The following is a 105337-nucleotide window of genomic DNA, read 5'->3' as shown; positions in this document are numbered from 1 at the left end:
CTGACTGAGGTTTGCAGAAGGTGTGGGAGAGCTGAGCACCGATAGCAGTTGCTGCCTCCGGGAGGCACTTGCATTCACAAAAAAAGCAGGATGGGTACCTCCCCAAAACGCTCATCGCTGGGCAGAAACTGCAAGTGTGTGTACTGTTTTCATACAGCTGGCAAGGTTCTTTTTGCACTTGTTCCACGCCAGAAAATTACCTATTTTGGACTTTTTTCCAAAGAACTTTCAAAGAATGGACTGAACTTGCTTTTGGATGAATGTCATGGTTTGTTCACGAACAAGGCAAACACTACTTGTCCGGATTTAGGTCTTGTCTTAATGCCACTACAGGGTGGTTTGCCTTTTACTTTGCTAATGCATTGAACAGAAATCAATGCCTTTTGCATGTACTCTGAAATGACTGATGTACCTCTTTGTAATGTGCAATAACTCTTCAAGAGCAAAACTTTAAACTCACGTTTTCATTCACGAGGGGCAACTACATGACCTTTTATTTAAAAGTGGGTAGTGAGAGGAGACAGCATGGTTTTAAGCATTACCCTAAACAACCAGAGATTTTTATATACTTGTAGCATTATTATGCATAATATACAGGCACCTCCCTTGCTCTTTATATACATCTATTAAATGAATTTCCTGACATGGTACATCCTTTCAGCTGGAATAAAGAATTCAGTCATTTGTTCTCTGGGAAACTTTGGATGACATACTTCTTGAGTCTTTTCCCAGAACACAGGCTTCCTTGAAAGGACAGTTAAGAGGTTTTATTTTTAAAAGCCATAAACGAGACATTGGATTGTAAGCAGCCCTTACTGAAGACTGTTTTTGAGATACATTAGTATTGGTTAAAATAAACTCAAATATTGAATTTTATACATGCGTGGACCTCTTTTCCCCCCCATCAGCTCTGTAGCACTGGTTTTCAAAACTGGGCCTGGATTACATTAATGATCAGTGATAAACTCACGATGCAAACAACATAGGGTTGTACTACGTTTTACACTACATTTGAAGATTTATGACCTCTATTTACAAGTAGCACCATGCGGGTCCTAGTCTGAATAGTTTAGTAAGTCCAACTGCATTTTTGTTGAGAGGGTGAAGATGGTGAGTTTGTAACTGAGCCTCGAGCTTTGCACAGAGTTAGGGCAAGATTACAACAGAAGTTCAGTTTTCTTTGCATTTCAGTGTAAGCACGCATTGATGTCTGTATGGGATTATTTGTTAAGTACTTTTGTTGAGTGTTGTATTTGTTGAGTATTGCTCACTCAGAGGTTGTATGTCTGCATTTAAGTTGAAAGGTGAATGTTCTTGATTTTAAAATTGCATCCTTCAAAAGGTTATATATGAAAAAGATTTTTTTTTTTAATTGCTTATCTGTAATCTTTATACAATAAGTATATAAACTTTTTTCCACTAATATTTGCCTGGAGTTAATCTATTTTCTTCTCTTAAACTTTATTACTGCATGTCAGTTGGGTTTTTTTTACATCTCACATCACTTCCATCACTGTAACTCTCTTCAGCTTCATCACTTTCACTGTTTTAACTGTTCTTAACTTCTAGCTCCCACAACTCACCTTCCCTGCCACCCAGAGAACTTGGAACACCACATTTTAGCCGTATTCCTGTTAGCTTAACCCTTCAGCTACAACCTTCCTTCAGCATTGTTTCACTCTTCAACATCACATCCAGTAACAGTTTTGTACTGTTTCTAACACTGTCAGTATTACTGTTGTGCTTTTCTAAATTTTTTTAAATTCCTAAAGGTTTTTATGAGGACAGCTTCTCTGTTTCTTAAGCAGCGTGTCTGGAAGGGCTGTCCGAGTAAACCAGTCTCTCACCTGCACTACCCAGTGAGTGGCAGCAGCTAATGATGAGCTGTATGTAGATGACTTGCAAGCTGCAGCAGTGCAATGAGCTTGTTGAGAGCTAAAGGTAAATGTCAGCAAAGCAAAAACCATCCCAGTGCATCAGTCATTCACGCCAATCTGCAACTGCTATGGAATATTTTGTGCCATTTTTTGAGCTTTCAGTTTAATGATTTCTTTTGTAACTAACTGGGTAACTTATACCACACAAATTTTTAGAACTACTTCTTCATGAATTCATTCTCTTTTAGGTCACTGAATGATTTCTGCAGCAAGTTAATACCAAAAAAAAAAAAAAAAAGTTTTGAGTGTTTCCATCTTTTCCCCATGGCTGATCCTGGCATTTTCTCCTCCTGGCCTCACAACCATTTGCCTGTTGGGGTTTTTTCCTCCCCTGCACACGATTCAAATGTTTGGAGCAGCTTCTTCTACCTTTCAGCATACTCACTCTTCCCCTCAGACCACTCACACAGACAACCTGCCATTTCACAACTTAAGCCAGCATTGGGGGAGACTCCTAAAACTGCCAAAAGTTACTGTGTCACTGAGTTGTGCAGTTGCCTTTATCACTAAAGGGTGCCTTATGTTACAATAGCAAAGGCAAAAGATGACCCTGAATTTAAGCTGCCTCCTGCTTTTTTTTTCTACTTTAATTACCTATGGAGACAAAACACAACAACAAAATCTTACTCTTATTTCCTTCAGGGTAAATACGATCTAGCTGTGAACTAGGAATTTCATATTGCCATATTGAGAGTACACCACCACCTTTCCTTTCTTAAACAAAAGCAAAGACAGGGTTCTTTGGTTACACACAGTCTTATTGCAGACAATCATTTTAGGGCCTGACACCATAACGTTTCTTGTGAACAAGCTGGTTTTTTCAGCTGGCTTGCTACTTATACAGCTTGCTTGCTTGGTGACCCGCCTAGTCGATGAGAGGAAGGCTGTGGATGTCACTTACCTGGACTGTAGTAAAGCCTTTGACACTGTCTCCCACAGCATTCTCCTAAGAAAGCTGGCGGCTCATGGCCTAGGCAGCTGCACACGAAGCTGGGTTGAAAACTGGCTGGATGGCCGAGCACAGAGAGTGGTGGTGAATGGGAGTTCAATCCAGCTGGTGGCCGGTCACAAGCAGTGTCCCCCAGGGCTGAGTATTGGGACTGGTCATGTTTACATCTTTATTGGTGATCTGGGTGAGGGGATTGAGTGCTCCCTCAGTAAGTTTGCAGATGACACTAAATTGGGTGGGAGTGTTGATCTGCTCGAGGGTAGGAAAGCTCTGCAGAGGGATCTGGACAGGCTGGATCGATGGGCTGAGGCCAATTGTATGATGCTCAACAAGGCCAAGGGCCGGGTCCTGCACGTGGGTCACAACAACCCCGTGCAGCGCTACAGGCTTGGGGATGAGTGGCTGGAAAGGTGCCTGGTGGAAAAGGACCTGGGGGTGCAGGTCGACAGCCGGCTGAACATGAGCCAGCAGTGTGCCCAGGTGGCCAAGGCAACCAACAGCAGCATCCTGGCCTGTATCAGAAATGGTGTGGCCAGCAGGAGTAGGGAGGTGATCGTGCCCCCATACTCAGCACTGGTGAGGCCGCACCTCGAACACTGTGTGCAGTTTTGGGCCCCTCACTACAAGAAGGACATTAAGGTGCTGGAGCGTGTCCAGAGAAGGGCAACAAAGCTGGTGAAGGGCCTGGAGAACAGGTCTGATGAGGAGAGTCTGAGTGAACTGGGGTTGTTTGGTCTGGAGGAGAGGAGGCTGAGGGGAGACCTGATCGCTCTTTGCAACTACCTGAGAGGAGGTTGTAGTGAGGTGGGGGTTGGTCTCTTCTCCCAAGTAACAAGTGATAGGACAAGAGGAAATGGCCTTGAGTTGTGCCAGGGGAGGTTTAGATTGGACATGAGGAAAAAATTTCTTTACTGAAAGAGTGGTCAAACATTGGAACAGGCTGCCCAGGGAGGTGGTGGAGTCGCCACTGCTGCAGGTGTTCAAAAAAATGTGTAGATGTGGCACTTCAGGACATGGTTTAGTGGGCACGGTGGTGTTGGGTCAACGGTTGGACTTAATGATCTCAGAGGTCTATTCTAGCCCAATGATTTTATGAACTTTATGAATTATACTTTGTAAAACCTGTTTCTAGCTTCTACTGGTCTGTCACAACACTCACTGGTGTAGGCACTGCTGGTGGGTTTATTTTGGGGTTTTTTTGGTTTGTTTGGTTGGTTGGGTTTTTTTCCCATCAGCTGGGGGCTCCTGGGGCTTAGCTCAGATGCTCCACAGCAGAGCTAAAATCCCATACCAAAAAGAGGGTGGGAAAAAACAAAAGAAAAAAAGAAAAAAAAGAAAAAAAGGTATAAGAAAAAAAAAAAAAAAGCGCCCTCTCTGGTTCATGAAGCAGCCTGGCAAATTCTTACCTTATCCCTTGTTAAGTTCTGCTAACAGAAACTAATTTTCAAGAAGTACGACCAAATGCATGACCACAGTGCAAGGCACTTCCACGTTTGGGCTGTGGGTGCAGCAGGGATGCCCCTTCCATGCCCGAGCTGCACCATATCCCAGGACAGTGCAGCCCCTGCCCTGTGCACAGCAAACAGCCGCCTCAGAGCCAGAAGGCTGGTTCAAGCTGGCCCTCCTACTTGCACTCAGTTTTGAAGCCCATTAAATGAGTCAAAAAAAAAAAAAAAAAAGTACATGGAAAGTGTAAAAATATCAGAAAAACACAGAAGTGTTTCAACTGGCTCCTACTTTTCCAAAACACAGTTAATTCCGAGGAGGGCAAAGCCTGGGCAACACCTGCCAAGGAACCGAAACACAGACAGGGAAAAACAGCACTTGTCATAGCAGGTAGAACCACTGGCCATGCACCAGGTTTTTGCATATGTAAATAAACAGAAAATTGTGTACACACACACATACAGGTAAAAGAACAAACAGCTAGGCTGAGGTCATGTCTGCTCTGAAATGGACACATTCATTTAATTTGTTACATCTGTATTAATTTGTTCCTCCCCTCCCCTAAACTGCCATCCAGTTCCTTGTACCCCTCCCTTCCAGAATCAACTAAAAGAAAAAACACGCCCACAAAAAAACAAACCCCAAACCCAACACCAGCTCTGTAGTCAAGATGTTTTTAATAAGCTGCTACTGCTCTATTTAAGGAAATCGAAGTTAAATAACACGCAGCCTCCCTGAGCACCCAAACCAGCTCCACCGACAGTGTCACCGCGTGAGCGCGCGGTGTTGCCCAGCGCCGTTCCGCGAGCGGGCTGACACGTCCGCACAGCAGCTTCACCTGTCGGTCAGTGCCAGCCGCATCCAGCTGCGGGCCCCTGCCCTCACCACGGCTGCGGGACTTGCTGTGAGGCTGGGGTAGCCCAGTGGCTCCAACACAAACAGCTGCACAAGCGTTGCAGAGACCTTTGTTACTTTTTATTAGTTGAATGAGCTACCTTAAGGTTAAAAAAGAAAGGGGACTTAAATCCCGCCCCCCCCCTTTTTTTGTTTAAATAATCCATGCTCCATGGCAAATACAGTGATGGTCCCCACAGAAAAGACCAAAAAGGGGCAGCTGTGAGGCTGTGCCACAGACCACGTTCCCACCCACGAGCCCAGCAGGACCCGAGCACAGCAAGCAGCTCCAGGAGCTGGGATGGCACACTTCCCTTCACTCCTTTCCCTCTCCAGCCCCCAGCATGAAGTGGGGAGTATCGTGAGAAGCATCAGGGTCATCTTCAGCCAAGATGTTAATGGAGAAAGTGCTTCAATAGGATCATGAACGGTCAGAAGAGCAAGGGCTGGAAAAACCAGAGCTCTTGCTGACACAGGTAAATCACTCCCATGGTTGGGGGAAAGAGAGGCCTCTCTTCCAGACACAGAGATGGGTGTTTCACAGAACAAAAAGCACATGAAGGTGGAAAAGATAAGGAGTGGCGATGCATATGAACACAGCATAACCATAACAAGCCTTCACGTGGAGAGGCAGCTGCAATATTAGATCAGAGAAATGATACCAGGGCAAAAGAACCCACCCACCAGTGCTGGCTCATCCCTGCTCTTCTACCAGACCTAGATGCGCATGCACGTCGTGGTATCTACAGGGACACCTCACGATATGCTGGATGCTTACCAGTTCACAGATGTCCTGCTTCTGAAGGCCACACCAAGCTTCTTACCAACATCCCTGGGACTGCCGTGCACAACAGTGCTTCAAACAGGTCAGACCTGCCATTTGTAAAGCGAGACCTGAGAGGAAGCGAGAGGGCTTGTCAGAGAGGAGTGCTCCAGGCTGCGCGCGGCGGCCCACAGACCTGCTCTCCGCACTCACCACGTCGCATACGCACCTGCTCCAGCCTGGACAGCAGAACGAACATGGCTTCCAGGCGGTAGCTGCAGAACAGGCACATTGGTATGTCCAGCAACTCCATGGCAGAGTGGCACAGATTAAAAACTCTTGAGCTGGCCTTCCCCAGCCAGGGCTACTCCCACCCAATGAAAAATACACACAGCTGCTCATCTTGCACCAGGTTCTATGTATTATCAGACCGGCTGACAGGTAGTAACACGTTGTCTTCAGCGGAAAGCACAACATTGATCAGTAATTATTAAAAAAAAACAAAGTTAAAAAAAAAAAAAACCACCAACCACACATACTCGACTGCACAGATCTGCCAGCAGGTGAGTCCCTAGATGGCAAGTCCAGAGGGCGTTCCCCCCACTGCAACAGCAGCCTGTAGCTTGAGGTCTGTGCCGGCTAACCTAAGCAGTGTAGTCCATGATCACCTGGCTTCTGAGAAACATTTACAAAAAACCCAACAAACCAAAACACCATACTCTGTTGACATGTTAGCCAACAGCAAGTACCTCAGAACTTATCCAAAGAAAAGACAAGTTTGCACCTCACATGAAAAAAATATCAAGGCAAGTTGCCTTTCCGTCCTGTAACGCACAATTCTATCAAGGCTGTTAAGAACAGTACGACTGACAACACGAACATTTCCGCAGGTTGTTTTGTTTTTATAAAGATAGTCTCAAGCACTTCATAACCAAACTTTTAAAATTTAAAGTTCCCAGAAGTCCTACACTTGTTTTATGGCCTAATTAAACAGGCCTGCAAATAGGTTGTCAGGCTTTGTTTTCCTGAAGGAATAAATTGAGGCAGGGGGTGAAGCAGGACATGACACGGACTAACTCTGCCTATGTTCCCTTCAGGCAGTGCAGAGACAAATCCAGCAACATCCACTTTCTCTGCTAGCTTCCAAGATTTTAGACATGCCAAGACATCAGCCTGTTTAGATGGGATCTAGCAAGTTTTGAAATTTGCAGAGGGGAAGCCAGCAATAGTTTTCTATAGAAGTGTGATGAGGCAAAAGACATTACAGAGGAGTGTTGCTCTAGTGTGCAGAGCATTTCTGAAAACCATCTTGATTCTGACAGGGATCTCTTTGAAAAATAAAACCAAATAACCCCAACGCTTGCCTGCAGTTTCTCTCAGTTAACAGGGTTATAAAAGCCTACAAACCTACAAGGAGTAACAGTTACGCAGCAGCCCAGTTACAGCTATCCAGAAAGGTATTAACACTTGTACATCTCTATATATTAATCTTTATAAATACAGTATTCTACATGAGGAACTGTAGAAAGACGTCATTCAAGGTTGTTTTTTTACAAAAGCTTGTGAGGGCTTTTGTTCAGAACTCTGCCTTTTTTCTGCCAGCCTGGCACACTCGTTCTTTTTCCTCCTTCATCTCCCACCCAGGCCTAAGCGGCTTGGTTAACTGTCAGGTCCAACCACTGTGCTTTGCCATTCGAAGCAGTGGGAAGGAGACCACATGAAGAGCTGCTCTACAACTTTCAAGGGTGAAAAGCTAAAGTGTGAGGCAGGTTCAGCTGTCAACAGAGTCCCAGGGGAAGCAGGCAGTCATAGTTCATCCCTGGAGGACGGTGTGTTGAGAGATGACTGGGAAGGCAGGGCATCCTTGTTTTGGGCGTCGCTATGGATTTTGCCCTGCTGCCGGGATTTCCAGGAGTGTGTTCTGTCCCAGTCTGTTGACACGGTCTCGTTGTCCCAGATTGTAGAGGTCTCTGTGTCGCTGAGGTAGCCTGGCTGCCCTGTGTAGTGGGTGGGGTAAACAAGCAGGGGTTCTGCTGAAAAGGCTTTCAAGTCTCTGGACTCATAGTATTCCATGTACTTCGCTCTAAAGAGGAGAGAAAAAGCATCAGTAACAAAGTGAATGTTCATCAGTGCTACTGCTTGTAACTGTGAAATACAAGCCAAACCACTGAGCAAACAGGTCCCGAGGCGTGGAGGTAGTTGCTGCAGCGGAATCTGACTCTCTACAGCCAGTACCACATGCCTTACAAACACACACAACCTATATAACCAAAGCCTCTATTACCAGCACGTCTGTGACCTCCTTTGACCTGTGTCAGGAGCTCTGCTGAAGACAATCAAAAAGCATGAGGCGTAGCCCTGTCTCCCACCAGCCAGGCTACAGAAGTGAGACACATCAACATTATCTGGCTTAAGATCACTCAGCAAGACCCAGCTCATGTCAGCCTGAGCAAAGGCATCCTACTTACACAGGGTGCTTGTTGTACATGACTGGCAGAAATTCATCTACAGGCAGCATCTTGCTGAAAGGCTCTGCTCCGATGAGTTTCTGAGCCCCTTGGAAAGAGATTGCGTACCCCAGGGTCCAGTACGAGTAATCAGCTTCCACCAGGTTCATGACATTGGGAACTGCTTTCTCGGGCTCCTGCACCTGCATCCTTTTCCGGCCAATGTAGCTTAAAGGGTGAAAAGACCACCACGGAAATTAGGACCATATGACAGCATCTCCAGACACTGTGGAGATCAACAAACACTGCCCACAAAGGGCAGTAATGGTACCCAATGGGTGTTCCAGCATCAGCATGTCCCAGGAGGCAGATCTGTCCTGATGGGAAGAGCCACCAAGAAGTCTCTGCCACCTTCCCCTGCACTCCAGCATTAACCTGCATCTCCATCATGACACAGCAGGTGCTGCTGACCTCCCTTGTGTGCCCAGAGTTCCCAGATGGCTGAGGGCCAGTTACTTACATAAGCTCCCAGTCTAGCTGGGCTTGTTGAATGTCGTCCATCAGCTTCATGAGCTTCCTTTTAAACTGGTGTTCAAAGCGCACATCGTCCTCAATAACAAGTGTCTTTTCCAGTTCTCTGTTCACCACCTTAAACAAGAGGGTTCAGCAGTGATCACAGTGGCACATATGGGCCACTCCCTGCACCCTGAAATTGTTTGGGTCATCCGGACCTGGCACTGCCTTCTAGACCGTGCAGATAGGGAAGCTGGAGAAGCGCTCCCAGATTCACAGCTCAGCTGGGAGAGACTGCAAGAGCCAGTGAGAACAGTCCTGAAAACACCCTGTGGCTGAGCGTCTGCAACCTAGAAAACCCCTCCATCTGATGTTGCACCATCTAGAACCCATGAGCCACCTTCTAGCACGACCACAGCAACCACCTACTCAGAGGAATGTGCAGCAGCCTTTGATGACAAAGCTGCTGTTCAGAAAAATCTCTTTGGTGGAAGAAAGTATTCCTGAGGTCTGAGAAGGAAGACAATCTAGCATATCCAAAGTCTGGCCCTGATGTCCTAGAGAACACACACGCAAAGGCATCCTGCATGTAGGTTCCCAGGTTGTCATCTGACTGGTGATTTAGAAGTCTCAAGCTCAAAAGCATAGCCTGACTTCTCAGTACCCAAGTCACCCCTGGTGGCTCTAGGCTGTTTGGATCTGTGCCCTGCCCTGTTGAGACGTGCTGCAACTAACACCTCTGAAGGCAGAGGGCTGTCTATATTTGGGTAACCACTGCCATTGCCCAGTCTTCTTTTAATACCACGTCTTTCTCTCTGCCTCCACCACATCTTACTTGAAATAATCCCTCCTGTGTAACTCCAGTATCTCTGATAAGCACAGCCCAGATCCTCTCAAGTGTCACTCCCCAGGCGACCACGGACAGATGGAAGCTACAGCTTTTACCACCCAAACAAGATCCCTTAATTCAGGTAACAGAGGTCCCTACTGTTAAGAATATTTATGATATATCAACTGAAAAAAGACAATGAGCAGAGTCACTGGAACTTCCTTCAGAACAGATGCAGAACCAGGGGAAAAAAACCCAGGAGTTTTTTTTAACACCATTTTTTCTTCAAAACCTTCTTGTCTTTCTCCTAAGCAAACTTGCTCCACACAGGCTATTGGATGGTTTGCATTTTTGCAGTCATTAAAATAGTCTGATAAAAATCACTCAGAGCTGTTGGCAAACAGAAAGCAGAGATGAGAAAGCTGAACACTGCATTCAAGAAACACCCTTTGCATGATCCCCTACAAACCAAAGAAAACAGGTCCATCCTGCACTTCCAGAAACCTGCACTCTGATGCTCTGCCCTAGGACTGTCTGTGTGCCTTCCTATTGTACCTGCCCACAGCACCTTCCCGCAGGAACCCCGAGGCACCCACAAAGTCCTTACCTCCTTCCAGATGTAATAGTGACTAAGGAAGCAGCCAATCTCTCCCCTGGTTAGGGGCCTGGAGGAATATGGGTCCCTGTAGCCTGGGAGCATATCTATGCTGAGGGCTTTAAGCTGACTCGTGTTCAGTGCTCTGAGAAAGAAAGAATATCTATCAGCATTTTAAAGAAAAGTAAATTCAAGTCAGGCACAGATGCAACATGGGAAATGCCACCCATGTTCAGAGAAAAGCCATATCTTGAGAAATTCTGCACTTGTTTTGCTGAAAAACCTGGAGAAAAAAATAACTTATTGATTTATATTTCTAAATCAAGCTGACAAATCATACCCTTGTCCACCGACCTCTTGTGGGACCATCAACTTGTCAGGTGTTTGGCTTAGATTATTTTTCTAAGAGGTCTGGATGGGTACCTAAGTCTCAAAAACCACTAGATGGCATGTGGGTTCCTATGTCCCTGAGGCCTTTTTGCAACTTCCAGACAAAAAATTTCTGCCTTGATTTCTCATTATAAAAAGTTCTTAACAACACCTTAGAGTAACCTTGGAAAGGGCTGTGTCAGGGTTAAACTGTAGCACAACAGCTTTGTAGCACTAGGATGGACAATCTTCCCAGGAGATAACTGCTCTCAAACACTTTCACTGCTGACTCCTTTTAACTGTGTGTAAGTGTTACAGTTCACAGAAGTCAGTATGATTTTAACCTGATTTTCATCTTAGTTTGAACCACACGGCCCTGGTTCTCTCATGGAGACTAGTTGCAAAAGAAGAAACAGAGCAAAACTGCCCCAAATAGACTGTCAGCTAAACAGCAGTGGTATTCACCTCTCCCCTCAGCCCACCCTTCCCCACCAGAAGGGAGGTCAGGGCATACAAGGAGATGGTGTTAAGCAGTTATGCACAAACCACTCTTTGCACACATCAGCAACCCCAGCTGAAACTCACTTTCCATCCACAGCCTCCACTATCTTGACTGCAATCTCCTGCTCATAGAGAGTCCGCAGCATCCGATCCCGCCTGTCTTTCCGACGCTTCAGATTGATCATGAAGATCTGGGTAGAAGAGAAAGAGATCAGCCTCCTGGCTTAGCAGTGAGGAAGAAAAGAGAGTCCGGATCCACTCTTCTCCAGCAGCCCCATTGGAAAAGCAGATCTTATAAAAATACCGGGTGTCTTTTCATTCCAGGTTGCTTAGAATTTGTTAAAAAACTGGAGCTGGTTTTGAGTTGAAAGCTTAGATGCTTGTTCATAGGTGAAACTTGCTCTTCCAGGACAAATAAAGGTGAGAGGATGTCACTTACAGCCAAGCTTATAATTCCTAAAGATATAGAATGTTTTGATTTATATTAAACACAGAGTAACGTGGTCACCTCCAGCCTCAGTCCTACAGGAACACTGACCCACACATTTCTCCACAATGCTGCCACTGCCTGTATTTAGGATCATCAGTGGGGTCACCATCCAAGTACAAAGACACAGCAAAGAGAGGATTTTTGTAATTACTTTGGGCACTGAAAATCTGCTGCTGCCCCTGCCAGTGCAGAAACCCTAGCACAGAGCCAAGACCGGGAACAGAGATGTCTGGGCAAGGCTCCATCCAAGCTCTGAGGAGACTGTGACTCTCTGGTGGAGGGCAGAGAACTCAAGCCCTCATTTGCAGGAAAACTGCAGGGATATTTTTCAGTCCCAGGCAGACAAGCACAAGTGCAGCCTTGTAGCCTGTCGAGCAAAACCTCATCCCAGTAAGACGCAGATCAAATTCCAGCTCAGTACAAATGCAAAAATAATAAATTGGACAAATAAAGCACAGCCACAAAGGACAACATGGAAAAAACCTACACCAGCTGTGTCCTAAACACAGACGCTCCAACACACATAGCCAAATTAGGTTCAGACTTTGCAAGTCATATAAACAGATGTAGCCGAATACGCCAAGAAAACAAAGGCTCCCCTGATCACTGCAACACCCTGTCACGGTGCCACTGCCACCCTGGCAGCTGCACACACAGGGGTTGCTGGCTCTGTGAATAACACGGACATTGGTTAATTAAAGCACAGCAGACCCCTCTCCAACCTCCTCCTTTCAATTCCTGCTCTCTCCACAATGTGAGGCAGAGTTGCAAGAGGAATTTCTGTGGGGTCTTGGGTCACTACCAGTGTCAGCAAACATCTTTCTAGTTCACTTTAACTTAAGGCCATAGGAGAAAAACACAGTGACCAAGCAGGGCAGGGGGAGAATTGCCCCAGTAGTGACAGCACGCATGGCTTTCATCACTCCTGGACATACCCAGATTGGGCTAGAACCCAGCTGACAGCCTGGCTCCCCCAGCTGGTCCTGGCTCTACAGCATCTCTCTCAGGTGAGAGCAATTGTTCCTTTCTGTCCTGGAAAGCAGGAGAGGTTTCCCAAAAGACCAGCTTTTGTCACAGAACAGGAGGAATGCCAAGCTGCTCTGCAGAGTCAGGTGCAGAGGAAACAGCACAAGAAACAGGGAGTTAAATAACTTGTTTTTCAGCCTTACTTCTGTCAACTCCTCCTGGCTGGATTAAAACATCCATACCATCAAGACAGGAAGCCCAAAGATTTGCTGGGGGGCACTGCCCTTGCACACAAGACTAAACTTCTAATCAGAGGTCTTGTAGCAGGTACAAAGTGCCCACAGACCTGACTGGCCTTATTTCTCCACAGCAAATGTCAGAGAGAAAGAATGCTCCCTAGGTCCTCTCCCTTCTGCTTCCCCTTCTGCTTCCCGTTTTCTCCTTGCAAAAAGTTCAAGTCCAAAAGATCAGTGATTGGGAAAGAGCTAACTATGTGAAAATATAACATACTCCAAGGGAAACATCTGGAAGCTAAGCTACAGGGAGAACCCAGGTCCTACAAGTGATAATCAAGAAGACAAGACGATGGCAGCAAAATAGGATCCTTACTTCATCAAATCCCATCTTGTCAGGGTTCTTCGGAGGAACAGAGACATACTGAGAGGGTTCAACAGGAGGACGATCAACTGAAAGAGAGGAGAGATCTCAAGCATCACCCTCGTGTACAAGGTGCATTGATACAATACATCCACATGTGTTTTCATCACTGGGCCTAAAAAGCCCCAGGGAGCTGGGATATGAAGTTAGTGCAGGAGTGAGTGTAGCAGAAAGCAACCATGTTGCAAAGCAAAAGCCAGCAGCCATGTGCCCGACAGAACTCATGACAAAACCAAGGTTCTGCAGCATCCTTTCCATATTAAAGATGCATTTTTGCATTTAATATGGGGAAGTTAAGGGGTTTTGTTAATGGGGTTGACTCGACCATGAAGTGATTACATCCCTAGGCAAAAAAGCAGTGGAAAATGGAAAACTGCGTATCAAAACAGTATGAGAGCAGTCAGATCAGGATGCAGATTCCCAAGGAAGGGGAAGAGAGCTGGGCTGCTGACAGGAAGGCTCTACAAACATTAACTTAGGGGGGGTCCATCATGGCAGGGCACAGCAACTTACTCATAGCCTCGATTAGTGTGTGCACAAAGTTCTCAGTTTCTTCTTGCAGCGTCTGGTGCGATTTCAGGGGCATGGGAAGGAAACCATAGTGTTCATGGTTGCAGATGAACATCTGTATTCCTGGGGATTGCAGAAAAACAGCAATTAGAGTCAGGTCTTCTACCAGTGGATTTCGCTGCTCTGTTGCTATGTAGCCACAATCAAACTTATGCCAAGACCTCAGTCCCAAGAAGTTCTGCTTCATAAGCAAACAATTCAAAAACATCGCAGTGCCATTTTCTGTTTTATTTGGCTGGCAGCAAGCGGCCTCTCCTATGAAACCAATTTCTACTTTGTCCCTAGCTGCAGGTATTTTTAACTGCAATCAGTCTTCTCCTAGGAGAGACTGGGAACCCCCCCTCTCAGACCAGAGAAAGGGCCTTTTTTGGCCTTTGCCTTCACGCTATGAAAACAATCCTACAGCAGAGGGCAGAACTGGCCTTTAGCAAAAGCCATGTCTGACACATAGCAGGACTACTGATGATAACTGAGGAGTACTGGACAAACCTAAAACCCCACCTGCACTGCTCAGACCTGGCACCTCACCTTACAATACCTTCACAGAGCCCGAGCCAAAAGCAGGAACAGGTTTTCGACCTCTGACTAAGCCAGCCTCAAGCGATGCAATGGCTGGCACAGGAGCCAAATGAAGGAGAAGCAGCAGCAATCCTGGGACATGGGGCCTCTCTTCCTGCAGAGATTCGGGACTCAGCAACAGCCACCAAACCAGGGGAGGAAAATGGGGCTCAAAGGTGGGGGAAACACACAGGTTACAAAGCTCAGGGTGAAGGGCGGAGGCATGTCCACTCATGAGTGGGCAGGACTCCCTCTTGCAACACAGGAAAGACGCCCTTGTTACAAACCTGAGAGGGGCGAAGTGGTTCAGGTGAAAGGGAAGGAGTCCTACCAGATACCCCGCTGCTCTGCGGGGAGAGGAGGCCCTGCTCTGCACACTGGGCAAAGAGGGGTGCAGCTCTATGACAGCAGGCAGCCTTAGAGAGGGAATAATTCAAAGAAACGCAGCATGGCTAGGGGTGATGGAGGCTTTTGTCTGAGCTTTGCAAGGCTTCTGTCAGACCACAATAAATATGGAATGACTCTTCCAGGGTGGAGGAGCCAAGTCTGATCCCCAGCTGCAACAGCATGCAGTCGGCCAAACGCGGGCCCAGGCAGTCCAGCTCCCCTGGGATTACACAGGATGAATTTGTGAGGCCCAAGGCACTGGTATAGCTGCAGGGTCTGTTACTAGCCTAGCAAGAGGTTCATTCTGGTGTTTGCAGTCAAGCATCTTCCTGCTTCTGTTTGCTTTGGCTATAAAATAAAGGCATTTTCACCTGGCAAAGGACTTTGAGGAATATATAGGATAATCATCTTGGAAGTGCCTAGACTACAACCAAACATGGTCCTTTCCTCTCCAGAACTAGTTTTCACTGTGTCCTGAAGATTAGAGGAAAATTCTACAGAGACACCAGCAAGGAGAAAAAATGCTTTGAAAGAGAGGCGATAAGATCCTTCTACTCAAAAGTTTTTGCAACTGCTTGTTCAAGGAGCTGCATCTGAAGGTGTGAAACAAAGAGAACATGCAAAGCCTCTCCTTGGAGCAGATGCCTTTGCAAGGCAGAGACCCAACCGCTGCTGAGCTTGTTCACTGGGAATGTCCCAGCAACGTGTGATCAGCAAAACGCTGTTCCCTCCAGGCTGATGAAGGGTTTGTTCACTAACAGCTGTAACTGCAGCAGCACTGGGCCTGATCTCACATCAGGCAACGCACTCAAAAGCTACATCCAGAGAAACCAAAGTATTTCTGTTGCTTTTCATTGAGCTCTGGTAAGGTCCTTTATTAATTCACCACAATGTGAAAGCTGCTAGAACCCATATAACTGGCCAAGCAGATTTTTTTTTAAAAAAAAAAAAGCAAACCTGCCTTTCTTTTTCTTTTGTTTAATGAAACAAGCGCAACCACCCCCCTCTCTCTAGGAAATAAACAAAAAGCAGACACTACCCGGTGTGTTGATGCTTTCATGTAAGAGTCCTCCTAATCCCTGGTATTTTTAGCAGATCAGAATTGTCTGCATTAATGACCCCGGTGTTTCTACCATTTTAAGTCCTACAAGTAAATTGCTAGCTACACTACTTGCCAAAACACATTCAGCTGTCAGCTGCAATTTAGGTAAATGGCAGAACAAAAAATACTACCTGCTGACATTAATGGTTTTGGCACTGATCTAATCAACTAATCTTATCTGGCTCACTGATCTCGTTCTTACCTTCCGCTGGCTTAAACACAGTTAATCTGCATAGATTCACTTCAGTATTTCTGTTCCTTCTGAGATAAAAGCTACTTAGAATGGTAAAACTACTTTAAAACGGGGAGGGGGACTCACTCTCCACTGACCAGGATTCACAACCGTGCCCTAAACCCACAGCCGTATTCAGGCAACCTAAATTTCCCCACATCCCTGTGACCAGACCTTCCTGCTGGCTGGCTCTAGGCCTTCAGAGCCTCAGGCTGAAAGTAAGCTCAGGAGATCTGGCTGACTAAATGCTATCTTGCTAGGCAAGGGACCCTACAGAGTCCACCTTTGTGCATAAAACACCGGCACCAAGTTTTGTTCTGAGTCAGTACTCCCACCACAGGCCACGTCCTCTCAGCAGAAGTGGGACAGTCTCTTTGGAGCATCACAAAACAGTTGCTTCAAGCAGTAGATTCACTGTTGAAAATGGATGGTTTGATCTGACACGTTAAGTGCAGTACTCGGCCTGGACAAAAGCCAACATCATTTATGACTTCAGAAAAGCAAGTCAAATTACTCCGAAGAGCAGTTTACCTCAAAGTCCATACATTTTTCACATTTCTGAACTTGGATGTTATCTTTTTATCCGGGGCGACAAAACTCAGCTCAGGAGACAAGCCAACAACCTAAGCAGATCAATGGGCCAGACTGCTGAAGCAAAGCCTTTCATGTTGGGTCAGTCCTGGAAGAAGCTAAAGTGTTCTAGGATGGAAGTAAAACCCGATGGGTTTGAATCCCTGAAATATTTCTTAAGCAGCTGGAGCTAATGCAATGCCATTACCACACTCATTGAATGCTGCATTTCTGGGACAGCTGTCACAGGGAACAAGTGGGGCAGATAGATTTGAAGGAGCCTGCTTTGCTATCCAGACTCAAACCTCAATTCTCCTCTGGAGCCACTATACCGATGCCCTGACTCTGAAAGTCTGGGCCCAAAGGTGCCCTGCAAGTTCACATCTCACCTCTGCCTCCCAAGGGCTCTAATTTCAGCTCTTGCTGCATCTCCCCTAACATTCATCTTTTTCATTTGATGCTCTCATCATCTCGTAGCTGAGTTTTAAAAAGCCCTGCTTAGTCTGCCAAGACAACACCATCTTTTTCAGTGCTGTCAAGAACTTCAAACCAGAAACATCACTAAAAGGAAACCAGAAAGGCAGTCTTCTCAGCCTGTCTCTTCTACAGAAGCAACTGCCAACAACAACAAGCTATACTTCTTCATTTCACCTTCCTTCTGCTTGTCTGGCCCCCTAGAACAGCCCTTCCTTCTTACCTTACCTTTGCCTCTTTTACAAAGAGAAGACAGGTAACACCAACTGCACATCACTCAGAGGACCCACAAGCAACTTTTCCCTACTAAATCACCTCAGTAAGCCAGCAAACCAGTCATGAAGCTCTGAACAGAAGTGCATTTCATTGGTGCTGCTGAGGTTTCCTCAGTCTCTTTTTCCATACAAGGCCCCAGATTTTCCCCTTTTCAATACAGCAGGGCAAAGAACAATACAGATGGCCTTTACAACCATAGCCTTCCCAGCAGCAGCTCTGAGACTGCTACATACATGTCTGCCAGCCAGGACTTTGCTGGAGACAGAATACCCACAAGATCCACTCTCCAAAAATAAATGGGACTAAACATTCTCACCACAAGTACAAGCAGCACTAGCAGCAGTATCATGCACTTAGAGACAGTGATTTCTCTGAGACATAAGGAGCTCTCTGCAAACACCAACAGCCATTCCAGACAAAGGAAGAGGACACAGAGGTTGTGACTTGGCCTGAAAGGACCTCTGTATTTCAGGTCTAACTGAAATCCTCCCACTGACTGGTAGAAACTGATCCCAGTACCAGCTGGAGTAGTACACATTTTTTCTCTGCTATGCCCCAAGGATCTCAAGGCAAATCAGTACTTGACTGGTTCTCCCAAAGTACCAATGATACAATGTCAAGTATGTAGAGATTTTCCTGCTCACACACAAGCTCTAACCTGCTCTAGCCTGCAAGAGATATCCTCTCAGCACAGCCCATAGACTCCACATCATTCCCCTCAAAGTTGCACTGATTTTGCTTTAAAAAAAAAAAAAGACAAGACAAAACCCCCCTACCTCTCAGACAATTCCTGCTGAGCCGACATGAAGCAAAGCCTCATTGGCACTGTGGGTAAGCAACTTGGCTTTTGTTTTCCACAAGGGCTGATACATTTAAAAAGAGTCTCTTGTCCTCACTCCCTTCATCATGGATGTCCTGGAAGTGATGAGTTTAGATACCTTACCACCAGACTTCAGAATACCTTCCACTCTCACAGCATTCACCTGTGTTCACTACTGCCTTGCTGTGACACAAATCAAGGGTGGATGCCACACATCTTGTCTCTGAAACACTGCCTCCATCCCAAGAATGGCTCCCATGTCCTTTGAAGCTGGCTATGATTCAAAACTGCATTGCTAGTCACTTGTTGTTGGGTTATCCCTGACCAGATCCCAAAGAGGAAAAGGGAACAGGTCTTAACTCACCACTGAAATCAACATAGGACTTTTGGCCTGTGAACTCAAAGCAGAGATCTCCATGTCTCTACCAGTCAATCTTCCCCAGCAAAGGCTCTGGACATACCTGCTTGGCGACTGGAGAAGGCAAAGACCATGATATCATCAAAGCTCCAGGTGTAGTCCTGGTGTGGGGGGTAGAACATCAGTTTGGTGGAAGCCTCTTTCCTCAAGTCAATGAGGAACGTGGAATGAATCATTGGGACGGCAAAACAGCCTGTCCTCTTCCATTCCCGAATCAGAGGATAATCCAAGGTCCTTTTGTAATAGCCCTGCAATCAGAATGAGGGGGCTACTTGTTACAAGAGATTTCTGTTTCACAGATACTCCTTAGCAAAAGCTCTCACCCTTAGCCCTCCCCAGCAGAGATTGATCAAAGCTCAGTTCTCAGATTTTTAAGTGTCTCCCTTTGGAAAGGGCTCAGTCAAGTATTTAGAAACAATCTCCACCCCAAAACTGAAAGCCTGACCTTCTCTCTCCTTTTTAGTGGCTATTGGAAATCTTTCCATTTGTAAAATTCCCTTGCAATAGAGCTTCAAACCTTGGACTATTTTCTCCTGGCTTTCCAAAAACCTTTTTTGCATGTAGACTCTCGGATCTGATCCTGGAAGCTGCTGAGTATCTGTGACATCCTCCATGTTCAACAGGCACAAAGGACATTCAGTATCTCACAGAATAGGACCGCAAATTATTCCTGACCATGACTTTAAAAAAAAATAATTTAATAATTTGCTTCACTGCAGAGAATGCAACATCTCGGTCTCCATCGGCTATGTAGGAATCCCTGCTTCCTCCATCCCAGGGCAAGCAGCTTTAATACTCGCTCGTGAGCTCTCCCCACAGAGTCTGTCTGAGTGAAGCACTTCAGTCCGCTCATTTCTCTGTAACCATGAACTTTGCTAGCCTTCCAACACTGTGGGTGCAACACTCATGTTGTGTGGCTAACAACTGGTTTTACAGGTGCAATATGTCTAAAGCTATCAGATTTGAAAACAATTACAGCGAATTCTTCCAGAAAGAAAATCCTAACACATCAATTAGACATCCGGACATGGCTGACAGTTGAATCCAGAGCAGATTCTAGTCTTTACAGAAATGATGAATCACTAAAATAACTTAAAGTTACTTTTACGTTGTATTTTCCATAAGAATCCTAGCAACAGCTAAGCAAATCACCGCAGAAACACTTCACCCTGGTTTTGTGTAGAAGCATGGTGTGGTGCATTTCTCTGTTTATGTATCTGTTGATCCTCCCCTCCGCCCTTCAGATATCTAGTCCTCACAGTACAGTCAGAAGGTATCTCAAACACAGCCGGTCTGATTTTCATGAAAAGGAGCGAGCAGGTAGAGACCTTACTAGCATTCCCACTGAAGGAAGGGTTAAGACATTCAACTTTTAACAGACATCTGAGAATGCCCACAGGTGAAAGATGCTGGAAACTAATCTTTCCTCCTCCAGTCACTCACTACAGGTTTTGGGGCTTTTCACTGCTCATAAATCATGTGTAGTCAAGACTCCAACTTGTCAGCACTGTTGCCGTGCTCTCCCTAAGGTTAGCTTCATGACAACTAAATGTCAAGCTGTCTGGAGCTGGGTTTGGTTCGCTGTTGCTCAGTGCTGGAGGCTGTGTTTCAGGGCGTGCTCCAGATGTTTCTCCCTCCCCAAGCCCCCAGGGAGAGTAAGGCTGACAGCATGAAGTTGTGGGACTGCAAGCACAAAAACAAGAAGCAGCAACTAAGAGAAAAGAAAAAGTGGGAAACTTTCCTGTTATTTGAGCAGCTTTTTTTTCACCAAATTCTGCAAGATGCATTTGCTGCTAAGTTTCTCCCTCTCCTTTTCTCAGCTAATGTTGGTAATGATGGAAACTTACTACTGGAGAGGTAACACTAGGGGCCAGGGCTGAGGCTGGTGCACACAGGCAGAGAAAAACTTCAGCCTGTGGAGCAAGCTGATTTACATCAGTGGAAAACCTGGCTGTCTCAGGACTTAACCTTAAAAACTTAAAGGACAATGCCTCCACTATGACATTTATATCTCCATTTTAAAACAAAAACTGAAACAAGTAAACACACCCACACACTCCCCTTTTCTTATCTATATTTTTACTTCCCAAGAATTTGGAAAGTTCAGGACCTTTTCCTGCTATTTTTACTCAGTTAGTTAGTCTGAACTGTGGAACTCCTTGCTGTAAGATAGCACAGGTGCCAAAAAAAGATTCAGACATTGATTTCTGTAAAAGAAAAAAAAACACTGAGAGCTTTAAAGACAATGACCTTCCTCAAGAAATCTCATAGAAGGAGATTGCCAGAGGATAGAAAAATACTCTGGGGAAGTATTACTCACTTACTTGCTTGCCACGTTCTTATGCTATGCCCTAGGCATCTGCTAGGAACTGCTGCTATCAGATGGACCTTTGGTTCGATCCAGTACAGTTGTCAGGTTTTCACCTTGCCTGTGGTCCCTACTTGTGTCCTTGATAACACTGGGAAGGAAGAATGATGGTTTATACCAGGTAAATAGAAGAAGGGGGTAACAGAGTTTGCTCTTTGTTTCACTCCAGCAGTTTCACTCCAGCAATAATGACAACAGTTAGTACCTGGTTAGCTCTCTGGAATAAAGCAAGAAGGTAGGGAGGGCAGAACTGTGCAGCCTCTCTGAAGTACTCATATTCACATGCCCCAGGGAAGTTCAAAGATGTATGTGTAGCTCAGGCTTAAACATATTTGTCTATGCAGTAGGTCAAGCTTGTCTTTATGAAGGAAACATAAGACTCAGGAATGGAAGTAACAAAGAAATCCTGAAGCTTTGCAGGGTCAATGTGAGCAAAAAGGGGAGAATAAAAAATTCCTTGCTGTTCTAGGAGACGTGCAGCTTAGGATCCTGTCTCCTCAAAGGATGACAAAACACATGCCAGCAGCAGACTGGAGAACAGGTCAAAAAGCTGATCTCATTACTGAGGCTCACCTAGGAGAAAAGAGCATTAAAGTACAGTCCTCATTTCAGCTTGAACATCTTAGAAAGCCCATCTAGGGCTTAGTCAAGAACATTTCAAAGGAAAAGAGTGAAAATGGGTAAAAAATTACTGTGACAATGGATCTGCCCTTCTGTACATTTGATTCTTTTACTGAAATCCTTTTACGGACAAGGTGATTGTACTGGGTTTGGCTGGGATGTAGTTAATTTTCTTCATAGCAGCATGTATGGTGCTGTGTTTTAGACTGGTAACCAAAACAGTGTTGATAATATACTGATGTTTTAGCTGCTGATGAACAGTGCTTGCACAGCATCAAGGTCTTCTCTGTTTCTCACTCTGCCTCCCTCAGCAAGTAGGCTGGGGGAGGGCAAGAGGTTGGGAGGGAACTCAGCTGGGACAGCTGACCCTAACTGACCGAAGTGATTTTCCATACCGTATAACATCATGCTCAGCAGTAACACTGTGGGGGGAGTTTTTTCAAAGTAGCCAGTGCTCGGGGAATGGCTGGATGTCAGTCTCCTCGTGGTGAGTGACTGGTTTTGCATTACTTGTTTGTTTGGGTTTTTTTTTTTACCCTCCACTTATTAAACTGTCTTAATCTCAACCCATGAGGGTTGCTTTTGCGTTTGTTTAGGGGCTTTTTCCTGCTTTTGCCCTTCTAATTTGCTCCGCCGTCTCACTGGGTGGGAGTGAGCACAGGACTCAGTGGAAGCTTAGCTACCAACTAGGGTCAACACACCATAGCGATGTGGATCAACTTGTAAAGTAAGAGCTTACCCTTGTTCTGGCTCTAAAAATAAAGCTAGTTCTACCACACAACATCTTTGTCTCATACTTTCTGCAGTATACTTGATTTGAGAAGGTAACATAACATGAAATTAATTTCTAGGCTCAGCACTTCTGTGCTTTACACCAGCACCCTTTACGTACGAACTTCAGCATGCATGCACCCACACTCCCTACAAGGCAAAGGGTGTTGCCCCACTATGTAAATGTTGTTCATATGTGAAAAAAATAGTCTACACACAATGGAGAACTATAGAAAGGAAAGCAAATTCCTCTCAGTTAATATTACTATACAGGAAAGCTAGTCTAAACCCAAGAGTTTTAAGGCCATTTCACAAACATATGGAACCACTTCAAATAAATTCTGGTGTGTACATCAGTATTTTTTATGTAGTTAGTGGGACTGTATCACTTTCCAGGACTTTTGGCTAACAAAGCTCAGCTTCCACCAGATTCAGCTTTTTCAAGTGAGGAAATCTCAGATAAAGAAGCAAGTTTCAGCTATATGCCTGCACACCCAATGCAGAACGTGTATTGCTTTGCTCATACCTACAGCTTGGTTAGAAAACAAAGCCTGAAAAACATTTATAGACTGCAATGTCCTCTTTACCCTTATTCCCAGATTCTCTATAAACATATGGACTTTTCCCAAAGACACCTACCCAAGATCTAGGATGCCACCACTGACAGAGGTGCAAGCTGAGATGACTGCATGACACCACTATCCTCACTAAATGCTAAGATCACCTCCACATGCCTTAGAGCTACAGCAGCTTCTCTTCAGGAGAAGGACACTACAAAAGCAGATGGGAGAGCCCACAGATCAGCAACTACGCCCACTGCTTCACAGACACAAGGCAGGAGGCCTTTGGAAACAGCTTGTGCAGTCACCCAGCACCATTCCCACGGTCACTTGCCTGGGGGGTGATGCCACACCAGAAGTTAGAGTAGAGAGTGCGAGACTCAAGCATCGGTGCTACCAATGTCTTGTTTTCTGCTATCATCAGGTTCAGGGTCTGTGGGTTGGTCAGCAAATTATCTGCATCAATAAACTAGAGAAGTAAAAGGGGAAGAGAAAAAGAAATCTGTTATAAGATGAAACAATATGCTTCCCCTGACACTTTCTTGGGAACAAGGCAGACAGAGGTATGAGGTTGCCAAAAAAAACCCCAAAACGCACTGAGCTGGTGGTTTTGATAGCATAGAGTACATCACTGTCATAGGTTAACCCAGGTGTGGCTGCCCCTATGACAAAGTTATGAGATGGAAATAGATGCAGAGCTTCCCTCGAGCTCCACACAATGTCACTCCAGCACAGGGGCAAGGGAGCTGCGAGAGAAAACAGCATTGCTGAAAATTCAGGCCAAGTTTATTCTGTGAAGAGGATCAAGAACAACTCTTAAAAATAGGCCTCACACCCTTGCTTTGTTCAGAGGTGTGGGAACACCACCATTAAACGTGCTGTAGTGACCTAACACACACATCTTTCCACAACTGTTCTGCAGGACTATTTCCCTTACATTTCATTAATAACAGATGGGATTTCAGTCTGGGGGACCCTTGCAGGTACCTACCCACCACCAGGACTATATTCAATCCTGACCCCTGTGGAGAAAGCCTTGGGCTTACCCAGGGACTTATCTTTCTAGCTGCAAAGTCTCTTGCTCATTAGACCAGGAAATGACACACAGCATCTCGCTGCAGAGAGCCCTGTCTTCAGATGAAGAAACTTTTTGGCAGCCCCAAGTATCAGAGTGACTACCTGAAAAGCTTTTTCCTGAGGACAGTTAATAAATCAAACCTTGTATTTACCAGGATGTAGTCTGACCATTTCTCTCGCGCAGCACGCAGGGCAGCCTGTCGGAGTTTCATCACATGAGTGAATCGGGAGCTTGGCCAATGTTTTGGCCCAATTTCTTCTGGGTAAGACCTAGCAAAGAAAAAAAAGTGACTGCAACCCAAGTCTGGGCCCTATTACACTAGTCACAAAAATAAAAATGTTCCCTTGTGGCCTACTTTCCAAAAGAAAAACAGTGTTAGAGTCACCTCAGGCAACCCAGGAGAGGTTTTGAGGGAGAGCGATTCCAAGTTTTGTGCTGGCATGTGTACACAGGGCACTGGAGAACAAGCAGCACTGCAGCATTTCCTGCTGACCAAGTGGCCACAAGCAAAATAGCCTATCAAACCCAGGAGTTTCTTCTGCAGCAGCAAGCCCTCACCTGACGTAAGCAGAGGTTACCCCACCAAAATGAACTGAAGCCGAGTTACCTCATCTGACCCTCTAGCAGAAAGTCAGCTGTCCTCTGCTAGGCTTTAGGACTGTATATGTAGCTTCCCAGTAGAATCAACAAAGCTGAGGATGTGAAGATGAAGACAATTTGGATTCCCTTGGGCTCTGGGCATTATTAGTAACTGTTAACACATCCCGATAACAGCTCTTAAATATACAAACACCCAACCCCACGAGCCAAATCATGTGAGCAAAGTTATGCATATGTCTCTCTTTTCAGGATCAGGTCCAGAAGCAAACATTTTGTAACAAAGATGGAAGGAAACCTGGGGACAGATCCCTATGTGGACAAAAATTCAGGACTTTGAAACAGTGCCAGCATAAGCCAGTGAAGGAGCTAAGAATTTCAAAAACTTTTTACAGAACTTAAAAAAGCCAAGTTTGACGGGATTAATAAAATTCAATTCCAATTAAAGGATTAAAAAAGTCAGTAAAACAATCATTCCCTGTGGGTTGTATCACACATGCCCCACCACTGCACTGAGGACCCTGAAAGTAAAAGCAAGCCTAAAGAAAGGGGGAAATGATGTACTTTTCCCTGACGGAAGGAATAGAAAACAGAATAAACCAGGGAACAGCTGATCTTAAAAGAAAAATAAATAAAAAAATAGAGCAATAAACCCCCAATACACCTAACGTCATCTTTCAAAGCAATGATCTTGCAAGTCATACAAAGGCGTAATAATTATTTACTGAATTAAATCTAGTTCTCTGGCGCAGAACTTAACGAATATTTTCTGTCTTGGACAGAACTTTAATAGACACTATGGGAATGGGCTGTGATTTCTCTGCTTCCTTGCAAATAAAGAATGATAGTTTTTATTCCCTGTAGCTTTTGATGTGATTTGTTTGCTATGCAAAAGAGCAGCTGCAGATGCTAAATAACTGAATGGAAAATGCTTTCTTCTCCAAAGTTCTGCATGAGTTGTTTCACTGAAGTCACAAACCTTTATAGGCTCCAAAACAACACAACTTTAAAGGGACAGACCCCACAAAAAAAAAAAAGTCCACATTTTAGTGCTTGGACGTCTAGTACATCTCCTGGTCTGAAAACAGAAAACCTAGAATATTTGACATACACACAAACAGCTTCAGTCAGCCCCTCACTGCAGTACTCACTGGGGGTCTTCCATCGGCCTCCACTCCACATCGTGGTAGAGGTGCTGCACATTCTTCAGCCACTCTCTAAGGACTGCTGTGGTGTTATCAACATTGTGGTCAGTGGCTGCCCTGGGAAAATGAGAGCACAAAGGAACACCATTAACACAAGATTTAGGTGCTTTGCCTTTTCCCAGACAGTAAATGAGTCAAACAGAGACAGAACCTATTTCTTACAGGCACATCCAGCTCCTGGCAGGACTCAGGGCAGCTCCACAGATGTGTAAGTCCTTGCTAAGGCACACAGCAGAGCCCCACTTCCCCACAAAGACAGAGCACTCCTTTAATGCAGGCATGCTCGCACACCACTCCCCTCTCCATGATCTCCTCCTGCCTCCCAGGAATCACAGCAGCTTTATCATCAAGCAGATACAGGACTGAACTCTGTTTAGTTCATGCACGGGAAAAGACAAGACAGGCCACCTCAAGATAAATGGCCCAAGGCAACCTAATGGCTATCCTACCTCTAGATGCACCAGGATTTTGCTCTGTTTGCTGTATTGCCCTGCAAGCCCACCATTTAAGCTGCACAGCCTGGCTGGGAGCACACGTACACCACTGCCTCACCCTATGGCCCAGGCATCACTCATGCCAGGATTGGGGGCTCTGTTAAGACACTGAGAGGAGTAACCGCTAACACGCCGCTAGCAGAGCGAAGGAACACACCACTTGCTGCTCTACAGCATGGATAGAAAGCCGCTTGCCTCCAATTTGCGACCTGCAATTAGCACAGCCTCTCACAACTGCCCTGTGTATGGCCACGCTGAGCACGGTGGTGGCAGGGGAAGGCAGGGATGCTCAACATACACCAGGATCAGCATCAAGCATCAGACTTCCTGCCCCCCGACCCTGCTGTAGCCAGCAAGTGGTGAGACTGAGGCTCTGAGAAAGGCAGCTTGCTTTCTTACTGTTTCCTGACACAGAAGATACAAGTTTGTGCAAACACACAGAGAAGCTTTGTTCAGATGCTATGTTCTGTTAAAACAGTGCAACAGCACTCAGTCTCAAACAATGGGGTGGCAAAACCCCACCTGCTTCCTCTATGGCCTCTGCCATCCTCTCTGAAAGCAGCACCTGAACAATGTTTTTTCCTTGGGTTGAGTAGTGTAGCTGCACAAACTGGAACAGGATGCACAGATCCGTGTCTCCAACAGTAATCACGTGGCAATGTTCCCAAAGGAGCCACAAGCTCATCTCTGCAAGTCTCCCAAAGGAGCCACAAGCTTGATCCTCAAGTCTTTGGGTTACAGGGCAAGCAAGCCAAGTCGCATCCCAGCTGCTCCTCTCCAGCACGCATTTCCCTGAGACCAGGACTTTACACATCCAACAGCTGGCCACTCACATGGTCACAGCAGATCCCACAGCAAATTCCCTTAAGTGAAAGGGCTGCTGATTTTTCCTGTCCAGAAGGCAGGAACGCACAGCCCTGTGGTAGGACATGGCTTGTGCACCCACAGATCAGCAAACTCCACTAAGAATTTACAGTCCCTTTATATTCCTCTGGAAGTATAAATATGCCCAAAAGGTCCCATGGAGAGATAGTAAAGACGGTGTGAAACACGTCCCTAAGGGGAGGGCGCTGGAAGGCCATGCTAAGTCCTCATCAACTGTCTATTATGTCCTCCAGCTCCAGACACCCAAAGGAACTTCCCACAGCATCTTTAACCCTACCTAAAGACAGAGATACCTTTAGTTAGGGAAGGCTCCACAGAAGGGAGAAAGCAGGCACATCCCAAACCCTAGAGCTACTCCAAGCCATTTCAGGAAAATACCTCCACCCCAAGTCATCATATGATCCTCCAGATGAAAATCAAGGCATGGACCCTTTCTAGTTCATGCAATTGGAAGACATAATTCCCCATGGAGTTTCGCCTGCTTTAAAAAAAGAATCAACAATTTAGATTTTAAGTTTATTTATAAATCAGAAGAACACAATCACATAAGGACAGGAAGCTTGTTTGCTGAATATTTATTCCTCTTTATTAAAACAATAAATAATTAAAGTTCAGCAAGTGAACAGAGGCTGGTTTCTTTGCTATTAACTGCTCGCCTACAAGGCTGGGTTTATTCGCAACTTTGGGGTTTGCTTTTCACCAAGACCCTGGCTCAGACTGCACTGCAAATCTAGTTTGCAAGGATGTTTAACTGGACTAAAACAGTCATAGTGCTGACTTGGTAAACAGACTAAGTCAAACCTGCTCCATGTATTTTATGGATTGCAGCTCATCCACTCAAGCCCATTTTAGCAGACTTGCTTGGGCCTCCCATGGGCACTGCGCATTTCACTAGCCTTGTTATGCTTTCCTCTGGGACCAGTGCTGTTTAATATCTTCATCAATGATACAGACAGTGGGATTGAATGCACCCTCAGCAAGTTTGCAGATGACACCAAGGTGAGTGGTGCAGTCGACACGCGTGAGGGACGGGATGCCATCCAAAGGGACCTGGACAAGCTGGAGAGGTGGGCCCCTGTGAATCTCATGAGGTTCAACAAGGCCAAATGCAAGGTCCTGCACCTGGGCCGGGGCAATCCTCATAAGCAATACAAGCTGGGGATGATGTGATAGAGAGCAGCCCTGCTGAGGACTTGGGGGTGCTGGTGGATGAAAACCTGGATATGAGCCAGCAATGCGTGCTTGCAGCCCAGGCGGCCAATCGCATCCTGGGCTGTATCAAAAGAAGCGTGGCCAGCAGATCAAGAGAGGTGATTCTGCCCCTCTACTCTGCTCTGGTGAGACCCTACCTGTAGTACTGCATCCAGCTCTGGAGCCCTCGATACGAGAAGGACATGGACCTGTTGGAGCAGGTCCAGAGAAGGGCCACGAAGATGATCGGGGGTCTGGAGCACCTTCCCTGTGAGGACAGGCTGAGAGATGGGGTTGTTCAGCCTGGAGAAGAGAAGACTCCAGGGAGACCTTATAGTGGCCTTCCAGTACCTGAGGGGGGCCTATAGGTAAGCTGGGGAGGGACTTTTTACAAGAGCACATAGCGATAGGACGAGGGACAATGGTTTTAAACTAGAAACGGGTAGATTTAGATTGGGTATTAGGAAGTTCTTTACCATAAGGATGGTAAAGCTCTGGAACAGTTTGCCCAGAGAGGCGGTGGAGGCCCCATCTCTGGAGACATTCAAGATCAGGCTTGATGGGGCTCTGGGCAACCTGATCTAGCTAAAGATGTCCCTGCTCACTGCAGGGGGGTTGGACTAGATGGCCTTTGGTGGTCACTTCCAGCCCAATACATTCTATGATCCTATGATTCCTCCCACACTCCAGCTGCACAGTCAGTGAACAGCTTCAAAATTCCTAAAATACCAAAGAACTGTGAAAATTGCTTTGATGTTCATGGTCATTGCTGGAGTTGTAGTGGTACCAAGAAGCTCCTGCTTCTTGGTCCAGTGGGACCACATTGCAATTAGGCATCACACAAACCAAGCAAAGACGATGGTGATCAGCCTGAAGAATGTCAGAGTCCATCTTACACATTACTCTTTGCCAGGTTCAGGCTAGTCTTAAGGATCCTGCAAACCCTTAAAGTAAACATACAACTCACACAGAGTCAGGTCCATGTGCCTATTTCCCTCAACAAGCCTCATCCCAGTCCTTCTAAACACACATACGATCAGTGAGGATATGTGGAAGCATTTACTATAGTCGGGGAGGAAAAGGGAAAGCTTCAGCTGTGTGCATGTCAAATTAGTCTCAGTGTTATGCTGGCTGCTCCCTTGTTTCAGCCAGGAGATTTTCCTCCATTCAGCTTTGCACACAAACAAGCTCAAAAATATATTAGTTGGAGAGCTGTTTGCAGGGATGTGCAATGGAAACCTAAAGTACACAAATGAAACACAATTTCCTTGACAAAAAAAAAAAAAAGAAAGTAAAAACGAGGAGTCATTCACTCTCAGAGAAAATTGTTAACATGATAGAAGGCTGTTTCCTCAACTGCTCAGACCTGCCTCATGAAGCCCCAAACCTTGACTAGCAGAAGAAACCTTAAAGTCGAAAGACAGTGGTTGACAGAGCTATTGCAGCTCTGCCCTCAATAGCTAGCCCTTCTTTGCATTCCCAGGCAAGACAAGAGGGCTGAAGGATGCTCTTCCTGTCATGTCTTTCTCTCCAGTTCCTGTAAGGACAGGCAGCACAAGTTTTACTGCATGGACACACCACCATCCTGAGAGAAGGGAACAGCACACAAAAGACTGATACTACCTGATCTTGACCTCTCCTAAGGGCTGCCTAGGGAAAAAGTTTTCAGTCAATCAGACCCCCACACCTGGGGTTCTCCATCCTTCTCCTGCTAGGCCAGCATGCCCTTGACAAAATTCACCCCAGAAGACCCCAGCAGCTAACATCCTCCAGACAGAAGGGAGACACATGAATGGGAGCCTGGAAGAATCTCTAGATTTACCCACAAGGAAACTCCTAGAAGAAAAATGGCATTTTACTACCCAGGATGCAATGGCGTTGTAGAAGGTAAATTCACATTGCAGTAGATTTTTACAAAGACACTTGATGAGACAAAGTTCTGGCACAAAGAAAGGACGGCTGTCTCCAGAACTATCCACCCAGCAGCATTTCTAAGCCCAAAAGTTCTCAGAGGCAATAAAGATTGTCACACCCTGGATGAAATATGCCCTATGACTAGCAATTTGGCAAACCTTTGTTTTTCCAGCTTTGAGCCTCAAAAAAACCCAACCAAAAAAAACCCCAAACAATCCAAGCCATTCCCAAAAGCAATTATCTCTACTAGTTTTAGAACAATTCACATTTAAGATAAAAAAAAAAAAATCAGCACTTACTCCTATTGTAATATTTGAACAAGTCCACCTATCCCTCCCCCCAAAAAAAACCATAGCAGCTATGGTGTTTGCAATACCACTGTACGGAAAAACAGGCATGTACTTCCGCCCCCTTTTTTTTAAATTACAACCCCTGCACAAGAAAAACAGGCAAATAAAAACGCGAGCAGGACTTCCCACTAGCAGCAAGAGCTCCTCAAGTCATAAAAGGCACATCAGGATATTCCATTATAAGTGCTTCTGTAGTAGACAGTTTGTAGGACTTCAAGAAGCTGAGCACACAGTTAAAACTTCAGTGCTCTAACTCACATGGATGGGCCAGTTGGACCCTGTTCATTCTTAATCCATTTTCAGGTTGCTAAGGCATCTCTGCTCCAGATCTCACCACCACCACTGGTAGTCTGCTGCCCGTGGTGTACATCTCCCCAGTTCTGGAAAACTGACTGTCCTTTCCCTGAGTGATGACAGTCAGGAAGAGTTGACACACACAGACAGAACACAGACATGTATGGTACAGTGAGACAAGGCCATAGGATGAGACTGTTCATGTGATGAACTGAGGGTAAGGTGGCATCACATGGAAGCCACTTTCCTGTGCTGGCTCCTCTTGGAAAAGGCCTACAGTAGGTGAGGTAAAGCTGTACCTCCGATACCCGTAGAAAAATTTCAGCCTGCCCAAACTCCTACTACAACAGTGCTAGTGGAGCACAGGCCAGCATGTCTTCTCTGCATGTCCTGCAAGTAAGTTTGATGGAGAGAGCACACCACATAAGAAATGTTATCACCTATCCTTACTTGACTGTCCTGGAACACTGTTTTTACTACATCCTCTGATCCTTACTGGTCCACAGTATGCACTTGACAGGGTGAGGAGAGTGGATCACCTTAATCCAGCTCCACTTAGCTCACCAAGAACATGGCTTAGCAGTCCACATGGCTCTTAGACTAAGGCAGTGCCTAGAATTTTTTTGTGTATTTTCTGAAAGCAGGTTGGTGAGCACAGTACTATTATTTGAGTTTGACTCTATCAGCATTATTCTTGGCCTGGCACCAGGTTCAAATCACGTTTTCTGAGTGAATCAGTTTGAAACATCTGTGCAGTCAAGACAAAACAGGAGCTACAAGAAGATGTGCTAAGTGTAAGGACACAGGAAGAGGTGACCTGGCTGGCAAGGAGCTGTCATTCTCCAACATCTCATCATCTTCATGGCTCTCTGCTGGAGAGACTTCATGCTTGTTAACATCTTTCTTCACCAAGGGTGCTCAAAACCAGACATGGTATTCCAGATGTGATCAAACAAATGCCTAGCAAAAGGGTAATAACCTCTCCCCTTGATGTCCTGGCTTACTACTGTTCATGCTGTCCAGGATGCAGCTGACCTTTGCTACCAAGGCACACCACTGTCTCATGTTCAGGTTGCTGTCCACCATAGGTCCACAGGACCACTAAGGCCTTTTCAGCAAAGCTACTCCTGCATCAGCCTGCATCACTGCAAAGGGTTCTTCCTTCCCAGGTGCAGGATCTGATGAAGTTCAAGAGATTCTCCGCAGGCAGCTCTCAACTCAAAGCCAACACACGTCGCCTGCAACTAGTAATTGGGGGAAGAGACTTAAACAGCAGGTTTCTCTCAGAAGAGACACATTACATCAACAACGTTTGCACTGAAAAGGAGGCAACTTTGTGTTCAAGAGCTGATAACAATGTCTATAATTCAATTAAAGAAAAAAAGGTCTCCTGCGAGATTTACAGCCTAAAGCCTGTGCGACACAACCAGGAAAGACTAGTGGAGTGACATGCAAAAATTTAAATTCCTGCCACTCTTTTCCGAAAAAAAGTTTAACAAATTAAACTGGAACAGACCTCCAGACACTCCTATTCCAGTAATGTGAGTTTAAATATGAGTGGAAAAAGCTGCCATTTCCAACAAATAGAAGTTAAATTTTAGAAAAGTTTTGAGTGAGAACGTTCATATAGGGGCTTATGTCGACATAACTATAACCACTTCAATATTTACTTTGGCTTTAAACAGTAGTTTTACCATGGACACAAGCCTTCATTGTCCATGCTCAGCAAAGTACCACCTCCCAAAAAAACTCAAGTACTATGAATAGTGGAAAAGTAAGCACAACATTAAGCGCCTACTGTTTTAATTAAGTAACATGTGAGTAGCAGCGTACGAGGAAAACTGCTCCTTTTACAAACTGCTCATATTTTTAGCCTGATAATGTCTCCTCAAACTACGTTTGCAAGAGGGAGTTAATTTAGGCTTTGATGGTTACCCTCTTTTCCTCCCCAAAAAAGGAAGGAAAAAAAGTCACCCTTTTTCACTTCTTCACATCCCAGCCTGCTCTTCCAAGCTATTTACAGTTTATTTACCTCAAGCACTGGGTCAGAGAAGAAAATTTTCACCCTCACCATCTGTATAGGAAAACTACCACATGACAAAACCGACACTGTGCGCCTCTAGCTTGTCAGAGTACTGGTCACTTGTAACACAAGCTGTGGGAAACTCTACGGCCTGGGCCCTGCAGCAATTTTCCTACTGAATTTAAAATTTACCACTCTTCCCTTCGGCAAGCAGGTAGGGAGGGAGGACTTCAAACAGGGTTAAGTACTTCACATTCAAGAAGTTTATACTGCAAAGCAGAGTCAGAACTGAAGGCAGCTGGCTTTCAAAAATGAAAGCTACAAGGAGGATCCTTTCCATTTCTGTCAGTGGTTTGAAGACTGTAGGGCTTGATGAGGGTATTGGGTTCTCACTTTACTGCTATGATAGCTAAACTCAGACACCCAGGTTCAAGTGGGCCCTTCCCATTGCCCTGACAAGCACATACCACGGATGACAACGGTCAGCATACCGCTGATGGTTGGCGTTGCATTGAAAACAGCTCACACAAAAAGGACGTCCATGGCTTTCCAGGGCTCCTGCTGCTTCCGCATGCTGCAGGACTGAGTTGAGCCTGTAATCAAGTCCCGGGAAAACCCAGAGATATCCATTTGAGCTGTCTCCCTTGGTTCCTCTCTGCCTGCAGCCAGGGATTCAACGTACCCACAAGGCTTGCTACAAGATGTAGTCCAATGCTGAGTTCCACTGAAACTCAATAAAGCGTTCAGAGAGAGGTTACATCTCAAAACAAACAGTGATGGAGGAAGCATATTCCTGTATGCTGCATTCCACAACTGTGCTAGCAGAGATGCTCGAATACTCAGGTTGGACCTTGAACCCCTCCATGTCCTCACACATTTGAGGCAGTGAGACAGAATGGGAAGGAGTTGACCTGCAGAGCCCTATCTTTCCTGGTTTATTAAAGATAATACAGGCTCATGGAGAATACAGCAGTTCAGATCCAGCTCTCTTACCATTTGTTAACGTTTGGCAAGGCCACTTAACCTGCCACCTTCTGGCTTATGAAGAAATGCTGAATTCTACAGTTATTCCTATGGAAGTTACCTCCCACAAGCATAAACCCTCATCAGGAATCTGGCCAGTCTGGGCTCTCTGGAGAAGCTTTGGAGACAGAAAAGTGCTGTCACTGAATGGCTCAGTCTTTGAGTCAGCAGAGCTGCAACCCCCACTCTTGCTGTAAGGGCTACAGCCGAAGCTGGCCTCACCAAATGCTTTGAGAGGGGAAAGCTCAGCCCTCAAAGCAGGACTCAGCACATTTGTGACAACCTTCCACCCCAAGCTAGCAGTAGCAGGGCACCGCACAGGGAGTTCCCCCGATGCTCTGGGGAAAAACCAGGGATTTCAAGCCCCAGAACATTAAAGCCACACTGCTTCATCCAGCGTTAGCCACTACTAACAAGTTGCTACAATGGCCCAATGTTTTTTACCACAGCACTAGTGACACATGAGGAACGGAGCACAGCACGTGAATTTTAACAGCTTAAGCTGAACTAAAGAGAAAGCAAAACTAGGGAAGACAGCAAGGTACTTTTAGCTTTGTATGGCTCGCTAGAGGCCTCCAAATTGTTTGAATCCTGCAGCAAAACCCTTCAGCTTTCAGTCACTTTGGGCAGTTGAAAGTGTTCCCTGGCCTGAGTGTAGAACTGAGCTCAGTGTCACACAGGCTACCCTGACTGATGACTGTGCTTACTCTGTGTGTGAATTCAGCCCTGCCAAAAATAACAAAAAATAAAATCCAGCAATGGAGTCCTAATATGAGTCAAATACAAACTTGGATGTAGATTTCCCAAAACAAGTGGTAAATAAAGTAACAGAAGAGTCATTTCTCCCCGCCTTTTTGTTTGAATGCTGCCAGACTTGGAAAACCAATTCAAAACATAAAACCCAAACTGCCAGTTTCCACTGTGAACCAGTGACGAATTACCTTGACTAGGAAACAGTGCAGCTGGGAGAGACTGGAAGAGAAGGTGTGGATCCTAAAGGGGAGGAAAAAATTCAAAACAAGACAGAGGTAAAACACTTCTGAAGTCCAGTGAGAAAGAGTCTACCAAGGCAGCAGAAAACTACCAGAAATCAGCTGCCCTGTTACAACGGCCTGAGACAAAGCTTTTGTAGCTATGGCTCTATCACCTTCCCCCTGAGGACCACAGCACACCACCCACCCCAAAGCAGCTGGTTTTTACTGCCTCTAGCATAGCTTGATGCACAAGTTGGACTCTATGACCTTAAAGGTTTTTTCCAACCTAAACAATTCTATGATTCTAAAGAGCTGTTCAGCATCCAGTTCGTCAACTTATCCCAATTTCCCAAACTCTGGTGTTTTATTTAAGGTGTGACAAGATCCTTCTTTACCACAGAGCAGCAAGTCGAGTTGTTACTAATGATGACTTTTATGTTCTCCTGCTCAGGCTCTTCCCAAAAACACAGCAAACCAAGCAGGGCTCACTATACCTTTTCAAGCACTCCCCCACCAACAGTCAGGTATGGCTTTTGCCCACACAGCACTGAGGAGACTCATGTAATAAATTTTCTTTTAATTAGAAACACTCTGTTGCTTTGTAGATATTTGTGCTGCTCCCTGGACTGCTGGTCCTACATCTATTGCATCTATTACTCCGAGACTTGATACCTCAAATTCACAGGTATCAATGGGATCACAGGATAACACATCATGAGACACCACCAAGCCAGCTCACAATGATGCAGCTCAGAGGCTGTGAACAGATTTAAACCTTCCTTGCCACCACTTATTTTAGCACAATTATGCTCACACACTTCTTCAAAAAGGCCTGACCATTCAGGCCCAAGTTCAAATCATTTGAACAAGTTACTAAAATCTTAATGTATGTGTAAGACTTTTTGGCTTCACAGGGACTTGGCATTTTTTCTAGGGTTTTCCTTAATTAAGGACAGACTTTTGGAAGTACCTTCTTTTGTTTTTTAATTATTTTAACTTGGTCCTCAAGATGTCAGCTCCCAGCAGAGAGGCAGCCTGAGCCCAGATCAGTGGCAGGGAGTTGCGTGGGAGCGTGGAGCCAGTAACAAGAGCAGCAACACTCTCCAGGCTGGGCAGCTGTACAAGAACAGGACCTCACAGTACAGGAATGCAACAAATATGTGTCTTCTCTAACTCTTTCCCCGTGCTCTTCAGCAGCCTGTGGATAATGGATTTTGCTGGCAGCAGTAGCAATTTTAAAACCTACAATGACCTTCCAAGCCCAAGTGAGAGAATGATTCACAGATGTATGCAAATGTGTACATACATTTGTACGCACTAGAATCTTTGCTCTTTCCACACTACCTCAAGAAAACTCTCACTTCTTTGTCTCTCACTCCCCAAGATCCTCAGGTTGTCTCCGATAATGCAGTGCCATGACAGGTATGTGCTTAAGCCCAGCGAGCACAGACACACCAGGGGAATCAATGCCTTCCCAGAAAAACCATCAGGCTAAGGCTGCTTATGGCTGCTTCATGCCAATAGTAAAAAATCCATGTCTAACAGCTTCTCTGACATCCCTGCAAGGGGAATTCTCTTGCAGTCCAAAGGAGATTCCTGTCTCTTCAATCCCAAGTGTTCTTTTTGTCTTGCTTTAGTTCTCCCTGTGGTCACCCCACTGCAGACAAAGCTTTAAAAGAAACAAAAATCCATCTGCAACTGGCCTTGAGAATATTTCCAGGCAGACTTGGCTTCAACAGAACGACTCCCATAAGGAAATCCCAGGAAATCTCATACGCACAGGGTCAGGGCTGTGACTAGCCTCTGAAATCTATTTGGTCAAACAAGGAATTAATTGCAACAGTTCTGTAACTTCTGAAGGGATAGCTTGTTCCCACCAATGCTAATTGAGACACCAGCTAATGCAGCTGTTCAAGATTAATGAAAGTGTGTAAGCCACTGGGAAGGAAGACTGCTATTTAGATATATTCTTGGCTCTGGTAACAAAAAATGGGTAGGTTTTAAAGGGCAGAATCTGCTCAAATTTAGGTGCTCAATACCACTGATTTTTCAATGAGCACATTGAACATTGGCCCATACCACATTACCCAAAGGGTCCCCCAAAATAGAAACATCTGAAAAGCAGTCAGTCTCTGTACCAAGCTTGGAGAAGAATGCACGCAAGGCTCCCACAGTCTGCCTCACCTCCAGTAAGAAGACCACTAGATGCCCCGTATTGGAGGGAAAGGCGGACCCAAGTCATTCTACTCTAGTGGCTTACTTTTTTAATTTAGGGGTTTGTTTTTTTCTTTTTCTCTTTTCCCCAAAAAGTTATAACCATGCCCTATAAATATAAGTAGAGCACACAGTGCCTGCCTCCCAGCCCCAACACCACTCAGTGACAGCTTTCATCTGAAGGCGTATATTACACTCTACGGTTCTACACATACAATATGGAGATTTTCAGAACGTAAAAGTAGGTTTTGCACCATGCCAGGAAAGAGAACCTAACACTCCCTACATCTTCCTTTACCTTCCCCACCTTTCCCTGAACCTTACCTCCTTTCTGAGCTTACATAAAGGTCAAAAGCTTGCTGTTATTACTGCAAACCAAGATCTCTCTTTTGCTGACATACTGTAGTACTGCTCTGGATTGACAGATGACTTTTCCTTTGAAGCAGGCAAAGAATAATGGAATACTTATTTCAGGATTACACCAACCTGGAGAGAACAGGATTATCTGAACATAACTAAGTCATGTGGTTGAGACAGGTATGCTCCATTCTTCCAAACTGTTTAAGAATGTACCTTTCCAGACAAGGCATTTTTAGGTACTCTTGACTTAATGGAAAGGATGTCATATTTCATATTTTATGAATGGATTTTCATTCTAATCATATCCTATGAGACTTAATCAAAGCCATTTTAAACTCACATAGAAACACTTTTTATTGTAATCCAAATACTGTACAATTAAATGGCTACAAATAAAAGTGATTTTTCATCATTTGTCCAGTGCAGGCTGACAGAAACAATAGGAAACGGAAACGTAATATTTTAAATCACATCACTAATTAGAAGGAGTTCAAGCAGCAATAAGAAACACACCAAGATAATTCTAGAGCAAAGTTTCAACAAAATTCAGGTTTTTACCAGTTGAGAATCTGCTCTGTGATCTGGAAACTGCCAGGATGTTTTCTGTGACACTAGAGTGAGTTTTACACAATAATTGACCCTTTCATGTGAAAACTTTGCTGATACGCAACAATAAAGACATTCTTCCCAAAGGTTTTCAGCCAGCTTCTCTTTGAGGCCATAGGAAATACAAAATAGGAACACAATGATTTGCAACTCAAACCAGAACAAAATAGAGGAAGAACTCAATTGAGTGCTAGTAACAGCGTTCTTTGAGACAAAACCCAAATTTAGTATTTGGAGAAGAGGTCTGCTTGAAAGTAGGGAAGATGAAATGTAAGAACCATATGTAATACCATAAACTGTTCTTCTCACAAGCAAAGTGGCAAAAGATACTTGCCTACCCAAAAAGATGTTTAGAAGGGCAGGAGATGCTCAAAGCTAAGCAGTCACTGAAAATCAGCACTATTTCATATTTTCACATCAGTAGGAGACTCTCTGGAACTTCCAACCTCTGTACGCAGCCTGACACAAACATCAATGAAATACACAGGGAATTTCTTTCACCTCCACTGACCTTCAGATTACAGCTCACCCGCCTTCTGATGTTCGAGGAAAGTCATTCACTCTATTCAGTAGTTTACAATTTTCATTTATCTTTCTAAAAGCGTAAGCTTTCCCTTCAAGCTGTTATGCAGGCAGAGCATAAGGAATAAAGACACATCACTGTCACACATCAATAAGTCCTTGCATTCATTTTCAAATCAACCTTTCTCCTATTGAAAGCACAGGTATAAACTCAATTTAACCAACCCCTGGGACTCCCACTAGCACATGAAAACAGGACTAGCAGGTTGGACAAAGTTGATCTGTGCTCTGCTAAGTGCTCACAGCATCCTGCAGACCTTCGGCAAATGACATGCAGGCTTCAAACTGATAGTCAGTTGGGGGCCAATGAACACCCCAACAAGAACAAATGAAAGAGCCATCAGGCAAACATGATGAGAGTCCCCGATGCCCATGAACTGCAAGGACATACCTCCCACCACTTGGACACCCTCTAGCCTGGTTTAAGCAAACCAAGGCTGCTCTACAGCAAAGTCACTACTTTTTGTTAGCAGTCTTTCAACAAAACCCCTGTGCAGACCAGGCAATAGGACTGCCACGCCAATGTATCTACTTGAAGTCAGCTCTGCATTTAGGGCTGATTTCCATCCAGACCCTGCATCTCTTCAGTGGACCAAGAATTCCTTTGCGGTTGCTGCAGGCTGAATAGGACTGTCAACAGGACAACAGCACAAAGCCCTCCAGACCTAGTCTCCAACAAGTTGCTACCTGCCTACACACTCAGGTGCACAGAGACATTACAGAGAAAACCTCAACAGTAAAACATTCCATGTATGTGTGACCATTTCTGAAAAAATGTGGCACAAATGCTAGGAGGTATGTTCTGGTTCAGCAGGTGTGGAAGACTTTGAGGATTCAGGTACACACTCACTGAACAACAGCTTGCAAAATTCCATCTCTGTAGGCTTTTGGACAGTAGTTGTATTACAGTACTCTGTACTAAACTTACTGGAGGACTTCGTGCTTTTCTGCAACCCTAGTGTCCACCTCCTGAGAAGGCTCCTTTGATCAACAACTGCACAGAGTAAGAAAAAGCTGAGGCATATGTATGCTCCATGGGTACACATCCATTCACCAGAGGCAACAATCTGCCTTTGCCCACAAAGGCCTGGAAAACCCGAGTTACAGGCAGGAAGAAAGTCTGGACTCAGCCACCAGCCCAAGCTTAGCAGCCTCATCAAAGAGTCTCCCAGTGGCAATACCAGCAACCATGAGAAGCATCCTGCCAGCTTCCAGAGGGCTGGGATTTTTTCCTTAGCACTCCTGAAGCATGCAGGCCAATGAGCCTGGTGCAAAGTATTATATTTCCGTTGCACCATTCTATGGAGGTGTCTAATCATGAAAGACACCGAGACAAAATGGAAGACACTCAGCACGTGGCCGAAGAACTCTTGGGCCTCTGCATAACCTGCCCTCCAACAGATAAGCCAGCCCTCAGCGCTTCTGTCTGCTGGCAATGTACACACTGGTATTCACTTACACCTTCCCTGTTCCAGCTCTGTATGGCTCACTCGCAGTGTAGTTGTTGAGAGAAATTAGCTTGGCTGAGCCAACACTACAAATAAATCCCCTGGCCAATTTGCACTCAGAAATATGACTCTGCACTTCTCCTTTATGAAAGGACTCACTGTCTGGGCACAGAGGGCTGTGGTAGGAGCATGTACCAGATGAATAGATCATTAGAGACACATGGAGAAATCCCAGCACTGCTGTCAAAGTGCAGAGTATTGTTGTCAAATGCACAGCTCTCTCTTTGTCACGCTCTGACACACAGTTTTGACAAGTTTAAAGGTTTGGACCCTGAGATAGCACTCCAGGCTTGCCTTGCACAGGCAAATACAGTTACAACAATCTAAGTTTTTTCTCATTGCTTATGCATGTGAATCTCTTTCCACCCTGATGATCTGCAATGCTACCACCAGGAGTGGAGAATACAGAATACAAAGACAAATCTAAACCAAATCAGGGAGGGTAATTCCTACCCTACTCCTAAAGCAGATTAATCTCAGGTAAGGTGTGTTGTACCAGGTATCACACTTAACAGAAGCAGACAAAGTTACCAAGACTTTTTCCAAAAGAATTCAACTTCAGGGTGGCTCAAGAACAGCAATTTTCAAACAGTGATCAGCAGACATCTGTGGATTATTTAACCTATCATATATAAGCCAAAGTTTGCTATGCAGGCATCTGCATCCCCACAGGAAAAATATGCTGGGTTTACACTCAGCTGACAGAATACCACTCCCCTTTCACTTGTGCTAGAAGTATCAGTACCAATGCCCTCATCAGAATCAATGCCCCCATCTAAAACTTTACTGCGTGATCCCCAGCACAATTTCAGCGGGCAGCACAATAAGCCATCTGTGCACCTAGAAACTCACATAACTTTTAACACTAACAATAACTTGAGTTTATTCTTACAGTGCAAGACAACACGACCAAGGCTGGCACAGGCACATAATAAATGCTCCTGCTTTCCTGGGAGGGCTGTGAATTACTGGGTGCCTACAGGCAACCTGGGCAAGCATAAGGACGATAAAACACCAAGTGCTTATAACATTTAGTACAGACAGAAGGGGATAAACAGAAGTAAATTTCTTGATTCTTTCTTCTACAACCTCTGTACTAGCAAGTCAGCATCATTTGGGATGGAAAGTGTTAACGCAGAATCTGCTTTCAAAATACTGCCAGGAGGTACAGCAAGTAAAAGTCAACCTGGGACCTGTAACAAACTCCTCATGAGGAGTAGAGTTGCCATGTTTTTTGTCTTGTACTTCACAAGGGATCCAGGCACTGGCCTAGATCCACAAGCAAATCTGTAAGCAAGCTGGCCTTCCTCCTGCTGCCAGAGCACCTCCTCTTCCACAGACCACAAAGCACAGAGCCTTAGAGTGGTCCTAAGGGGCAACAAACTCCAATGTTTCTGGAAGTACAACCTTTAAGAAGGATCAGCCTCCAGTCTGCAGGCAAGGGAAATGTTATCCTCACTTTTACAGCCAAAAGTGTCAATTAGAGGCTTTGTCTAGAGCACAGCATGAAGTAAGGCAAAAAAAAAGGACCAATCTCTTCATAACCAGGCTATGCCTAGCCAGCCTGCCTCTTCACAATGCATCCCAGCACTGCTGGGCACCTCCAAACCAGCCTGTACACTAGATCTCTAGTTCTTCCTGTTTATTCCCCATGCTGCCTGCCTTGGTGTACAGGCATTTCAGAGATGTAATCAAGCACACAAGCTTCCCTGGAGGGGTGCAAAAGGATCCATCATAGCCATACACACCGTTGAAGTGGTTGGTTTTCTGGTTCTCATCTTGGGAGGCAGCTAAGGAACATTTGTCACTGCTCTGGTTGGCCTGGCTTACTCCCCAGTTGGATGCAGTTGCATGAGAATTGCCATTCTGGACCCCACCCCTCAAGTCCTTCAGTTTAAAGCCCACCTCGCCAAGCTGACCAACCTGCTGCCAAAGATTCCCTGGCCTCTTCTAGACAGGTGGATCCCATCCCTCCCTGGCAGGTTTACAGTCATCAAAGAACGTCCCATTGTCATAAAAGCCAAAACCCTCATGACAGCAACCAGCCACAAAGCCAGAAGTTGATATACACTATTCTTCTATTTCTGGCTGCCCCCTTTCCTCAACTGGAGAAAAAGATGACTTGGGCACCAATATTTTTCACTTGCACCCCCAGGGCTTTATAGTCTTCCTTGATTCTGCCTAGGTTCTGGCTCACGGTGTCATTCATGCCCACATGGAAGAGTAACACTGGATAGTAGTAGATGCATAATCCCTGTGAACCAGTAAGATTAAGTTAATCATATGCAGCAACTAATGACATCAGACTACATTTCTCTACTGCAAACTCGCAGCAAACAAACACAGTGGGTTTCATTATCCTCTCACTGGCACAGGTTTCACTGGGCATAAAGGAGTTTAAGCCAAATTTTGCTTTCACCAACATTAAGCTAAAGCTCATAGTCATCAGCAAGTTATTTTAGAGGCAGACTTTGCTGAAGCCAGCGTGGAACTGCAGACTTGGCCTAACCTTTCTCAAGTAGCCGGTTACACTGGAAAATGGAAGTTCTCTCAATTGCATGGAATGGTACAGTGCTTCAAAATAAATGGATTATGTCATATTTTCTGGCAAATGGCTGAAAATGTTTTATACACAATTAGGTAAGAGATTAGAAAAACAACTACTGCAGCCAAGCAAGAAAAAAATACTCAACCTTTACATTCGAAGTAGAGAGTTTCTCTGGATGTCATCTGTAATTTTGTCCATCACTTTTCAGATGAAGAAACAGCTGAAAAGATGACAACACCTCATATGCCAAGAGAGTTCCAAATATAGCGGGAAAAACCACAAACAACACTTTTCTAGCATGACATAGTCAACTTATCAATTAATATTTTCTGAATTTCTACCAGAGACAGATTTTACAGTTTTCTTGCTTTGAATGGCTATGTGTACTCATCTTCAACTTACCTCTGGGAATTAGGCAATATCAATCAGACAGGTTACAGGGCATGCCCCAAGAACCCTGAAATCCATGGCGAAAGTCTCAACCTCAACGAGCACTGCATTGAGGCAGCATTATAGCTTCATTTTACAGAGAGGGAAACAAAAGCAAAGAGATTAATGGAACTTCACAAGTCACAAAAAAAGAGTGGGTGTCAGGGCTGGGAATGATAAAACAAGCCTCAGCTTGTTCCAAAATATACACTGAAATAAACTACATATATTCAGCTTTTGTAGAGTAGTTTACTTAACACATTCACAGAGTATTTGTCAGACCAGTGATAAATTTGGGCCACGGCAATCTCAAGAGCCACTTTTCCTCTGTGTTGCTTTTAAGAAACTCTCACAAGCTCAAATGTGAAGTCTCTCTTCCTATCCAAGTATTTTGCCTTCATCTGAAGGCAAAAAACCCCTAGGTTTTTGGAGATGTGGTTCTAGATTTATTTTCTAGAGCAGTGAAGCACTCATATTGGCTAAAAAAACCCAAACCAAACCAAACAAAAAAAAACAACAAAAACATCTCCAGGATTACAAATACTTTGCACATACTTTTGAGAAACAATTAGTTTAACTCTACCTAGGAGCTGAGGCCCAGACTCCAGCCTCCACAGTGCTAGACATGATGTGCTACTATTGTAGCGTCTCAAAATTAGGCCCAAATCTGCTGAGTTCTGTGCTCAACAGACTGCTTCCTTTGCTGACCTGGTGATTCCCTAGCTCCAGCCTTACAGGTAGAAGGTGTGCAGATAACAGAGGGCTTTGATTCCAAGACAGTTTATTAACTGCCTTTCATCTTTTTGTATTTTGAAGTACGTGCTTCTAAGCAAGCCGTCAAACCAGGCAGCTAAACCTCCGTTTTTCCTGCCTAACTCAGCACTTGGGTGGCAAAACAAAATGTTTTTCCGTCATCTCATGCAGACAACAGCACAGAATAACACGGTCCTCTGAACTAACACTACACCACCAACCACCTCATGACTTAAAAGAGCTATGTGTAAGTAAAGCATTTCTACTTTTAAATTCCAAATACTTTGGGCTAGCTAAAATTTCTGAGTCTGAATCTCTTTCCTCTTTCCTTTGTGATCTCCTGTTTCACTCACAGATACAGGAATCCACACAGCTTCTCCTATGGAGGGAGGCATAGGCACACATGGTGGGACACAAGGCTACTGTTTGGTGAACGCATGTGACATATGGATGCCAGAGTCAGAACACATTTTCTCTTGGAAAAGACTGACTCTGGACTCAAACTGATGGAAAACTAGTGCTATGCTGACGGCTGACTTAACACTAAAGAGAAGAGAAAGAAAAACAGTGAGTGCTAAGTATTTCTCTAATCTTGTAAGCCAAGAGTTCTGCAGTCTTCTATAAGTAATGCTGTATATCTCTCACCCCCAACTGAGGAAAAGCGATCATGGAAATAAAGGGACATTTAAAGTATGTGATTGCTTCCATTATGCTACACAACCCTACTCCAACATCACAACTCTCACTTCTGCTGATCTGTCCTCTTTATGTGGGTTTCCAGGGAGCATCACTGGGGAGGTGCAAGCTTCAGGGAAAGCCAAGCACTGAAGGCTGCATCAGCAAATGTGGTAACTGTACATGGAGAAGAATGCAAATGCACAATTTATTTCAATTACTTAAGGTTTAATCCTGACCACAAGTGTACAGTTTGAGGATAGCTATTTTTTCCCTTCGTTGCCTGGATGTAAACAAAGAGACAGAATGGGCACTTAATCTCAGTAGCCACTTTCTAAATGGATTGGGTAATCGGAAGCCCCATAAAATACATGTCTGTCTGCATTTTGCAGAGCATAGTTCCCAACTACGCCATCTCCAACGGGAGAAATTCACAGCCTAGATATAGCCATTGCCAGTGGATGAAGCACACAAGATAAAGTGCTTTCTAACCTCAGTGGAGAGACTCCCACACACATCTGCAGGCATTAGACTGTCCCGACAGGGACACACTCTGACCCAAACAGCCCCTGCACACATCCCAGCACTGTGGCCTCGTATGCACCACATCCAGCAGTGGCCCTGTGCCTGGACATTTGAGCTGCCTGGGGCTTTCAGGCAATTTCAAAGGCTGGAAAACTGGATATTTGGAATATCTGACAAACCCATCATGGATCCAACAGGTCATTTAATCTGACCTACTATATCCCACAGACAAAGCATCACTTAATGTCCCCATAAGTAACTCTGTTTTTCATCTGGAACTGTCCCCAGGCCCTTTTTGTGAAGCCTTTCAAATAATCCATCAAGAGTTTCATTTGAAATCCATACAACAGCAGCAACTGATGCACAAGATCAGCTGCAACCAAACAGCCAATGTGTCATAAAAGTAACTGGCCACTAGAGGGATTTCTTAAATAAATGAAGTAAAGGTAATCAGTTAATTTCCTCATGGAAAAACTGAGAGATTCGTTCTGTCTCATTTGAGAAATCATTCTGCTCTCCCTTAAACATCTGCCAGTTTCTCAGTCGCTGCATGGGAGAACCGACAGAGTAGATAACAGAGGATTTCTGAGCTAACCCAGCTGCTGAGGTTGTTTTCAGTTAGCAGCCCTTGTTTCTTAGGCTCCAAACCTAACCACTTGAGAGAGGTGGCAGACACCTTAGAAACAATTTCGGCATACATTATTTCTGCCCTGTAACAGCTGGGTAGGACTTTTGTTTTAAAGTGTTTCATTAACCTATTCAGATCACGTAACCTGATACAAGATCTAACAAGCTGAAATCTCAGTTTCTTTGGCTCCTTATTTGGTTTCTTCCAAGTATATTAACTTCTATGCCAGAGTTAGCACAGCTTCATAGCTCCATCTGCGTTGTCAGCTCAAGAGACTTGGAAGAAATATGCCTTTGTTGGTTCAGTAGATCTGGAAGAAATACATTCTCCAAGGCAGAAAAGGCTGGAGTTTCAGTCCAGCTATGTGCCCAAACTGTTATAACCAGATGTTTTTCTTTATCTGTGGGCTGTCTCAGAAGTGTATGTGTAGTAACCAACTGGCCACACATTCTGCAGCAGCAACAGAAGCTGGTCACATTTGTCAGGCACATGATTACTGCTGTTAGATATACTACACAATTACTTTTCCTTAGAAATCTCACTCTATTGGAGAGGTAAAAATAATTGAGAGACTTGAACCATGTTTCTCCTCAGCAAATCTCCCCTGTGGTACACTGAACTTAGGCTTGCTATTATTTATGATTTAGATCCACCTGCTGTGCAGTGGTTGGGCAGTCTGCATTCAATTAAGGATGCAATCTGTAATCCAAGTGCAGCCACAAATGATGCACCTTGCAGCAGACAATATAGCAAACCTGAAGATGTCTGGAGCTCTCCACAGGTAGCAGGATCAACCAACACCATTGCACTGGCTTCGCAATTTTGTTGAGTGCAGAAAAGAAATTACTGCTTTCCTTAGCCCAAATCTAGCTCTGGATACATATTCATCCCCCCTTAAATTTGCATCACATATATAAAGACAGAGTAGTCCAAAAAGACAGATGTGATGTCTGTAGTCAAAGCCATTGGAAACACCAATAGCAATTTGATTTTTGTTCTGCAAAAGACAGCTTCCCTCAAGGCTCAGGTATTAGGCAAAAAATCCTGGCAACAGCCTTAGTTTGTATGAAGTCAGAGCAGAGTTCTGCCAGCAGACAGCTATGAGCTCACTAGTCTGAAATAACAACTCATTGACAAGACTTTTTGTGGAAGCAACAGCTAACTTGTTTGTGTGAGAAATAAAGCAGAGGGGAAGTGAATGTGTGCTAGGAGTGATAGAACAGGTATTAGAAGCCCGCTCCGTGAATTCACAATGATAATTTGCATTTAAATCCTGCTTTAAGTTAAAAAAAAAAATGAAATCATAAATTAAGAGAAGTTATTTAGCAGAAGTGACATTTTCATATTCCAGTCACACACACTGAACTTATTTCAGATTAGTGTTTTGAAAAATGAGTATAACCAAAGTCTCTGACAGCCAGAGCTGGAGGAAGAAAATATTTGAAGAGGCAAAAGACCCAAAAGCAATTATTATTCTCTGCTAACCTATTTAGAAGAGTCTGGGTAGGCTCCTACAGAACCCTGGAACCAGCCATCTCAGAGACAACTAAATGGAAACTCCATCCAGAACTTCCTACTGAAGAACGATGTATCATTTGGAGCAACACCAGCAGCATCCAGAAACTGATTTATGTGAGTGAGTCAAATAAATCTAATGGCCTAAGACTGGGAAAAATGAGCATAGTGCTGGTCTACTACCCTGTCGTTCCTCGCTTGGTTACAAGAACCAGTTATGCTGATGCCTCTTCCCAACAGTTACCAGAACTGCCTGTTTCATTTCAGGCCCAAGGAAATGTCAAGCCTTTTAGAACGTCAAGCCTAAGCCCATACCACATACCAGCCCCTGGCCTCTTCCTCATTTTGTCAGCTCTGCACAACACTTTGGGGCCTGGAACCTTTGCAATGTCCATGCTTACCGCTAAAACAGATACAAACAGGGTACACACCAACAGCAAAAAAGAGCATGCCTCTCTTGGCTTCTATCAGCAACAGTCCTCTTTCTAAGCTTCAAAGACCCAAATAATCTGCTCATATCTCCGTATGTAGCAGCTTAAAACTTCCAAAACCTAACCCTAACACAAGCTGTTCCATACAGCAAGAGAGAACAAGGAAATCACCTCTACCAACACCCCACCTCCAACTGAAGGCACTGAAGAAGACAGAACCAAGCCGAACTACAGCAGCAACAGAGTTCCAGGCACTCACTCTAGCAAAATTATTGCCAGAAATTCCATACATACACTAACAGATAATAAAATGCGCATAGAATCACAGATTATTAGGGGTTGGAAGGGACCTCAAAAGATCATCTAGTCCAACCCCCCTGCCAGAGCAGGACCACCTAGAGCAGATCACACAGGAACACATCCAGGCAGGTTTTAAATGTCTCCAGAGAAGGAGACTCCACAACCCCTCTGGGCAGCCTGTTCCACTGCTCTGTCATCCTCACAGTGAAAAAGTTTTTCCTTATATTAATGTGGAACCTCCTACGCTCCAGCTTGCACCCGTTGCCCCTTGTCCTGTCATTGGACATCACCGAGAAGAGCCTGGCTCCATCCTCCTGACACTCGCCCTTTACGCATTTATAAACATTAATGAGGTCACCCCTCAGTCTCCTCTTCTCCAAGCTGAAGAGACCCAGCTCCCTCAGCCTTTCAGCATAAGGGAGATGTTCCACCCCCTTCATCATCTTTGGGGCTCTGCGCTGGACTCTTTCAAGCAGCTCCCTGTCCTTCTTGAATTGAAGGGCCCGGAACTGCACACAATATTCCAGATGTGGTCTCACCAGGGCAGAGGAGAGGGGGAGGAGAACCTCTCTCGACCAACTGACCATACCCCTTCTAATACACCCCAAGATGCCATTGGCCTTCTTGGCCACGGGGGCACATTGCTGGCTCATGGTCATCCTGCTGTCCACTAGGACCCTCAGGTCCCTTTCCTCTATGCTACTCTCTAACAGCTCAGTCCCCAACCTAGACTGGTACATGGGGTTGTTCTTTCCCAGATGCAAGACTCTACACTTGCCCTTGTTGTATTTCATTACATTTCTCCCCGCCCAGCTCTCCAGACTGTCCAGGTCTCTCTGAATGGCAGCACAGCCTTCTGGTGTGTCAGCCACTCCTCCTAGTTTTATGTCACCAGCAAACTTGCTGACAGTGCACTCTGTTCCCTCATCCAGGTCATTGATGAATATATTGAATAGTACTGCTCCCAGTACTGACCCCTGAGGGACTCCACTAGATACTCCAAATAGACTCTGTCCCATTGACCACAACTCTCTGACTTCTTTCCTTCAACCAATTCACAATCCACCTCACTACCCGATCATCCAGACCACACTTCCTCATTTTAGCTGCGAGGATGCTGTGGGAGATGGTGTCAAATGCTTTACTGAAATCAAGATAAACCACATCCACTGCACTTCCATCATCTATCCACCTGGTTATGGCTTCATAAAAGGCTCTCAGGTTGGTCAAAGATGACTTCCCCTTGGTGAAGCCATGTTGACTGCTCCTAATGACCCTCTTATCCTTGATATGCCTAGACACAGCGCCGAGGATAAGCTGTTCCATCAATTTTCCAGGGACGGACATGAGGCTGACTGGTCTGTAGTTACTTGGGTCCTCCTTCTTGCCCTTTCTGAAGACTGAAGTGACACTTGCTTCCCTCTAGTCCTCAGGCACCTCTCCTGTTCCCCATGACTTACCAAAGCTGATGGAGAGTGGTCTAGCAATGACTTCCACCAGCTCCCTCAGCACCTGTGGGTGCATCCTATCAGGGCCCATGGCTTTATGTATGTCCAGATTGCTTAACTGATCCCTAACCCAGTCCTCATCAACCAAGGCAAACTCCTCCTTTGTCTGGGTCTGGGGCTCCTGAGGACAGTCTCCAGCAGTACAGACAGAGACAAAGAAGGCATTCACTAACTCCGCCTTCTTTGTATCCTCTGTCACCAGGGCACCCGCCTCATTCAACAGTGGGCCTACATTGCCTCTAGTGTTAGTTTTGTCTGCAGTGTATTTGAAGAAGCCCTTTCTGTTGCCCTTGACCTCCCCTGCAAGGCTTAACTCCAAAGAGGCCTTAGCTTTCCTAGTTGTCTCCCTACATCCTCTGACAACAGTCTCACATTCCTCCCATGTGGCCATCCCCTCCTTCCAAGATCTATAGATTCTCTTCTGCCGCTTGAGTTTGCCCATCAGTTCCCTGTTTAACCATGCAGGTCTCCTGGCTCCCTTTCTTGATTTCCTACCAGCTGGGATGCTCCGATCTTGAGCTTGGAAAAAGTGGTCCTTGAATATAAACCAACCATCTTGGGCCCCTTTACCTTCTAGTACCCTGTCACATGGGATTTCCCCTAGCAATTGCTTGAAAAGGACAAAGTTGGCCCTGCTGAAGTCCAGGGTTGTGATCCTGCTTGGTATTCTGTTCCTGTCACACAAGATCCTGAAATCCACCATCTCATGGTCGCTGCAGCCAAGGCTGCCCTTAACCTTCACCACTTCAACCAGACCCTGCTTGTTAGTCAGTGTAAGATCTAGCATTTCTCCTCTCCTAGTTGACTCATCCACCATTTGCATCAAGAAGTTATTCCTGATGCACTAGAGCAACCTCCTGGACTGTGAATGGCTAGCTGTGTAGGCCTTCCAGCAAATACCTGGGCAGTTAAAAACCCCCATGGGTACCAGAGCCTGTGATTGCGAGGCTGCTGTCATCTGCCTTCATCATCTTCCTCCTCCTGATCAGGTGGCCTGTAATAGACACCCACAACAGTATCTCCCATGCTAGCCTTCCCCTTAATTCTCACCCACAAACTCTCAACTCGCTCCTCATCCATCCCTGGGCAGAATTCAACACATTCTAGTTGCTTTCTCACATAAAGAGCAACTCCACCTCCTCGCCTTGTTGGCCTGTCTTTCCTGAAAAGGACATAGCCATCCATGACCACATTCCAGTCATGTGAGCTGTCCCACCATGTCGCTGTAATTGCCACCAGATCATAATCCCTTGACCGCAAACAGATTTCTAACTCCTCCTAATGCAATACACCCAAGTCAACACCAACCTTCTTCCCAACTCTGCCAGCCACATGCAGTCCAGCAAGAAATTCAGATTTCCAAATCTTACCCCTAACCACAATGCCCCAAAAACCCCCAGTTCAATTCAGGAGGATCAATCTATAACAGAAGATCATAATACACATGCTCCACCAATATAAGACCCTTTCCTACATCTGTAAGATCTGCACAGGTCAGAAGTAACTGAAGTTCTCAATGTTTTCCCCGCCAAAGATTTGACTTCAATTCAAAGTAAGATTTAACTTCAATTCAAGTAAGGGATCATTTCGGCAATAAAACAGATTATCAGACATTGGCCCCTAGTGACATTACTCCTTCTCCTGACTTTTTAAGCCTGTACAACCCATCAGTAACAGAAGTCCTTGAATATTTAGATTTCAAAACTTGAAAACTAACCTCCAAGCTATTCCAGCTGTGGTACACAGAAGTCCCTTGTACACATCAGAACAGAATACACCGCTGCCTACTGACACCAGCCCTCTTCCCATCTCCTATTGCTGAGTTTTATAGGATCTGCAATTATCTGCAATTGCCTCAAACACTACCCTCAATTACAACAAGTGGACCCATTCAAAAAAGAAGACACTGCATTGACAAATGCAGAACTAAAATAAGTAGAAAGGCTATTGCTCATAAAATCCAGGGGCAAAACAGGACTCTCGAACTAGGATTTGCTTAGAGTTTGTAATATAATATTCTAGACGCAGAAAAACCCTCCAAATTGTACAAGAAGAGCATAAGGCCTTGGTCTCCCCTGGTCAAAAAACCTCTTATCTCTGCAGCAACAGCAGAAATCCAGCAGTGACTCCAGTGTCTGAACTGTTAAATTTCCTAGCCATAATCTGAAATAACAGATAAGCTGTACCGTAAAGGAGAATATAAGGTCTTGCCCTCCTGCTGACCACAGACTCCCTTTCAAGCCTGCAGCCCTTATTGAATTCAACCACCTTGAAACTCTACATTCTCCAATCTTATATCTGATCCCCTGACCTACTCATAATCCTACTTGCACACAATAGAGCAATCTCTAAAGTGAAACAGAGCACAAGGCATCACACTCAAGCGACAACAGCCTCCTCCCTAAACCTGTGGGCCCTGTACAGTTCAGCAGTAAACACTGCTTTTGAAGTGTTGGCTTTCCAAACCCTAGTACTAACTCCAGTGCCAGCCACAGGACCACTTCTCACAGTAACAGAGAGTACAAGCTCCTCACCCCCTGCCCCAGTCAACAGAGGTTTCTAGAGAAAATCTGAACTTCTCCTCCTCTGTTTTTAGTATCTTTTCAAGTTCTCTTTTTCTAAGTCCTAATGCCAACTCCCATTTCAGTTATTGCTGCAGAAGGAATTCCCACAACAAAAGCAAAGCAGAATACATTGATCCAAAGCAACATTTTCCCAAAACATTAACATTACCGTAACTGATAGGAGGAACTAATCCCTAAACAATTAGACCCCAGCAAGGCAAGCAGGCTTCTAAGCCTTTTTTCCTAAACGTTAAACCCACTCCACCTTTCGGGACTAACCTTAAGTCACAGCCAGGGGATAAGTCTGTACAGAAAACTGAACACAAGGCACTGGCCCCTGTGGACACCAACACATTTCTTACATCTCACAGCTAGGACAGAACACAACACTAATGCCAACACTTTACACTTCTTTTTTTTCCCCCCTTCTCCTCAGACACTAACTCAGATCATAATTCTAACCATAACCACACCTAGGGAACCACAACTACATTATGAACCAATGTATTTGTCCTGTGTTATAAGCAACAGCCTCTCTCATTTACCCAGAAACCACCTAAACCTGCCTACTCAAGCCTTTTTCTCCCAAATACATACTGCAATCTCAACTCTGATCCCTTCTGACCACAGTGGTTGATCTACAGTGCAACAAGCATGGATCTTCAAGTCATCTTTCCCCAGACCGTAATCTTAACAAGGGGAAAAACCCAACAGCAAACCAGCACACAACACTGACTCTTTCCTAATTCTGCAGGCCCTACAGAATCCGAAAATGTAGTGTGTTTCTTAAATCCCCAAACTTTAGCCTTTACCAGTACTATAACCTTGATTCTAGTCAACATCATAGAATCACATAGGTTGAAAGGAAGTATGTGTGTGTCAAGGGGGAATATATATAAATATAAACACCTCTCATATAAAGGACTGAGAAAAACATCACGTGTTGTTGTTCCCTTGAGTGCATTACTTGTGATACATTCAGGACTCAGGGTCATCTTGGCAGTGTCACTGGTGACCACACGGATCAGCAGCATAGCCATAAAACTGGACAGGCTTCAGCAATCTCCCTGCAACATCCCAGGACATCAACTCAGGCTGGCAAGTAGGTGACCCCATCCTCCACAGGAGATGGCTTCTGATAACTATTGCCCTTTTTCCTTCATGCAGACACTTGATTGAGCTTCAGCTGTCTCTGATGGGACATATTCCTCTTCATCTGTTCTCCAAGTTCTGCAATTTCACAACCACAGACAAGGAGCCTTTGTAGTGTTGCCAGAGTGATACGTTTCCAGCCTTTCCCTTCTTGTGAGTCTTCAGCCACCAGTCCTTTGAGGGAGCCTCTAGCCATTCCCCCTTCCTTGTAATACAGGATTCAGGATCTTTGTTCTGGAGGGTCTCTGTGAAGAACCTGTTTTTCTCCCATTCATCCTCCCCAATGGCACACACCTCCTCCCACCACTCTTTCACCTGGCTACCCACCACACCTCTTGTCAAGGCCAACACCAACATAATACTATTTTACTGATATAGTAATACTAAACAAAGTCTTGGCGAATCCAGTAACAAACCAGGCACTTCAATCCCTGTTTTCCCAAACCTTACCAGTAATTCTAGACAAGAATTAAGGAAAAAATAAAATGCAGTTCCTGAAAACACCAGAACCTCAGTTTGCAGAAATGAGAAATAGCATGGCTTCTGTTGTTTTCCTAAATAAATAAACAAACAAACCTTTATCCCAGTTATACAGTTCCCACTCTGACTTCTCATCTGTCAATATGTCTTCTATTGTTAGGATTCTTGCTATTCTAGTGTAGTGACATGTACATGTAGCTGCTGTGCTTTTCATTTAGCTTTAAATCTTCTTGTCACTGCCTTTATGCATTATGGTGTCAATCACAAATTCTGGTTAGACTATGAGAATGAACACTATTCATTTAAGAAGAATTTTCAAAAGCAAAAACACACCCCTCAATAAACATCAAAGGGAGCTAATAGCATTAGTATGCACCCCAGCACTGAAACTCCACTGAGTAGCAAATCTGCAGCTAAATCTCAGGATTCTGGGATTTCACACCTAAAACAGCACTGAAAATAGGCACCCTGGGACATTACAAAATCAGTACACTCCTCTCCATGGGCTGTGTCACTGTTGCAGTATTTATTTATCTTCTCACACAAAGCTGCAGCTGGGAGACGTAATTACCCCAAATAGTCACTTCCCTACTGGCAGCCAACAAGATGAAGCAGCCAAGGACCACACTCCAGCACGCATCAGGGAAAACAGCTAACTAGCTGCAACAGGCTGAGGCAGTGCAGCCAAGGTCAATGCTATGCACCTGTTCTCCCTGCAACAAACATTAAACCACCAAGGCTCCTCTCCAATGAGTTTTCATTCTCACATAAACACACTGGTTTATTTTTTTGATGCAAAGATGACATAACATCCCTGCATCCTCGCATAAACTGGTAAGTGCTGATGATTGAAGGAGACAGAAGTCTTGCTAAAAAGCTTTATAGTCCATGTTCTTTTTTGCCTCCTAGACATAAACCATAGGAACAAAACAAAAAAAAAGGTTCCTCATAGCTTTTCATGGTTGTCTAAAGCTCAAACTTTCTAATTAACGTTTTTCTAGGACTTGCCACAAGATGGCTTTTGACTAATAACTCAGCATGCATATTAGTCTGATTAGGGGAACTTGCATAAGTTCACTTGGCTGAAGTCTGGTGGGGAATAATTCATGGATTGAAACCAATAGACAGAAGAAAAAAAAAAAATCAAAGCATTTGCATTTGTCAAAGTTTAATATTAAACTTCCACGTCACAATTAGCAGTTCAAAGTATGAATGCTGTAAAACAGTGTTTTCCTCCAGTTTTCCTAAGTACCTTGGTAAGGAGAAGAATGATTGAAAATACTGAGGAAATAACTTAACCTACAGCCTTAAATTCCTATTCTACCCCAAGGGTACAATGCAGCATCCGTTTTAAAAGCAGCTGTTGAGCAAGTAGCAAAAACAAGATTCTGATCTGCTAACTGAAGGGATAACCACCTGCTATCAGTTTCAGGATATAAACTAACACTTAACAGTTAATACAACCTAGTTTTTGCCACTGGGCAAAATTAAAACCAGACTGCAGCCACGCATAACCTTTCCTCTGCAGACAAATCAAAGATCAAAAATAAGCAAACAATCCTTTTAAAATCAAGGGAAGCCTGTACACTGGCAGGATGGGGGGTGGGTGAGTGGTGTATGCATAAATAAAAATCATGGGGTTTCCTCCTTACAGGAAAAAAAAAATTAAAATTAAAAATAATAATAATTAAAAAAAAAATCAATCCCTATTGGAACTGAAACCTTCCAAAACTAATGTGAAAGAGCTTATATGAGCCCTACCATGGCACCATAGTTACATGGACTCCCACTATCTTCTGCTTTAGCATGAATTTAGATCCTCAGGAGCCCCAGAACCCATTGGGGACAGCTTCAAACTTAATGCATTTTCTGGTCCAAATCAAGATCTGCTTATCTTTAGAAGAGTTGTGTTATTCCCATCGGTGCATACAGACAGAATGAGAAGGAAATAGTTAGAAACCTGTTCACTTCCATGTATCACAACCTCATGGGCATCAGCAATAATGCTGAAGCCAACATCTCTAGCAGTGACAGCGTTTTAAGAGTCCCTGGGAAAGAAGGACAGACTTTAGTAAAAACATATTCCCATCCCAAAACACTGTAAGCTTTACCTGACAGTATAGTTACATCTTAGTAAGTGGGGAAGACACATTGACTATGTAAATAATTGGTGAGAATGAAACCAGAAGATACATCACCCTTCACTCCTGAATAAGGAGGTCTTACTTCCCAGCATGTCTCACAGCTATCTTGAATTGGCAATCAACCCTCACAAAGAATCATAAGAAACACTGCATGAACATAATTCCAGTCCTCTGCAGTGAAACTCCTTATTCACTCTCTGGTACAAAATTAAACCATTTATTTACCAAGTGCCACATCTGTCAATAAGAAAATCAACATGTTACATTACAAAACATTATCACAACCAAAGTGGTTCTCAGACAACTTTGGTGACTAAACTCCATTTGAAAGCATATACCAGCTCCATAATCAGCTGGAAAAAGTTTAAAATCACCACATATTTATTAGGCCCCCTGTCAACTTTCCGGGAAGAAAACTGGAGTCATTCTACAGTAACAAAAGTACTCTGGTCCAAGGACACCAGATATAGATACATAGATATGCATGCGCATGCACACACACACACAAGCAAAACCACTCATTTCTATGTTTAAAAACTGGGTTCAGGCACTGAATAAAGCAAATTGTGCAGTTCCATTAAAAAAAATAAAAGTCCTTTTTTTCTTTACTGATGAGCCTATTAGCAGTGCCCTGTGCCTGTCTGAAGGAGCTGGGATTTTGGCAGAAGACTGCCAAAAATCCACCTTGTAGAAAACACTAACAAATTTTTTATTCCTATCTTTCCTTAGCCTGAAATTTTGATGCATGTGGGCCCCATTTAGCTGTAATCCACCCTTGGCAATGAGCATCATCAACATACACTGTGCTTCACTAAAATAAAGGAAATGAGATGCACATAAATATATTGAAATAATATTCAGTCTGAGACATCATCCCACAGGAAGGAAATTCCAGGTTCCAACAGAGAGTGCCCTGCATCATTTTGGTCCTCTCTCTACCCTGTAGCCCATATGGTCTTTCAGGGAGGCCCCCAAGACAAAAGAATGACAGGGAGTGTTGGCGATAGGCAGCTCCCAATGTTCTGCACACCATGTGTATCACGGATCTATTTTTAAAGAATCCTGACCCACTACGTGAAGACTTTCAGTCCTGGGGGACTCGGATAAATACTTGCAGGTGTTGTGATACTTTACATAAAAGATCAGAAATGCCCTTCAACCTATGGTTCAGCGTACATCCTGACAGGTAACAGGGCTACCTGCCCTGCTGCCCTCTCTCTGGTCCCTCAAGGAAAAACCTCTTTGTTTCCCTCTTCTAAGGCAGGCCCATGCTATACCTCCCAGGAACCAACCATGCTTCAGCTGTGCTCAGACACCTGGGGTCTCTTCTTCAGCAGTCCAGCTAGCAGTGATCAGCCAGCTTTCTGAAAAGAAGACACACTCAATATAGCAGAAAGAACAGGCAAAAAAGAAAGGAAAAAAAGCTATTGGAACAACAGTCTTATAGAATCATTAGGTTGGAATAGACCTCCGAGATCATCAAGTCCAACCGTTGACCCAACACCACCGTGCCCACTAAATCATGTCCTGAAGTGCCACATCTACACATTTTTTTGAACACCTCCAGCAGCGGTGACTCCACCACCTCCCTGGGCAGCCTGTTCCAATGTTTGACTGCTCTTTCAGTAAAGAAATTTTTTCCTCATGTCCAATCTAAACCTCCCCTGGCACAACTCAAGGCCATTTCCTCTTGTCCTATCACTTGTTACTTGGGAGAAGAGACCAGCCCCCACCTCACCACAATCTCCTTTCAGGTAGTTGAGGAGAGTGATCAGGTCTCCCCTTAGCCTCCTCTTCTCCAGGCTAAACAGCCCCAGGTCCCTCAGACTCTCCTCATCAGACCTGTTCTCCAGGCCCTTCACCAGCTTTGTTGCCCTTCTCTGGACACGCTCCAGCACCTTAATGTCCTTCTTGTAGTGAGGGGCCCAAAACTGCACACGGTGTTTGAGGTGCGGCCTCACCAGTGCTGAGTATGGGGGCACGATCACCTCCCTACTCCTGCTGGCCACACCATTTCTGATACAGGCCAGGATGCTGCTGTTGGCCGCCTTGGCCACCTGGGCACACTGCTGGCTCATGTTCAGCCGGCTGTCGACCTGCACCCCCAGGTCCTTTTCCGCCAGGCACCTTTCCAGCCACTCATCCCCAAGCCTGTAGCGCTGCATGGGGTTGTTGTGACCCACGTGCAGGACCCGGCCCTTGGCCTTGTTGAGCATCATACAATTGGCCTCAGCCCATCGATCCAGCCTGTCCAGATCCCTCTGCAGACCCTTCCTACCCTCGAGCAGATCAACACTCCCACCCAATTTAGTGTCATCTGCAAACTTACTGAGGGAGCACTCAATCCCCTCACCCAGATCACCAATAAAGATGTTAAACATGACCAGTCCCAATACTCAGCCCTGGGGGACACTGCTTGTGACCGGCCACCAGCTGGATTGAACTCCCATTCACCACCACTCTCTGTGCTCGGCCATCCAGCCAGTTTTCAACCCAGCTTAGTGTGCAGCTGTCTAGACCATGAGCCACCAGCTTTCTTAGGAGAATGCTGTGGGAGACAGTGTCAAAGGCTTTACTACAGTCCAGGTAGATGACACCCACAGCCTTCCCTTCATCGACTAGGCGGGTTACCTGGTCATAGAAGGATATCAGGTTGGTTAAACAGGATCTGCCCTTCATGAACCATCTTCATGCAAGTTCTTCATACCTCAGCTGCTATGAATTTCCAAGACACTCCTTGCCAGTGACTATCTTGCTGGAACAGGTTGCCCAGGGATTGTGGAGTCTCCAACCCTGGAGACATTAAAAAGTTGAACTGAAACAGTACTGGGCAACCTTCAGCTGAGCCTGCTTTGAGAAGAGGTTGGGACTAGACAATCTTCAGAGGTGCCTTCCAACCTTAACCTTTCTAGGATATCCAGACATTAGTCCAGGGACACTCCAGTTGGAGAAGCACTGCGGAAGGGAAGAGGCTTTTGTCCCTGTAATAAAATGATGACAGTAGGAATTGGACACACATCCCCTGGATCAGACCTACCTGTTCCCTGCTTTCAGATTAACTAGAAGTTAAGGAGCTGAAATAGATTGTATGCCAGGAACACACAAGTGAAATTGCCACTCTTTTTAATGGGCAAATTAACTCTAGCACTTTACAGCCAACATTGGTCGCAGCTGGTCCTTTGACACATTCCCACAGCTGCCCCTCACTTTCCACTACACTTGAAGAAGCTTCAGGAGACATGACAGTACACAACCTTAACAGCCTGCAGCCTTGACTGGATGAGGAATCCCAGCCCTGGGGCAACAGACAAGTAAGGGATGAAGTGAAATCCTGCCCTGGGCAGGAATGAACTAGATAACCCCCTGAGGTCTCTTCACTCCTACTTTGTACAGATTACAAAAAAATCTTGAAAACTAAGTCTCCCTGACCTTTGAAAGGATCCAATAAAAAACAACCTCTAATATGGAAGTCTGTCCCACTGTTTCTTTGTAACAACATATTATTCCATCGGCATCTAGCCTCTAAACACAACACCTGCGTTGCAAGGGACCAGGTAGACAATTACACAAGTGACAGACAAACGGATAACAGGGGAGACTTGTCTCAAAATGTGGTTGCCAAAAGATAGCAGCCAAAATAAATGGCTGCACTTTCACAGAATCACAGAATGTTAGGGGTTGGAAGGGACCTCGAAAGATCATCTAGTCCAACCCCACTGCCAGAGCAGGACCACCTAGAGCAGATCACACAGGAACACATCCAGGCAGGTTTTAAATGTCTCCAGAGAAGGAGACTCCACAACCTCTCTGGGCAGCCTGTTCTACTGCTCTGTCACCCTTACAGTGAAAAAGTTTTTCCTTATATTAATGTGGAACCTCCTACGCTCCAGCTTGCACCCGTTGCCCCTTGTCCTGTCATTGGACATCACCGAGAAGAGCCTGGCTCCATCCTCCTGACACTCGCCCTTTACGCATTTATAAACATTAATGAGGTCACCTCTCAGTCTCCTCTTCTCCAAGCTGAAGAGACCCAGCTCCCTCAGCCTTTCAGTATAAGGGAGATGTCCCACCCCCTTCATCATCTTTGGGGCTCTGCGCTGGACTCTTTCAAGCAGCTCCCTGTCCTTCTTGAATTGAAGGGCCCGGAACTGCACACAATATTCCAGATGTGGTCTCACCAGGGCAGAGGAGAGGGGGAGGAGAACCTCTCTCGACCAACTGACCATACCCCTTCTAATACACCCCAAGATGCCATTGGCCTTCTTGGCCACGGGGGCACATTGCTGGCTCATGGTCATCCTGCTGTCCACTAGGACCCTCAGGTCCCTTTCCTCTATGCTACTCTCTAACAGCTCAGTCCCCAACCTAGACTGGTACATGGGGTTGTTCTTTCCCAGATGCAAGACTCTACACTTGCCCTTGTTGTATTTCATTACATTTCTCCCCGCCCAGCTCTCCAGCCTGTCCAGATCTCTCTGAATGGCAGCACAGCCTTCTGGTGTGTCAGCCGCTCCTCCTAGTTTTATGTCACCAGCAAACTTGCTGACAGTGCACTCTGTTCCCTCATCCAGGTCATTGATGAATATATTGAATAGTACTGCTCCCAGTACCGACCCCTGAGGGGGGTATTCAAAGATACACAGCATGCAGGATTTAGACCAAAAACCAAAACACACACGATGTATTATATTCACCAGTCTTACAGGATTCCTATACATTTCAAGATGTCATTTTTGCAGTATAATCCCCTCACCTCTGCAGGGCTACTTATTAATTTTATGAAAGATCCCAATATTCACATTCATGTCTACTCGATCTAATATAAAGCGTGAGGCAAGATGCTCTTTAATGACCTCAAAAAGGCATCAGAACCCAGCAATTTGTGAGCACAGTAGGAAAAATAAAGAAACTACTGCTACCCAGAAAATTGCCATCACATAGCTGATGCTTCTTCTAACGTTTCTCTGCAGAACTGCAAAGGTTTTAGCTGAAAAGCAGTTTAAGTCTTGCCATGCGGACCTCGATGGGGCACAGCAGTAATTTTCGGCTTCTCTTCAAACATTTCTACTGAACAGTTTCATGATGCCATTTGCTCAAGTTTGCCAAGACTTAGATGAGGGAGACAGACCCAAAGGCCAAAAAAAAATTTATTTATATTTATTGCGGCTATTGGGATGGGATCATTTCTTTAGCCTTCCTCAGTTTTCCATTTCTTACGTAAATTTACTGCACTTTAGTGTAAAAGTGACCTCAATAAGAATCAAGAAATGTCAGTTATGAATGCTATCTCCGGTCTTAATAAATTCAAGAATCTTGTGTAGGTTACTTAACCTTTCTCTCCCAACTTCCCCAGCTAGAAAATGGAAATATTTTACTCCCATTCTTTCTTTTGATGTAGTCATCTAAATGCAAGTTCTTTGGAAGAAATACTCTATGCAACACCTTGCACAACAGGAACATCACTGTAAGCATATCTCCAAGGCTGTGAAAGTCCCATCTTACTCTTAGCCCCACTTAGTCTATGAGTATGTTATTAAAGCTATATAATAAATAAATTTAAAATATCTACAAATATGAGTGGGGAACTGAATCCCACAGGTTTAAACGACAAGCCAAGTGAAAAGTCAATTTAATTTCTAAAACTTAAGTTTTAATATTTTCATGCAGAAGTCACAGCACTGGTGAGCAAATTTCAAATAGATGCAAAACACCAATGGACAGAAGCAACAGAGGAAAAGCCAGCAGGCTGGAACTTCACCATTCCTAAGTGATTAATACTGACCATGAAGGTTAAAGTGACCTTGTTGCACAAATGGAAACAAGGAAAACACAGTGCATTTGAAAGCCAACACTTCCCAGTGAGTAATAACACCCATTAAAGTTTCAAATGATCTCTGCATCTTACCGGAAATTGTCCTCTATGTAGAATTTGTCACATTTGAAAAGTAAACTGTTGAAGAATAAGAAAATGCTCAGAGCATCATCAGCTAGTTCTAGACTAATAATACATTATTATGAAAGTTAATTATTATACTGATCTCATCAGCTTCTATTTTCAGCTACAACTAGTTCTTTTTAAGTTCAAACCACTCACTCACTAGAGCCAGTGTTACAGTATATCCACTGATCTCTCACCTAGGACTTATTCCAGCTTTCTACCAATCTCACCTTATTTCTGAAATATAAGCATACTCTAATCTGCAAAGCAGGGACAGATTTTCAAATACAGAACCACCTAATTACTGCTTTCAAGTACCAACCCATTTATGCAGGCACTTAATTCCCAGGTTAGTAAAAGATGAGAGCGGAGATGACCCACAACTACGACCTAGCAGGTATTTAAAGAGATGAAATTACAGACCACTTTCTTTGCTATACTGTCACTTAATCCAAGGCTAAGGAAAATGTAAACCAGGGTGATAAACTGCTCAATACCTATGCTTTTACTTTACCCATTACAGCCAAGATGAACCTGACAAACAAACGCTCCTTACCTATAATTGAATGGATCTCAAATAAACAGGGTCAGCACCACTGAGAAACAAGAAAAACAACCCTAAACCCCCAAAAGAGGGTTGGGGCATGCTGACTACGTAACTTCTGGGTCATTTTTGTCCAAGATAAAGAAGAATTTTTCCCTCCCTTTGCAGTTCTCCAACACCAACACAAACAATGCAGGAAGTTTTCCTAACGTGCTCAAGTCTCCTAACTCAGCTAGGCTGGGTTCACAGCATAGCGTCACTGACACAGCCCTGAGAAAAGCTCAGCCCACCTCAGTAAACATGCCAAGCGCAGCCACACAAGTAGTGTATTAGAAGAACATTCCATAGCTAAAAAAATAGATTGACTTGGGTCCAACAGCCATGTTTTCTCAAGACTCTCTACTGTTGCTGGGCACTAGCCTGCTCACAGTGTCAGGTATTTTTGAGCCAAACACTCTAGGCTTTCTGCAAGCACCTGAGGGGAGGGCAGTGACTCCTTCCTTCTTCGTGAAAAAGGACAACTGTCACCTCCAGCATTACTCTTCCGCAGCTACACAAGCACCAGCCTGAAAAGCAGAGAGAGAAGGTTCTGCTGCTGAGGTGAGGAGTCTTTGCCGTGCCCACCTTAGTGGCCAGCACCAAAGGCTCACAGACAGACTACCTACGGCCAAGTCTATCCCAGCAAGCTAAGCAGGGCCAGGACAAAGACCTGAGCACTGTTTCACAGGAATTCCCACCATTAAGTCATTAGTACAATCCTGGGATGATCTGGCCTATGCCCACTGGTACTCTCTGAGACAAGGATGGCTGGGGTTAATAGAGACCAGGGACCATCCCCAGGAGGCAGTTTGGATGCAGCTTCCTGATTCTTGGGAGGGTGGAGGAAGAAAGGAAGGAAGCACTTAAATGAAAGGACACGGGTCACAACATGCCAGTTGGCCTCAGATCAAATGGTCTGCTCGATTCATTAGTAGCCAGCAAGTCCTTCCGAGGTTGCTCATGGCTACAGCAACTGAAGAATTAAGACCAAAGGGAAGAAGGTAGTACAAGACTGTCCATCACACGTCTTTTGCTCAGTATCAGGCTAACAAAGATTGAGATTAATTAATACAAGCTATGAAAAGAAAATTCAGTGTCTACTTCAAACTCATTTATCGTCTCTTAACCCATCTCTACTGTCACTCATAAAACTTCAACCCTAGAAATCTGCCTGAGGAATCCACTGCCCTGAGCAATACAGAGAGCATACGGAAGTTTAAGAGATATAATTTTAATTTTCATTCTCAAGACCTACATTTGGGCATTTTAAAATGCTGAGTTACTCAAGAAAATTCTGAAGTAGAATATAAGTGACAATGAAGGAATGCAACTCCTTGGCAACCACCACTTCACTGCCCCTAACACCAAGCTATCTCAGTAATGCAATGGAACAGGGACACAGGTAAATCCTGGAATTTACCTGTTGCAGAATTCTGTCGGGCACAAGTCTGAAATGCGAGAACCTTCCAGAAATGGACTGTATTGTTTCATACGTTCTCAACAGACTCAACAGATACCATATGCGAGCTTCCTCTTGGTGGGTACTTCGTGGCCTGAACTTCTCCAGCTCTGAAAAAGCTCAAGTTCTTTTGAGGAGCTGAAGCAAGCACGACTAAACCTCTCCATGAAACTGCTGCCACCCTACAGGTACTGCTCGATCTCTGTGGCAACTCAGAGCATCTACAGAACTTCCTTTTCAGTTGCCATGACATTTTAGTCATTCTCATAAAGCTTGACGTTTTTAACAGCAGATTTTCCAGTTTAAACGTGCCTTGCGTCTGCACGCAATCCTCTTAAAAATGGAGCGATGTTCTTATAAGAATCTCAGCATATTGTATCTTACACTGTTATTTCATGAACAGTCCCCACAAATACTTTTGCACAATACTGCAGAGACCTTAAGTAAAGTAAGGATAATGCAAGCAACATACTAAAAAAGTTGTAGAGCCAACCAATGCTCTGCAGGACTTCAAAAAAACCCCAAACTTATTCTGCACTTCTACAGCGAGAGGCATTTCAGGATCCACCCCGCTTTGATGATCAGGTCTGCACTTATAACTCCCACTATGTTTTATAAACATGAAGCCTACCTGAATCACAGTCCATATGTAGGGTCTGATAATACCTACCCTTACACACATCTGCTAAGATGAAATCAAAACCAGCAAAATTCCTGCTGAATTGTTTGAATTGCACCATTTCTTGTTTTACATGATTACCACACTTAAAATCTGTTTTGGGTCCTTCCAAGCAATTCCTGTTCCTCCCAACATGTGTTAGGTTGAAAGATTTTTTTTTTTTCTTTTTACCCTTACAAATCACGGCAGATTGACCAGTTCCCAAATTGGTCTAATTCCTCCATCCCTACACACATTTGATTGCCACAGCTGCCCCCATGCTGTGATTTCTGAATACATCTTTGAATCCATCGTTCAGACCACGGCCTTGCAACAATGCTCCTTTTCAATGCCCATCAGCACCTACTCGGCACGCCTGCTCTCCAGCCCTGGCAAACCCTGGCCATCTCCCCACAAAGCCCGGTATTTAGTAGCCGGGGAGAGAAACGCCACGCTCCCACCCCGGCTCTCCCTACCAAGCCACGACTTCCTTCGTGTCTGTGGACTTGGACAAACGCTCAGGCGGTGAGTATTCCCAGGCTTCAGGCCAGCTCCTCTCGAAGCATTCACCTCCCGACCGCACCGCCCGCCGCTACCGCAAAGCCCACTCGCTCCTCCGAGGGCCGTGGGACCGCGGCCCCGAACGCGCGGGCGGCGAGGCCGCCGTCGGGGGGACGGACCTGCGTCCCTCGCCCGCCGGGCGAGCTCCTGCCCAACGTGCCAAACGCCGGCCCTTCGGCTCCAACGGTGGGAGCTGCGCCCTGGGTTCGCCGCTGCTTCCTCTCCGTGCCCCTCCCCCGGCTCGGCCGGGCAGAGGTGCCCGAGCCCCGGCTACCTGTGCTGCACGGAGGCAGGGCGGCCCTCCGCTCCCGCCAGAGAGCGCGGGGCGGCCGAGAAGCGGCGACATCCCCCTTCCCGGGCACGGCCACGCTGCCAGCTCCCCTCAAACCCCCCTCTCCCCGCCGGGATCCGGAGCACCCCCCGCCACGCACAGACAGGCTGGAAACCGAGGGCTGGGGCAGCCGGGATCCTGCTCGCGCCCTGGGGGCGGAGGGGCCGCACGGACAGGCCACAGCCCCCGCGCCGGGGTCCCCGCCGCCTCCTCGCATCGCGCGCACCCCCCGCCCCGTACCAGAGGGCGATCCTGCTCTTGGGGTAGTGCAGCCTCTCGATGCAGCCGAGGACGTGGGGCAGCGTGTGCGCCGCGTTGCGGGCGATGATGGCCAGGAGCACGGTGGGCTTCTGCAGAGCCGACTCGGGCAGGGGCTGGGGCTCCGGGCTCGGCGGTGACGGCGGCGGCGGCGGCTCCGGGGGCAGGCTGGCCCCGCAGCCACCCAGCAGCAGGAGGAGGAGGAAGATGAGGATGAGGAAGAAGGGGGGACGGGGGGCGCAGGGCCCGGCGCACGCAGCCATGATGGGCGCGGGGCGGCCGCGGGGAGCCGCGCCGGCAGTGCGGGGCGGCCGCTGCAGCGCGCCCGGCGCCGCGGGGAGGAGAAGGAGGAGCAGCGCCGCCGCCAGCCCGCCCAGCCCAGCGCCCCCCAACCCGGCCTTTGTGGGCAGCACGGCTCGGCGCACCTCCTCCGGCCCGGCCCTGCCCCCAGCAGGCTGCCGGGCGAGGGCGAGGGCGCGACCCCGCGCTGTCCGGAGCGCTGGGGCGGCAAGCGCATCGCCGCTGGGGTGACCCGGTGGGAGCCTCTCACTCCCTGGAAGGCTCCAGTTAGCACAGCCTGTGCACACCTGCGTGAGTTTGGTCCCGGTAAATGTTACAAACCCTACATTTGTCAGCCGAGGTTTAGATTTCAAAGAGCCCTTTGGCTGTTCCCGTCACAGCCAACCCTCCAGGTGCTGCTGCTGCTAACGCAAACGTCGCTTAGTTTGCTGCTAACGTGAAGATCTCACCCTCATCCTTCCCGCCCGTTCAGGAATGCAGGTTACTTTATGCTTTTATGCCAAAAAGCATTTTGCAAACACCCCTGGGATGGCAGCGCGAAGCAGCCTCACACGGAGCACCCATCCCACGCTGCAGCAGGGATGCACAGAGTGCAGTTGCCCCAGCTGGAACGTGGCTGGAAGATGAAGATCCTCCCTGTATTTCATTGGCTTACCCGCCACAGAAACGTTCCCATGAATGGACTGACGACAATTTAACAACAAAATAAATTAAACATGTTACAGCAATTAAAATTATTGGGTCGTGATCCTAAAAGGGGCATAGTAATCACAGCTCTCTTAGAAGTTAATACGATTTGGGCATGTTAAACCCTTTTCAAGCTGAAATCTCTAATTAACTCTAAGGGCCCCATCACAGCGTTTCTGGTTTTTGCTGTGGGTAGGTAGTTCCTCCAACATAAACAGATACACTTAAAGCAGGCAGCACTGTTGTCTGTGCTTGCAAGACTCAAACAGGAGGAAACATTTAGCAAGCAAACAATTGTTTACTAATTATCTATAATCTTATTGTGAATTGTTTGCAGCCCAGGTAGCATATACATGTATATATATATATATATATATGATGCAGCCCAGAAAGCAAATTGCATCCTGGGCTGCATCAAGAGAAGTGTGGACAGCAGGTCGAGGGAGGTCATTCTGCCCCTCTGCTCTGCCCTTGTGAGACAGACCCCACCTGCAGTGCTGCGTCCAGCTCTGGAGCCCCCAAAACAAGAACGACATGGAGCTGTTGGAGGGAGTCCAGAGGAGGGCTACCAAGATGGTCAGAGGGTTGGAACACCTTTCCTGGGAGGACAGGCTGAGGGAATTGGGGTTGTTCAGCCTGGAAAAGAGAAGGCTCCAGGGAGACCTTCTAGCAGCCTTCCAGTACCTGAAGGCGGCCCACAAGAAGGCTGGGGAGGGACTTTTTACAAGGGCCTGCAGTGATAGGACGAGGGGTTATGATTGGAAGCTGGGAGAGGGCAGGTTTAGACTAGATACAAGGAAGAAGTTCTTCACCCTGAGGGTGGTGAGACACCGGAACAGGTTGCCGAAGGAAGTTGTGGATGCTCCATCCCTGGACGTGTTCAAGAGCAGGTTGGATGGAGTCTTGAGCAACCTGGTCTAGTGGAAGGTGTCCCTGCTATTGAAGGGGGGTTGGAGCTAGATTATCTTTGAGGTCCCTTCCAGCCCAAACCATTCTATGACTCTGATGATTCTATGATATACATATGTAATTCTTGTCTGCAGTGTTCTTTGTTTGTAGAACGTAATTTATCACCCACACCAAATTATATTCTCTCAGTTTCCTAATCAGATGACAAAAAAAAAAAACCTAACGCAAAGACAAACGTCCTAGGAAAACAGTAAACTTCAATAAAGAATCTCCAGAGGTCAAATCATCTGCACTAAAATTTGAAAAGCTTCAGCAGTTTGTAAGCATCTTCCTGAAAAATTAATGAAAATATATTCCTCCTGTTTGCCCTTCATAACACCTTTATAATTGTCCTTCTAGAATGATACATTAATGAGGCTTTTCTTTCATGGTTAGTTTGCCACATGTTGCTTTTATGCTTGGATTCATTAACCAAATAGAAGGAGCAGTGTTGTAGTCTGAATGAAGTGATTAGAGTTTTGCAGGAGCCAGCTGAATCCACATGCACATAATGCTGCTGTCACCCACGGGACCACTCTCATTTGGAGGATGGGGACTAACGCTACTGAATTATGCTTGATATGGAGGCCTGGCAGCCATCCACTGGATGTTCAAGATGGGTCACAATCCCATTTTTAGAGGCTATGTGGCAGCTTCAGGAGAAATACGCACCCCTTGTAACTCCTCTTTGCCATGCCTCCTCTGTGGATGCAGGTGCAACAACATGGGCTGTGTACCAAGCACTCCCTTCTCACGTGAGGGAATGCATGCTCAGTCTTCCCCAGTAGCCCAGAGCCAGCCAAATTAGCGCTGGGTCAGGGCCAAGCAGAGATTATTTCCCCCCAGAAACAAAGGAAGACCTGGGAGGCAAAGACTGCAAAGTCAAGGCTTTGTCCTATGTGCAAAGCAAAGCATAAAGGTACAATCCAGTTACGCGTTATTGCAGCCAGCATGTTCACAGAAGGTTGAGTGTGCTTTTTAGCTTGTGCAGCTCTTGATGTCTTAAGTGAACTCTAAAGTGACTTCAGCTCTTTTCAGACTACTCCCTTCTTTTTGTTTTGTGAACAGCATCAGAACCATAATGGTTTACTGGGGGCAAATGTAATGCCTCCAGCAGTGTCCCACGAACAGTAATTTTCTCTTCAGAATGACTTCCCTCTCACTCACACAACTCACTTTGCTGGCTGCCTCATATTGGTACACAAAAGAAAAAGTCTGCCCTTGCCCCAGAGAGAGGTAAGATGCTTGAAACATGAGATATTTCTTCATGCATGAGAGAAAGGAGTCAACCCAGCTTTATTTCTTACTCCTAGACGCACAGCACAGGTGAAAAAGCTTGGAAAGTTCAGGTCAACAGTTACCTTTACAATTCATGCCATTCTTACATCTATAAATGCACATATCTTTATGTGCACGTACAAAGAAATCTGTATGCATTTTTTGACTTCTTTATTAGTGGTCCAAATTACATCATTATATCTGTATTTTCTTTAAGCCAAGACCCAATCCTGCTGTGACAGGACAGTTAACCATCCTGTGGTGAAATAGTCTAGCTTTGAGGAAGAAACAACTTTTTGCAGACGTTAAATCCCACAGAAATAATTTAGGCCGTCTGTTTCAGCCTCCTCTACATATGAACACCAGACAAGAACAGTCCAGCTGTGAGAACTCCCTCAGTTTGGCAGGTGACAAATTCTCTCAGAGGCAGCTTTCTTCTAATTTAGACTTGTTTCTTATGCAGTATGGATATGCTTTATCTTTCTTTATCTTTCTGATAAAGCATATCATACATATGGACCTACAAGAATCTATAGATGAGCCTATTTCCTTTCATTTGCTTCTTCACCTCCGAGGACTCAAATCCATCTAATTCTTACCCCAGCAGCCAAGTGAACCGCTGTTGCCAACTCTTCCATGAAAGTCTCAAGAGATTGGATTTTTTTTTTTTTTTTTTTTTTTTAAATTTTGTGCCCAGGGAATTGAAATGCTGACTAAACCAATGCTTTTTAAACAGCCAACCTCCTCAAAATTTCTTGAAGAACATTAGCCTCAATATGACTTCCTGCGTCTACAAACCACACACCAATTTATGTACTCAATACATATAGAGTAATTTCCATTGATGCTTTATTATATAATAATCATTAAGCCTATAAACAACATAAGTTAAAGAAAACACTGTTCATTTTTCACTAGGCCCTGCATCAATCCCATCATCTCAAGATCATACTTGGTATTTCCTCTAATCAGTGTAGCTGTTTGGCAGTTCCAATGTCAGCCAGATTTTTCTTGGTGTAGCCTGATCAAGAACAAGCACAGTGGAGAAGCGTGGGCTTTGCAGTCTCTCTTCTGATGTTACAATATGCTCTGTATATCTCTTAAAAACAGCATGCATCTTTTTTTGTGCATGGACAGCAGCTTGAAGCTATTCAAAATGCTGTAAGAGACAGGCCTGACTTCATTTAAGGCAGTGTTCAAAATTTATCAAAAGAGGTGCCAAGACAGATGGAGCTAGTAAGCCGGACCTGGGACACTTTGCATTAAGCAAACTGCACTCATACTGGAAGTCAGAGATATTCCTAAGTAAAGCAGTCTGAGATGCTTTTAGTAACAATACCTTGAATCTAAATCTGTTAACCAGTCTATAAAAGCTTTGGACACCATACATTAATAACATATTCTTTGCTTTTGTTTCCGTTTTACTCTTTTTCCCCCTTCATACTTTCTCTCCAAGCATTTCTCTCTCTTTTCAAGGGGACTTTCACTCAGATTAGGTTTTGTTACGTTCATCTGTGGTTTATTCTCCCCACGATTATTTTCCCCAAAGTTAAAATCTTCCATCTTTTACAAAGATGCCCTCCAGCGATATGGGCATCGCTGCTTTCCCCTTGCTGCCTGCCTCTCGCCCGTTTACCCCAGCTCCCCAGGTTTCCTGCCCACCACAGGGCTCTGTGGGCCCACCTTTCTTGGGAAGGCCTCGCTGGCTGCTCCACTGGCCGCGTGCTGACCAGGGATGGCGAAGCCACTGCTCCCAGGTGTGGCTCCAGGGAGCTCCAGACAGTCCTTGGGTGTCTGTATGGCACCTGTGAGCAGTAAAGAAAAAAACTAAGTATGGAGGTACTTTACAGAAAACTGTACACGAAGCATTCTAAAATATTCTAAACCCAAAGAGGCCGAAATTTGTGCCTGGGTTATAAACCCTGCCTCGTTCCCCTAAAACTTCTCTTCTCCAAGCTCCGTATCTCTTTCATGGCCTCCTCTCTCCTGCCGGGTCTCTACAATAGACAGGGCAGCTTCTGGCCCTGCTTCCTGGGCTAACCTCCTCCCGCTGCTGCTGCTGCTGCTGCTGCTGCTGCTGCTCGAGGTGGCTACTCGAAATCCCCAAGCCTCCTTGCGAAATGAGAACTTGCAATTAGAAAAACAGGATTGCGAAGGGACCCACCGTGACAAGGTGTGTATATATATATAGATATATATATATATCTCATGCTGGCCGTAAATAGGGCTTCATACAGCGGTCCTGGCCATGGAGGCATCGCCTTGGCGCGGCGGGCCGGAACGGGGTGGAGGCGGAACGGGAGCGGCGCTGCAGTTGCCGGGGAGCGCTCGGCTGCGTGGCGCCGCCCGGAGCGAAGCCGCGTAACACCGAGGAGCGCATGGAGCCGGCGGCCGGCCCGGTGGAGGGGGGCTGCGGCCCGGCGGGGGGCAGCTCCGCGGGCGGGCGGGAGCCGAGGGGCCAGGGGGGCTGGGCGGGGGGTGCTGGCGGCAACTGGATGGCGACTCACCCCACGGTAGGCGTGGGCGCGGGACTCCGCGGCCCTTCATTGCCCGGGCGCTGAGGGGCGGGGGGGTGGAGGCCGCCGTTAGGGCCTACCCCGCTGAGGCGGGGGGCCCTCAGTCACTGGGGGGGTCCCGCTGTCTCGCCCGTGCCCCTTCCCCCCCCCCCCCATCTCGGGGCGGGGGCGCGCGTAGGTCATCACGTGCACCGAGGGGCCGGGGGAGCGCCCCCCGCCGCGCCGAGGCGGGGGGCTGGAGGAGGAGATTTTAATACAGTGTGTTTCGTTATATTGGGCCTGCTGGGAGGGCTCGTCTGCCGGCCCGTGGGGAGGGCTGGTGGGGAGCGCCGCTTGGAGCAGGGGCGGGATTGTAACTGCTGAAATCGCGGCTGGGAAACGCGAGTGTCTTAAACTTTCACTCCAGCTTAGTTTTTAGTGTACTGAAACCGTGGAGGTATTTAATTTGGCCGTCATCTTATGTTGATGTGCTGCAGCAAAAATAGGTGAAATTCATAGCCCTTCTTCACAAAGCTAGATCTGTTCCAGAAATAGTTGTGATTCCTCATTTGTTTATTTGGCTTGCTTTCTTAAGCACCAAAGTAGGGGGAATGTGGAAAAAAGAGCTCTTAAGATACTGTCAGAAAGCAAGTCCTGCTTTTTAATTGCCTGTTGGTCCTTAAAACTGTTTTCAGACTTCAGTGGTTTAGGTAGCTGTGAAGATTCTGTGTTTGGTCTGTGTATTCTTAATATGACTTCTGCTTTCCTTCACCAACATTACTTTTTGGGTTTCAGTTCACAGAAATGATGTCTCTTGATGTATCTGACAGTGCTCAGGTATATGCTGCGTTTGTGGTATACCTGGACCTTTTAGAAGGTAATTCAGTGAGGTAACTGCATAGACATCCCATCAAACGTATTTGCCTTTACGTGATATTTGTGCACTAGTAGGACCTCTCTTACAAAGTCCTTGGTTTTCTTTTTGGAACTTAATGCAGTGATGGTTCCCTAAGAAGCAGGTGGTATTTTGGTGCTGAAGATTTCTGTCCTTTGCCTACTTGAAGCCTTTACGAAGATGAGGGCCCATTTTGTCCAGCAGTTACGGGTACAGACATTCCAGGACAAAGAGACTCAGCATGGAAAAAAAAAAAAGCAAAAGAGTAGGGGAAGGAAGAGGAACATAGAAAGGTGAAGTTACAAGTTCAGTGGTTGTGCTGGTAATAAGAGTCCTCATTTGTAGATTAATAATGTCAAAGTTAGTGAATGATAGTGTTTCATTACCATTCAGCAAATAGCTGATGTGTGTTGGCCTGATTAGGATGCTGTTTTCAGGAAAGGGCGGCAAGGATTCCTATAGGAAAGAAGAGAATTTGGAAGTCTGGTGGCAAGAATTATGACAAATGCAGTGTAGTCTTCTGACATCCTCTGAGAGTGGAGCAGAGTTATGTGATACATGAACTTCTGCCTGCAATTCTTCCAAGTTGGCTTTATTGAAAAGGGACTGTGTGTAGGCAGGCGGCCGGCCTAATAAAAATATTTCAGTTTCTCTTGGAGGCTGGTGGTTCTCAAGGTCAGGGAAGGGAGGGATTTTACAGGCCAGAAAGCACTGTGTCTGTTATTGTTACACCTCTCAAGAAAATGCCTTAATAGGCTTTGAGAAGGCTCCTGTAGTTCTGCAGCAAAAACTTTAAGCCTTATCCCTTAAAGCAGAAGGGAAGAACTGTATATCATCAATAATCATGCTTTTAGCACCTGCTCCTTCACAGTTTAGGGTACTGATAGAGTTCAAATTTGGGTTACAGTTTTATGCTGCAGGTGCCAGAGTGTTTTTTGTTTTCTTTTTGCCTTTTTGAAACAAAGCTTTGTCAGACAGATCCACGTTCACCATCAAGGAGTGTAGCTCTGCAGTCAGCAGACTAGTACTGCTCCCATGGGTTTTTTAACAGGATTGTTTGACAGAAGGGGAACTTGACAGTTGAAAGGGATAATTGTCTGTCGTGGGAAATCTCCTGTGAGGAGAGGGAGGGAAAACTGAACCGAAGATGTTAAGTACCAAATTTGATATTTGAATGATTAAAACTTGTGTTCTGTTCCTTCTCGTCAATGATGAACCTTCCCAGTGAGAAACTGGCACGAAGTGAAGCATGTTGGAGTAGCAGAACTGCAACTTGTATGTTTACACGCACGTGAAAGAGAACAGGACAGTTTCCAAGTGATGGTGCCGGTACCTGTGCACATCTCCTTAAGCCATGAGAGGTGAGGATGTGGTCAGTGTTTGGCTCGGATTACTGATAAGATAAAATGAAGAACAGATGTATTTACCAGGCTGCTGATGATTTGGTCAAGAGGGGAAGGGGAAGGAAACAAAGGAGTATCAGAGGAAAGCAATATCGCAGCCTGTGAGCAGAGTTATTTTGGGTGCTGCAAACATACATGCAAAGTTGATATTTCTTTCATTTTCTAAGCTGCATCAGTCTCTGCTTCTCCCTCTCTGAAAGTGGTATGCCTTTGATGTCAGCTTCCCACAGCAACTGACTCCTCCTACTGATAAACACTTCATATTGTTTAGAAGTTGCATATGCTCTAAGGAGATAATAATGGCTATCAAAGTATGTGTTTGAGAGACAAGGTTAAAATACAAGACCTTCACAGCTTATGTTTTGAACATTTTCTGCTGCTTTTTTGTAGTCTGGGAAATCTAGCAGTATTTTTTTGTGTCACTGGGCTTCAAAGTACTTAAGAGGAAAGAAATCCTCTCGGACCTGGCTAAGAATAAACTTTTTTTTTTTTTAAATTTCAAATCTATGGGTAAGCCTTTGTGTTTGTTTGGTTTGCTTTTTGTTTTGAAAGTACAGTTTGTCTGCTTTCAACCAGAAATTCCTCTTAACTTATCTGGAGTCTAATGTGTAACTGTCCCTTGAGCTGTGCTTTCCTTACACATGCAAGACTAAGTAATTCTGAAGCAGAGGACACACAGCTATGACTTTGCAATATTACAGAGATTTGCAGCCTAGAGAAACTCCGGTTCAGTAGTTTTACGGTATATTTTAACTGGCCCTTAGAGCAGCCTCAAACACACAGTATGATTCACTCTCTGCTAATGTCTGCCTTCTCTTGCTGGTGTTTGCCATTCTTTCCTATGGTGTCTGAAGACCTGAGCTATTTCAGCTGCATCATATGGTAGTACATGTTTCAATTTCTTCTGTTCCTACTCTTGCTAAGAGCGTGTGCTCAGGGCTGGCATTACAGATCTTTCTAGTGTTTGCTGTTTCCTCCTGCTCTGTGGGCAGCAGCCTGACACAGTAGTAGGTAGCTAATGAATTGCACTTAGCAGACGTGTGTGTGTGTGTGTGCGCTCTAGGAATGATGTTTTGGATACAGTATGGGTTTTGCCTTTTTTTTTTTTTTTTTTTTTTAGGTTTTAGAAGTGACAGATCAATCTCTTGCAAACAGACTTCCATCCTAATTCTGCTGTGTGTTTTCCTGAGAGCATGTTTATTTGTGATGGGGAAGAAAGTGACTTGCTAGATACTGATGGATTTGAGTACTATCTACTTGCTGAAAAAGTCTTCTATTTGCAAATATTGGTCAATTACTCTTGTAGGCTTGGTCTTAGAAAAATATGGTGTGATCTCCACAAGAAGAGAAACGCTGCTGAGAGGTCTTGCAGGATGAAATGCTGAGCATCATGCAGCCTTTCCACCAAAAGCGGATCTCTGTATGTGTGAGACACACTGCTATTCACAGTTCAAACTAAATTTTAGGTGGGAAAAGAAGGCAGCAAATTAGGATATGGGATCTTTGAGAAATTACTCCTACGTGCTGAGTTGTGCTTGTTCAATGTAGTAGGTTTCCACCTAGGTTGGAAATCTTGATTCCTGGCATTGGATCAATGCCAGCAAGTATGTTCTAATTGGCTTTTAATGGCAGTGAGATATTGCACTGCATGTATGTCCTATCTTTTACTGTTTCATTGGGGCTTTTCATTTGGAGCCTCTGAACTTGTTTGTACTGTGGTGGTACTGTTTGCTCTGCTTCTGGCACTAGTGCGGATGGAATCCATTACTGGAAGGATGTGTGTTAGAGAAGCAAAGAGTGAATGCATCACATTGATTAAAAGTACAGTTTGTGACTAGGTTTTGCTACAGAGCAACTACATAGAGTGTATTGTCACTAAATGTGCTGAATTCTGGTCTGTAATGCCAGGTGAGTCCATTAAAGCCTGTATGTGTTTGATACCCATAGATGTTGTCAGGCAGGAAGATCGTATATGCTTGTATTTGTGTTACTGAACATGCATGTATATGTGCTCGCTTGGCATTTTGTTAGCAGGTCACCGCTGATTAGAGGGGCCTGGTCTGTCTTCATAGAGAAAGGACAGCATCAACCCCTTGGCTCCTTTGCTGGAACAGTAGGCAAAAAACAGACAATAACTGTAGCTCAAAGTTACATAGCATAGAGGGAGTCCATTAAAAAGGCATCCTATAGAAGGAGTTGGAAACAGTACTACTGCCTCTTTGTTCTTACAATGGTGAATATTTTGGTTTTGTGATTATTGATAGCAGGAGGCTTGTTAGGTATCTGATGTCTTAAATGATATTTTCTCATTTGACTTCCCAAGCCATAGGTAGACAGGAAAGCTTTTGTACTTAGCTGGTTTGGTGTTTTGTTCAAAGCAATGCTTTGGGTTTTTGTGTTACCTGCTAAAGGTAGAGGAAGAGGTATGAGTACAGGAATGCACCTCACCTAGCATTGAAAGTAAGCCATTGGAGGGGATTGGGAAGGTGAAAACATTCTGTCCTCATTGCTGGGCCTGGAAATGTGCGAACTGAAAGCAGCTAGCAAATGGCAGCATTTATGGGCAGCGTTTCCTTGCTTAACCAGTAAGGCCTGGGTAGGGGCTGCAGGGGTGGTTTTCTTCTTGAAGCCACTTCAGCGAAGCTATGCCTTCCCAGGTGTCTCGTGAAGATCCCCGCTTGGCTGACACTCAGAGAAGTGTGTCCTTACAAGGCTGTAGTAAAGCGGCTGTGGAAATTACTAGATAGACATCTAAGCAAGTTATAAATATGAGTGCCCTACAAAAAAAAAAGTAACTTGCTCGATGTTTTTTAGCCTATTAGAAGATTTCATCATGTCCGGTTTATGCATGACAGTTAACTGCTTAAGGCAAAAGCTGTTCTGCTTACTAAGCTCACTGTCTACTTTACAAACAGCTTGATGGAAGCTGATCATCTTGCCCTGCTGCCAGTGTAAGGCTGCACAGTAACTCACTGAATCACAAAATTATGGAGTCTGGAGCAAAGTGACCACCAACACAAACGGTAGTCTCATACAATCTGAAAGTGGCTTTATGCTGTGTATGCATGCTCTTAGAATGAAGATTGCTGTGACCTGGAGAATGAGATGTAACAATGTCTGTCTTGGACCACTCTCTCAACCACACACAGCTGGCTGAGGTTTGCAGAAGCTTCTGTGTACGTGCCTTGGAATTTAGCAGTGATTCATACTTGCAGGAGGAATTCGTAGGTCCGTTGGCTGGGATGTGCTTGCTCTTCGTTACTGCAGATGGCACCTTAGTGCACACCAAGTACCTGATTGGGAGTACGTTCCAGAATTGTGGCTCTCCAAAGGGGCTGAAGGAGTTAAATATAGGTAGTCCTGCTTCAGAGCTGGCAGAAGTGACTTGCATAAACTAAGCTCAGCAAGTGTCGGAGAGCTCACAGTGTTGACAGCTGGATTTTCTAGATAGTGTTGAAAGCCTTGATCCTTCCAAGGACCAGGGAGTTAGATGCCGGATCTAATGGAATTACACACTGTCTGTCCTAGACAAATAACATTGTCTAAGCAAAATATTACTAATAAACCAAAAATAAATCAAAAGATTGAGTGATACATCACTGCCCTCTTTGGTTTTTGTATGCAAGTGTTGGAAATGAAGGATGAAGTTGCATGAGGTTATGGAGAGTGCAAAGTTTGGTTTAGGCTGAGGGAAAGGGTTAGTTTGTTAAAATGGTAACTTAATCTCGGAAAAAGAATACATAAATGTTTCATTCTAAAGCTGATAACTATCCTTAGGAGAAAATCTGAGGACTGGAAGTGATGTGTCCTCTTCCAAATCTGTAGTTTATGAAATAGATCCTCCTCTAATCTGAAGTGGTTTTGCTAGTAAGAAGCACTGTTATTTAAAATGCACTGAAAGTGTGACATGCTCCTTATCTTGCACCCTCTTCACTGTTTTGTCAGTAGCTCTTCTGCTGTAAGCATTATTTGAGTTTGCTCATGTGGTAAATCACCATTAAAAATGTAATTAATGGCTTCTAAATGCAAACTCTTTATTAATAGTTTAAAAATGATTGATGTGGCTCATAAAGCTGAATTGGTTATGCAGTACTATGATTGAACATCCTATAGTTGTTATATCTTGTAGAATATCTTTGCTGAATTCTGATTTCTCCCTTTTGCATTGTCTTGTTTCCTTTTTAAACTTCCATGGAAAAAATTACTTTATACGAGTCTCAATTCCTTTTCCTGACCGGTGAGCCATGTGGTGTTTTCTGTGGTTTTGTTTTTTTTGGGGTTTTTACCATTACAAAAACATGAGTTTCTTCTAGCATCCCGTGTTCTGTAGTTTGGAAACAAATCCCAAGAAATAGTGGTATCCATTTATACCTTCTCCCACCACCACCACATGCTTCTTCCCATTTATTTCAAGGCACTAAGTTAATCCAGCTGCAGGGCAGGCATCTAGGTCTCGAGCAGTGTTCCTGATGGTGAGCCGCGCTGTGCTGTTTTTGTAGTGCTGGCTAAATTCAAAGTATCATGCTTTACAGGAGGTTTCCTCTGCCTTGCTTCTCTTGTCATGGGGCCTATCTGAACAAGTCTGGTACAATGGCACGCTCCAATGCACAGAGTAATGATCTCTGTGTAGTGGTACAGAGACCAACTTGTGTTACTCTCCAGCCCTGCCTTTCATGGAGGGGAGGGAGCTGTTTGGGCTGGCCAAGCCTGCAATGAATTATTCATCCAAGTATAAAGGGCAGATTGAAAGCCTTTGGCTTTTATGGTAGGGAAGGCAATAGTTCCATTTCAGCTGAATGGAGCACTATGCAACCTCCATAAAAGTACTTCGAGTTTTCAGTGTTTCTGCTGCTTCTCGGAGGTACTTGCATGGGATATATCACTGAAATACTCTTTTGTTCAATGTAAAACTTTCTGCCTACATTATCTTTCCTTTACAGTTCTGTTCTCTTTTGGGTTTTGGGCAGTCAGTTGAAACCTCAGGCTACAGTTGCCTGAAGTTCATCGGTCATATGCCTGTTTGTTTCTCTGGAGCAAAAGGGGCAATGCTGTTTTGCTAGGAGCAGTTCATTAGGAAGGATGGTACAGATTTCTGATGTGTGTTGAAGGCCTACTGAGTATGAAAGTCTTTTGTTAATAAAAAATTAAGATGGGGGAAAGATGGAAAATTTCCCACTTTTCTTTTGTATGGATTTTTTGTTTTGTTTTTAAGCTATTATTTGCAATAGCAATAGAAGACCAGGTAAGTTCGCTGTTGCCGTTTAGTTTGAATGCAGCAGTAAAGGCAGATACCGGATGACATTCATAGTACTGTTACCTTAGCTGCAGTGGTGCTTGCATGATACTGAGTAAGTTAAACCTGCTCTTAACAACTAATTCTTTGGTAGAGGAAAGCAATCCCAGCTGACTGTAGTTTGTAGGTATCTAGAAAACCTTTTTTAAAGCCCTTTTTCTGATGCAAAGGGCTTTAGAAATGCCAGCGCTTTACTTTTGTATAACAGTATTTCCTTCAGTGTTTGAGATTAAATCCTTTTTGTCTTCCGCAATGCGAGATGAATCTAACTTTGCTTCCTAGGTGGAAACCGAGGGCTTCATCTTACTCATGTTTCTCTTGGTGGGAGCAGATCCTAGCTTGCAACAAACTTTCAGATACCATCACTTTTTAGAGATTCTGAAAACTTCAGACTGTATGATCTGCAACAGAGGAGAATTCTTATTAAAAATAAGAATATTAAAATATTCTTATTAAACATGTATTAAAAATATTTTAAAATATTTAGCCATATTCTATTTATGGGACTTAAATACAACTTTCCAGTGTTTGTTGTAGTGTCTGTATTCCCCTAGTTTATGTATGTTATTTGCCTTTCACAGTGCCTTTGTTTGAGATGTATCTTTTTGCAGGGGAAACCTAAAGCTTCAGTGTTGCCTGTTTTAACATTCAGTGGCTTTTCTTCATGAGGAGGGGAAGAGAATGGAAAGGAGTGGTTGCAGGATATTTTAACTCATAGACTTCCCACTGTGCGTGCAGCAGCACACACACTTGATTGTTCTATGAGCTGTCTTGGGGCTCTAGATGCCTTTTATTTTTTACCAGGTAGTCATTGGGATAAATCCTGAGAAGGCGATATGTATAGGGTTGACTGCCCCTGATCATCCTAGCTAGGCTGAGCGAGTCTGAGGTGATCTGAGGTGATGAACAAGGCAGAGCCTGTGGACAAACATGTACTAAGGTGATTGAGTTTTGTGTTGTACAATGTCCGTTAGGAGATGACAAAGTGAAATGGTGTGTTCTTCCAACATAGGCTTTGCTTGAGACTGTATTGAAAACATGCCAAGCTTTTATTCAGACACTAGAACAGAATTAACTGTTTCTCAGCTGTACCTTTTCTCGTGTTAAATCTCTACATTCTGCTTAAAACTTCATGTGTAGCCAGTGGAGTGGACTGAATGTGTGTTGAAAAGGAGGAAGCAGGTAGAGCCAGTCTATGCCAAATGCTTGACACCACAGCTTCTCTGGGGTTCATACTGTTGGAGCATGGCCTGTAAAGGGGAACCAAAACCAGAGCCGTTGTGGACCCCTTGATATCAGTGGGAACAATCTGCAGAATGTATCCTAACACAGTTGTGACTCATGAGGAAAAGGCTGGTCAGGATGCTAGTGAATGAAGGTTGTCAAGACTGGTGGATGTATTGAATTCCCCTGTTCCAGAGGCTTCTAATACTTGACACTTTCAGAAACATTAAATCCACTTTTACTTAAGCAAAAGTAATCTTTTGTAACTGACATCACTTACATGATGTAGCAGACATACTGGTCATTAAGGAGCTTATCTGTAACCATTAACTTGGCAAATGAAGTCAGCTAGCTCTGTTGGGAGGAGGTGTTAACATATGGGCTTCTCATTTAGGACTTCATTTTAGTCGTTGAATGCAGCTGTTGTGTGAGATGGGCAGCGTAGAGGGCTGTATCGCTTGAAATAAAGGCTTCTTGCCTTGTTTAGAGGTCAATCATGCATTCCTTTGAATGTCAGAAGGCCAAGAACACTTCTTGCCTTTTTTTTTTTTTTGTCATAGACTGTGTTAGATACATCAAAAGGATTAAAAACCCTATACCTTTCCTGCAATATTTCCTCTTTCTGTTTGTGGCAGGTAGCAAGTACAGTGAAATCAGCACAAACACAGATGTTTTCCAACTCCTTTGAAATGTCTGCTGCTGCAGAGCAGCTTTGTGAACATGCTGAATGCAGAGGCTAACAGTGATGCCTTCAGGGGAGGAGAGGAAACACAGGCGTCTGGTACAGACTTCCTGAATTCCGAAGCTTATTCTTTTAAAAGATACCCTCTCACTAATCTGCAGATGCGGTGCATTGCATTATGGCTAGTTCTGGTATGCATGAATGAGAGCTCTTGTTATGGAGCTGCCTGTGTTGAGAACAGGGGGAAGAGAAGAATCTTGCATTTGCAGTTGTAATTCTTTATGGTGATTCCCCACGTGCTGTGGAAAGCATTGGGCTCTGTGGACAGCAGCTTTAGCAGATCATCCTGAGGCAATGGCATGTCTTTGTGTTCTTTACATAAAGCCTGAAACTCAGTCTCCTGAAAAGTAAGTCAGGGGTGTGAAGAAGTGTCATTAACCTGTTGTCAGGACCTAGCTGCTTCTGGGATTGTGATGCATCTTCTAAGTCTTAGCTGCTAAATGAGGAGAGAGAAAGGTTCAGATGTCTATGCTTGACAGTATAAGAAGAAATCATGAGTGATGGGAAATCTAGATCTAAGGCCTCACTGTTACGTCCATCTCCCTAATAGACTAGGAAGAGAAACGGTGACAGTTACTAAAAAAAAATATGAAGGAGCTCTTGCCCTGTCTGAGAGGTGAATGTAGGCTGCTGCCTGAATCTGCTTCCAAATAGGACTCAACACAAGTTTGGTTTCTTTAGGTCCCAAAATATCTCTCCCAGGTAGGTGTGCCCTTTTATTTGGCTTTTTATTGTTATTTCTGTTTCACATTTCTGGGAGAAGAAGAGAGATTAATATCCACTGCTTCATAAAAGCCATGGATGTTTTTCTTCACTGGGTCTCTGCCAGTAGCCTGGCCTCATCATTGGGAACTTACTCAGAGCTTCCTCCAGACACAAGCTACCAAGGTGTGACAAGTGGATTCTTGCTCTGTGCATGTATAGCATGTCTGGAAGGACATCTGGAATCCTTTCCCAGGCCCTCGTCACCCACCAGAGCTATGGCAAGACCTTGTGGTGCTGGAGGTCCCCCTAAAGAGGGGCTGGAAGTGACAAGGGCAGAAGGTGCCCAGCATCAGCACAGAGGTACGGCGCTTCGCTGCTGTGCCTTAGACATTCAGTTGTTTGTCCTTGCTTCCTGCAGTCCTGGTGCCTGCTTGTACACCTGCGATTTGCTTGGTGCTTCCTGGTGCCACTCCAGCAGGCACATGACCTCTCTTGCTAGGTAGTGCTTTCACTGGAAGGCCCTCCGCACTTGGGGCATTGCTCACTGGGATGCGTTTCTTTCTCGTTGCAGAGCACTCCCATCCATGCAGTACCTACAGCTTTGGGAAGCAGGCTTGCATTTACGCTGTCCCAAATACCCACCGTGCAGTTAGTGTTCCCACAGCAAAGCCCTGAGGCTGGGGCACTTGCCAAGAAAATGCAGACAAAGCAGTGCCAAGGTGGCAGGGAACAGAGAAGTTAATGTCACATTGCTTGAGATGTGAGTCTTTTGCAGGTGTCTCTCTTCTGCCAGTGGCAAATACAGTGTCTCTTTGCTTATTTGTTCTCTTGTTATGGAATGTGCTGATGGTAGGAGGACCAGAATACGCTTTTTTGCAACCTTAGTATCTCTGTTGCATGAAACGACTAACTATATTGTATTGCCTTGCCTTGCATTATATATGGGCCAGTAGTGAAAGCAAAAGAAAAGGCACTACTGAATTTAGCCAAGTTGAATTATGAACAGTTCAGAACACAGATGGATACTTAAGAGGGTCACGGGCTTAACAGCATAGGCTTTCCAGGCTGCTGCTTATTCTCTGCCGCTTTTGATTTAGCTTTTATTAAGGGATCAAAGAGGTTTGGCAGGACGGTGATGATTGAAGTTTGCAAGCTGATGCATTTAGAAAGAGCTTTATTTTCAACTACAGTGCCCAGCTTCAGAAATGCATGTTTTCTGGTGAATGAGATCTCAGGGGCACATGAAGCGAGGGGCGACTTTTCCCACTGCATAGCTGACCTCCTCAGAGCGTAACCTGTCCTGGCAATCCCAGATGAGCCCTCTTGCACCTGACCTTTACATGAAGGAGAGCGCTTGCCATGGGGAGTGTTACTGTTCTGCCCCTGGGCACTGGGCTCCTTCAGTACTTGCTCCACAGTCAGAATACAAGGACTCCAGGAATCAGTGTTGTCCTCAGCTCTGAACTGAAAAGCAACTGGCATGTTATTCTTAAAATAAGCTGAACAGGGAAAATTGCATAACTTTCTCTTGAATTTTTAAGGAAGACATTATTTATGCTGACTGTCTTGAAGAAGGACATTAGTCTTGTGGCTTCTAGTCTAGACGGGGAGGTAGAGAAACCTGGCTTCTGTTCCTGGGTCTTCCGCAGTCTGGCGCAGAGAACTGTAGCACAGAGACTAGATGACTTAGCTCTACAAATGGAACAAGTCTTAATTATTTTGTTACCTAATTGAACACCGTGTGTTATCCAATTAACTTTTTTTTTTTTTTAATCTAATGAAAACAAGGGCATTATGATTGTGGTAGTTGGAAGGATCGTCGAGGCATGTGCACAGTCGTACACCTAAGCAAAGCTTAGAAGTATGTGTTGAACCATTTCCATCAGAGATGTATGTAACTGAATATGTTTTTATAAGGTTCTTTGTTGTTTGATTTTACAAGTTGCTTGTTACACAACTTTGGATTTTTATTAGAACAGGTATTACACTTTCCTTAGTGGAAACAAATTTGCAGAATAAAAACAGGCTGAATAAAAATAGCAATGGTGCACTTCTACCTTTGTGCCGACATTAGGTGGTTGTGGACTCCTTTCTAACTGATTGTTTCCTCTTCTAGGATAAGAGAAATTTTGAAGAAAGCATCTCTCCCCCAAGATGATCCCGACACCCCGCTGTCAGTTACCTTGGCCATAGTTGAGTCAGATTCCACAGTAGTCTACTATAAAATGACTGATGGCTTTGTAATACCAGATCCTCCTGACGATACTGAAGTGGATAATAAACAGTGGAGAAAGAAAAGAAAGAAGCTTTTCAAATGATTAAGACAAACAAACTGTTCTTGAACTACTGTCCTCAAACCTAAACAAATCCAGGAACTTACGTATGTAAATAAGTACTGTGCTGAAGTCTCTCTTCTGCATATGAAGCGTCTATTCAGGGAGAATGGAGGCTTGTGCAGCTGCATTGTAATGAAATGCTATTTAAAGTATGAAGTAGGTCACACTTTGAGACAGATTTTTCCTGATTAATAAATATACTTGTGAGATGTTTCCAAAGCTATTCTCTCCTTTGTGTCTGTTCAGGTACATAAGAGAATAAACACATCCTTACCCATACTGTAAATATTGGTTAAAGGTAAATCTTTATGGTTTCTGGCAGGAGTACTGATACGAAGATAAGGGCTTTGTAGTTTAGAGTGTCTTTGTCTTAATACTGTCAGAAGCACTCATGCTACCTCCCAGGTTACGTTTCTGAACACTTTCTTTCCCCTGCTTTTGGAGAAAAGACTTTTCCACAGAAATACCTTATTTTAAATTTTTCTCTGCAGAGGGAAAAATGACTATAGCAGTACTAGAGGCTAGTAGCCCAAAGGGTGGACTAGTAGAGGGCCCTCTGGATCTCCCTGAGGAACTTATGAGCAGAGGCCAGCCCTTCATATGGAGGTAGGTTATGACTGGATTAACCACACCTGGAAGTGTTGAGCCAGGGTAGTGTTTCCCACGTAGCTGAATGAACACCGTGCTAAAGGTCATGATCCAGAAACACCACCAGGCGCTTGTTCCACACAGTGTTGGACAACTGTCTGAGAACTGAAGGTGCCTTGTGTTCACATCCCAGTGCGATGAAGTTGTCTAAATGGTGACCTGCCCTCCTTGGGTTTCCCATCTGTGAAACAGCTTCAGTGTGCTTTTAGTGCTTTGCCATGATGTTAGTGCTTAAAGCTCTCTGAAGAGGAGCATGACAATGGGGCATGTTTTCATCTGTCACCAAAGTATATCACCTTCTGTGCTATAAGTGGACACTAGCTGTGATCTGCTTCATGCGGCAAGCAGGTTCCTAAACCCATTGTGGTTTCTAGGATGTTTTTTTTTTTTTTGACATAGCTTCTGCTCATTAAACTGGCTGCCTAAGAGGTGGTTCAGCTAGGAGTAAGTTAAGAGGCAAAAACCTGACTTTCAGTTTCTTCTATGGGAATTTTCCATGTCTTTCACATAGAAATCTTCTTCAAGTTAAACTTAGAGTTTCTTGGCAAGCAGGTAGCATCACAGAAGCAACTTCTTGAGTACAAAAATGTGCGTATGACATTTGTGTGGCCAGGGACCGCACATCCAAAATTTGAAGCACAAGAGCTCTTTTTTTGCATGGGTATAAGAATGGGAGAGAATCCAAAAAAACAAGCTGGAAATGAAAGACCATTTAAGCTTTACTATATCCCTATGACTAGAGTGGATGTTTTTATGGTTGTGGAGTTTGAACTTATTTTGGCCAAATACAGTGGGAGGCAGAATGGTCTAGCAGGGAGAGCCCAGGGCAGGACAGCTCTTGCACCCCGTATGGCATCAGGTGTTGCATTAGGGTGCAGATCCTGCAAGTGTTTTGCCGGTGCCTTGTCTGGGCAAGGGAGGCAACTGCTTTTCTGGCTTGTTCAGGCTTCAGCCCTCTTGGGGTGTTCCTGGGCTTGCAGAACACATTTGCCCCTCCCAGCTTTGCCAGCAAACTTGGAGGAGAAGGGTGCACTGTTCCCCAGAGCTCTGTATGGCACCTTTGGGCAAAGGGGAAAGCATTTATTGTCAGCTTTGCCACTAGCATTGTCGGCTGGGGGGACAGTGCTGACTTGGGGAACTTGTTAATCCGTGGGAAACAGGCTGCTGTGCATGCCCAGGTATTTTGCTGAGCCCATCACAGCCTCACTAATCCAGGAAGCTACTCTGAGTATGTGACCAACTCTCTATCATTGCCCCTTGTCCTAATGCTATTTTTTTCATCTTTTTATTGGTAGTATTTCTTGCTGCTGTACATTACGACAGTACTGTTTCTTAAACAAATAGCTCCTCACATGTGAGCTGTGGTTCACTGAGGTGGAAGCTTTGGCAGCTAATACCAGCTCAGAAAGGTTTGGTTCTGGCAGTTTTTGTTTTCAGCTATTAACCTGATCCTGCATAGGCTGTTTGGATGGGTTACAACTGTATGGATGTGTGTTCTGATCCGTTAGAGTAATTGGACAAGCCATACCTGAGGCTGTGTATGTTCTGATGCAGTCAGAAACAAAATGGTTGCTTTTTTCCCTGTACAGCAAAGGGAGACTGTGAGTCTGAGGGCTTCAGTCATGGAGACAGGCAAAGAAAAATTCTCTCCTTCTCAGTCTTGCTCCCCTCATGGAGGAAAAACGTAATTTTATTTTGGTCCAATGCCATACTGCCTTAAAAGAGTACCTGTGCGCTGACTCCTGACATGCTCTGTTTGACCTTAAGCTCAATATTTTGTGTACTCTGCTGCTTATTCCGTAAAGTAAATCTTGCACTTTGCTAGGCTACATACCACCAGGTAAATTGTCCTTGTTATAAGCTGTTAAATACTTCAACCCCAGTGTGAGTATGTGCTGGAAAAGAGCTGGTTTTGTGTGAAGAAGGCTGTAATAAATGCTACACATTGCAGAATTTATATTTAAGTGACACATACTTAACCCCAAAAGCAATTTCTTTTGCATTTGCTTCAATTTCTGGGAAATACCGCCATTTTGCAGTTTGCTGCATGACTGATGCTTGGCTTTATCCTTCATTTCATTTTATTATTTCTGCACACAGAAAGAGGAGCATACCTTGAGCCTCCTTTTCTGTACAATGAAAACTGCTTACCCTGCCTTTGGAAGCTGAGTTGGAGAAACTGTGTCTCGAGGCTTTGTTTTCTGCCATGTGTCCCACTGAGAAATGATTATATAGGCCTTTTTCAAGCCTCCTTAGATTCTTTATTTCTGAGCAAAACCAGAAGAATAAATAATATCACTACACTGTTTGTCCCATATGTATTACAATGTAAACAAGGGGATGTTAAATAAGTTCAGAGCCAGCTGTGCTGTTTCTTTACATTCCACTGAAGTACTTCTCTGTGTCAAGTCAAGAGCACGCAGACCAGAGCCTCTGGTGTTCCAGGCATTGAATAAAGATGGGAAGAGGCTTGCCTTGGAAGTGTATCAGTTCAGAGCATTAACATTCCTAAATCCATATTGTCTTGGTGCTGTGCCTAAAGTTTTCAAACATTACTCTGCTTTGAGTGTTTGTGAGACATCTGTGGAAGCGTGAGCCATGACATCTGGCCTTGACACCTTTACAAATTCATCTCTTATTTCAGTCCAGAAGATTTTACAGGCTACATGTTGCTGTCTTTTAAATTTTTTTTCCCAAGTTTTATTTGCCATGCACAGCTTGATTTGTTTTACTGATCACCCTTGACCAACAGAAGGTATGTTTTAAAATGTTAAGAGTATAATTTTCTGGTAGATTATTATTTCAAGTCTTTTCTCTCTTTGGAGAGATATTTGCTTTGAAGCTTCCCCACTGAGTAAAGAATGATAGAAAAGCAAAGTGATGTTTTGGCATGGATTTGACAGCGAGACTTGATGCCCAGTTACGTAAGTAAGTGTCTGCTTTGGTTTATGCAAACTCTGTTTCCTTGAGGCATTACTGGCACCGTCACCCGAACTGTCCTGTACTCAGCCTGACTGCTTGCAATGCACACAGAACATTTTATGCAAAAAAACACCAGTCAAGAAGCGGGAAACCTTGTGAGGTACATAAAGAGGAGCTGTGGTTGCAAAAAGTAGCCAAGAAATGTGCACTACAGCAGACAGCTGCCGAAAGTGAGCAATGCTACCGCAACTGTCCCGTTCTCTACACTGAATAAGCAGAAGCACGTGCGTATGTTTGGGCAGCAGGCTCCTCCCGCTGGAGTCACCTGCTCCTCTGTGGCTGTGCGTGTGCTGTGTGTAAGCTCAGTGTGGAGCAGCTGGGTGAGCGAAGGACATGAAAGCATCGGCTCACGACCTGTCCCGGCTTGCCAGGGCACGCCTGCGTGGCAGCGATGCGTTCCCCAGCAGCACTGCCTAGCAAGCAGGGACCAGATGAAGGTGTGTTGCTTCCAAGCCATGCCCTAAGCAGGATCCTGTCCCCTACAAAATGGCCCTTAGCTCCCCTACAAAATGGCCTTTAGCACTCCTACAAAACAGTTCTGTTTTGCAGAAAGCACTAGAAGAAAGTCCCGGTCTCCTCTTGTAACCCGTTCTCAAGCTGGGCAATGTTTTCCACAGGATCTTTTGCTTGGACACAACATTGAAATATCAATAACATTACTAAAGCCAAGTGATCTTAATCTTTATCTTTTCTGGGTCAGCAAATCAAAAAAAGCTTTTTTGTTTAATTTAAAACTTTTTTTTCTAATTAAGAGACTGTATGAATTTATTAATTATCCTACTAGTATTGCTGATCTGTAGGAATTAAATGTTTGGTTGTCCCAGTAGTTTTCAGGAATCTCAACTCTTATCAACTAGCCGATTGTAAGTCCTGCTTTATATAAATGGGCTTACTGTTAATCTCCTCTAGTCCTGCAGGGATGTTTCGGTCCTCCATTAAAACCCGATAGTTTAAAACTTCCTTAAGTCATTAGCCAAAGCAAATGAACTGAGATAAATTCAGGCCCTACCAACTGAATGTTCTCAAATGGAATAGCCTTTCACCTCTACTTTCCTTATTCCTATTCTACTTTCATTTTAATTGTGCCATCAACTTTGCAAGGCAGAAGCAGTAGTGGTGAACTCTCCAGCCCTTTCCATCCCTTCTGTTAAGAGATGTGTGCTTTTCTTCTCTCTCCTGGTTTGCTTTTACAACAGTTTTCTTACTGCCTTACGTATCGCTGCATCACACCTTGGGACACCGTGATTTTGCAGGACTGGGAGGAATTTGGTGCATTCCTGGTACAGATCCTGCCTTGGCAGCCCCAGCTATGGCAGGTACCCAGCAGGTGAAGCAACACTGGCCAGGATCCCGCATTATTTCAGAATCCCACATTATTTCAACCAGCAGCAAATTGGCATGCTGGCAAGTAACCCCTGTACAGAAATGAAGACAATTACGAGCAACTAGGGTTTCCTAACTCTTCAAAAATAGCTGCAGCTGCACCTCATATTTCAGAGTATCCCAGCGAGTCTATCACTTTTCCATTTTCCTTCCCTCATTTCTCAGATGCTCCACTTTGGTAGCTCTGTGAACCTGAAGAACACCAGACTCAACCGTTCCCTTCAGCAAACCTGACTGACAGCCCGTTTGCTGGGGTGAATTAATGAGCGCTCCAACTCCTGATTAGCTGCATGCTGTGTGTTGTGTTCTCTGCACCTAACTGACATAATTTATTGTCCTGATGGTTTATCGTCTCATTAGTCATTCTTTGCATTCCCACCTAGCTACAAGCTTCTCCCCGTGTTTCTTGTCTGGCCATCAAGTTCAGTTTGCCAAACCTGAATGGCTCTGCTTATCTTTTTCATGGCTTTTTTTCCCCCTTTCTCACTACTGTAGTCATCTTGTCAGCAATTTTTTTGCTACTGTTCACTGCCCTCATCCCTTAATTACTCTCAAATTTATCTTCTCATGCCATCTGCCTTACCTAGGAGCTCCCCTTTCCTTCCAACCTTTCTGCCACCACCTTGTCTTCTGCTGGGGTGCCTAGATGATCTCCAAAGAGCCCTCTATGGCTTTCTCTTTCCTAATCCAGGTACCAACCAGGCATCTCAATTCCACCAGACCAATCCCGTTTACCACCAAAAATCTTGGTACAGTCTGAAGCAAGGTCTCATGAGCGCTGTGCCAATGCCCAAGCTGCAGAGGACGCTCTCTCTCTCTCTCTGGCAGAGCGCTGCCTTCATGGTGCGGGGTGGCAGGCACTTCCCTTTCCACCCTCCGAAACACCCGAATTAACACCCGTCATGGATGTTTGCTGGATAAATCTGCAGGGCCGAGCTGGCTGAAGCCAGCCGACTGCGTTTGCACCAGAGGGCGCTTACAGACTGCCGAGCAGGAGCCTTCCTCTTTGGGAAAGCCGGAGCTTTGCAAAACTCCCCTTGTGCCCTGCTGCCTGGTTCTCACAAACAAAAGGAGGAAAAAACCTCTGAAAGCAGCAATCCCTGCAATAACAATCTTCCCTTCCTGAATGCTGAAATGATAACTACAAAAATGCTAGCCTGGGTTGAGGCTGAAGATTCGGTGGTGCAGTCTGAACACCAGACTGGCTCACAGATGCTGATAGGTTCAATCCTGGATGTCCCAAAACAACTAGCCAAAGGGCTGTGGAGGCCCAGGCTGCCTTCGCCCTCCTGCCTGGAAGCTGGGACACACACACACACACAACATCCTTGGCGGGGGACTGGGTGTATGTCCCTTCCCCGGTGTGATGCTGTCTTGCGAGGTGAAATTCTGTGCCCTGAGCGATACAGGCCACAATAACTTGGTTATTCTCCTTGGTTTAGAGGTTGGCAAGTGACTTTGCTGTAGTAATTTTGTATTCTCACAGAAGGACACACTGGAAATCATGGAAACAAAAAGCATCTGAAGGTGTTTGCCCATGCCACTGATTTCCACAGCCTGGGGATACTGAATCCTTCTGTGGACCCGAGGTCCCCCTGCCCTCCCCATCCTCCCTTGCTAACATGTTCCCAGCCCAGCCCATCCTCAGAAGTACAGTCAGCTTGGGAGATGCTTACTCTGATGTTGCCTTCTTTGTGACAGGTGAGTATCTCTTCTACAAGCTGGTCTGATATGACCGGTTTACAGTATCACCACTAAGTTGATGGGTGAGATTTTCCACTGCAACAGACTTTCAAATAATGGAATAAAAAAGAACATGATTTTGGCATTGCCCAGAGGCTCAGCTAAGCCTCCCTGCTTATTAGTAATATAACATGACTTAATTAGGCTGAATGGTAGAGGGTTCAGGACACCGATTGTTGCCCGTCTATTAGCAAACACAAGAACAAGACTTTGGGATGTTTAAATCCCTCCCTACTGTCTGGGTCCTCTGCAGCTGATTTTTCCACCCTGGTGCCTCAGCAAGGGAGGCAGGGTGTGAAGCAAGGGCAGCCTTGCCAAGCGTTACAGCAAAACACCACAGAAGAGTCTTTTAGCAGGCCAGTGCACTTCACCTCTGCATATATTATATACTGTGGTGGCCTCTAACTAAACAGACAGCCCAGCAGGTTTCTCAAAACCTGCTCCAGTCCTCACTCTTTCCCATTTAATTCTCCCTTATATGATATAAAATTATATCCACTGTGTCAGGAAGTTGACCCCAGCATGATGGTAATCCCAGCTGTCCAATTCCTGCACAGAACCTTGCAGTCTTCCTTCTAGATTCATACATGCATTTTTTGAAAGCTTAGAATAAATATCTGAGGGAAAATCCAGCTTGAAAGTAGCCATAGATGATCTTATTTAATATAGAAGAACATAAGATGGCATAAATAATACAGTATCATACAAAAGAAGTGGCTGAGAGAGACTATAAATACTTTCTGTGCTTAAAAATATGGTACGTTCTGCAGAAAATAGTAGAGCAAAAGAGAAAGTGGTCATTCTTCCGGAAAAACTTCATTTACAGGAAAAAAATTGGAAGTAGAAGGAAAGTATTAAACCACTTGAACTCTGGTATTTAAAATATATTGCTTATTTTCATGAGAACCAGGTTGCTACTAGTTAGGCATTTATAATCATCACTGTCCTAAGAAGGGATGGGCTCTGCTGACACTCTGACCAAGCTATTGCTAAAGCAAAATTATGAAAACAGAAAGCGATCATAATTGCTGGCAAAAATGGGTTTGGAGATTAGATAGTATGATAGATGTGAAACTGTTTAGGAAACAAAACATGAGTTGCACATATCAAGCAAAGTATCAGGGTGGAAGAAGGTTACTCAAGGGTTGATCTTTGATCTATTATTGTTCACTCTTTTAATTGATGGTGTTAGACTAAGCACAAGCACAAAGTTAAGTGTCAAGGTACTAAAAATGTGAAAGAGTATCATGTGAGAAGGAGCAAATGACATGGAGAGCCAGGGGGAAATGCCTCTGTCCAGCCTGCGGTGTTGCACATCTAGGTATAAATTTTGTGCTGTAAACATTGGCTGACTGGTTAGGGCTGATGGAAACCAGGCTCTGAATGTATCAGCCACTCTCAGTGAAATGCCACTGACATGGCCATGAAAAGACAAATGCAATTTCTAGGACCTCTCAGGCAAAATATTTCCAGCAGAGATTTGTCATCCAGCAGGTACCAGCACTGAGTAAGGCACCTGCCCCATCTCTAGGATACCCTATGCAATGTTGCGCATCCAGGTTCCATTAGCCAGGCTGGGTAATGGTGGATCCCCCCTAGAATAGAGCAGCATGGAGGCTGCTTCATACAGCGTGGGTGTTATGTGGGGATTACGGGTTTGTTTTCACAGGAAGGGAAATGACTGGAGTATACGAATAATCAGGCAAGTGATTTACCCTCTTGGCTTGTACATCTCATTTGTAGCCCTACATGACTGGCAAGGGAAGTTTGCTGGGGGAACTGAGAAAGAGAATCAGGAGAGTATCTGCATCCAGGAATTTGGTTTCAAGACCACCAGGAGGAATACAGGCTAGGATCAGAGCTATCTGGAACTATTTTTAAAGTCCATTTTTATAAAACCAGCTATTAAAATGTGTTGTCAAAGTAATGCACTTGGTTAAAAGAGTTTAAGCTGAGCAAAGGGAATTTACATAGCAGCACAAAAACCTAGAAAAACCTCTGGGTGGTTATTTCCCCAAGTCAGGCTAATTCTTATCTAGCTTGTTCCCCAGCATTGTCTTTAATTGCTAGAGCCTCACAGAAAGGCCTGTGTAAGGAAAGGAAGATAATAATTAGCCTAGCGTTTTTCTTGCCTTTGTTGTGAGTCTGCAGGGACTGGCCTTTTCAACATTTATTATTTGGTTAAATCATTTTCTTCTAGTGGGATGATAGAAGGGAGAACAGGGATGGGGGAAGGGTGTTTGCATTGTGCTGTGCAGGCATTGCAGCTTCTATTGCTGGCTTCAGGGAGATGAATTTTGTTGGCACGTGTCAAAGAAAGATTTCTCTCCCATCCCACAGAATCAGTTTTTTAGGAATACGAGAGGAAAATCCTGATGTAGGGCAGCTTGGATACCCTGGGAAAAGTGCTGGGGAGAAGACCTGAAACTTCGAACAAATCCAATAAAAAAAACAAAGGTGAGCAATGGATGGAGTCCTTTTCTGCTACTGCCCCTCTTCATCTGCAGCACTCATCCAATTCTCTCCCCATTGATGCTCATTAAAGAAAAAAACTTCACCAACTCTATGGGTTTTTTGTGTCTCAGTTGGGAGAAAGCCAGCAATAAGGATAGCTGGGGCCTACAGCTTGCACAGGAGAGCGTTGCTGGAGGTTATGGGGAAGTTTGAAGCTCCTTTGTAGAAGCCATCCCATGAGTTGGAAAAGTCAAACTTCCTTTGAATGTGAGGGCTTTAAATTCTGTCCGTCACCTGTCAGATTGGCCAGGTAATACTTCTATAGCACAACACAACCATTCAGGCTGGAGGTGACTTCACGTGGTCCCTGCCCAACCTCCTGCTGCTAGTCAGCTCTGGGGTCAGACCAAGTTGCTCAGGGCTCAAACCAGTTGGATCTGGAAAACCTCTGAGGATGGAGATGGCACAACCTCGCTGGGCAGCCTGTGGCACAGCTGGACTGTCCTCAATCACCCAGTATCACCCAGCCCAGAGCCAGGGTCCTCTGGGTGCTGGGGACGCAAGGAGGGATTGGTACAGCCCGAGCATCTGAGCGACCTTGAAATGCTGGTTTTCATCCTTGGAGACCTCACAGAGGGACAGATGTCCCACCATCATCTGATTCTCATCAGCATGGTACGGTGGTTTGGACTGTGGACCGTGAGCATTGCAAACAGTGAGCAAAAGTCAGCTTACTGTTTGTAGGTGGCTAGCTTCCCCTCAAATTAGCAGCATCAGTAAAACCAGTATAAACTGAAGGTCAGCTCGCAAGCCAAAAATTGTGCAAGGAAAAACAAGGCTAACAGGAGGAACTGGTTATTAGGCTGCCTCTGTAGAAACAACCTTTGAGAAAATTTGGGGGATGACATGCCACAAAGGTATTTATTGTTATATATTATTATTGCTATGTCTCAAAGGAGGTGATGTAACTGAAAGCATAGCAAAAACTTTAATGGGGTGTCTGAAAAAAATGGGGAATATAGCTTCAGCAAGACAAATCAGAATACTAAAAGATAAGAGGTTGTGCCTTCTTACCTCTTTTTAACAACTCACTAAGAAAAAGGAAGACCCATTGCAAACCCAAAGGGTGTCTGATCTAAAAGGAAGTTTTGAGGAAAACTTTTTTCTCAGCTGAATTTAGAGGAGCTGCAAGGCAGCTGGGATCAGGGTTGGGACTCACAGCCATCCCAGCTTGCCCCAAGCACAGAGGTGAGATCAACTTATTTCTAGAGACCCAAAAGGAGATTCAACAATAGAGGGTTATGGGGGGGGGGGGCTGTTTGATAAAATACACAAACAAACAAGAAAGCAAAAGATAAGGAGCCTAAAAAGAATGAGAAATATATGTATTTATGTAGTACTGTTCCAGCAGCACGTGAGATCAGTGGTTCTCTCTTCTACTTTTTAACAGCCAAGCCTCCTCGGAAAACTCAATCTCGATCCAGTGTGGAGGTAAGGAAATAACTGAGATGACAGCACAGAAGAAATTGCAAATTATTTTGGGAAGGGGAAGAACAACAGGGATTTAGAAAATGAACTTCAGCACCAACACTAATAATAAACTGAGTCTATTCAGTGCAGACCTTCTTGGGAAGGGGGCCGGCAGTGAGGACAAAAACTGAGCTAAAAGCTGAGGCATCCTGATTAGGTCCCAAGTGTGGGAAGTTATCTAAAAATAAACAAACAAATAAACCCCCAAAGCTCTGAAGATTTCCGCACCATCTGGAGACTCTGGGAAAAGAGAAACAGCTTGCTGCTGTAGGAGGTATTAAAGAACGGGGTTTATATATACACGTATAGCTGTATAAAGATGTATATGAAAGCAATGCACATCACCAACAGAGGTGTGTCCAAGGCTCAGAAGTCAAATCCAATCAGAGATGTCTGAAGTTGCAGTTTATTTGGATGGAGGCTGGGCCTTGGGATATTTTGTTTTACGTCTGCTCTAGCTTACTGCAAAAAGCTACTACCCACTCACCTTACATGTTGCCTGTGTGCCATGCCCTTGCAAGGCCATTATGGCAAGTTTGCTTGAAGAAAAGGGCAAAAAAGTGGCATTTACCCCACTGGAACATTATAAGTTGATTAGGTGTGGACAGGGGATCTTTTGGACCTGAAGCAATAATAGACCCAAGCAAAACTGCAAGCAAATCCCAGAGCAGCTGCCATCTGAGAAGGGTACAGAAAATCCAACAGAAAACCACCAGAGCTGGAAAGGTGTTGAAAAACCCAACAAGATTTTAATATATCGGCAGAAAAACAAACCTATGAAAAAAAATAGATGTTTTTGCCAGTTTGCTGGGCTGAGGTGCCAAGTGTTGACAGAGGCAATGCTCAGCCAGAGCCCTACTCCCCGTCCCAGAAACACCAAGTGTCAGGGAGCTGTGCCACACCCCAGATCTTGACTTGTAACTATCTTTACATTGCTTAATGCACATGATTTGTCTCTGACATGAAATAATAAGGAGGTGCAGGGCTTTATCGTTGTGATGAATTTATTAAGCACTATCAAGTTTTCAGGAGAAGAACCATGTTGCATTTCAAAGCAGTGGGAGCAAGTATGAGCCATGAACAGGTCCCTTCTCCTCTTTAGATCCCTGTTCAGCCCCCTAAAATGAGGTTTACTTCAAGGTGTGGAGAATTTTTGGTTTAGCTATTGCTTCCACAGCAGGTTGAACCAGTAAAGTGCAGTTGAATCGGTAGGCATGAGAAATTAAATTAAATTAAATTAAAAAGTTAAGCTCTCATTATCTGAAACTAAGCACTGGGAATTAATAGACACTTACGACCTTAATCTCTGTTCCTCAGATCTCTAGCTGCAAAAAGGAGCATCATAACCCCTGTCTAATTTCCTCATCTAATTGTGTAGTATTACAGTGCTTACAGCCCACTAATATTTGTGCATCATTTTGATATTCTGTTGGAACACCCCAAAGACAGGAATTCTCTATTCCGTGCTGCATCTGGACACTCTTTGATTAATAACATATGAAGCAACATGCTGATGAGGATAAGAGGGACTATCGAGTTTACCAAATGGAAAAAAATAGTATCAAAACCTATAAACAAAAGACTGATTTCACACTTATCCACAAAAGAATCAAGCCCAGTATGACAAGAAGATCAAGTCCAGCATGCACAGGCAGCCTGAATTCTGGGATCTCCTAGTGCCAGACTTTGCAACGCTAAAACTTGCTATAACAAACCCAAGTCCCTCTTGTGTTATGATACTGATCCTGAGGTGGACCTTGCTCGCAGAGACTTCACTGCTTTTACAGCCACGACAGCTGACAGCCAGCAAATGTGGTAAGCCCCAGGCCCAGCTCCAACACTGGAATCTTTGTGGGGATCACATCATGTCCACCCTCCTCCACTTCTGTGCCTTTGGCGAATTAGCCCCCAAAATCAGCATCTGGCAAACATACAACTGTAATCAAGATTTTTTGGGAGCAGGGGAGTAGGAAATGCCAAGCATCTCCAAGGATGGCAAAATTATCAGTCCTGTAGAAGAGCAGCCCAACTGTGCATGTGTCCTATTTTCCCGGTGAGCAGGCCTGGCCCTGGCAAATCGTGGCGTGCTCCCAGCCATCAGTGTCAACAGCATTTACTGCGTGAAGCCACAGAAACACTTCCTCTGGGATGCAGTGTTACTTCCCCTCATCAGGTCTGGCAAAACAAAAAGTCTAACTGAGATAAAAGTTCAAATTTTACCACAGACAATGGTCTTGGTGGGGGGGTGGGGAAACCTAGTGCTTCTGATCACATCGTATAAGCATTAGGGAAGAAAACATGATTTTACTGGAAAGCTGGGACATTTTCTAGTTCATTTTTTCACACTGAGCCAGGGTTTCATCTTCGAGCAACTCCCCTGCTTGCGGAATCCATGCTTGCAGCTAGCATCCTCCCAGCAATGCCTCCTGCCACGGTCAGCAGCTCCGCCACCTTTCCCTCCATCCCACATCACCCTGGCGGGGAGCCAGGCATCCCTCCTTTTGCTGCCTTTGTTTTTGGAGTGAGCGCTGCAGCTCGTCTGTCGGTGCGGCTATATTTATCTGCCATGTGGTGGCATTTCCAGCTTTCTATTTTTGTAAATGCCGTTTCCTGGGAAAGAGGCTGAGCTGCCTCTGAACTGTGTGAGCACCAGGAGGCAGGAGCTGTATTTTTGCTGTGTGTGAGTATGACTGCGTCCGCGCAGGTGCCAATGCTGGTCTGGCTGGTGCCCGCAGCTCTGCCAGCAGGATGATGATGCACAGCCCATGCCCCTTCCCTTACCGCAGTGTATCCCACAGCTATTCCCCCTTCCCCTGTAGCACCTGGAAAGGTTTTCCTCCTCCTTGGCATCCTCCCCGATGCCATCCTTGCTCTGGTTGCCTGGCCTGACACTGTCTGCATGGGCCAGGGCACTACAGGTCTCAAGGCTGGGTTGCACTCCATCACAGCAGTCGCTTTCTGCCCACGTGAGGTTGCATGGACATAGCACATAAACACAGAGATGGTATATAAAAAGCACAGTAAGGCAATGGGGAAACAACAGCAAATAAATCCAGCATGAGAACATCCATACAAAAAGCATTCACATACTGCATGAATTTTTTCTTGGCAGACCGAGAGTTTTAGGCTGCACAGGGTTATTTCTTAGACGCCTTACAAACCACCCACTATCAGCAGTGACCCCTGGAAAGACAATGACTGGCTACCGTGGCTCTGAGACCATCAGCATGACATCAAGAGGGATTGGGACATCTTCGCCCAGGGAAGCGCAGAGGCACTTGCCTCTCTCCGGGCACCTCCTCACCTCACAGCAAAGGCAGTTTTGCAGCTTTCTCCCCAGGCAGTAACTCCAGCAACAGACTTTTACTGTGTTTTCTTTAGTGTGAAGAGCCCTTTTATGACAGTGCGATGTGTCAGCCTAATACAGCCCTGAAATGCAGAGCCATCACACCATGCTCGGCTGATCTTTCAGGCTGTAAAAGGTACCTAAATCTCCCATTTCTTTCCACATCTTTTGTGCAAAGCCTTTCAAATACTTCACTGTGAGAGGTATCAGGGAATGCCCTGGCAGACCCAGACCCTGCGGGACTCCCACAAGCAGCTGCAGCAAACAAAGCCGAGAGAGGAAAAGGAGAAAAGTTATGTTCTTTTCTGGGGTCCAGCATGGTCCTTGCAGGGTGCAGCATCTCCTCAGCCCAAGAATAACCTCATATCTATTTGAACTTGCAGTTAACAGGCTCTGGCCAGATAAGTAGAGTATCCAGGGCAGCCTCTCATTAGTACTTTGTGCTCAAGGTAAGCCTGTTTTTCCCTTTCTCAGTGTTCAACAGGCAGCAGCTACCTGAAAGAGCATCTCAAGGCTGAACCTGGTCTTTCAGCATGGGACAGCTTTCCCACAGTCAGAGGTATTCCTAAATATTACTAAATATTAGCCATGCCAGCATAAATCATGGAATTGAAGAAAGAGATGGAAGATTTCAGAGATGCTCAGTGATTTGGGTTGGCCAAGCAGGGGCTGCAGTCGCACAAAAAAAAAAAAAGGCCATCCAAACACTTTGGGCCACCCAGCCCCCTTGCCATCCAAACGCTCAGGTTTTTTTCTGAATATCTGAAGAGGGTGTACACCAGCAAGTGCTACACTCAGACCATGATTGAAAAGTATATCACAGCATATCAGTGTGTGGGTTGTTTTAGGGTTGTTTTTTTTATTGCCATGAAGAAAAAAAATTCCATACAGGGCAGATTTTGCTCTCTGCCTCTGTTTTTTTGATGCCAAACTGCTGGCCCACAGCAGGTAATTCAGCCCATACGACCGATGACTCATTCAAAGTATGTGAACAGAGTGGTGCTGTCAGGCTTGGGCATGAGAACTGGAGGAACCTGAAGCTAAAAATAGAGCTCAGCAATTACTCCAAGCCCTCTTGGACTGATGGGGCTAGCACACATGAACAAGCCATCGTCTGACGCGCCATTAGCATCCAGCCAAGCCAAAGGGGAGAAGCAACCAAGATGAATTCAGGTGCACCAGTCTATTTTCAATAGCTAATTCGTTCTTTGTAACTTGCAGCATAAATTCATTCACATAGAAAGCACACTGGTGCCTCTGAAGATGGTATATTTAACCCAGCACTGTCTTGAAGATGTATTTAGTTCTTACACCATTCTCATATGGGAACATGCTCATGAGGACCATCAGTTTGCTCAGGATGCCGTCCTCTTTCTGCCGCAATTCAGCCATAACTGAATCATCAGCTTCCAGCAGTTCATTGATGGTTTGAAATAATTTCAGAAGCTGCACATTCCCTCTTGCAATCTGGCTTACCTGCAGTAAAAAACAGAGGTAGGGAGGAGCAAACAAATTCTGCCCTGGATTTTTCTTTCATTTTTTTTGCAATAAACCTTAAATTCTCTGCCCAAACTGACATGTTGTAACATTCATTTCAATCACACTCTAAGATCAGTGCTTCATGGTGTACATACTCTTCAAGTATGCCTAAATTCCATCACTTATTTGCTTCAGTGGCTTTATCCTTCTTAAATTATCCTTTGGGTTTATGAACATTTCTGTCATCTCCTGTTCCTTGCAGGGCCCAGGGTACATACATAGACTGACAAAAGGGTGAACACCCCAGGGGTCCAGTGTTTTCCAGTAACACCACAACCAACTCTCCTGTTCAGTGAGCTCCATTTGGGATTTCTGTGCTCAGGCTCAGGCTGCTCTTCCATCTGGGATCTCAAGCAAACCATGCAGAGCCTGCAGATACCATATAGTATCTTAATGGTTAATGATGTCCACAAAGCCTAATGTTTCAGCTGCAAAGCAGCTAAAATATTAATTTAGAAACTTAAAATAGACCACACACACTCCTGGGTGCATAAAGGTGGAATGGGTCCTGGTCTACAACGTGTTTTTACAGCCCAGACCTTTGCACTGAGTACTCATTCACTGCCCTGCTCCTGCAGCTCTTCCCCAGGGAATTGGCAGGTTGTGCCGGCTGGAAAAGCCCCATCGATACCCTAATTTCTACCCAGTGCTGAGGTTTTGTGGAAAGGGGTCTGTCATTGCACCTGAGAGCCAACAAAGTGGGCTGACGGCAGAGGACTGTTCCAATACAGGGACAGAGCAGATACAAGCATAGTTACCTTAGTCTATGCTTGTAATAGAAAACTGAGCCCTTACAGACCTAATAAATTATTGGCAAATTTCCTGGCCCCACCACGAAGTCTGCTTGTCCACCTCTCCATCACTCAGAAGCATGTGAGCAGATGTGGTCTTTTGAGCCCAGTGAGCAAAACACGGAAAAGCCAGAAACCACCTCAGTATTTAACACTGGAGAGTCCATTGTACCTTCCCCTGCCTGGATAAATTTCTTTCACCCCCTCTACTCCTTCTCCTCAGACAATGTTTCTTCTGATGTTATTCCAGGACTGCTATCAGGCTCCTTTGATGCACTGAAATTCCCCAAAGAACAATACTCAACTTTTGCACACAACCCTTATCTGCATGTATATATTCCTTCTCTCTGCCTCCAAGGAACAGTTTCCTATGATCTTCCAATGTTTATTTAGGTCATTTTTGTCTCAATACAATTTTCTCTTTGGAGAAGAAAGCCTGAATATGTTTCTTCAGATGTCACTCTCCCTTTCGTGCAGTCACAGTAAATACACAACTATGAAGTCTTTCCTCCATGTAAACACTGAAATATAGAGAAAATATCCTAGTTCTCTTCAAGATTTACCCTTGGGGTAACCACTCCTCTTGAAGTCTGTATTAGCTTTAGTTTCACTTCAATTAGCAGTATTAACCCAACACTGAGGCAATTTCCAAAGCCTCCACCCAAGTTTCTGAAGACATATTCTAAACATTTCATGTGAGTGCAGCGATTCACTGTATCTTAAAAGACACTTTTTACAGATCTGATTTCAGCTACATTCAGCCCTCTGGATATGAAACTGTTAAAGAGCAGGAGCTGCCTGTGTCTGGAGGCAGCCCTGTCCTGCTTCTCCCTGGGTAAGGCCCCCTTGCCTTGATTACCAGCTGCCCTGCTACAACCAGCCACTGCAAGATTGCAAAGGAGGAAAGCAAGGCTATATTTTTGTCTAATTATCAGACAGTGAAAGTTATTCTGAGGCTGCCAAATCAGTATTAGAGAGCTTGCTGAATTTCTTATGGTTTCCGCAATTTGCCACGGCCCAGGTATCTCTCACACACACATAACCAGTTTGTTCTTCAGTAAAACAGCCTCCAGCAACACCCAGCTCAGGAGGAGGAGGGCTTGCTCACTGCCTTTCCAGCTTCCAAAGCCAGAGGAACTGGAGCAAAATGGGGCTTAAGCCAACTTTTCCCACATGGATGAAGAGGACAAATAAGCATCCTTACAATTCAACTCATAGGCTTCGGGAGATGCTAAATTTCTATCCAGTGTTGCTGGTCCTTCATAGGCACTAATCTGCTGACATGGCAACTGGATCCACTTGGGTGGATCCTTGGATAGGCACAACTTTCCATTGCGGGAGTCTGTGTGGGCAGAAAAAAAGCCCCTTTGTGCCAACAAAGCCAGATGCCAAATTCTGCTCACTATAATCTCTCGGTGAAACCACTTATCTGAAAAAGGCAGGAGGAAGCTGGCTCCAGTTCTTTCCATAATTAAAGGCCTGATGCTCTGGGCATGTACCTTTGGAGTAGAAATCTTATTCTCCCACTTCTCAGCTCCCAAGGATACATGACTTAGCTAGATTGACTTGGAAATGTACCAGACCAAGATCTATACAGCCCTTGCTTGCCATCTGATAGGTCCAGTGCCAGCTCCAAGTCAGGTATATTTCAATATTCGCATCCACGTTAGTGGGAGCAGACCTGATGTTTCAGCCCTGGGTATGAGCCTGGGAGATGAATATTTACATATCATCACATGATATAAAAGCCACTTTAAGTTTTAGGAATAAATAGTCCTATATTCATATATATATATATATCTGTGTGTGGGTGTGCCTAAAACACACAGGTATAGATGAGAGAGGGGGTTATTTATATCAAAAGCAGACCTTGAATAAGAAAAAAAAAAAGTATACCTGAGTATCTGGGGATATTTCGCTAAGGCTGCTCAGTGGCTTGCCTACTAGAAGTGATTTCTGGCTGACAGACTTTACTGTAAAAGCTCATTTTTTCACCCAGAGAGAAGCATTTATTTAACCAAGCCCCTGGGAAGGAATAAAGGTTGGACTGTCCTGCTTAGATGAAGTAATTTGTTTTTAAAGGGATTTTTTATTCCTCAAGTGGATGTGAGTGGGCAAGTTTAATAATCTTCTTAACCTCTATTCGTAACTTGTCACAATAAGGTGAGAAAAGGTCTTTACTCTCTCCCTTGGAAAGCAAGGCAAACTCTTTAAGAAAAAAAACAACCCATAGCTCTTCTATCTGCTTCAGCAGCTTCACAACACAGGCTCTTGACTTGTTTCTCACTATTCAGTTTTATTATTCATGCTCCCTGTTTTTTGCATGGCTGCTCCCCCTGTGAGGGATATTCCTGCACTTTTAACCCACTTTTCTTAAATTTTTGCCCAGAAGCTTTGCCAAGAGTAGCTGCCTACAATGCCTGCATAGGGACAGGTCGCATTTCCATAAAGTTGGGATGGGAAAAGCAGCAGGTATAACCAAATATAGCTGCCCAAATTTTGGAGGAGAGCCTTTTATAGAGAGATCGAATCTGACTGAGCTGAAGACCAGCATATTCATGGCTCACCTGTGCCATCCTACTACTATAAGCATTAAAACCTGTGCTATTTTATTGTTCTCCTCAAAATGCTAAACTAGCTCTAAATTGTGGCGACTTTATCAAAATTGTGATGACTTTACCAAAAGCAGAAAATCTGGATGTCTTTTGTCTCCGACTCGTTGGAGCAGGGTGAGGGTCTGAACAAGCCAAGCCAGTGCTGCTAATGGGAGATGGGACTAATGCTTGGGCTCATTTGCCTCCCTCTGAGCTCCATGAGGAGTTCCCTGTGAGATGGGTTTGTATGGCTCTGAAAAGAGATTTTCCTAGCCTGCTCTCCAGCTTATGATGGCAAGCGCTTATGCTTCTGCGTACAGTGCTGATGAACAGCCCTCGTACGCTCACTCAAGCAGACAAGCTATTTTTACATGAGTAATCCTGAAACTCTTGATGGGATTGAAAGCCTGGTGATACAAAGGCTGTGCTCTGCATCCAAATGGAGTTATAATTTTACTGCTGGGTAGTTTATATTCAAGCACTGCTGCTTAAGGACATAGCTATAGGATCAATGATGTTAAGAAAGCAGCAAATTAACCAACAACTCATTTATAATGTCAATTCTGTCTAGAAAAATGACTATTATTGTCAGTGCTGAAACAAGCCTGATAGTTCAAGTGGATTGAAATGCATCTTAAGCAATGTTCAGTCCCTGCTGAGGCGCTGTGGATAGCAGTATCAAGAAGCATTATCATGAGCAAGTGTTAGACATCATCTGGATGACTTTGTCTTTACAACATGGTATTGGCATATCTGTGCCAGCAGTGTGGGAGGACATGAGACCTTGACACAAGAGTCAAATCCAGCCATTTCACAAGCACAGCATTTCCAACCTGATGGCTGCCAGTGCATAGGGGTATTCTGGCATCACACGTACAGAGCTGGGTATTGGAAATGTCCCAAGCACCCTGCAGCGAATTAGTCATGTCATAGCTCACAAGCCTGCAAATACATGTCAGGTCACAACAGAAACACGAGACGTGGAGATGGTCACCAGAGAGATTGTGTTAACAAACATGTATGCACTTATGACCTTGTGCTCCCAATCTCTATTCATACATCTGTGGGTGCTGACCTCTTGCTGACCTACACTGAATTACCATGGGCGAGGGTCTAAGTTTCATTTGCTTGGGGTACTTTGTAAAGGCTGGAGAGCATGCCCATGGTATTAATGCAGATGTAAGCTCTTGCGAATGAGCTGATTTAGTCTAGTTGTCAACAGGGAATGGCCAGCAAACACAGAGATAGCACCTCAACTGACAATCAATCTCATTTTAGACAAATCTGTCTTCTAACTGGTGGCTCATCTTTGGACTCTGTAGGTGGGTTTGGGTTTTCATCTGCATTTACGGTTGTTTTTATTAACAGAAGTTGATTTGCAATGAAATAATTCAAGTTCCAGCATGACTAATCTAGTCGATACATCGGCTTGAGGTGGGGAAACCTCTACTTGATGAACCTTCAGCAGATGCAGGTCATGCTGGTCCTTCCCTCGCTCACTCACTGCTCACTTGTGCTGATACAACCCTTCAGGCAAATGTGCTCTCCGGAAGCCTGCAGGCTTCCTTGTTTAAGTCCGGATTACTTAAAAACCGCCACCTTCACAGAGGGAACACGACAAGGGTCCTGGCTCTTTGTTTATGATCCCTTGAGTATAAATCTTGGGGAGGACTGGTCTGCAAACCAGGACTGGGCTAGGAAAGAGAATGTCTCACTGAAGGGGAAGCTCATTGGCAGAGTGCCATTACTTGGTTTGCATGCTGAGATGCTACGGAACAAAAGTGAATCTCCAAACTATATTTTGCAGGGAGTAGACATGAATGCTTGCAGGGTTACTCTTTCTATGGACATACACCTCTTAGGTGCTCAACCAAGGTCTTAATCTTAAACTATTTGAACAGAAGAAATGGCAATCCCAGCTGCAAAGAGCATAGAAATGCAAAAGATTAAAAGAACAAGACAGTACTGGCCAGCAAGAAAAGCTTCTGGGCGCTGACACCATTGCAAACAACATTGTGGAAGGCACAATGGCAAGAAAGACCTTGCACATCATACCATCCTCTTGAAGGCTCATGAAGGTGAGGAAGACAGACAGGTTCAGCATGGAGGCAAGGTTACAGCAAAACAGGCTAGGTTGGCCAGGTGGGCTTACACAGCTGTGCAAGATAGGAATTCCTCGATATTCATAGTGAATATATAT

General features: G+C 44.9%; 2 protein-coding genes across 3 annotated transcripts; one reads left to right on the top strand and one right to left on the bottom strand.

The window, feature by feature from the left end:
• Positions 1-7795: 7795 nt before the first annotated feature.
• Positions 7796-66084, bottom strand: COLGALT2 (collagen beta(1-O)galactosyltransferase 2). Of its 2 annotated transcripts, none has more exons than XM_086462435.1 (12): positions 65804-66084; positions 25910-26020; positions 24313-24430; positions 23418-23552; positions 18807-19011; positions 13870-13989; positions 13309-13385; positions 11328-11434; positions 10386-10518; positions 8957-9084; positions 8458-8664; positions 7796-8072 (listed from the first exon to the last, which is right to left on the bottom strand). In XM_086462435.1, exons 1-12 carry the CDS (start codon positions 66082-66084, stop codon positions 7796-7798), a joined length of 1899 nt encoding a protein of 632 aa, XP_086318561.1. The 2 variants fall into 2 exon arrangements, with proteins under 2 accessions (XP_086318561.1, XP_086318563.1); XM_086462437.1 differs by lacking the exon at positions 65804-66084 and adding an exon at positions 31304-31320.
• Positions 66085-71412: 5328 nt separating this feature from the next.
• TSEN15 (tRNA splicing endonuclease subunit 15) lies at positions 71413-84346 on the top strand. Its single transcript, XM_086462710.1, has 4 exons — positions 71413-71547; positions 72325-72406; positions 73650-73785; positions 83908-84346. Exons 1-4 carry the CDS (start codon positions 71413-71415, stop codon positions 84107-84109), a joined length of 555 nt encoding a protein of 184 aa, XP_086318836.1. The 3' UTR covers positions 84110-84346.
• The last annotated feature ends 20991 nt before the right edge of the window (positions 84347-105337 follow it).

Source organism: Leptosomus discolor, chromosome 3 (assembly GCF_034619465.1).
Source record: "Leptosomus discolor isolate bLepDis1 chromosome 3, bLepDis1.hap2, whole genome shotgun sequence".
Classification (NCBI taxonomy): domain Eukaryota; kingdom Metazoa; phylum Chordata; class Aves; order Leptosomiformes; family Leptosomidae; genus Leptosomus; species Leptosomus discolor.
This window is presented reverse-complemented; position numbering and strand designations above follow the sequence as displayed.

What these genes read in the sequence shown, in the direction of transcription:
- COLGALT2 (XM_086462435.1), bottom strand. Translation starts at nt 66,084, where the DNA reads ATGGCTGCGTGCGCCGGGCCCTGCGCCCCCCGTCCCCCCTTCTTCCTC. An exon ending in AATGGTCAGACTACATCCTG is followed by an intron (nt 23,553 to 24,312) that starts GTAAATACAAGG and finishes TTACTTCTCTAG; the next exon opens with TTTATTGATGCAGATAATTT. An exon ending in ATGTACAACAAGCACCCTGT is followed by an intron (nt 8,073 to 8,457) that starts GTAAGTAGGATG and finishes TCTCCTCTTTAG; the next exon opens with AGCGAAGTACATGGAATACT.
- TSEN15 (XM_086462710.1), top strand. Translation starts at nt 71,413, where the DNA reads ATGGAGCCGGCGGCCGGCCCGGTGGAGGGGGGCTGCGGCCCGGCGGGG. An exon ending in GGATGGCGACTCACCCCACG is followed by an intron (nt 71,548 to 72,324) that starts GTAGGCGTGGGC and finishes TTTGGGTTTCAG; the next exon opens with TTCACAGAAATGATGTCTCT. An exon ending in ATACCTGGACCTTTTAGAAG is followed by an intron (nt 72,407 to 73,649) that starts GTAATTCAGTGA and finishes GAACCTTCCCAG; the next exon opens with TGAGAAACTGGCACGAAGTG.